Raw genomic sequence first — 144,179 nt, 5'->3', positions numbered from 1 at the left:
GTGCTCCACGCTACTTGCCCCTGTGTGCTCCCCAGTACTTCTATCCCTCTTGCTTTATTTGTGGGCAGGTCACAGCCCCATTGCCGTGTATGGGCTCGGTTATGAATGAGACGACTGCCTCCGCGCACATTATAGATCCTATTCCCGCCGCTATTATGGTGCAGGGAATCATTTCCTATGGACATTGGTGCGGTGATCGGTCACAGATAACAATCCATTGTACACGGCCCGTTGTGTGTGGCCCACACTGCGCACATGAAGCCTAAAGCCCCTTTCACACAAGCGTTTTAATGATGAGAATTGAACACTGATCCAATGTATTCAATGGTCTTTTTTAGATATGCGTAAAAAACGCTCTATAGAAGTCTACGGGGACACATGAAATACACATGTGAACGGGGTGCGAGATACAGGGAGGGGCAATGTGTTTACACGTATCAGTTGCCAGGGTATTTTTTTCACATACGTTAAAAACCGTGTAAAATCTGATCAAAAACGCACATGAAAAACTCTGAGGGCGCATTCACAGGATGCGTCGCATTGTGCGTTGCGTTTTTGCCGCATTCCACTGGCTTCAGCCTTGATTACACGCTAAGGTTACAGGTTGCGTTTTGGCAGATGTAGTGGAAACACAATGTAACCTCAGCATGTGATCAGGGCTGAAGCCAGTGGAATGCGTCAAAAACGCAACGCACAACGCGGCGCATCGTGTGAATGCGCCTTCAGGAGACTCCGATGGATCAGTAGAACCACACGTCGGAGCGTCACTGTAGTGCTGTACCATCTTCTGGTCATTGCAATAACCTTAGGCTGCGGTCACACGTGGCGCTTTGAACCCGTTTTTGGCCCGTTTTTAAGCAGTCCGTCAAAAAACACATGCGTTTTTGACCAGTTTTAATTAAGATAAATGGTAAAACCTGTCTAAAACGGTTGGCTCTTGCCAGCCAGCTCTCTTACCAGAGAGACCATAGAGCACATGCTCTTGCTACAGTCCTCCTAGGCCTCAGCTCATCTTCCAGAACCAGACCAGAGACAGAGTGCCTGTGCACCTCTAGCACAGACACACAGAACACCCAGGACAAAGCTGCAGCTTCCATACTTGGACACAGCTACCTCCCAGTCTGCACCTACAACCAGGCTGGTGAATCCAATTCTGAGGATCACTCTCCATGACCACTCCAGTAATCCGAACTTCTCCAATAATCCGCCATCTGTTATGAATTCGTTGGCCGTTGCCTGCAGTTGTTCCAATAAAGAACCGTGAGTTACTTTTGCACAACGTTGCCTCCGTCTGGTCCCTGTATACAGCTGTGCCATCAAGGGCTTCCCCATCCACTACCCAGGGACATATACTATGGGCACTCAGGGGTTGCCCCAGGTAGAACCAGTACCACAGCCTCTCCCTCCTTATATCTTGCACACACCACCTGCTGGAGAGCTGCCAGGCTGTAGGACAGCCCTCCGGTCCCCATACCAAGCACCGTGACCACAGCGTGCCTAGGCCGCAACCGCCAGCCACTCAGGTACTGCGGGCCCCGGCTGACTCCAGGCCCCAAGAAAAGGCCCCAATGGGGGATGTTGTACATGTGTTTTTTTAACAGACTGCTTAAAAACGGACCAAAAATGGGTTCAAAACGCCACGTGTGACCGCAGCCTCACACGTTGTCAGAGCGGCATGAGCGCATGAGATCAGTGGCCAAATACAAGAAGCAGAGAGTTTGTTCCTCCTCTGAACATTCTGGAATCATGAAAAGAGGCGAAAAACAGGAAATTGTTTTCATTCTTTGGTTTTAATATTATAAAAGTTACAAAAAATATTCTGTTACGAAAAGTCTAAAACCCCTTCCCCTCTACCATTTCCCAAGAGCAAAAAATAAAACGGACCAGGGTGAGGCCTGAGGACCTTGGATTGGTAGTGGATTTGCAAACGCAGACAAAACGCCACATACGCCACCCCCCAAACACAGCTTATCTGTGTATTAGGATATTCTGCAGCAGCTGAGGTGTGTATTATGAGGTTTTGCTGGAGCTGAGAGGCTTAGAATGAGGTTCTGCAGCAGCTAAGCTGATTATAATGAGGTACTACACAGTGGCTGAGGTAGGTATTATGTGGTTCTGTGGCAGCGCAGGCGCACAGTCCAGCACACGGTCCAGCGCGCACAGCTGACGGCACGGTCCGGCGCGCACAGCTGACGGCACGGTCCGGCGCGCACAGCTGACGGCACGGTCCGGCGCGCACAGCTGACGGCACGGTCCGGCGCGCACAGCTCACGGCCCGGTCCGGCGCGCACAGCTGACGGCACGGTCCGGCGCGCACAGCTGACGGCACGGTCCGGCGCGCACAGCTCACGGCATGGTCCGGCGCGCACAGCTCACGGCACGGTCCGGCGCGCACAGCTCATGGCTCAGTTCAGTTATACAGGGAACGCACAGTCCACTTGTCGGAAGACTCTCAGGACCCGCAGCACCTTAGAGCTTATAATCTCTGCACCAGGGTGGGGGAGCCCTTCAGTGGCGTAACTAGAAGCTGATGGGCCCCGACTATAATGTATTGTTTATAGTAATAGTCTTCTCATATGGGAAAATGACACCATAAGGGCCCCCTAAAACTCTTGGGCCCGGGTGCGACCGCAACCTCTGCACCCCCTATAGTTACGCCCCTGGAGCCCTTATATAATAAATAAAACCTCTCCGCTCCCTGTATCTTTCCCTACCAGTTACTCCCCAGTTACCAGCACTGGGTAAATTACACATACACTGGCCAGACAGTATAAAGCTGATAGGAAATGATATAACACATTACATATTACCTTAAAATTTAGAGGAGGGCTTCCTTATACCAAATGGCTCCGTCCGAAGAACTGGCTCCACCCCCTTGTCAGTTCCATCTACATGAATAGTTTTGTCTTTACCTACTCTGCAGGATCCACCTCCACTGCTAGCTCCACCTCCAATGCTGGCACCTCCCTATTGCTAGCTCCACCTCTCCTGGAGGCTCCACCCTGGGGGAGGACTGAATGGAGCGGTCTGTAGTTCCCTGGTCAGGGGGAGATGTTGTAGTGCAGGTAAATATTATACAGAGGATCAGGATCCCAGAAGATCCCCGAATAATAAATGGATCCTAGTGGTATCATATCCCCTGGTGGTGACGTCTATCGTGTAACAAAATGTTTTTGCAACAGCAGAAAAGAAAGTATCAGAGTATAAGCGAAGCAGGAAAGAGGCAGCAAGAGGAGAAGCTGTGGCCCCTCGGAGGTCACCGGCCCCCCAAGTATAATCCTGGATCCAACCTGTAAGAGAAAGAAATGGCCGATTATGGGGATGATACAAAAGATACATACATGGAGGGGTCAGTATCGGGGTCTATAGATGATGTGACCTCTGACACTGAGCCCCAGATACATACATGGAGGGGTCAGTATCGGGGTCTACAGATGATGTGACCTCTGACACTGAGCCCCAGATACATACATGGAGGGGTCAGTACTGGGAGGTATCGGGGGGTCTATAGATGAGACCCCTGACACTGAGCACCAGATACATACATGGAGGGGGGTCTGTACTGGGGGGTATTGGGGTATATAGATGAGACCCCTTACACTGAGCCCCAGATACATACATGGAGGGGTAAGTACTGGGGGGTATCGGGGGGGCTATAGATGAGACCCCTGACACTGAGCCCCAGATACATACATGGAGGGGGGTCTGTACTGGGGGGTATTGGGGGCTGAGTATCACACCACTGAGCACCAGACATGGGTCCTCATTACATATAATAAGAGGCACATTACACAAATGTGGGGGTCACGCTCAAACCCCTCCTCTATCCCTGTTTAGATAGGGGCAGGGGGCATAGATGACGACATAGTGTGTGTTTCTTCTAAAGATTAGTGAAAACTATGGTCTAATGTATGTGCCTCCTCGAATTAGTGAGAGAAGCTGTTACAGCAGGGGGTGCAGGTCCTTACTACTAGGGGTTCACATACTTTTGTAGTGTAGTGAATAGACCCTACAGGATCCTACCTGGTGATACTATGAGGAGTCCTTCACGCAGATCCACTGCCGTCCTGTAGAGCAGTCCAGCGCCCCCAGGTGGGAGTTCAGGAAGGCGCAGCTGAGTTGGGGGATGTCCCCGTTCTCCACACTATGAGATACAATGGTGTCAGTGTATATATATATATATATATCACTCAGGACATGGCGGGGGAGGGGTGGGATAGGGGGCGCACCTTCCATCATACAGGGAGCCATCATCCCACATCCAGCGCCCGTCCCGGTTCCTGCGGAGTCCGATCCAGTAGTTGACGTTCTCCCGGTATCGCTCAATGGTTTTCTGGGAGAGGAAACAGATTGTTATAAATGACTCCCGAAGACCAATGACCTCTCTAAGAGTCGCCCTTTAATAGCCGCCTTCATGGGACCTTATTATTCATGCGCCTCCTTTAAGAAGGGCTCTTCATTTATGTGAGAAGTATGAAGACCTAGAGGAGTGCTCAGTATAGAGACCCCAGAGAATCGTGGGTTTCTCAGTATGGAGACCCCAGAGAAATGTAGGTTCACAGTATGGAGACCCCAGAGGAGTAACCTGATGTGTCTATGAAGATAGGAGCAGGAGGAGGGAGATGAAGATGAAGTCACCTTTATCGCGGGGTCATTGAGCACTGCCAGTGTGGATCCGTGTCTTCTGCAGAACTCCTGGCTATTGTTCCAGGTGTCACTACCTTCAGAGAAATAGTAACAGTGATCCCCAAACCACATCCAGGACTCCTCACATGGGGGTTCACGGGGGTTCTTCCCCACAAAACAGTATATCAAGACACCTGCAATCACAAAAATAGAAAAAGCTTGTCAAGATAGAGAAGAACTACAGGCCTACTTGCCAGCTTTGCACTAAACAACAGGTGACAACTGGGTTACGGTCCTTAATCTGGGTTAGAACAGTAAGATAAAGAAAGAAAACAGATAAATAGCGAGGTACAGAGAAAAGTCAGAATCACAGCAGCAGAGAATGTGAATCACCAAAAGTCAGGAGACTGGAGGCACTGAATGAAGTCAGAAATGAGTTCAAAGGGAGTGCTGGACACCGCCCAAGCAGCTGATTGGTTCAGCCATCCATCACTTCAACTGTCACCTGTAACACGCCCACAACAGACACCTTCTGTTTCCCAGTAGCCACCACTAGCAGCTGACTGCAGATTATACTAATATAGAATAGAATGTATGGTCAGTCTGCAGCCAGCTCCTGAGCGCCTCCTAGTGGTCACTGTGTTATTATGGAGTATAATGTATAATCAGTCTGCAGTCACCACTAGGAGGCGCTCAGGAGCTGGCTGCAGACTGATCATACATTATACTACATAATTACACAGTCTGCAGTCACCACTAGGAGGCGTTTAGGAGCTGGCTGCAGACTGATCATACATTATACTACATAATTACACAGTCTGCAGTCACCACTAGGAGGCACTCAGGAGCTGGCTGCAGACTGATCATACATTATACTACATAATTACACAGTCTGCAGTCACCACTAGGAGGCGCTCAGGAGCTGGCTGCAGACTGATCATACATTATACTACATAATTACACAGTCTGCAGTCACCACTAGGAGGCGTTTAGGAGCTGGCTGCAGACTGATCATACATTATACTACATAATTACACAGTCTGCAGTCACCGCTAGGAGGCGCTCAGGAGCTGGCTGCAGACTGATCATACATTATACTACATAATTACACAGTCTGCAGTCACCACTAGGAGGCGCTCAGGAGCTGTCTGCAGACTGATCATACATTATACTACATAATTACACAGTCTGCAGTCACCACTAGGAGGCGCTCAGGAGCTGGCTGCAGACCGATCATACATTATACTACATAATTACACAGTCTGCAGTCACCACTAGGAGGCGTTTAGGAGCTGGCTGCAGACTGATCATACATTATACTACATAATTACACAGTCTGCAGTCACCACTAGAAGGCGCTCAGGAGCTGGCTGCAGACTGATCATACATTATACTACATAATTACACAGTCTGCAGTCACCACTAGGAGGCGCTCAGGAGCTGGCTGCAGACCGATCATACATTATACTACATAATTACACAGTCTGCAGTCACCACTAGGAGGCGCTCAGGAGCTGGCTGCAGACTGATCATACATTATACTACATAATTACACAGTCTGCAGTCACCACTAGGAGGCGCTCAGGAGCTGGCTGCAGACTGATCATACATTATACTACATAATTACACAGTCTGCAGTCACCACTAGGAGGCCCTCAGGAGCTGGCTGCAGACTGATCATACATTATACTCCATAATAACACAGTCTGCAGCCAGCTCCTGAGCGCCTCCTAGTGGTGACTGCAGATTATACTCATATAGAATATAATGTATGATGAGTCATAAATAAATGAAAAACGTAATTTTTATATAATAAAAGGTCACATGTGGCAGACGCCATCCCTCCCCCACTGGTATTTAGCAGCTCACAGCTGGAGGAGTTGTATTACTATAGCGCCCCCAATAGCTCCATAGTTATTTACAAAAAAGGTCCCTGGGGACCTCACTGAAACCCATTGGTCTAAAACTTAACTTTTAATATGTTCAAACAATAAAAAGTCTTATTTGGATTGTTTAAACCTATTCGAAAACACACAATTAAAATGTCTACAAATCCATGGTGTAGGATCTATTGTTATTTGTAAATGAGTCCAGTTAGAGCGGAATTAACTCTCATTTCAATTCAATATAGGGAGAAACCACTAGGCCAGTAGATTAGTTCTGGTTTGTCTATGGATTGAAACAATAATATTTTTATTAGTTCTGCAACTTAGTTGCTATAACTGTATTCACTGATGTAGCAATGTGCTACTGTTGACTGACTTCCAAGTCACTATTCACTGGTATGTAGATCCACTAGAGCTCCCCCTATCTGTAAATATTTTTTCTCACTATCTAACAATTACTGGACATATAGGGGCACACTTACTTACCCGGCCCATTCGCGATCCAGCGGCGCGTTCTCTGCACAGGATTTGGGTCCGGCCGGGATTTATGAAGGTAGTTCCTCCGCCGTCCACCAGGTGGCGCTGCTGCACTGAAAATCATCTCAACGCGCCGGAATGCACCACCTCGGACCAGGTGAAGGTAAGCGCTTCCCGAGCGCCACTTTTTCGGTTTTTAAATGCGGCGGTTTTTCCGAATCCGTCGGGTTTTCGTTCGGCCACGCCCCCGATTTCCGTCACGCGCATGCCGGCGCCGATGCGCCACAATCCGATCACGTGCGCCACAATCCTGGGGCAATTCAGGTACAATCGGCGCAAATTGGAAATATTCGGGTAACACGTCGGGAAAACGCGAATCGGGCCCTTAGTAAATGACCCCCATAAGCTGATCCCTACACACCATGTCATTGCTATCTAAAAAGAGGATAATAGGGGGGCTATTATCCTCTTTTTAGATAGCAATGACATGGTGTGTAGGGATCAGCTTATATGTCCAGTAATTGTTAGATAGTGAGAAAAAATATTTACAGATAGGGGGAGCTCTAGTGGATCTACATACCAGTGAATAGTGACTTGGAAGTCAGCCAGCAGTAGCACATTGCTACATCAGTGAATACAGTTATAGCAACTAAGTTGCAGAACTAATAAAAATATTATTGTTTCAATCCATAGACAAACCAGAACTAATCTACTGGCCTAGTGGTTTCTCCCTATATTGAATTGAAATGAGAGTTAATTCGGCTCTAACTGGACTCATTTACAAATAACAATAGATCCTACACCATGGATTTGTAGAAATTTTAATTGTGTGTTTTCGAATAGGTTTAAACAATCCAAATAAGACTTTTTATTGTTTGAACATATTAAAAGTTAAGTTTTAGACCAATGGGTTTCAGTGAGGTCCCCAGGGACCTTTTTTGTAAATAACTAAGGTTTGTGTATGGACCCAGTCACATAACACATCCACGCAGTGGCGTAACTAGAAGAGCTTGGGCCCCATAGCAGATTTCTGCATGGGGCCCCCTTCCCATTAAAAAAATATATATATATATATACATATTGGTACAGACATGTTTATACAATCGCACACATTTACGCACTCATGTACACACATTTATATTATATACACACAGGTAAACTTCTAAAATCATTCACTCACTTTTATATACTTATATACACTTATACGCACACATTTCTGCACTTAGATATACATTTATACATACAGAATACACAAACTCATACAGTATATACACACATACCATGCATACACATGCAATTTGCACACATACTGTATAGTGCATACACGTTATATACATACATATATTATATATACATCATATACATACAGTATACACTCAGTGATTTATCATACGGCGGCCGCTGCTCCAGCGCAGCAGGCATGCATCAAGAGCCTTCGGCCTCTTGATGTATCCGGCGGGATGCTGGGCAGTGTCTATCTGTATGCCATATTATGGCATACAAATAAACGCAGCCAGCAAAGTTTCACATATAAAAGTTCACCAGTAGCGGTAAGTGCACAGGCGCGGGGACAGGAACGCCCCCCGCTGCCCCACTTGCATGAAGGTGGCAAATTGGCGCATTAGGGTGCAAAGGTCCTGATAAATACCCCCCATACTGTGTATACATACAGCATATATACACACATACAGTATATACAGCATCTACGGATATACATACAGCATATATACACATACAGCATATATACACATACAGTATATACAGCATCTACGCATATACATACAGCATATATATTCACATACAGCATCTACGCATACACATACAGCATCTACGCATATACATACAGCATATATACACATACAGCATATATACACATACAGCATCTACGCATATACATAGCATATATACACATACAGCATATATACACATACAGCATCTACGCATATACATAGCATATATACACATACAGCATATATACACATACAGCATCTACGCATATACATAGCATATATACACATACAGCATATATACACATACAGCATCTACGCATATACATACAGCATATATACACATACAGCATCTACGCATATTCATACAGCATATATATACACATACAGCATCTACGCATATTCATACAGCATATATATACACATACAGCATCTACGCATATTCATACAGCATATATACACATACAGCATCTACGCATATTCATACAGCATATATATACACATACAGCATATATACACATACAGCATCTACGCATACACATACAGCATATATATTCACATACAGCATCTACGCATATTCATACAGCATATATATACACATACAGCATATATACACATACAGCATCTACGCATATACATACAGCATATATACACATACAGCATATATATTCACATACAGCATCTACGCATATTCATACAGCATATATACACATACAGCATCTACGCATACACATACAGCATATATATTCACATACAGCATCTACGCATACACATACAGCATCTACGCATATACATAGCATATATACACATACAGCATATATACACATACAGCATCTACGCATATACATACAGCATATATACACATACAGCATATATACACATACAGCATCTACGCATACACATACAGCATATATACACATACAGCATCTACGCATATACATACAGCATATATACACATACAGCATATATACACATACAGCATCTACGCATATACATACAGCATATATACACATACAGCATCTACGCATATACATACAGCATATATACACATACAGCATCTACGCATATACATACAGCATATATACACATACAGCATCTACGCATATACATAGCATATATACACATACAGCATATATACACATACAGCATCTACGCATATACATACAGCATATATACACATACAGCATCTACGCATACACATACAGCATCTACGCATACACATACAGCATATATACACATACAGCATCTACGCATATACATACAGCATATATACACATACAGCATATATACACATACAGCATCTACGCATATACATACAGCATATATACACATACAGCATCTACGCATATACATACAGCATATATATACACATACAGTATATACAGCATCCACGCATACACATACAGCATATATACACATATATACATACACACCATATACACTCATACAGAATATACATAAATACTCATGCAGCAGACACACATACAGCATATGCATACATATATACACACACATATACATACACACATATATACATGCACAGATCAAATTTCTAACTTACCTTATGGTCCTGGTGGGCGGTGGTTTCGGGAGGGGAGGGGAGGGCTCCCCTCCTGTTCGGGCAGTAGTGATGTCCTGCCCTGGGGGTGAGGGGGGGCTGTAAATTGGGCAGCGGGTGGCTGATGGAGGCAGGCACGTGGGCGGAAGTGCTGGCGCGCGGTGGGCAAGTGGAGGGGGCGGGGGGGCGGGGGGGCGGGGTAGAGATGCCGGTGGGCGGGCAGGGGATCGTGGAGGCTTGCGCGCGATTGGGTAGGATGACATGGAGGTGGGCAGGGGATTGTGGAGGCGGCCGGGTGGTTGGGTAGGAGGACGTGGAGGCGGGCAGACGGGAGGGGGAATATTCCGGCAGGGGTACATTATGTTGCCGACTGTCAGGGGGTGCGGGAGAGTGGGCGGCTCTATGTTTGGCACAGCAGGCATTACTGCTGTGCTGTACAGAGGCGGGGGAGGGGCCCGGAAGAACAGCACTAGTAAATTTTTGTTTCACATCCATCCCGGGCCCCCTAGCAGCACGGGCCCCGTAGCAACCGCTACGGCTGCTACGGCTATTGTTACGCCACTGCATCCACGTTCAATACCCAATAGCTCCAGGCACCACAGATCCACCAGGATACATTGGAATAACCAAATAACTGTACGACTTACCCAACAATCCGAGGACAACGACTGACAGGCAGAAATAAAGCAGCGGGATCTGCAACGATCTGCGGCACAACTGAAAGAGAAAGAAGGGACTTTATTAACCCTGGGTCCCTATGCCAACACTCGCTGCTGTGCAGTACCATCACTGACCACCAGGGCAGAACATGAGAATACAGCGATCTCATGAGGGCAGTATATCACATTATTGTTAGTGGTGGTAAGACTGTCCACAGACCACACATTATGGCTATACAATAAGAAAACAGATCCTTCTAAATAATGTCATGTCGGGGAGCGGCAGGGGCTTTGTAGGACCCCAAAAGCTCTGTGGCTTCTGCCATCTCTACTGCTTACTAATCTCCCATCGAGAAGTGGAAGCCAGGTCAGATCAGACATCTGTTGGATTGATTGTAGTCTGTTACCATGGAGACACATAGATGGACTGACAAGGATGCTCAGCTGCAGCGGCTCACCACCCCTGCACTCAAAGACCCCTACAAATGTCATTTATGGAGGAAGTGAGGACCCCACAGCTCATGATAGGGTCCCAGTGGTCAATATATATATATATATATATATATATATACATATAATATACTGCCTGAAATAGAATACTTAAAATATAGGGGCTCATTTACTAAGGGTCGTGCGCTGCACTTTTGTCGAACTTTGATCCCTTTCTGGGGATTACATAACTTGCACTGGTATATAAGTAGCAGGTGCGTTGTGATGCACGCAACACTTTTTTTGGCACAGGTGCGGCCATCAGACGATATAAGTGATTTGGACTGAGCGCAGGATTTAACTTCCAAATGTGTCGCATCCAATGCACTTACATGCACCAGGAAGAAGAAGGTGAACTCCTGGGACCTGAGCGGGGAAGTGACACATGCGGGATATCTGGCACGGGATCTTAGTGACTCCCCGCACAGCGCATTCTACACGGACAATGCACTTACATGCACCAGGAAGAAGAAGGTGAACTCCTGGGACCTGAGCGGGGAAGTCACACATGCAGGATATCGGGCGCACGATCTTAGTGACTCCCCGCAAAGCGCATTATACACGGACAATGCACTTACATGCACCAGGAAGAAGAAGGTGAACTCCGGGGACCTGAGCGGGGAAGGGACACATGCAGGATATCGGGCGCACGATCTTAGTGACTCCCCGCACAGCGCATTCTACACGGACAATGCACTTACATGCACCAGGAAGAAGAAGGTGAACTCCTGGGACCTGAGCGGGGAAGCGACACATGCAGGATATCGGGGGCACGATCTTAGTGACTCCCCGCACAGCGCACTATACACGGACAATGCACTTACATGCACCAGGAAGAAAAAGGTGAACTCCAGGGACCTGAGCGGGGAAGCGACACATGCAGGATATCGGGCGCAGGATCTTAGTGACTCCCCGCACAGCGCACTATACACGGACAATGCACTTACATGCACCAGGAAGAAAAAGGTGAACTCCAGGGACCTGAGCGGGGAAGTGACACATGCAGGATATCGGGAGCACGATCTTAGTGACTCCTCGCACAGCGCATTATACACGGACAATGCACTTACATGCACCAGGAAGAAGAAGGTGAACTCCAGGGACCTGAACGGGGAAGCGACACATGCAGGATATCGGGCGCACGATCTTAGTGACTCCCCGCAAAGCGCATTATACACAGACAATGCACTTACATGCACCAGGAAGAAGAAGGTGAACTCCAGGGACCTGAGCGGGGAAGCGACACATTATATATATATATATATATATATATTTATATTTATTGACAGAATAGAAACATATATACCAGAATGATTGTACCATTGTGCCCTCATAGAGTGCGTATATCAAGTCAACCCTAGTTCCAGCTGCTCCAGCACTGGCAGGGTGGATGGACATGGCAGCACTTACTGGTCCCTTCTTCTCTTTACTGTCACTGTCTCCAGATCCACCAAGACATCTATGTACCTCTCGCAAAGCCTCTTCATCCTGTAATAAGAGTAGTAGTGTCATACAGGACAGGTATAGGGCGTGCGGTATATACAGGGCAGGTATAGAATGTGCGGTATATACAGGGCGGGTATAGGGTGTGCGGTATATACAGGGCGGGTATAGGGTGTGCGGTATATACAGGGCGGGTATAGGGTGTGCGGTATATACAGGGCGGGTATAGATTGTGCAGTATATACAGGGCGGGTATAGATTGTGCAGTATATAAAGGGCGGGTATAGGGTGTGCGGTATATACAGGGCGGGTATAGAGGGTGCCGTATATACAGGACAGGTATAGGGCGTGTGGTATATATAGAGGGCTGGTATAGAGCGTGCAGTATATACAGGGCAGGTATAGAATGTGCGGTATATACAGGGCGGGTATAGGGTGTGCGGTATATACAGGGCAGGTATAGAATGTGCAGTATATACAGGGCAGGTATAGAGGGTGCAGTATATACAGGGCAGGTATAGAATGTGCGGTATATACAGGGCGGGTATAGAGGGTGCCGTATATACAGGACAGGTATAGGGCGTGCGGTATATACAGGGCAGGTATAGAGTGTGCAGTATATACAGGGCAGGTATAGAATGTGCGGTATATACAGGGCGGGTATAGAGGGTGCCGTATATACAGGACAGGTATAGGGCGTGCGGTATATATAGAGGGCTGGTATAGAGTGTGCAGTATATACAGGGCAGGTATAGAATGTGCGGTATATACAGGGCGGGTATAGGGTGTGCGGTATATACAGGGCAGGTATAGAATGTGCTGTGTATACAGGGCAGGTATAGAGTGTGTGGTATATACAGGGCAGTTATAGAGGGTGCAGTATATACAGGGCAGGTATAGAATGTGCGGTATATACAGGGCGGGTATAGAGGGTGCCGTATATACAGGACAGGAATAGGGCGTGCGGTATATACAGGGCGGGTATAGAGTGTGTGGTATATACAGGGCAGGTATAGAATGTGCGGTATATACAGGGCGGGTATAGAGTGTGCGGTGTATACAGGGCGGGTATAGAGGGTGCCGTATATACAGGGCAGGTATAGAGGGTGCCGTATATACAGGGCAGGTATAGAATGTGCGGTGTATACAGGGTGGGTATAGAGTGTGCGGTATATACAGGGTGGGTATAGAGTGTGCGGTATATACAGGGCGGGTATAGAGTGTGCCGTATATACAGGGCGGGTATAGAGTGTGCCGTATATACAGGGAAGGTATAGAGTGTGCGGTATATACAGGGCGGGTATAGAGGGTGCCGTATATACAGGGCAGGTATAGAGTGTGCGGTATATACAGGGCGGGTATAGGGTGTGCGGTATATACAGGGCGGGTGTAGAGTGTGCCGTATATACAGGGCAGGTATAGAGTGTGCAGTATATACAGGGCGGGTATAGGGTGTGCGGTATATACAGGGCGGGTATAGGGTGTGCCGTATATACAGGGCAGGTATAGAGTGTGCGGTATATACAGGGCGGGTATAGGGTGTGCGGTATATACAGGGCGGAAATAGAGTGTGCAGTATATACAGGGTGGGCATAGAGTGTGCAGTATATACAGGGTGGTATAGAGGGTGCGGTATATACAGGGCGGGTATAGAGTGTGCGGTATATACAGGGCGGGAATAGAGTGTGCCGTATATACAGGGCAGGTATAGAGTGTGCGGTATATACAGGGCGGGTATAGGGTGTGCGGTATATACAGGGCGGAAATAGAGTGTGCAGTATATACAGGGTGGGCATAGAGTGTGCAGTATATACAGGGTGGTATAGAGGGTGCGGTATATACAGGGCGGGTATAGAGTGTGCGGTATATACAGGGTGGTATAGAGTGTGTGGTATACACAGGGTGGGTATAGAGTGTGCAGTATATACAGGGCGGGTATAGAGTGTGCAGTATATACAGGGCAGGTATAGAGTGTGTGGTATACACAGGGTGGGTATAGAGTGTGTGATATACACAGGGTGGGTATAGAGTGTGCAGTATATACAGGGCGGGTATAGAGTGTGTGGTATACACAGGGCGGGTATAGAGTGTGCCATATATATAGAGCAGGTATAGAGTGTGCAGTATATACAGGGCGGGTATACGGTGTGTGGTATATACAGGACAGGTATAGGGCGTGCGGTATATACAGGGCGGGTATAGAGTGTGCTGTATATACAGGGCAGGTATAGAGGGTGCAGTATATACAGGGCGGGTATAGAGTGTGTGGTATATACAGGGCAGGTATAGAATGTGCGGTATATACAGGGCGGGTATAGAGGGTGCCGTATATACAGGACAGGTATAGGGCGTGCGGTATATACAGGGCGGGTATATGGTGTGCTGTATATACAGGGCAGGTATAGAATGTGCGGTGTATACAGGGCGGGTATAGAGTGTGCGGTGTATACAGGGCGGGTATAGAGGGTGCCGTATATACAGGGCAGGTATAGAGTGTGCGGTATATACAGGGCGGGTATAGGGTGTGCGGTATATACAGGGCGGGTGTAGAGTGTGCCGTATATACAGGGCAGGTATAGAGTGTGCAGTATATACAGGGCGGGTATAGGGTGTGCGGTATATACAGGGCGGGAATAGAGTGTGCCGTATATACAGGGCAGGTATAGAGTGTGCGGTATATACAGGGCGGGTATAGGGTGTGCGGTATATACAGGGTGGTATAGAGGGTGCGGTATATAGAGGGCGGGAATAGAGTGTGGGGTATATACAGGGCGGGTATAGAGGGTGCCGTATATACAGGGCGGGTGTAGAGTGTGCCGTATATACAGGGCAGGTATAGAGTGTGCGGTATATACAGGGCGGGTATAGGGTGTGCGGTATATACAGGGCGGGTATAGGGTGTGCCGTATATACAGGGCAGGTATAGAATGTGCGGTATATACAGGGCAGGAATAGAGTGTGCGGTATATACAGGGCGGGTATAGGGTGTGCGGTATATACAGGGCGGGAATAGAGTGTGCGGTATATACAGGGCGGGAATAGAGTGTGCAGTATATACAGGGCGGGTATAGGGTGTGCAGTATATACAGGGTGGGCATAGAGTGTGCGGTATACACAGGGCGGGTATAGAGTGTGCGGTATATACAGGGTGGTATAGAGTGTGTGGTATACACAGGGTGGGTATAGAGTGTGCAGTATATACAGGGCAGGTATAGAGTGTGCGGTGTATAGAGTGTGTGGTATACACAGGGTGGGTATAGAGTGTGTGGTATACACAGGGTGGGTATAGAGTGTGCAGTATATACAGGGCGGGTATAGAGTGTGCAGTATATACAGGGCAGGTATAGAGTGTGCGGTATATACAGGGCGGGTATAGGGTGTGCGGTATATACAGGGCGGGAATAGAGTGTGCAGTATATACAGGGCGGGTATAGGGTGTGCAGTATATACAGGGTGGGCATAGAGTGTGCGGTATACACAGGGCAGGTATAGAGTGTGTGGTATACACAGGGTGGGTATAGAGTGTGTGGTATACACAGGGTGGGTATAGAGTGTGCAGTATATACAGGGCGGGTATAGAGTGTGCAGTATATACAGGGCAGGTATAGAGTGTGTGGTATACACAGGGCGGGTATAGAATGTGCTGTGTATACAGGGCGGGTATAGAGTGTGCAGTATATACAGGGCAGGTATAGAGTGTGCGGTGTATAGAGGGTGCAGTATATACAGGGCGGGTATACGGTGTGTGGTATATACAGGACAGGTATAGGGCGTGCGGTATATACAGGGCGGGTATGGAGTGTGTGGTATATACAGGGCAGGTATAGAATGTGCGGTATATACAGGGCGGGTATAGAGGGTGCCGTATATACAGGACAGGTATAGGGCGTGCGGTATATACAGGGCGGGTATATGGTGTGCGGTATATACAGGACAGGTATAGGGCGTGCGGTGTATACAGGGCGGGTATAGAGTGTGCGGTATATACAGGGCAGGTATAGAATGTGCTGTATATACAGAGCAGGTATAGAGTGTGCCGTATATACAGGGCGGGTGTAGAGTGTGCCGTATATACAGGGCGGGTATAGAGAGTGCTGTATATACAGAGCAGGTATAGAGTGTGCGGTATATACAGGGCGGGTATAGGGTGTGCAGTATATACAGGGCGGGAATAGAGTGTGCAGTATATACAGGGCAGGTATAGAGTGTGCAGTATATACAGGGCGGGTATAGAGAGTGCTGTATATACAGAGCAGGTATAGAGTGTGCGGTATATACAGGGCGGGTATAGGGTGTGCAGTATATACAGGGCGGGAATAGAGTGTGCAGTATATACAGGGCGGGTATAGAGTGTGCAGTATATACAGGGCAGGTATAGAATGTGCTGTATATACAGAGCAGGTATAGAGTGTGCCGTATATACAGGGCGGGTGTAGAGTGTGCCGTATATACAGGGCGGGTATAGAGAGTGCTGTATATACAGAGCAGGTATAGAGTGTGCGGTATATACAGGGCGGGTATAGGGTGTGCAGTATATACAGGGCGGGAATAGAGTGTGCAGTATATACAGGGCAGGTATAGAGTGTGCAGTATATACAGGGTGGGCATAGAGTGTGCGGTATATACAGGGCGGTATAGAGGGTGCGGTATATACAGGGCGGGTATAGAGTGTGCGGTATATACAGGGTGGTATAGAGTGTGTGGTATACACAGGGTGGGTATAGAGTGTGCAGTATATACAGGGCGGGTAAAGAGTGTGCAGTATATACAGGGCAGGTATAGAGTGTGTGGTATACACAGGGTGGGTATAGAGTGTGCAGTATATACAGGGCGGGTATAAAGTGTGTGGTATATACAGGGCAGGTATAGAGTGTGTGGTATACACAGGGTGGGTATAGAGTGTGCAGTATATACAGGGCGGGTATAGAGTGTGTGGTATACACAGGGTGGGTATAGAGTGTGCAGTATATACAGGGCAGGTATAGAGTGTGCGGTGTATAGAGGGTGCAGTATATACAGGGCGGGTATACGGTGTGTGGTATATACAGGGCGGGTATAGGGTGTGTGGTATATACAGGGCGGGTATAGGGTATGCGGTATATACAGGGCGGGTATAGAGTGTGGGGTATATACAGGGCGGGTATAGAGTGTGCGGTATATACAGGGCGGGTATAGAGTGTGCGGTATATACAGGGCGGGTATAGAGTGTGCGGTATATACAGGGCGGGTATAGAGTGTGTGGTATACACAGGGCGGGTATAGAATGTGCTGTGTATACAGGGCGGGTATAGAGTGTACAGTATATACAGGGCGGGTATACGGTGTGTGGTATATACAGGACAGGTATAGGGCGTGCGGTATATGCAGGGTAGGGTATAGAGTGTGTGGTATATACAGGGCAGGTATAGAATGTGCGGTATATACAGGGCGGGTATAGAGGGTGCCGTATATACAGGACAGGTATAGGGCGTGCGGTATATACAGGGCGGGTATATGGTGTGCGGTATATACAGGACAGGTATAGGGCGTGCGGTGTATACAGGGCGGGTATAGAGTGTGCGGTATATACAGGGCGGGTATAGAGGGTGCTTTATATACAGGGCGGGTGTAGAGTGTGCTGTATATACAGAGCAGGTATAGAGTGTGCGGTATATACAGGGCGGGTATAGGGTGTGCAGTATATACAGGGCGGGAATAGAGTGTGCAGTATATACAGGGTGGGCATAGAGTGAGCGGTATATACAGGGTGGTATAGAGTGTGTGGTATACACAGGGTGGGTATAGAGTGTGCAGTATATACAGGGCAGGTATAGAGTGTGTGGTATACACAGGGTGGGTATAGAGTGTGCAGTATATACAGGGCGGGTATAGAGTGTGTGGTATACACAGGGCGGGTATAGAGTGTGCCATATATACAGAGCAGGTATAGAGTGTGCAGTATATACAGGGCAGGTATAGAGTGTGCGGTGTATAGAGGGTGCAGTATATACAGGGCGGGTATACGGTGTGTGGTATATACAGGGCGGGTTTAGGGTGTGTGGTATATACAGGGCGGGTATAGGGTATGCAGTATATACAGGGCGGGTATAGAGTGTGGGGTATATACAGGGCAGGTATAGAGTGTGGGGTATATACAGGGCGGGTATAGAATGTGCGGTATATACAGGACGTGTATAGAGTGTGGTATATACAGGGCGGGTCTAGGGTGTGCTGTATAAACAGGGTAGGTATAGAGGGAGCAGTATATACAGGGCGGTTATAGGGTGTGTGGTATATACAGGGCGAGTATAGAGGGTGCAGTATAAACAGGGCAGGTATAAAGGGTGCAGTATATACAGGGCAGGTATAGAGGGTGCCGTATATACAGGGCAGGTATAGAGGGTGCAGTATATACAGGGCATGTATAGAGGGTGCAGCATATACAGGGCAGGTAGAGAGTGTGCGGTGTATAGAGGGTGCAGTATATACAGGGCAGGTATAGAGGGTGCAGCATATACAGGGCAGGTATAGAGGGTGCAGTATATACAGGGCAGGTATAAAGGGTGCAGTATATACAGGGCAGGTATAGAGGGTGCAGTATATACAGGGCAGGTATAGAGGGTGCAGTATATACAGGGCAGGTATAGAGTGTGCGGTGTATAGAGGGTGCAGTATATATTAAGGGTAAACGCCATCACTTACCAATCGGTTCTCACTCCTATCATGTTTGTTTGGATTATTCTTCTTGGTAAAATCCTTGAAATACTGGGAAAAGGGAAGACAAAAACAGGAGAAGATCAAACTAAACCAATTCTGATACCAGATCTGCCCCACCAGCTCTACAGGCAGTGCCCACACCTCCTATGTGTATATACAGTATACTGTGTGGTATAGGGGACACCTCCTATGTGTATATACAGTATACTGTGTGGTATAGGGGACACCTCCTATGTGTATATACAGTATACTGTGTGGTATAGGGGGACACCTCCTATGTGTATATACAGTATACTGTGTGGTATAGGGGGACACCTCCTATGTGTATATACAGTATACTGTGTGGTATAGGGGGACACCTCCTATGTGTATATACAGTATACTGTGTGGTATAGGGGACACCTCCTATGTGTATATACAGTATACTGTGTGGTATAGGGGACACCTCCTATGTGTATATACAGTATACTGTGTGGTATAGGGGACACCTCCTATGTGTATATACAGTATACTGTGTGGTATAGGGGACACCTCCTATGTGTATATACAGTATACTGTGTGGTATAGGGGGACACCTCCTATGTGTATATACAGTATACTGTGTGGTATAGGGGACACCTCCTATGTGTATATACAGTATACTGTGTGGTATAGGGACACCTCCTATGTGTATATACAGTATACTGTGTGGTATAGGGGACACCTCCAATGTGTATATACAGTATACTGTGTGGTATAGGGGACACCTCCTATGTGTATATACAGTATACTGTGTGGTATAGGGGACACCTCCTATGTGTGTATATACAGTATACTGTGTGGTATAGGGGACACCTCCAATGTGTATATACAGTATACTGTGTGGTATAGGGGACACCTCCTATGTGTATATACAGTATACTGTGTGGTATAGGGGACACCTCCTATGTGTATATACAGTATACTGTGTGGTATAGGGGACACCTCCAATGTGTATATACAGTATACTGTGTGGTATAGGGGGACACCTCCTATGTGTGTATACAGTATACTGTGTGGTATAGGGGACACCTCCTATGTGTGTATACAGTATACTGTGTGGTATAGGGGACACCTCCTATGTGTGTATACAGTATACTGTGTGGTATAGGGGACACCTCCTATGTGTATATACAGTATACTGTGTGGTATAGGGGACACCTCCTATGTGTATATACAGTATACTGTGTGGTATAGGGGGACACCTCCTATGTGTATATACAGTATACTGTGTGGTATAGGGGACACCTCCTATGTGTATATACAGTATACTGTGTGGTATAGGGGGACACCTCCTATGTGTATATACAGTATACTGTGTGGTATAGGGGACACCTCCAATGTGTATATACAGTATACTGTGTGGTATAGGGGACACCTCCTATGTGTATATACAGTATACTGTGTGGTATAGGGGACACCTCCTATGTGTATATACTGTATTCTGTGTGGTATAGGGGACACCTCCTATGTGTATATACAGTATACTGTGTGGTATAGGGGACACCTCCTATGTGTATATACTGTATAGTGTGTGGTATAGGGGACACCTCCTATGTGTATATACAGTATACTGTGTGGTATAGGGGGACACCTCCTATGTGTATATACAGTATACTGTGTGGTATAGGGGGACACCTCCTATGTGTATATACAGTATACTGTGTGGTATAGGGGGACACCTCCTATGTGTATATACAGTATACTGTGTGGTATAGGGGACACCTCCTATGTGTATATACAGTATACTGTGTGGTATAGGGGGACACCTCCTATGTGTATATACAGTATACTGTGTGGTATAGGGGGACACCTCCTATGTGTATATACAGTATACTGTGTGGTATAGGGGGACACCTCCTATGTGTGTATATACAGTATACTGTGTGGTATAGGGGACACCTCCTATGTGTATATACTGTATTCTGTGTGGTATAGGGGACACCTCCTATGTGTATATACAGTATACTGTGTGGTATAGGGGGACACCTCCTATGTGTATATACAGTATACTGTGTGGTATAGGGGACACCTCCTATGTGTATATACAGTATACTGTGTGGTATAGGGGACACCTCCTATGTGTATATACAGTATACTGTGTGGTATAGGGGACACCTCCTATGTGTATATACAGTATACTGTGTGGTATATGGGGACACCTCCTATGTGTATATACAGTATACTGTGTGGTATAGGGGACACCTCCTATGTGTATATACAGTATACTGTGTGGTATAGGGGACACCTCCTATGTGTATATACAGTATACTGTGTGGTATAGGGGACACCTCCTATGTGTATATACAGTATACTGTGTGGTATAGGGGACACCTCCTATGTGTATATACAGTATACTGTGTGGTATAGGGGACACCTCCTATGTGTATATACAGTATACTGTGTGGTATAGGGGACACCTCCTATGTGTATATACAGTATACTGTGTGGTATAGGGGACACCTCCTATGTGTATATACAGTATACTGTGTGGTATAGGGGGACACCTCCTATGTGTATATACAGTATACTGTGTGGTATAGGGGACACCTCCTATGTGTATATACAGTATACTGTGTGGTATAGGGGACACCTCCTATGTGTATATACAGTATACTGTGTGGTATAGGGGGACACCTCCTATGTGTATATACAGTATACTGTGTGGTATAGGGGGACACCTCCTATGTGTATATACAGTATACTGTGTGGTATATGGGGACACCTCCTATGTGTATATACAGTATACTGTGTGGTATAGGGGACACCTCCTATGTGTATATACTGTATACTGTGTGGTATAGGGGGACACCTCCTATGTGTATATATACAGTATACTGTGTGGTATATGGGGACACCTCCTATGTGTATATACTGTATACTGTGTGGTATAGGGGACACCTCCTATGTGTGTATACAGTATACTGTGTGGTATAGGGGACACCTCCTATGTGTGTATACAGTATACTGTGTGGTATAGGGGACACCTCCTATGTGTGTATACAGTATACTGTGTGGTATAGGGGACACCTCCTATGTGTGTATACAGTATACTGTGTGGTATAGGGGACACCTCCTATGTGTATATACAGTATACTGTGTGGTATAGGGGACACCTCCTATGTGTGTATACAGTATACTGTGTGGTATAGGGGACACCTCCTATGTGTGTATACAGTATACTGTGTGGTATAGGGGACACCTCCTATGTGTATATACAGTATACTGTGTGGTATAGGGGGACACCTCCTATGTGTATATACAGTATACTGTGTGGTATATGGGGACACCTCCTATGTGTATATACAGTATACTGTGTGGTATAGGGGGACACCTCCTATGTGTATATACAGTATACTGTGTGGTATAGGGGACACCTCCTATGTGTATATACAGTATACTGTGTGGTATAGGGGACACCTCCTATGTGTATATACAGTATACTGTGTGGTATAGGGGGACACCTCCTATGTGTATATACAGTATACTGTGTGGTATAGGGGACACCTCCTATGTGTGTATATACAGTATACTGTGTGGTATAGGGGGACACCTCCTATGTGTATATACTGTATACTGTGTGGTATAGGGGACACCTCCTATGTGTGTATATACAGTATACTGTGTGGTATAGGGGACACCTCCTATGTGTGTATATACAGTATACTGTGTGGTATAGGGGGACACCTCCTATGTGTATATACTGTATACTGTGTGGTATAGGGGACACCTCCTATGTGTGTATATACAGTATACTGTGTGGTATAGGGGACACCTCCTATGTGTGTATATACAGTATACTGTGTGGTATAGGGGGACACCTCCTATGTGTATATACTGTATACTGTGTGGTATAGGGGACACCTCCTATGTGTGTATATACAGTATACTGTGTGGTATAGGGGGACACCTCCAATGTGTATATACAGTATACTGTGTGGTATAGGGGACACCTCCTATGTGTATATACAGTATACTGTGTGGTATAGGGGACACCTCCTATGTGTATATACAGTATACTGTGTGGTATAGAGGGACACCTCCTATGTGTATATACAGTATACTGTGTGGTATAGGGGGACACCTCCTATGTGTATATACAGTATACTGTGTGGTATAGGGGGACACCTCCTATGTGTATATACAGTATACTGTGTGGTATAGGGGACACCTCCTATGTGTATATACAGTATACTGTGTGGTATAGGGGGACACCTCCTATGTGTATATACAGTATACTGTGTGGTATAGGGGGACACCTCCTATGTGTGTATACAGTATACTGTGTGGTATAGGGGACACCTCCTATGTGTATATACTGTATACTGTGTGGTATAGGGGACACCTCCAATGTGTATATACAGTATACTGTGTGGTATAGGGGACACCTCCTATGTGTATATACAGTATACTGTGTGGTATAGGGGACACCTCCTATGTGTATATACAGTATACTGTGTGGTATAGGGGGACACCTCCTATGTGTATATACAGTATACTGTGTGGTATAGGGGACACCTCCTATGTGTATATACAGTATACTGTGTGGTATAGGGGGACACCTCCTATGTGTATATACTGTATAGTGTGTGGTATAGGGGACACCTCCTATGTGTATATACAGTATACTGTGTGGTATAGGGGGACACCTCCTATGTGTATATACAGTATACTGTGTGGTATAGGGGGACACCTCCTATGTGTATATACAGTATACTGTGTGGTATAGGGGGACACCTCCTATGTGTATATACCGTATACTGTGTGGTATAGGGGGACACCTCCTATGTGTATATACAGTATACTGTGTGGTATAGGGGACACCTCCTATGTGTATATACAGTATACTGTGTGGTATAGGGGGACACCTCCTATGTGTATATACAGTATACTGTGTGGTATAGGGGACACCTCCTATGTGTATATACAGTATACTGTGTGGTATAGGGGGACACCTCCTATGTGTATATACAGTATACTGTGTGGTATAGGGGACACCTCCTATGTGTATATACAGTATACTGTGTGGTATAGGGGGATACCTCCTATGTGTATATACTGTATACTGTGTGGTATAGGGGACACCTCCTATGTGTATATACTGTATACTGTGTGGTATAGGGGGACACCTCCTATGTGTATATACAGTATACTGTGTGGTATAGGGGACACCTCCTATGTGTATATACAGTATACTGTGTGGTATAGGGGACACCTCCTATGTGTATATACAGTATACTGTGTGGTATAGGGGGACACCTCCTATGTGTATATACAGTATACTGTGTGGTATAGGGGGACACCTCCTATGTGTATATACAGTATACTGTGTGGTATAGGGGGACACCTCCTATGTGTGTATACAGTATACTGTGTGGTATAGGGGACACCTCCTATGTGTGTATATACAGTATACTGTGTGGTATATGGGGACACCTCCTATGTGTATATACAGTATACTGTGTGGTATAGGGGACACCTCCAATGTGTATATACAGTATACTGTGTGGTATATGGGGACACCTCCTATGTGTATATACAGTATACTGTGTGGTATGGGGGACACCTCCTATGTGTATATACAGTATACTGTGTGGTATAGGGGGACACCTCCTATGTGTATATACAGTATACTGTGTGGTATAGGGGGACACCTCCTATGTGTATATACAGTATACTGTGTGGTATAGGGGGACACCTCCTATGTGTATATACAGTATACTGTGTGGTATAGGGGGACACCTCCTATGTGTATATACAGTATACTGTGTGGTATAGGGGGACACCTCCTATGTGTGTATATACAGTATACTGTGTGGTATAGGGGGACACCTCCTATGTGTATATACTGTATACTGTGTGGTATAGGGGGACACCTCCTATGTGTATATACAGTATACTGTGTGGTATAGGGGGACACCTCCTATGTGTATATACAGTATACTGTGTGGTATAGGGGACACCTCCTATGTGTATATACAGTATACTGTGTGGTATAGGGGACACCTCCTATGTGTATATACAGTATACTGTGTGGTATAGGGGGACACCTCCTATGTGTGTATATACAGTATACTGTGTGGTATAGGGGGACACCTCCTATGTGTATATACTTTATACTGTGTGGTATAGGGGGACACCTCCTATGTGTATATACAGTATACTGTGTGGTATAGGGGGACACCTCCTATGTGTATATACAGTATACTGTGTGGTATAGGGGACACCTCCTATGTGTATATACAGTATACTGTGTGGTATAGGGGGACACCTCCTATGTGTATATACAGTATACTGTGTGGTATAGGGGACACCTCCTATGTGTATATACAGTATACTGTGTGGTATAGGGGGACACCTCCTATGTGTATATACAGTATACTGTGTGGTATAGGGGGACACCTCCTATGTGTATATACCGTATACTGTGTGGTATAGGGGGACACCTCCTATGTGTATATACCGTATACTGTGTGGTATAGGGGGACACCTCCTATGTGTATATACTGTATAGTGTGTGGTATAGGGGACACCTCCTATGTGTATATACAGTATACTGTGTGGTATAGGGGACACCTCCTATGTGTATATACAGTATACTGTGTGGTATAGGGGGACACCTCCTATGTGTATATACAGTATACTGTGTGGTATAGGGGACACCTCCTATGTGTATATACAGTATACTGTGTGGTATAGGGGGACACCTCCTATGTGTATATACAGTATACTGTGTGGTATATGGGGACACCTCCTATGTGTATATACAGTATACTGTGTGGTATAGGGGACACCTCCTATGTGTATATACTGTATACTGTGTGGTATAGGGGGACACCTCCTATGTGTATATACTGTATACTGTGTGGTATAGGGGGACACCTCCTATGTGTATATACAGTATACTGTGTGGTATAGAGGGACACCTCCTATGTGTATATACAGTATACTGTGTGGTATAGAGGGACACCTCCTATGTGTATATACAGTATACTGTGTGGTATAGGGGACACCTCCTATGTGTATATACAGTATACTGTGTGGTATAGGGGACACCTCCTATGTGTGTATACAGTATACTGTGTGGTATAGGGGGACACCTCCTATGTGTATATACAGTATACTGTGTGGTATAGGGGGACACCTCCTATGTGTATATACAGTATACTGTGTGGTATAGGGGGACACCTCCTATGTGTATATACAGTATACTGTGTGGTATAGGGGGACACCTCCTATGTGTATATACAGTATACTGTGTGGTATAGGGGGACACCTCCTATGTGTGTATATACAGTATACTGTGTGGTATAGGGGGACACCTCCTATGTGTATATACTGTATACTGTGTGGTATAGGGGGACACCTCCTATGTGTATATACAGTATACTGTGTGGTATAGGGGGACACCTCCTATGTGTATATACAGTATACTGTGTGGTATAGGGGGACACCTCCTATGTGTGTATATACAGTATACTGTGTGGTATAGGGGGACACCTCCTATGTGTATATACTGTATACTGTGTGGTATAGGGGGACACCTCCTATGTGTATATACAGTATACTGTGTGGTATAGGGGGACACCTCCTATGTGTATATATTGTATACTGTGTGGTATAGGGGGACACCTCCTATGTGTGTATATACAGTATACTGTGTGGTATAGGGGACACCTCCTATGTGTATATACAGTATACTGTGTGGTATAGGGGACACCTCCTATGTGTATATACAGTATACTGTGTGGTATAGGGGACACCTCCTATGTGTATATACAGTATACTGTGTGGTATAGGGGACACCTCCTATGTGTGTATACAGTATACTGTGTGGTATAGGGGACACCTCCTATGTGTGTATACAGTATACTGTGTGGTATAGGGGACACCTCCTATGTGTATATACAGTATACTGTGTGGTATAGGGGACACCTCCTATGTGTATATACAGTATACTGTGTGGTATAGGGGGACACCTCCTATGTGTATATACAGTATACTGTGTGGTATAGGGGACACCTCCTATGTGTGTATATACAGTATACTGTGTGGTATAGGGGACACCTCCTATGTGTGTATACAGTATACTGTGTGGTATAGGGGACACCTCCTATGTGTGTATACAGTATACTGTGTGGTATAGGGGACACCTCCTATGTGTATATACAGTATACTGTGTGGTATAGGGGACACCTCCTATGTGTATATACAGTATACTGTGTGGTATAGGGGACACCTCCTATGTGTATATACAGTATACTGTGTGGTATAGGGGACACCTCCTATGTGTATATACTGTATAGTGTGTGGTATAGGGGGACACCTCCTATGTGTGTATATACTGTATAGTGTGTGGTATAGGGGGACACCTCCTATGTGTGTATATACAGTATACCACCACTCGCCTACCTTTTCTCTCTCCAGTTCCTCCTCTTCCTCTTCATCTCTGTTATAGAGACTTCCTCGGGGGGTCGTCCAGCGTGAATTATTGCAGTCGGTGAGGAAGCCGGACTCCGGGGGGCTGGGGTCTATGTTCTCCATGCGGCTGCTTACAGGGAGTATACAAGATAAAGGAGAGCAACAAGTCTGCACCCTGCCGTGTATAGGTGTAGGTGGGATATAGCGGGTGTACAGTTACACACCATGTCATCCCTGCACCCACAGCGCTCAGGTGCCGCACCCACAGGAAGGGGGAAGCACCCAGTCCTGTTCTGCACGTCACATCACACACAAAGGACTTACTTCTCAATGTATACAGCAAGATTTGTTCTGTTACTATATCTATACAGCAAGCATGATTCTGTTATCATATCTATTATATAAGCTTAGTTCTGTTTCCATATGGTTCCCATATCTGTTTAATAAACTTGGTTCTGATACCATATTTATACAGAAAGCTTGGTTCTGTGTCCATATCTTGACAGTAAACTTGTTTCTGTAACCTTATAAGCATGGTTCTGTTACCATAACTGTACAGTAAGCTTAGTTATACAGTTAATTTGGCTTTGTTACTATATTTATAAAGTAAGCTGTGTTCTGTTCCCATATTTATATTATATGCTCGGTTCTGTTACAATATCTTACTGTAAACTTGTTTCTGGTAATGTTTCTATATAGGACCTTGGTTATGTTACAATATCTTTACAGTAAGCTTGGTTTTTTTTTTACCATATGTATACAGTAAGCTTAGTTCTGCCACTGTATCCGTACAGTAAGCTTAGTTATACAGTTAATTTGGCTTTGTTACTATATTTATAAAGTAAGCTGTGTTCTGTTCCCATATTTATATTATATGTTCGGTTCTGTTACAATATCTTACTGTAAACTTGTTTCTGGTAATGTTTCTATATAGGACCTTGGTTATGTTACAATATGTATACAGTAAGCTTAGTTCTGCCACTGTATCCGTATAGTAAGCTTAGTTCTGCCACTGTATCCGTATAGTAAGCTTAGTTCTGCCACTGTATCTGTATAGTAAGGTTAGTTCTGCCACTGTATCTGTATAGTAAGCTTAGTTCTGCCACTGTATCTGTATAGTAAGCTTAGTTCTGCCACTGTATCTGTATAGTAAGCTTAGTTCTGCCACTGTATCTGTATAGTAAGCTTAGTTCTGTTACCACAGCGATGGCGAACCTATGGCAGGCGCGCCACATGCGGCACACAGAGCTGTTCCTGTGGGCACCTCCGCCTGTCCTGCTAAACATATGTCTATGGAACAACGAAACTAGACTCCGCTCCATAGACATCATTGCAGAGCCTGCGCGCATGCGCTGTAACTCTGCATTCAGCTGGGGAGTGCTGAAAGTATCAGTCACTCCCATAGAAACCAATGCGGCCGGGAGAAGAGAGGAGTATGATACAGCTGCTCCCACATCATAAGAAAAAATGGGAAACACAGAGGACGGCGCCTCGGGTGATAACGTGTATCAACAGTGCTCCAAGAGTAATAACCAGTATGCGCTCACCTGATGGATTCTTGATACAAAGCACCGGTCCCAACCCGGGGTCCAGAGTCCGATGATAGGTGAGATTTAGACTAGCTCACTACAAGCGACCAGAGCAGCATCCAAGGCTCAGAGGACCGGAACGCCAATGACGTCGGTATAAGTATGTATCAAAGATAAAGAAGCAATGAGCACTGATGGAGCGCTATAGGTGCAATCAGGAGCGAGCCAAACACGTGTCTCCAAATCCTATTTATTTCTAATGTAAAAATGAATAAAATTGAAACATGTCACTTACGTTACAATGTGGTCGCATATATTACATTTATATTACAGACCTATTAACGCGTTTCAGGTCGTAGACCCTTTCTCAAAATATGGACCAAATGTAGTGTGGTGTTGCTGTTGGCTTTATAGCTAAAATTCTGGTGGCGACCGACCAATCAAAGCAACAAAGGGTGGAGTCTCCTACGGGATGTATGCCGATTGGTTGGTCTGGCTGTCAGTCGAGGGACAAGACAAGAGAGGATATTGGAAGACTAGAGGTATAGTTACTGCTGCCGGGACTCTGAAAGATAAGCAACGTGTACGGCCGGTACCTCGTGTTGAGCTGGCCGTGCGCATGCGCAGTGAAGTGTGGCGGGCCCGCGCCTGCGCTCCAGAGTGTAAACAGTGCGCTGTGCCGTGTATTACCCACAATGTAAGTGTGTGTCATGGATCGCGGCAAATAGAAGATGCATGGGAACCGGCAATATAGTGAGGTAGCAAAATGTGGGACGGGTAGCCATAGTAACAATGTATACAACCGCTGTAACGTGCAGGGAAGTAAGTGGATTGAACAAGTAGCCATGGTAACAATTGTACACAAACGCTGGAGTAGGGGCTGTACTTACATCACAATATACATGTACACATATATAAGAGGGAACTAGAGCAATAAACACCTCGCACCATAAATATGCAATATATAGGAATCATTCAGGCAGGGAAATAATTAAAATATATGTAAAAAATATATATATAGAAAATATACAGCAGTCAAATATGACATTCAGCTCAGGTGCGCAGTCCAGGGACCTTGACCAAGATCCATCCACGTGTAGAAATGAAAAAATGGCAGCACTCCGAGGCTTTGATGTGAAAACTGCGCACCGGTTTATTCACATGTGTCCAAACACTACGTTTTGGCTCCTTAGACCCGGAGCCTTCTTCAAGGGAGGTGTACATAACAATGTGAAGATTTATAGTAAATGTAGTGGAAGAGACATATCAGTAATCATGTCATCAACAGGGTATATATACACATCAACATTTATATGTACATTACAAATCCATTACTACTATAAAGTGCATTAGTGCATATAGTTCAATAGAGATCAATCGCTTACCTAAGGATCAGTCCTGCCTAAGACACTGCGCATGTCAGTGATCATATGACTACCATAATGCCACGTTCACACCCGTGTTCCTCCAAGTGCTCCCGTGGCCCCCGCTTCCCCGGACTCACCTGTCCCGGCTCCTGGTCCCCGTCGGACTGCCGTGTGCGCGTCCCCGCCTCCTGCAGAAAATTTAAAGGGCCAGTGCAAAGCTGATTGGTGCGCTGGCTGAACACTTCCACTTTGGCTCTGTTCCCATACCTGAGAGAAAGCTTCCTTGCGATTATTTCTGTGTTCCTGTGTACTCCTGTGTGTTCCTGCTCCCGAGTTCCGTTTTGCTGTGTTACCCGAGTTCCTCCGTGTTGTTGTGTTACCCAAGTTCCTCCGTGTTGCTGTATTGTGTGCCCGTTCCCTTCTGCTTGGACCTCCCGTTGCTGACCTCGGATTTGGACCTGACCTTGCATCTCTGCTGCCTGCCCTGACCTTGAGCCTGGACCCGACCTCGAGACTGTCTTCCGCTAAGGTACCTCGACCTTGGCTGCCACCGCGGGCTGGTGAAGACTAGGTGCCACTTAGACTCCAGTCCCAGGTTTCGGCTAGTACCATCTCCTGCGGTGGTCCAGAGGGTCCACTGATCCACACCCTGACAAATAACAGGCGATCACATGATCGGGACAGCAGGCGCGCATGCGCACCAGCGTGCTGAGGTCCAAGGTGGCATCTTGGAGAAGGGAAGACCGCAATCAGAAAGGTAATAGAGGAAAATACTGCAAATATGCGATATAGAGAAGAATAAGGCGCTGAGTTTCTAAGGACCAAGGTGTGTATAGCTCCAACTCAAGCCACTATATCGCGCCAACCAAACCCATAGCAACCATTCAGGACTAGTGTCCAACAGGTGCACATTTAGGGTCGGGTCGCATAGATTAAACTATTTGCACCCCAAAGTAAATATAAACACGGTCCCCCTGATTAAATGTACACAAGCAAAGGTCAAAGATCACTGAATATTAGCGCACATACAATCTGATCCTTCTGGAAATCAGCGAAGATCGGATCTTCATTTGTGAAGTGACAATGAAGCGCTTGTGGTGATGTGATAACGATATCTAGAAAGAATGAAAACCGAGTAAATATACGACTTGAAATAAACTAATAACAATACAGTAGAACTTTAATCTGTATAATACACCAAGTTAGTCTGATTTGGACAGAGGGGTTGAAGATCCAACGACAATGGGGGTTATGCAATATCAGTAATCCTAAATTCAACGTTGAGACCTTTAGGTTTTAAAGTATCTCGTCTATGGATCCATTCCAATTCTCTTCTGCGCAGTTTCTGAGACCTATCACCACCCAGTCTATGTGGTTTGACATGATCTATAATTCGGACTCAGTGGGGGTCATTTACTAAGGGCCCGATTCTCGTTTTCCCGACGTGTTACCCGAATATTTCCGAGTTGCGCCGATTTTCCCTGATTTGCCCCGGGATTTTGGCGCACGCGATCGGATTGTGGCACATCGGCACTGGCATGCACGCGACGGAAATCGGGGGGGCATGGCCGAACGAAAACCTGACGAATTTGGAAAAACCGCTGCATTTTTTAAAAAAAATTGGTCGCACGCGCCATAATTACATGCACCAGGAAGACATCAGTGAACTCCGATGCAACTCGGCGGACCTCGGCGCAGCAGCGACACCTGGTGGACATCGAGCACAGGACCTTCATGAAACGCCAGAAGACCCGAACGCTCGTCAGGTAAGTAAATCTGCCCCAGTATGTTTTGCCTCCACAAAATGTTTGGAGACTGGCAAATCAATCCTCCTGTCCCTGATAGACTGTCTGTGATTATTCAGTTTAAGTTTCAGTTCAGTGCTGGTTTCCTCTACATACCATAACCCAAAGGGGCATTTAAGGAGATAAATAACATAAGAGGATCTACAAGTGAGATAGTGGGGCTCATTTACTTACCCGGTCCAGTCGCAATCCAGCGGCGCGTTGTCCAGCGTTGATTCGGAGCTTGCTGGGATTCACTAAGTCCGTGCACCCGATATCCAGCAGGTGTCTCTGCGGCGGAGAGGTCCGCCGGAGTTCACCTTCTTCTTCCCGGTGCATGTAAGTGCTATTCTTGTGACACAAATCTTTTTTTAAATTCCGCGTTTTTTCCGAATTTGTCGGGTTTTCCGATGGCCACGCCGATGCATCACAATCCGATCGCGTGCGCCAAAATCCCGGGGCAATTCGGCGCAAATTGGAAATATTCGGGAAACCCGGCGAAAATGCGCGATTCGGACCCTTAGTAAATGAGCCCCAATGTCTTATTGCATATTCCTTACCGTTGTTTCTATTGCTGAACGTATTGCCCTTAACTATCATGTTACACTTCACACAACTCAAGCAGGGAAAGCAGCCATTTTTGGTAGTAGACAAAAAAGACTGGAAGGTTTTTTTCAATGGGCCAAAATCTGACTAAACCAATTCATCTTTTAAATTCCTCACCCGTCTATGTGAAAAAAGAGGGGGATGTTCAAAAATAGTGGATTTATTTAGTCCATTCAAGGTTTTCCTTGTCGAGAAGTTGCTCGGAAACACTAGACGATCTAATGAATAAGCTTATTCCTTTCCAGGAGCATGCTGTGTAGGACAAGTGTAACAAGAAATTGAAACTGGCCCCTGAACTTTTTGAGAAAGACATTCTGGAAAAGAAACTTGGTAAATTAGAAAGATTATAAAATGAATAATATCAAATACTGTCAGAACAACAAAAATAAAAATAGAACTAGGAATCAAAATGGAGACATTGTTGAGCCCAATAAGGGCAATAATACAGAAGGGAAGAAGAACACCTCCACCAATAGAACTTGGAGAAACTCAAAAACTACCCATAATGAACACGTTACACCCAAAAATTATAAAACACATAGGACCCACCCCGCACAAACCCAACCACTAGAGATCCATCCACATAGAAGTATGCTAACTTTCCCGAATGGTCCTAAAGATGGAGGAATAACAAAAAAAAGATGGGGGCACTTTGGGAGATAACAATAATAAAATACCTATACCAAGGCCAGCTACTGGAGAATTTGAGTGTAAGAGATCTCTAGAATTAAATCTAGAAAACTTAGATAGACCGACCCTACCATCTGGCACATTTCCCCCATTAGACTGCGCACTTGATGAATCTATACTTACAGTCCATAATGAGATCTCCCCAGAGAAGACTCCGGATGAAGACTTACAACCACAGTTCTTCACACCACTAACCAACTCCCACACTAGAATAGACAATCAAGAACATAGACACGGTATTTTATCTTTTGCCAAATCTGTGTCTTTTTTAGGGCTACCGGGGGAACTGACCAAAAAAAGACCAGTGCAACAGTTTGTGGTGGAGCCCTTCCTGGAGGAAACAGTATACCCAGCGGGACCACTGGGGTTAAAAAGAAAGATACACACAAGAGAGGGGGGAGGGTAGGAATAAAAAAAAACAGATAACACCACCCAAAGATATTACAGTGGACGCCACCCAAGAGAAAGCCGTGGAATCGCCGTCCCCTGGAAGTAATTTGGTGAAAATATTTCATCTCTCTACCCATTCCCTTTCCTTGCTAGAAACTAGAATCCTTGAAAAGGGATTGTCCAACTTCTAAAGCCAATGAACTTGAGATATTTGTAGATTTCTACATAATCTCACCCTCAAAAGGCATTTCAATATTATTGCTTCTACAGGTTCTAAGACCCAGGATAAGACCAGTACGGGGATATCTGCACGGTCGGTGCAGATACCCCTAACGGCCGTGCATACCAACCTAAAACCTAAATCCCTCTTCTATCCGACCCACCACAAAGGGCAATTTCCTTGATACATTTTATACTTTAGTTTTGACCGACTTCCAAAATTTGTACTCACAAACAAAAAAAAAGAGTGTATATGTTAAATTGTTTTTGATATTCAAAGAAAGAATGGCACTAAGGGGCATCAAAGGATGATCTGGTCCTAAAAGCAGCGGATAAAGGGGGAGGAATTGTTGTTCTTAACAGAAACGACGACATCACTGAAGCTTTAAGACTTCTAGCCGATGTAGACCTATATTGTCTCTTAAATGAGGGTCTCCATCTGTACTTAAAGGGGTTTTCTCGTCTGGGCATTCACATTCAGTTTGATTAATCTGCCATTATTAAACATTTCTTCAATTAGATGTTATTAAAAAAAAATTTCCTGTGTGAAGATAATCTTCCATAGATGTAGTGATTTGGTCCCTTAGAAACGAGATAGCTTCCTTGGATACGGCCACCTCTGCTGAAGGAATTGCACAAATAAACAAAAAGTTTTTGTATATGAAATATCTGAGAATTACTACATGTCCCACAGCCGTCCTGTAGTGATGATCGCTGAATCCTGGTGGTCAGGCAAGGCTCAATAGTGCATGTCTGGCCACCGCTGCCTAAATGTGATGTGGTCGTAACCGAGGAAGCTATCTCATTTCTAAGGGACAACATGGCTATGTTTATGGGAAATTATCTTCACACAGAAACATTTTTTTTAATAACATCCAATTGAAGAAATGTTTATATATGGAAGATTAGTAAAACTGAATGTGAGTGCCTAGACGAGAATACCCCTTTAAAAATAGAGGAACCAGACACGGCACTATTTTATTATTTCCGAAAGTGCATAAGAGTATGACCAATCCGCCAGGGAGACCGATTATTTCGGGAATTAATTCATTAACATCAAATTTATCCCATTATGCTGATCAATACCTACAAAAATATGTAAAATAACTAAAATCTTTCCTTTTGGACACAGCCGATTTAATCAGACACGTGACACAACAAGCTTGGAAAGAATCGATGGACATACTGGGGGTCATTTACCAAGTGCCCGATTCACGTTTTTCCGACGTGTTACCCGAATATTTCCGATTTGCGCCGATTTCCCCTGAATTGCCCCGGGATTTTGGCGCACGGGATTGGATTGTGGCGCATCGGCACCGGCATACACGCGACGGAAATCGGGGGCGTGGCCGAATGAAAAGCCGACGGATTCGGAAAAAACGCCACATTTAAAAAAATCTGTCGCATGGCTTGCACTTACCTTTACTCAGCCCGGCTCGGTGCACTCCAGCGCATTCCAATGCTTTTCAGCGCAGCAGCGCCACCTGGTGGACGGCGGAGGAACTGCCTTGATGAATCCCGGCCGGACCCGAATCCAGCGCAGAGAACGCGCTGCTGGATCGCGAATGGACCGGGTAAGTAAATCTGCCCCAATGTCCTTATATACCAAAATTCCACATGATCTAGGTATACACGGGGTCTCACTTTTTCTCAATAAAGACCCATGTATACCCAACAAACAGACCAATTTTTGGCTGAGAACCACGTGTGATTACTTTTCCAATAGTCGCCCGGCTAGCGACCAAAAAGACTTTTTTAATCCACCAAGGCAAAACAAATAATAAAAAATAACTTTTATTAGATTTTGCTTAGGAACAGTGCAATTTGTGTGTTAAAAACGCAAGCAGACAGTGTCCAAACTCATAGGAATGTATTCATATTCAGGGATATAGGGAATGCTATCCTTTGAGACGTAAAGGTAGGATGGTCTTCGGGGGGGGGGGGGGTGGATCAATTCCCCCCTATTTTGCAAATGGGCATATTAGCAGAGAACTTGCGGATAGGACCTATCCCTATTAATCCCTGTTAGTATGCAAAATATTTTAGGGCTCTATTTCTCTCTACCGATTCCTAGAGTATTTATTCTCTCATAGTCAAAGAGTTAAAGCTCACTGTCTACTGCTCATTAAAGGGGTTGTCCGAGTTCTGAAAAAAAACTAAGGGTGGCCGGAGGGGGCTGCTTAAAAAAATAAAGTCCTACTTACCTTCCGGTGCTCTCCGGTATCCGCTAGACTCAGCTTCCGGCCGGACCCGACAACCTTCCGGCCCCCATACACAATCCTGTGAATAGGGACGGGTAGGCAAAATGGGCAAAATACATCGTACCTTGCGCCGGATGTTTACATCTTCGGAGGAGTCCCTTGGCAATGACGTCACACTGTTTCTCGCATACCAGTGTGCGCCATCGGGAGATCCTGCGATTGGTCCGCAGGATCTCTCGGCCAAGATTGACACAGTGCCTGCGCAGGATCGGGTACCACAGTGGAAAAAGGAAGAAGTGAAACCGGCGCTTGCGCAGATGAAACATGCATCTGAAGTGCATCACTGCGAACTCCATATCACATATTGGGGCTTATTTACTAAGGGCTCCGCGGCCGCACTTTTGTTGCTTCCCGACTTTTTCCGTTTTGCGATGAATTCCCCTGGGATTTTGGCACACGCGATCGGATTTTGGAGCCGGCTTTCACGCAACAGAAATCGGGGGCGTGGCCATCTGAAAACCCAACGGATTCGGAAAAACTAATTGTGTCGCTAAATCAATCACTCACATGCACCCAGGATAGGTTGGTGAACTCCGGCGGACCTCGGTGCAGCAGCGACACCTAGTGGACATCAGGTGCACGACCTTAGTGATTCCTGGCAGAACCCGAATCAGCGTCAGAGAATGGACCGCTGGATGGTGACTGGACCGGGTAAGTAAATCTGCGCCATTGTCCCCTCCAGTAGTGGTCTCATCTGAGAGCTCCAACAAAGAGCCTGTCTGGCTAAACCAAAGAGATTCCCTGGACCTTAGATCCATTGTGATACCGTAATCAAACTCAGTCTAATTATAATGTCCCAAGTGGAAGAGTAATGGCGTGCAACACCAAAGGAAAAATCACCACAGGAGAAAAGTCTCCTACAATGCTCCAATATCCTCATCCACACACTTTTGACACGTGACAGGGAGCTCCTAACCCAAACTAGGGAACAAATCAAAAAACTGGAGAATAAGTTGGATAGTTTCGACCAAGCATCCATGCACAACCTTTCCAGGCACAACTTAAGGAGACTATTGACAAGTTAGAACAAGAGGTTCTAAAGGTCAAGAGGGATAAGCTCCACGGGGACAAGAATGACTTTGGCAGAGGCATGGCATTTAAGTGGATACATAGGGGCAACCGCCGTATTTATCCAAAAAATGGTAAAAATATGTCAACAACAGAACCCTCCTCCAGTGAGGATTATTTATCCTCGGATGCCAGCGAAGATGAGGGCACATCAGACGGGGGAAGAAACGCCCAAGTAAATCCTAGAAAGAGAGGCCTAAGATCCAAGGAGAAACTAAGAGGGCAAACGGCAACAGAAGCAAGCCAGACCCTAACAGGACCCACTGTTGCAAGTAGGGGTGTGGAGAACAGTAAGTTGCAGATTATTAACCTTTCTAACTATATATTGAATGAGGAAGAAACTTCGGTACTTGGGAGAGGACTTACCTTCTTCCCTATGCAACAACTTAACAAATTTGAATTCATAAAGGATGTCTTCCTCTTTTACAGGCAACTGGCCTTTAAGGTACCATCAGCCCTCGATTCTCGACACAGTCCCCCGTGAGGAACGACAAACCCTACAAGATTTATTGGATCTTTTACAGGAAAACGAAGATCCTAACCCATCAGGTAGGAAGATTTGCCCACTTAGGACCCCATCACAAATGACACCTAACTTGGGACTAATCCAAGCATTACAGATTTTTTACAATAGTGTGGCAACAGACGTAGCAAATCTCCACGTGGATTCACGGAGTGGGGAAAATCTCACTCGGGGTGAAAGGAAGGCAATTAAGAATGTGAAATCCAACACCAGCTTCCTGATCGAGGGGGGTAATATTGTGCTGTGGCCAACGGAAGCATACGTGGAGGATGCTTATAGGCAACTCAATAATCGATCATACTACTTTGCCCTTCCATCTGATCCCACACAAGTTTTCATGAATAAACTCTCCACCCTCCCTGACGCAGCATTTAATAAAGGGATAATTACTAAGAAAGAACATACCTTCCTTGTCACCACCCACCCGGTAATTCCGACCTTTTACATGCTGCCAAAGGTCCACAAATCCATGACACGTCCTCCAGGCAGTCCGATCGCGTCGGGGATAGGTGGCCTTTGTGAACATGTTTGTAGCTTTGTTGACTTCTTCCTACAACCATTGGTATTGAACCTCCCCTTTTACATCAGGGACTCGACTGACTTGATGTTGAAAATGAATTATTCCTCTTTACCTGAGAACACATGGCTGATTACATTGGAGGTGGAGTACTCCAATATTGGCCATGAGGATGGCTTACGGGCTATCACTTGGTTTTTGGATAAAAACTCCACAGGGGACAGGCGTTTGACTCTTTCCTATTGGACCTTTTGGAGTTTATCCTTAAACACAACTATTTTACATTTGATTTTTCAAACAGGTTTCAGGGACGGCGATGGGTGCAAAATGTGCGCCCTCCTATGCCAACCTATTTTTGGGTTGGTGGGAGTGCGCACACGTGTACCCGTCGTCACTTTACCAACAACACGTGAGGGGTTGGTACCGGTTCATCGATGATGTGATATTTCTGTGGGAGGGGCCTTTGGACCTATGTAAGCAATTCATAACTGATTTGAACAATAACTCTCTAAACATCATCTTAACATCTACTTTTTCGCAGACGGCTGTCGAGTTTCTGGATTTGAAAATTTCTCTTGACAATAATAATCTCTGCATGGACTTGCATAGGAAGGATATGGCTACAAATTGCTTATTACACTATATAAGTTTCTACCCCCAGCACATGAAGTCGGGAATTCCGGTGGGCCGATTCATCCGGTTGAGACGGAATTGCACATTGCAGTCTGACTTCATTAAAAATCCACTGGACTTAACACAAAGGTTTAGAGACAGAAATTACCCAAGGAAGATCGTTTCAAAAGCCTTCTGTAGGGCTCGGGAAACTCAGAGAACTGACCTTTTGAACCCCAGACCACCGAGAACAAATTTCCAGCTCGGTGTCTGTACAGATACAACAGTGGAATAACATCGGAGAGATTTTAGCCAAAAATTTGAATATTTTGAACTCTGAACCCCGCCTGAAACCCTTTCTGGATCAGAAACTGAAGTTGATAGCCAGACTAACCCCCAACTTAAGGACCAATTGTCTAAAAGCCACTTCACGCGTCCAACGGTTCCTTTGGGGAGAGCTTAAGGATAAAGGGATCATACCCTTGCGGTGAATGCACAGTGTGCCCTCTGGTGTGCCCCTCAAAAGAATTTACTAACCCTTTGGATCAACAGAAATTTCACTTAGTAGACTTCATCAATTGTAGATCCAAAAATATCATCTACGCCCTCACCTGTCCATGTCAAAAGGTGAATGTTGGACAGACTACACAGGGATTGAGGAAATCATTTCGAGCATCAACAATGCGCATATACATTTCTCCCAAGGAAAAACCCTATCCTCAGTTGCGGCGCATTTCTAGATGTTTCATGGGGGCAAGGTGAGGGGCCTCCGAGTAGTGGGGCTTGACAAGGTCCGCCCTAATATTAGGGGTGGCACAGTTACACCTGAACTACTGCGTAAGGAAGCTAACTGGATCTTTAAATTACATTGTCTTTCCCCACAGGGATTGAATGAAGAGCTTCTCTTCAATGGTTTTTACAAACAGAGGTGAAGGCCGCTGCTTTATCTTTTGCCAATAATGGACAACTGGAACACGAGGATATGGGTTGCCGGACAGGTTGGGACAAGATTTGAACAGGTAAGAGCTTTGTCCGTTTCCACACAACACCCTTTTCTGGTTACATAGGTTTCTTTACAGTCCTTGGGCCCTTCCGACCCTCTTATCACTATTTTTGCACATGTTTCACTTTCGGCACATCTATATGGGTATCCCCACTTATTTAGTCTGAGTCCTTATGACTCCGTGTAGTTTGGGCTCTAATTTATATATTCTGGCACGGACAGGTCTAGACACCACACTTTACGGGTGGATGGATCTATAAATAAGATAGGTATTGTTCTCTTGCATTATAGATATATTTTGATAGTTTGTCCAGCATCCTTTCACTATACTTATTCCTGTTTAATCTTAACACATATTTTATCCATCTTTGTTTGTTCTTTCCAGTTAAGCGTATTCACCTTTGTGGGCTAAACCTTATTGTCTTAAGGATACCGTACCTGGGACCTCTTCTTATTTAGATTTTTCCAATATCCATCATGCGAAGATATGAAGTCTACTATGGGAACCCCCTGGATTGGTTCTCTGGATGCATCTATTCTGGTCTGGCATGTGATCCAAAGAGAAGTGTCCTTTGAAGAATTAGTTTTTTTGGTTAACTGTACGGCCATTAAGATGGACAGTTCTAATTTTTACGGGTGATGGGAATCCCGTCTGTCTACGACCCCTTTGTTCCCTCTACAAGTATGGATGGAACCTTTGGACGATTCTACGTAACTCTCTAAATGGGGATCTGAGCATGCTCCTTACCTTTTTGCTTTGTTTGGTTGGGAACCTTGGAGACCGTTTTTGGACTCTTTCCATTGTTGTCTTATACATAGATCACTGGGGTTTGACATACCATTTATTGTATGTTGTAGATTTTGATAAGCACTTGCTTAATACCAAATGTTGGGGACAGACAACCTAATTCCTCAATGCTTTTATTTCTTGTAGATACTCACACTCGCCTTTCATGTCCTCGTCAGTGGCGTTCTGCAGATGACATTTTCTGGGCATTAATGTGCCATTCTATAGGTATGGTACATTATATGCTCGGACACTTACTTTTGTAGTGGTCTTTTTTTGGCATAAATGGAGCCATGGTCATTTTCACTGAGACACAGATTGCGCCGAATGAGGCTACATCGATTTATTACAGCAGGTCACACTGAGTTACTGTAATTTATCCTCATTATATGTCGATATTGTAACGTTCCAGAGCGCCCAAGTAAATGTTGATATCTTATTGCTATATCTTGCATTTTGTAGTTCATTGTGCTGGTTTTCTATCTTTTTGATCCACACAGTAGCCACTGGCACACATTGGGGCAGATTTACTTACCCGGTCCGTTCGCGATCCAGCGGTGCGTTCTCTGCGGTGGATTCGGGTCCGGCCGGGATTCATCAAGGCAGTTCCTCCGCCGTCCACCAGGTGGCACTGCTGCGCTGAAAAGCATCTGAAAGCACTGGAATTCACCAAGCTGGACCAAGTGAAGGTAAGTGCGTCCCAAGCGACACTTTTATTGTTTTAAATGCAGCGGTTTTTCCGAATCCATCGGGTTTTCGCTCGGCCACGCCCCCCGATTTCCGTCGCGTGCATGCCGATGCGCCACAATCCGATCGCGTGTGCCAAAATCCCGGCAATACAGGGGAAATCGGTGCAAATCGGAAATATTCGGGTAACACGTCGGGAAAACGCGAATCAGCCCCTTAGTAAATGACCCCCAATGTTTCTATGTGATGTTTTAAGCGCCACCATACGCCATCCCTTGTGCTTTCTTGCACAAGGGATGCGATATAGCTACACACTTGTAAATGCTTTTGCAGTTACTATAGTGCGCCGTAATTCTGTAGTTCGGCGAATGTGGTATGCGTCATATCAAGCCAGCACAAGCATTGACAGCATGTTGCCTAGCTACCTTTCTAACAAAGCCTCGGCCGGGGTGTGCGCATGCGCAGTACCATATCGGAGCGCAGTTGTATACAGTCATAAGTTACTTCCGGCGATGTGCCGGCACGCCGATTCAGCGTTTTCTGTGGACGCCGCATTTGTGGGGGGACGTATTTAAGGTGAGTGGATCAGTCATTAAGCTACTTACCCCTGAGGAAGTCGTCCATGTGGCGACGATACGCGTGGGGAGTCTTCACCTCATATCCCTGCCTCGCCTCCGCTTGCATGTCAGCCCTGTAGGAGTACCTCTTGCACCCTTACCTTCATGACTCCAGTGAGACCTTGCAGTAACTCCTACTCCTCTCGGTACATGGCCTTTTACTAGCACTGCATCACCTTATTTTTTACATACCTTATTTTGAAGCACTTGCACTTTGTTGTATTTGGTCATTGAATAGGAGACAGTATCCTGCATTTGGAAATTAAAAATAATTTAGCATTTTTGGGTTTATGATCCTGCAGGCAGGGGCGCACCAGCCATGAGGCGAGTTGAGACTCTCGCCTCAGGCGGTGCGCCCCCTGCTGGACGAGGGGGCGGTGTCGCGCGCCCGCCCGTCCATGCTGCCACCGTAACGACCGCCCGTGCTCCAGTCCGGCCGCCCCTGTTCCAGTCCGTTCGGCCACCCGTGTTCCTGTCCAGCCGCGCGTGCTTCTGTGCGCCTGACAGCCCATGCCGCCGCACAGGCTGACACCCCCCCTGCATGCCGGCTGGCACATTTTCTTTCCCGCCAGCCGGCACAATCATCCCCCTGCCCAAAGTGCACTATGCAGCCCCTCCGCTCCGCTCCGTTCCCTCACCCCCTCTACTCTTCTAACTACCCCCCGTCCCATCCGCTTTCCTCCCTCCGGTCCGGGTGCGACCCGCCCCCCCCCAAAGTAGAGGACAAGGCAGAACCTTAAAGAAAAGAAAGTAAGTGTGTATGGAGTATAGGTATATGTATGTATGTGATGTGTATGGATATATGTATGTGATGTGTATGGGTGTATGTATGTATGTGATGTGTATATGTATGTGATGGGTAAGGATATATGTATGTGATGTGTATGGGTATATGTATGAATGTGATGTGTATATGTATGTGATGGGTATGGATTTATGTATGTGATGGGTATGGATATGTGTATGTATGTGATGTGTATATGTATGTGATGGGTATGGATTTATGTATGTGATGGGTATGGATATGTGTATGTATGTGATGTGTATATGTATGTGATGGGTATGGATTTATGTATGTGATGGGTATGGATGTGTATATGTATGTGATGGGTATGGATATATGTATGTGATGTGTATGGGTGTATGTATGAATGTGATGTGTATATGTATGTGATGGGTATGGATATATGTATGTGATGTGTATGGGTATATGTATGAATGTGATGTGTATATGTATGTGATGGGTATGGATATATGTATGTGATGGGTATGGATATATGTATGTGATGTGTATGGGTATATGTATGAATGTGATGTGTATATGTATGTGATGGGTATGGATTTATGTATGTGATGGGTATGGATATGTGTATGTATGTGATGTGTATATGTATGTGATGGGTATGGATATGTGTATGTATGTGATGTGTATATGTATGTGATGGGTATGGATATATGTATGTATGTGATGTGTATATGTATGTGATGGGTATGGATATGTGTATGTATGTGATGTGTATATGTATGTGATGGGTATGGATATGTGTATGTATGTGATGTGTATATGTATGTGATGGGTATGGATATATGTATGTGATGGGTATGGATATATGTATGTGATGTGTATGGGTATATGTATGAATGTGATGTGTATATGTATGTGATGGGTATGGATATGTGTATGTATGTGATGGGTATGGATTTATGTATGTGATGGGTATGGATATGTGTATGTATGTGATGTGTATATGTATGTGATGGGTATGGATATGTGTATGTATGTATGCGTCTTTCTATGGCTCGCCTCAGGCAGCAGACATGCTTGGTACACCCCTGCCTGCAGGCTGTCCGTAGGTTCATGCTATATGTGTATTCAACTATAGACCTTTTTGTATGACATATGGAGGGTGGTTTGCAGACACTACAAAGTGTCGGGAGAGAGGTGTGATGCGGGTGACTCCCACCTGGGTCTCTGCTCATGTATTTTCTTGTATATTAGTCTTTTAGATGTTTTTAGATGTGTGTGGGGTTTGTTTTTTGTCCTGAATTTTCAATAAAGCTATTTGTATATATATTTTGTTGTGCATTGTTTTTGCTCTGTGTGTAAATTCATTTTCTTGCACAAGGCCGCTAATGATTAATTTGGGCTGTGCCAACCAATCTCTGTTTTGGGACTGTAGGGACTTGTAAATTTAGCCCAAAATATTTAGGCTCTTGACCCGGAAATTTTAAAACCTCCAAAATTAAACCAGCCATCAATGGACACCACACCATGTTTCTTCTTGTGGGTATGTGGGGGGGGCCACAGCATTTATTTTTAGAGAAACAATTAATTAATTAAATAACCAATAGAAAAAATGCTAAATAGTTGGAACAAAATTCATTCCCATCCGGGCCCTTCGCTTCTTCTTGATCAAAAACCTTTCACCCGAATGGCGTCAGACGTCATGTGGGCACCTTCATCTCGCCCGCCCAATCCAGCCCCTTTTTGGGACCGCCTAAAGAAGGGGCCAATCGCCTTTTAGCCGCCTTCTGCACCATCACCAGAAATCCCCTACAGTCCCCAGCCCCTTCTCTATGCGATTTGGGGCTAATGATATTATTCAGAAATCAGGTCATCCCCCTGTGTTGTGTTCTTCTCAGGGGAAGAGTGTGGTTCCTCATACAGTAATTAGGTCATCCCAACCCTGTTATGTTCTCCTCAGGGGTGGAGTGTGGATCCTCATACAGTAATTAGGTCATCCCCCTGTGTTATGTGCTCCTCAGGGGTGGAGTGTGGATCCTCATACAGTAATTAGGTCATCCCCCTGTGTTGTGTTCTCCTCAGGGGTGGAGTGTGGTTCCTCATACAGTAATTAGGTCATCCCCCTGTGTTGTGTTCTCCTCAGGGGTGGAGTGTGGATCCTCATATAGTAATTAGGTCATCCCCCTGTGTTGTGTTGTGTTTTTTTTTTCAGGGGAAGAGTGTGGTTCCTCATACAGTAATTAGGTCATCCCAACCCTGTTATGTTCTCCTCAGTGGCGAAGTGTGGAGCCTCATACAGTAATCATGTCATCCCCCTGTGTTGTGTTCTCCTCAGGGTTGGAGTGTGGTTCCTCATACAGTAATTAGGTCATCTCCCTGTGTTGTGTACTCCACAGGGGTGGAGTGTGGTTCCTCATACAGTAATTAGGTCATCTCCCTGTGTTGTGTTCTCCTCAGGGGTGGAGTGTCGTTCCTCATACAGTAATTAGGTCATCTCCCTGTGTTGTGTACTCCACAGGGGTGGAGTGTGGTTCATCATACAGTAATTAGGTCATCTCCCTGTGTTGTGTTCTCCTCAGGGGTGGAGTGTGGTTCCTCATACAGTAATTAGGTCATCACCCTGTGTTGTGTTCTCCTCAGGGGTGGAGTGTGGATCCTCATACAGTAATTAGGTCATCCCCCTGTGTTATGTTCTCCTCAGGGGAAGAGTGTGGATCCTCATACAGTAATTAGGTCATCCCCCTGTGTTGTGTTCTCCTCAGGGGTGGAGTGTGGTTCCTCATACAGTAATCAGGTCACCCCCCTGTGTTGTGTTCTCCTCAGGGGTGGAGTGTGGAGCATCATACAGTAATCAGGTCATCTCCCCATGTTGTGTTCTCCTCCGGGGCGGAGTGTGGAGCCTCATACAGTAATCAGGTTATCCCCCTGTGTTGTGTTCCCCTCAGGGGTGGAGTGTGGATCCTCATACAGTAATCAGGTCATCCCACTGTGTTGTGTTCTCCTCAGGGGTGGAGTGTGGATCCTCATACAGTAATTAGGTCATCCCCCTGTGTTATGTTCTCCTCAGGGGTGGAGTGTGGTTCTTCATAAAGTAATCAGGTCATCCCCCTGTGTTGTGTTCTCCTCAGGGGTGGAGTGTGGATCCTCATACAGTAATTAGGTCATCCCCCTGTGTTGTGTTCTCCTCAGGGGTGGAGTGTGGATCCTCATACAGTAATTAGGTAATCCCCCTGTGTTGTGTTGTGTTCTTCTCAGGGGAAGAGTGTGGTTCCTCATACAGTAATCAGGTCATTCCCCTGTGTTGTGTTGTGTTCTTCTCAGGGGTGGAGTGTGGATCCTTATACAGTAATCAGGTCATCCCAACCCTGTTATGTTCTCCTCAGGGGCGAAGTGTGGAGTCTCATACAATAATCAGGTCATCTCCCTGTGTTGTGTTCTCCTCAGGGGTGGAGTGTGGAGCCTCATACAGTATTCAGGTCATCCCCCTGTGTTGTGTTCTCCTCAGGGGTGGAGTGTGGAGCCTCATACAGTATTCAGGTCATCCCCCTTTATAGTGTTTTTCTCATGGGTGCAGTATGGAATCTTATACAGTAATCCGGTCAACTCCCCATGTTGTGTTCTCCTCAGTGGCGGAGTATAGATCCTCATACAGTAATCAGGTCCCCCCCCCCCGTTTATGTTCCCCTCAGAGGCAGTGTGTGGAGCCTATACAGTAATCAGGTCATCCCCCTGTGATATGTTCTCCTCAGGGGTGGAGTGTGGAGCGTATACAGTTATCTGGTCATGTTGTGTTCTTTTCAGAGGTTGAGTGTGGAGTCTTCCTATTGTAATTAGGTCATCCCCCTGTGTTGTGTTCTCCTCAGCGGTGGAGTGTGGATCCTCATACAATAATCAGGTCATCTCCCTGTGTTGTGTTCTCCTCAGGGGTGGAGTGTGGAGCCTCATACAGTAATCATGTCATCCCCCTGTGTTGTGTTCTCCTCAGGGGTGGAGTGTGGAGCCTCATACAGTAATCATGTCATCCCCCTGTGTTGTGTTCTCCTCAGCGGTGGAGTGTGGATCCTCATACAGTAATCAGGTCATCCCCTGTGTTGTGTACTCCACAGGGGCAGAGTGTGGGCCAATCGTATAAACCACAGAAGACAATTCAGCTAAAACACTGATGGAGAAAAAGTCTGACAACCAGATGAGCAGCTCTGACCACAAAAGCATCAACTAGAAAGCACACCCTATGGCGCCTCTCTGCTGTCCCCTGTAAATAGACCAATCAGGTGAACACATATTAAGCAGGGGCAAAACTAGGGCGTGGTTTCCTCTCTCAGGGGCGGGGCATAGCATTAAAACTTAATATATACAGATATATAAGACTTAAATATATAAAATACAGTCAGGAGAAGTCTACTCCACAGAATAAGAATCCATATTACTCTAAAAATACATATATACATCTAAGAAATACAGCTTTACAAACTGGAAGCTGAGGCCAGTAACAAAGATGGCGGCGGTCGCATCGCGGGCGGAGGGTGACTGAGGCGGGGGCGTGGTTAATGAGGACGCGCATCAAGGACGCGCCTACGGGGTTGGCAGGAAGCGGGAGCGCGCCCCCGGGCCGGTGCCGTACGGTTGTGAGCGCGCTGCGGGAAACGGGAACGGAGACCGGAGAGAGGTGAGAGGCGGCCGGGGCTGTGTATGTGTGTGAGGACTTATATCTGCACATCATGTCTGTGACCTCCCCCCATCCTGCCTGCGATATGGTACATCCCGTTATGTGTCTATAGACTCCCCCGCTACATCACAACGTAACCTCATGTACCCCCAGCACTGAGGCGTAATGGTATGCTCCACTTATATATCACATACAGACAGCTGCCGTATGTCACCAGTGTATACATCACCTCTACCTGTATATACATAACCTCCACCTCCTGTATACATCACCTCATATATACATCACCTCTACCTCTTGTATACATCACATCATATATACATCACCTCTACCTCCTGTATACATCACCTCATATATACATCACCTCCACCTCCTGTATACATCACCTCATATATACATCACCTCTACCTGTATATACATAACCTCCACCTCCTGTATACATCACCTCATATATACATCACCTCTACCTATATATACATAACCTCCACCTCCTGTATACATCACCTCATATATACATCACCTCCACCTCCTGTATACATCACCTCATATATACATCACCTCTACCTGTATATACATAACCTCCACCTCCTGTATACATCACCTCATATATACATCACCTCTACCTCCTGTATGTATACATCACCTCCACCTCCTGTATACATGTCACCTGTATATATACATCACCTCCACCTCCTGTATACATGTCACCTGTATATATACATCACCTCCACCTCCTGTATACACGTCACCTTTATATATACATCACCTCCACCTCCTGTATACTCCTCACCTGTATATGTACATCACCTCCACCTCCTGTATACTCCTCACCTGTATATATACATCACCTCCACCTCCTGTATACTCCACCTCCTGTATACATGTCACCTGTATATATACATCACCTCCACCTCCTGTATACTCCTCACCTGTATATATACATCACCTCCACCACCTGTATACATCACCTCATATATACATCACCTCTACCTGTATATACATAACCTCCACCTCCTGTATACATCACCTCATATATACATCACCTCTACCTATATATACATAACCTCCACCTCCTGTATACATCACCTCATATATACATCACCTCTACCTATATATACATAACCTCCACCTCCTGTATACATCACCTCATATATACATCACCTCTACCTGTATATATACATCACCTCCTGTATATGTATCACCTCTACCTCCTGTATATATACATCACCTCCACCTCCTGTATACTCCTCACCTGTATATATACAACACCTCTACCTCCTGTATATATACATCACCTCTACCTGTATATACATAACCTCCACCTCCTGTATACATCAGCTCATATATACATCACCTCTATCTCCTGTATATATACATCACCTCCACCTCCTGTATACATGTCACCTGTGTATATACATCACCTCCACCTCCTGTATACATGTCACCTGTATATATACATCACCTCCACCTCCTGTATACTCCTCACCTGTATATATACATCACCTCCACCTCCTGTATACATGTCACCTGTATATATACATCACCTCCACCTCCTGTATACATGTCACCTGTATATATACATCACCTCCACCTCCTGTATATATACATCACCTGTATATATACATCACCTCCTGTATACATGTCACCTGTATATATACATCACCTCCACCTCCTGTATACACCTCACCTGTATATATACATCACCTCCACCTCCTGTATACATGTCACCTGTATATATACATCACCTCCACCTCCTGTATACGTGTCACCTGTATATATACATCACCTCCACCTCCTGTATACGTGTCACCTGTATATATACATCACCTCCACCTCCTGTATACTGAAGCAGTTTAATGTGTGAGTGTTGATCTCTGATTGGTTGCTATGGGCCAGGACCTTAGTGATGAGCTGTGTATAAGGCCGTGTCCGTGCTCTTAGCGGTCAGATTGCGTCTCGTGTCACTTCCTTCCCCCATGTAACTTCTGTCACATTGTACAACCGCATCACTGGTGTAGTAATAATGAGAGAGGAAGAGACAGCCTGTCCTCTAGTCACATCCAGAGCTGCAGCCACAGGGCTCCTAACTCTGTTATAATCACATGGATGAGATACACCTCAGATATGTCTGTGCTAGAGGTGAGCGAACATACTCGTCCGAGCTTGATGCTCGATTGAGCATTAGCGTACTCGTAACTGCTCGTTGCTCGGACGAATACTTCGCCCGCTCGAGAAAATGGCAGCTCCCGCCGTTTTGCTTTTTGGGGGCCAGAAACAGAGCCAATCACAAGCCAGGAGACTCTGCACTCCACCCAGCATGACGTGGTACCCTTACACGTAGATAGCAGTGGTTGGCTGGCCAGATCAGGTGACCCTGGGATAGACTAGCCGCTGCCCGCGCTGCTCGGATCATTCTCTGTCTGGATGCCGCTAGGGAGAGAGCTGCTGCTGCTCAGGGAAAGCGTTAGGGTGTTCTATTAGCTTACTGTTAGGCAGGAGTGATTCTACAACAACCCAACAGCCCTTCTTAGGGCTACAATAACGTTATACTTTTTTTTTTTGTTTGCTTGTGGCTGGGCTTGCTGGCACTAGTAGTGCATCTAGTACCATATTGTGAGGAATTAGCATGGGGGACTTGCTACCGTTGTGTTTAGCTCTTAGTGACACACATATCCATAGCAAAGACCGAAGTGGGACAATTTATTAGGGCCCGGGGTTGGATTTCAATTAGGCACAGTCTGCCATTTCCTTTTTTATTTTACGTTTATTTTTTTCATAACTCAGTGTCATCTCATCTGGCATAGTAGTGTGCTGTAATACTTGGCTAGAAAATAGCCATAGGAGAATACAAACGGCTTACTTACGCCTTCAGTAGCGTTACATATATTTGATTTCTGGTTGATCTGCTGGTGGCTGTACTTGCTGCAGTGCATCTACTAGCAAATTGTGAGCAATTTGGAGTCAGACTTGCGACCACTGTGTTTTAGTGACGCACATATCCATCGCAAAGACCAAAGTGGGAAAATTTACTAGGGCCCGGGGTTGTATTTCAATTAGGCACAGTCTGCCATTTCCTTTTTTATTTTACGTTTATTTTTTTCATAACTCAGCGTCATCTCATCTGGCATAGCAGTGTGCTTTCATACTTGGCTATAAAATAGCCATAGCAATAGGATAGCATCGTTTGGTTTTAAAAACTAAAAAACACAAAAAAAAAACAAAAAAACAAAAAAAAAGTTAAAAAAAAAATTCATTTCTCATTTTCAAAATGTTTAACCCGAGGGCTAGGGGTAGAGGACGAGGGCGGGGACGTGGGCGTCCAACTACTGCAGGGGTCAGAGGCCGTGGTCCTGGGCGGGGTGAGACACCACCTGCTTATGAGGGAGCAGGGGAACGCCGCAGAGCTACACTCCCTAGGTTCATGTCTGAAGTTACTGGGACTCGTGGTAGAGCACTGTTGAGGCCAGAACAGTGCGAACAGGTGATGTCGTGGATTGCCGACAATGCTTCGAGCAATTTGTCCACCAGTCAGTCTTCCACGCAGTCCATCCATGTCACCGAAATCGGCACTCCTCCAGCTCCTTCACCTCAGCCTCCTCCCCCCCAGTCTGCCCCCTCCCAGGAAAATGTGGCATTTGAACTGGCATACTCTGAGGAACTGTTTTCTGGACCCTTCCCACAGTCACAAACCACTTGTCCGGTTGCTGATGAGCAATTTTCCGATGCCCAGGTTTTCCACCAGTCGCAGTCTGTGGGTGATGATGACCTTCTTGACTTAGTGGAAGAAGTGTGTAAAGAGGTGTCCGACGATGAGGAGACACGCTTGTCAGACAGTGGTGAAGTTGTTGTCAGGGCAGGAAGTCCGAGGGGGGAGCAGACTGAGGGATCGGAGGATGATGAGGTGACAGACCCAAGCTGGGTTGAGAGGCTGGGTGAACACAGTGCTTCTGAGACGGAGGAGAGTCCTCGACCAGAACAGGTTGGAAGAGGCAGTGGTGGGGCCAGACGGAGAGGCAGGGCCAGAGCAGGTGCATCAGCGCCAAATGTGTCAACTAGTGAAGCTCCCGTGGCGAGGGCTCCTGCGGCGAGGGCTAGATTTTCAGAAGTCTGGAGGTTCTTTAAGGAAACACCGGATGACCGACGGACTGTGGTGTGCAACCTTTGCCAAACCAGGATCAGCAGGGGTTCCACCACTACTAGCTTAACTACCACCAGTATGCGCAGGCATATGAATGCTAAACACCCCACTCAGTGGCAACAAGCGCGTTCACCTCCGGCCGTGCACACCACTGCTCCTTCCCCTGTGTCAGCTGATAGTCAGCCCCCTGCCCAGCCCCCTGCCCAGGACCCTGCCACAAAAACCCCATCGTTGCCTCCACGATCCTCCACAGCATCCACCAGCGTTCAGCTCTCCATACCCCAGACGCTGGAGCGGAAACGCAAATATAGTGCAACCCACCCGCACGCCCAAGCCCTTAATGTGCACATCTCCAGATTGCTAAGCCTGGAGATGCTGCCCTATAGGCTAGTAGAGACCGAGGCCTTTCGCAGCCTCATGGCGGCGGCCGCCCCTCGGTATTTGGTCCCCAGCCGCCACTACTTTTCCCGATGTGCCGTCCCAGCCCTGCACCAGCACGTGTCAGACAACATCATCCGTGCCCTGACCAACGCCGTTTCTGACAAGGTCCACCTGACCACGGACACGTGGACGAGTGCTGCCGGGCAGGGCCACTATATATCTCTGACGGCACATTGGGTTAACTTGGTGGAGGCTGGGACCGAGTGTGACCCTGCGGCTGGTCATATACTGCCGACGCCGAGGATTGCGGGGCCTACCTCGGTCCAGGTGTTTGAGGCCTACTATGCCTCCTCCTCCTCCCACCCCTCCTCCACCTCCTCCTCCGAACGACCATCCGTGGGCATGGCGCCATCAGTCGGTAGCTCTAGGCACAGCAGCAGTGCCGTCGCTAAGCGACAGCAGGCAGTGCTCAAACTGCTGAGCCTAGGCGATAAAAGGCACACCGCCCAAGAACTATTACAGGGCATCACGGCGCAGACTGATCTGTGGCTGGCACCACTGAACCTGAAACCAGGCATGGTTGTGTGTGACAACGGCCGTAACCTGGTGGCGGCTCTGCAACTCGGCAGACTGACACATGTGCCATGCCTGGCCCATGTGTTAAATCTGATAGTTCAGCGTTTCCTCAAGACATACCCCAATCTGTCTGATTTGCTCACGAAGGTGCGCCGCTCTGTGCGCATTTCAGGAAGTCCAGCACAGATGCTGCCACTCTCAGGGCAGCGCAGCGCCGCCTCCAACTGCCCGCTCACCGACTGTTGTGCGACGTGCCCACGAGGTGGAATTCAACACTGACCATGTTATCCAGAGTTTACCAGCAGCGCAGAGCGATTGTAGACTGCCAGATGTCAACTTCCACCAGAACTGGTAGTCAGGTCAGTCAGCTTCCTCAAGTCTACAATGAGGAGTGGACGTGGATGTCTGATATCTGTCAGGTGCTGAGTAACTTTGAGGAGTCAACACAGATGGTCAGTGGCGATGCCGCCATCATCAGCCTCACCATCCCGCTGCTTGGCCTGTTGAAAAACTCTCTGGTCAGCATGAAGTCGGAAGCTTTGCGCTCCTCACAAGAGACGGGGGAAGAAGATTCCCTTGTTGATAGCCAAAGCACCCTTAGGTCTGTTTCTCAGCGCATATCGGAGGAGGTGGAGGAGGATGAGGAGGAAGAGGAGGAGAATGTTGGCGAGACAGAAGAGGGGACCATTGTTGAGTCCTTCACTGTTCAGCGTGTATGGGCAGAAGAAGAGGAGTTGGAGGAGTTGGAGGAGGAGGAAATGGAGAGTCAGGCCAGTGAGGGGAGTGAATTCTTACGCGTTGGGACTCTGGCGCATATGGCAGATTTCATGCTAGGCTGCCTATCCCGTGACCCTCGCGTTCAAAGAATTTATTCCAGCACCGATTACTGGGTGTTCACTCTCCTGGACCCACGGTACAAGCAAAATCTTCCCACTCTCATCCCTGGAGAGGAAAGGAGTGTGAGAATGCATGAATACCAGCAGGCCCTGGTGCACAAGCTGAAACAGTATTTCCCTTCTGACAGCACTAGCGGCAGAGGGCGTACTTCTGCGTGACAAGTAGCGAGGGAGAGTAGGCGAGCAGACAGCTTGTCCAGCACTGGCAGGGGTACGCTTTACAAGGCTTTTGCCAGCTTTATGTCACCCCAGCAAGACACTGTCACCTGTCCCCAGTCTCGGCAGAGTAGGGCTGATCTTTATAGAAAGATGGTGAGGGAGTACGTAGCTGACCATACCATCGTCCTAAATGATCACACAGCTCCCTACAACTACTGGGTTTCAAAGCTGGACATGTGGCACGAACTGGCGCTCTACGCCTTGGAGGTTCTTGCCTGCCCTGCCGCTAGCGTCTTGTCCGAGCGGGTTTTCAGTGCAGCTGGTGGCATCATCACCGATAAGCGTACACGCCTGTCGACTGACAGCGCTGACAGGCTGACGCTTATCAAGATGAATAAAGCCTGGATTTCTCATAATTTCAAATCTCCAGCAGGTGAAGGAAGCTCAACCTGAATAATTTATCCACTCCTCCTCCTCCTCATTTTCCTCCTTCTCCTCCTCTTTCTACAGTAAAGCAGAGGAAACTGGCTATTTTTTGACAGGGCCCACTGGCTCTAGGTATAGTACTTTATGCATTTAATTTTTCTGGAGGGCCACCGACCCGGTCCTCTGTTTTAAACAATTTTTTGGGACTGCCACATACAGGCACTCAATCTATTCCATTTTTCTGGAGGGCCACCTACCTGCTCCTCTGGTTTAAAAACTTTTTTGGACTGCCACATACAGGCACTCAATCTATTCCATTTTTCTGGAGGGCCACCTACCTGCTCCTCTGGTTTAAAAACTTTTTTGGACTGCCACATACAGGCACTCAATCTATTCCATTTTTCTGGAGGGCCACCTACCTGCTCCTCTGGTTTGAAAAATTTTTTGGACTGCCACATACAGGCACTCAATCTATTCCATTTTTCTGGAGGGCCACCTACCTGCTCCTCTGGTTTGAAAACTTTTTTGGACTGCCACATACAGGCACTCAATCTATTCCATTTTTCTGGAGGGCCACCTACCTGCTCCTCTGGTTTGAAAACTTTTTTGGACTGCCACATACAGGCACTATCCAAATTAAATTGTCTCCATAGCAGCCTCCACACGTTGTCTCCATTGCTTCCTCCAAAAGTCGTCCATATAGCTGCCTCCATACATCGTCCCTTTATCAAACGAGGTGTGTCAGGCAGAAATTTGGGTTGTTTTCATGGATTCCACATCAAAGTTGTTAACTTTGTCGCCACCCTGCTGTGTAATCCACAAAATATACTGGCAAACTTTTATCATTTACCAATATTATTTCAGCGCTTCTTGCGCATCTGTTTACATTCCCCTCACCCGCCACAACCCAAACTTATAAGAACGCTATTACACTTGATCTTATACAAAAGGTTCTTAGAAGTGCTGTTTGGGGAGTAGCCTAGAGACAGGGGCTTGGATTGGCGAAAGCTCGTCTGGCAGCGGAGCGCCAGCTCCATGCCAAGATCCAACTAACATAGTTTTAACTGCAGCACCTTTAATCTACTACTAGTTCACTGCCTCCATACATGGTCCCCTTATCAAACGAGCTGTGTCAGGCAGAATTTTGGGTTGTTTTCATGGCTTCCATGTTAACTTTGTCGCCACTCTGCTGTGTAATCCACAAAATACACTGGCAAACTTTTATCATGTACCGATATTATTTGAGCGCTTCTTGCTCACCTCCTTTGGTTCCTCTCTGCCACCCATTGGTTTGAAGCCTGAGTCCATTTAGGGTATGTCGCCATGAGACTCTCTAGCCTGCTGCCGCTGCCTCTGCATGCCGTCCCCTATAGTGTCAGGGTCAATTATTGGATGTTTTAGATGCTATCTAGCTTCATTCGGTCACTCTGTCATGGCCATGCTGTTGCCCATAATTTTGGCATAATGGTGCGATTAAGCAGCCTCAGAGGCATCCATGCATGCTGCCCCTGCTGTTTCCTGTCCATTTCCGTGGTGTTTCCATCCTTTTCTGAGGTTCCCAGGTGTTTGGCCAAGCTTCCCTGTGCAGAGCCTTGGTCCCCTTGAAAAATGCTCGAGTCTCCCATTGACTTCAATGGGGTTCGTTATTCGAGACGAGCACTCGAGCATCGGGAAAAGTTCGTCTCGAATAACGAGTACCCGAGCATTTTAGTGCTCGCTCATCTCTAGTCTGTGCACCTTATAGCATACTACAGCATAGGGGGCAGTATTATACATATTCCTATACATAGGGGGCAGTATTATAGTAGTTATATTCCTGTACATAGGGGGCAGTATTATAGCAGTTATATTCCTGTACATAGGGGGCAGTATTATAGTAGTTATATTCTTGTACATAGGGGGCAGTATTATAGTAGATATATCCCTGTACATAGGGAGCAGTATTATAGTAGTTATATTCTTGTACATAGGGGCAGTATTATAGTAGTTATATTCTTGTACATAGGGGCAGTATTATAGTAGTTATATTCCTGTACATAGGGGCAGTATTATAGTAGTTATATTCTTGTACATAGGGGGCAGTATTATAGTAGTTATATTCCTGTACATAGGGGGCAGTATTATAGTAGTTATATTCCTGTACATAGGGGGCAGTATTATAGTAGTTATATTCCTGTACATAGGGGGCAGTATTATAGTAGTTATATTCCTGTACATAGGGGGCAGTATTATAGCAGTTATATTCCTGTACATAGGGGGCAGTATTATAGTAGTTATATTCCTGTACATAGGGGGCAGTATTATAGTAGTTATATTCCTGTACATAGGGGGCAGTATTATAGTAGTTATATTCCTGTACATAGGGGGCAGTATTATAGTAGTTATAGTCTTGTACATAGGGGCGGTATTATAGTAGTTATATCCCTGTACATAGGGGGCAGTATTATAGTAGTTATATCCCTGTACATAGGGGGCCTTGGTCCCCTTGTACATAGGGGGCAGTATGATAGTAGTTATAGTCTTGTACATAGGGGCGGTATTATAGTAGTTATATCCCTGTACATAGGGGGCAGTATTATAGTAGTTATATCCCTGTACATAGGGGGCAGTATTATAGTAGTTATATTCCTGTACATAGGGGGCAGTATTATAGTAGTTATATTCTTGTACATAGGGGGCAGTATTATAGTAGTTATATTCCTGTACATAGAGGGCAGTATTATAGTAGTTATATTCCTGTACATAGGGGGCAGTATGATAGTAGTTATATTCCTGTACATAGGGGGCAGTATTATAGTAGTTATATTCTTGTACATAGGGGGCAGTATTATAGTAGATATATCCCTGTACATAGGGGCGGTATTATAGTAGTTATATTCTTGTACATAGGGGGCAGTATTATAGTAGTTATATTCTTGTACATAGGGGGCAGTATTATAGTAGTTATATTCCTGTACATAGGGAGCAGTATTATAGTAGTTATATTCTTGTACATAGGGGGCAGTATTATAGTAGTTATATTCTTGTACATAGAGGGCAGTATTATAGTAGTTATATTCTTGTACATAGGGGGCAGTATTATAGTAGTTATATTCTTGTACATAGGGGGCAGTATTATAGTAGTTATATTCCTGTACATAGGAGGCAGTATTATAGTAGTTATATCCCTGTACATAGGGGGCAGTATTATAGTAGTTATATTCCTGTACATAGGGGGCAGTATTATAGTAGTTATATTCTTGTACATAGGGGCAGTATTATAGTAGTTATATTCCTGTACATAGGGGGCAGTATTATAGTAGTTATATTCTTGTACATAGGGGGCAGTATTATAGTAGTTATATTCCTGTACATAGGGGGCAGTATTATAGTAGTTATATTCTTGTACATAGGGGGCAGTATTATAGTAGTTATATTCCTGTACATAGGGGGCAGTATTATAGTAGTTATATCCCTGTACATAGGGGGCAGTATTATAGTAGTTATATTCTTGCACATAGGGGGCAGTATTATAGTAGTTATATTCCTGTACATAGGGGGCAGTATTATAGTAGTTATATTCCTGTACATAGGGGGCAGTATTATAGTAGTTATATTCTTGTACATAGGGGGCAGTATTATAGTAGTTATATTCCTGTACATAGGGGGCAGTATTATAGTAGTTATATTCCTGTACATAGGGGGCAGTATTATAGTAGTTATATTCTTGTACATAGGGGGCAGTATTATAGTAGTTATATTCTTGTACATAGGGGGGCAGTATTATAGTAGTTATATTCTTGTACATAGGGGGCAGTATTATAGTAGTTATATTCCTGTACATAGGGGGCAGTATTATAGTGGTTATATTCCTGTACATAGGGGGCAGTATTATAGTAGTTATATTCTTGTACATAGGGGGCAGTATTATAGTAGTTATATTCCTGTACATAGGGGGCAGTATTATAGTAGTTATATTCCTGTACATAGGGGGCAGTATTATAGTAGTTATATTCCTGTACATAGGGGGCAGTATTATAGTAGTTATATTCTTGTACATAGGGGGCAGTATTATAGTAGTTATATTCCTGTACATAGGGGGCAGTATTATAGTAGTTATATTCCTGTACATAGGGGGCAGTATTATAGTAGTTATATTCTTGTACATAGGGGGCAGTATTATAGTAGTTATATTCCTGTACATAGGGGGCAGTATTATAGTAGTTATATTCTTGTACATAGGGGGCAGTATTATAGTAGTTATATTCCTGTACATAGGGGGCAGTATTATAGTAGTTATATTCCTGTACATAGGGGGCAGTATTATAGTAGTTATATTCCTGTACATAGGGGGCAGTATTATAGTAGTTATATTCTTGTACAGGCGGTCCCCTACTTAAGGACACCCGACTTACAGACAACCCATAGTTACAGACGGACCCCTGTGCCCACTGTGATCTCTGGTGAAGCTCTCTGGATGCTTTAAAATAGTCCCAGATTGCAATAATCAGCTTAAAATTGTCTGCAATGAAGCTTTATTGATAATTCTTCGTCCTATTACAGCAAAAAATTTTTAAACTCCAATTGTCACTGGGGCAAAAAAAAAAAATTGTCGGGAACTACAATGATAAAATATACAGTTTCGACTTACATACAAATTCAACTTAAGAACAAACCTACAGTCCCTATCTTGTATGTAACCCGGGGACTGCCTGTACATAGGGGGCAGTATTATAGTAGTTATATTCCTGTACTTAGAGGGCAGTATTATAGTAGTTATATTCCTGTACATAGGGGGCAGTATTATAGTAGTTATATTCCTGTACATAGGGGGCAGTATTATAGTAGTTATATTCCTGTACATAGGGGGCAGTATTATAGTAGTTATATTCTTGTACATAGGGGGCAGTATTATAGTAGTTATATCCCTGTACATAGGGGGCAGTATTATAGTAGTTACCTGGTGTCCTGTGCTGTCAGGAGGAGGTGTGTGGCCTCTCTCTTATCACTATACACTCACCAGTGGAAAGAACAATATGTGCGGCTTCCAGTTTCCATGACACATTTCTCCCAGTGGTTGTGATACTATTCCGGCTCTTTACTGGGGTAGTCCTAGGGGCCATTCACAGGGGCCTATGCAGTTCCTTTACACTGATCTGACCTTATAGTGTGTGTGGCTCCCCCTGTCCTGTGTAGCGCGGGCTCTGTGGCGCCCCCTGTCCTGTGTAGCGCGGGCTCTGCGGCGCCCCCTGTCCTGTGTAGCGCGGGCTCTGCGGCGCCCCCTGTCCTGTGTAGCGCGGGCTCTGCGGCGCCCCCTGTCCTGTGTAGCGCGGGCTCTGCGGCGCCCCCTGTCCTGTGTAGCCCGGGCTCTGCGGCGCCCCCTGTCCTGTGTAGCCCGGGCTCTGCTGCGCCCCCTGTCCAGTGTCGTGCGGGCTCTGTGGCGCCCCCTGTCCTGTGTAGCGCGGGCTCTGCGGCGCCCCCTGTCCTGTGTAGCGCGGGCTCTGCGGCGCCCCCTGTCCTGTGTAGCGCAGGCTCTGTGGCGCCCCCTGTCCTGTGTAGCCCGGGCTCTGCTACGCCCCCTGTCCCGTGTCATGCGGGCTCTGTGGCGCCCCCTGTCCCGTGTAGCGCGGGCTCTGCGGCGCCCCCTGTCCTGTGTAGCGCGGGCTCTGCGGCGCCCCCTGTCCTGTGTAGCTCGGGCTCTGCGGCGCCCCCTGTCCTGTGTAGCGCGGGCTCTGCGGCGCCCCCTGTCCTGTATAAAGAGTCTCTGTTGCTCCGCAGGATGATTGAGGAGAGCGGGAGGAAGCGGAGGACGATGGCGGAGAAGCGTCAGCTCTTCATGGAGATGAGTAAGTGCAGCACCTTGCCTCACCCCAGGGGGCGCTATACCTGGCAGGGTCTGATACCCCTTCTCTCCTCTAGGGGCGCAGAACTTCGATGTGATCCGGCTCTCCACCTACCGCACCGCCTGCAAGCTGCGCTTCATCCAGAAGAGGTGTAACCGTGAGTAACCAGCAGCCAATCACAGCTGGGGGTCTGCCACCATGGGGGGGGGAGGTTTATCAGAAGTGATTGGGGGCTGAACTGCTCTAGTGTCCCAACGGGAACCAATCAGAGCTCAGCTTTCATTTTCCCACAGCCGTTTATAAAATTACAGCCGCGCTCTGATTGGTTTCCATGGGTTTTACCTCAGACACTTCTGATAAATCTCTCCCCATGTATCTACTACACTGATACATTGTAACACAGGCCCCACTGATACATTGTAACACAGGCCCCACTGATACATTGTAACACAGGCCCCACTGATACATTGTAACACAGGCCCCACTGATACATTGTAACACAGGCCCCACCGATACATTGTAACACAGGCCCCACTGATACATTGTAACACAGGCCCCACTGATACATTGTAAAACAGGCCCCACTGATACATTGTAACACAGGCCCCACTGATACATTGTAACACAGGCCCCACTGATACATTGTAACACAGGGCAAGGGGGGGGGGACTGGTCTGGATACAAATGTAGCACAGCTCCTTGGTTTCTGTCTCACACGCGCTGTCTTGCTGCCTCTCTCTGTCTCACGCGCGCTCTCTTGCTGCCTCTCTCTCTGTCTCACGCGCGCTCTCTTGCTGTCTCTCTCTCTGTCTCATGCGCGCTCTCTTGCTGCCTCTCTCTCTGTCTCACGCGCGCTCTCTTGCTGTCTCTCTCTCTGTCTCACGCGCGCTCTCTTGCTGTCTCTCTCTCTGTCTCACGCGCGCTCTCTTGCTGTCTCTCTCTCTCTCACGCGCGCTCTCTTGCTGTCTCTCTCTCTGTCTCACGCGCGCTCTCTTGCTGTCTCTCTCTCTGTCTCACGCGCGCTCTCTTGCTGTCTCTCTCTCTGTCTCACGCGCTCTCTCTTGCTGTCTCTCTCTGTCTCACGCGCTCTCTCTTGCTGTCTCTCTCTCTGTCTCACGCGCGCTCTCTTGCTGTCTCTCTCTGTCTCACGCGCGCTCTCTTTCTGTCTCTCTCTGTCTCACGCGCGCTCTCTTGCTGTCTCTCTCTCTGTCTCACGCGCGCTCTCTTGCTGTCTCTCTCTGTCTCACGCGCGCTCTCTTGCTGTCTCTCTCTGTCTCACGCGCGCTCTCTTGCTGCCTCTCTCTCTGTCTCACGCGCGCTCTCTTGCTGCCTCTCTCTCTGTCTCACGCGCGCTCTCTTGCTGCCTCTCTCTCTGTCTCACGCGCGCTCCCTTGCTGTCTCTCTCTCTGTCTCACGCGCGCTCTCTTGCTGTCTCTCTCTCTGTCTCACGCGCGCTCTCTTGCTGCCTCTCTCTCTGTCTCACGCGCGCTCCCTTGCTGTCTCTCTCTCTGTCTCACGCGCGCTCTCTTGCTGTCTCTCTCTCTGTCTCACGCGCGCTCTCTTGCTGTCTCTCTCTCTGTCTCACGCGCGCACTCTTGCTGTCTCTCTCTCTGCCTCACGCGCGCTCTCTTGCTGTCTCTCTCTGTCTCACGCGCGCTCTCTTGCTGTCTCTCTCTCTCTGTCTCACGCGCGCTCTCTTGCTGTCTCTCTCTATGTCTCACGCGCGCTCTCTTGCTGTCTCTCTCTCTGTCTCACGCGCGCTCTCTTGCTGCCTCTCTCTCTGTCTCACGCGCGCTCTCTTGCTGTCTCTCTCTCTGTCTCATGCGCGCTCTCTTGCTGCCTCTCTCTCTGTCTCACGCGCGCTCTCTTGCTGTCTCTCTCTCTGTCTCACGCGCGCTCTCTTGCTGTCTCTCTCTCTCTGTCTCACGCGCGCTCTCTTGCTGTCTCTCTCTCTGTCTCACGCGCGCTCTCTTGCTGTCTCTCTCTCTGTCTCACGCGCGCTCTCTTGCTGTCTCTCTCTCTCTGTCTCACGCGCGCTCTCTTGCTGTCTCTCTCTCTCTGTCTCACGCGCGCTCTCTTGCTGTCTCTCTCTCTGTCTCACGCGCGCTCTCTTGCTGTCTCTCTCTCTGTCTCACGCGCGCTCTCTTGCTGTCTCTCTCTCTGTCTCACGCGCGCTCTCTTGCTGTCTCTCTCTCTGTCTCACGCGCGCTCTCTTGCTGTCTCTCTCTCTGTCTCACGCGCGCTCTCTTGCTGTCTCTCTCTCTGTCTCACGCGCGCTCTCTTGCTGTCTCTCTCTATGTCTCACGCGCGCTCTCTTGCTGTCTCTCTCTCTGTCTCACGCGCGCTCTCTTGCTGTCTCTCTCTCTGTCTCACGCGCGCTCTCTTGCTGTCTCTCTCTCTGTCTCACGCGCGCTCTCTTGCTGTCTCTCTCTCTGTCTCACGCGCGCTCTCTTGCTGTCTCTCTCTCTGTCTCACGCGCGCTCTCTTGCTGTCTCTCTCTCTGTCTCACGCGCGCTCTCTTGCTGTCTCTCTCTCTGTCTCACGCGCGCTCTCTTGCTGTCTCTCTCTCTCTCACGCGCGCTCTCTTGCTGTCTCTCTCTCTGTCTCACGCGCGCTCTCTTGCTGTCTCTCTCTCTGTCTCACGCGCGCTCTCTTGCTGTCTCTCTCTCTGTCTCACGCGCTCTCTCTTGCTGTCTCTCTCTGTCTCACGCGCTCTCTCTTGCTGTCTCTCTCTCTGTCTCACGCGCGCTCTCTTGCTGTCTCTCTCTGTCTCACGCGCGCTCTCTTTCTGTCTCTCTCTGTCTCACGCGCGCTCTCTTGCTGTCTCTCTCTCTGTCTCACGCGCGCTCTCTTGCTGTCTCTCTCTGTCTCACGCGCGCTCTCTTGCTGTCTCTCTCTGTCTCACGCGCGCTCTCTTGCTGCCTCTCTCTCTGTCTCACGCGCGCTCTCTTGCTGCCTCTCTCTCTGTCTCACGCGCGCTCCCTTGCTGTCTCTCTCTCTGTCTCACGCGCGCTCCCTTGCTGTCTCTCTCTCTGTCTCACGCGCGCTCCCTTGCTGTCTCTCTCTCTGTCTCACGCGCGCTCTCTTGCTGTCTCTCTCTCTGTCTCACGCGCGCTCTCTTGCTGCCTCTCTCTCTGTCTCACGCGCGCTCCCTTGCTGTCTCTCTCTCTGTCTCACGCGCGCTCCCTTGCTGTCTCTCTCTCTGTCTCACGCGCGCTCTCTTGCTGTCTCTCTCTCTGTCTCACGCGCGCTCTCTTGCTGTCTCTCTCTCTGTCTCACGCGCGCACTCTTGCTGTCTCTCTCTCTGCCTCACGCGCGCTCTCTTGCTGTCTCTCTCTGTCTCACGCGCGCTCTCTTGCTGTCTCTCTCTCTCTGTCTCACGCGCGCTCTCTTGCTGTCTCTCTCTATGTCTCACGCGCGCTCTCTTGCTGTCTCTCTCTCTGTCTCACGCGCGCTCTCTTGCTGTCTCTCTCTTGTTCTCACGCGCTCTCTTGGTGTCTTTCCCTCTGTCTCGTTCTCACGCTCTCTCATGCTGTCTGTCTCTTGGTCTCACGCGCTCTCTTGCTGTCTCTTGGTCTCTCTCTCGGTCTCACGCACTCTCTTGCTGTCTGACTGTCTCTCTTGTTCTCATGCGCTCTCTTGCTCTCTCGCAGTGCACCTGGTGGACATCTGGAACATGATTGAGGCGTTCCGGGATAACGGTCTGAACACTCTGGACCCCCTGGCGGAGATGAGCGTGTCTCGCCTGGAGACCATCATCTCCTCCATCTACTTCCAGCTGAACAAGCGTCTCCCGTCCTCGCACCAGATCGGCGTCGATCACTCCATCAGCCTCCTGCTCAACTTCATGATCGCAGCGTATGACAGGTCAGTCAGCGGGGGGCGCTGTCCTCTCCGGGCCGCCGCTCTGGCCGCTCTCGCTCACCGTCTGCCGCTCTCTTGCAGTGAAGGACACGGGAAGCTGACGGTTTTCTCGGTGAAGGCGATCCTGGCCACCCTGTGCGGGGGGAAGATCCTCGACAAGTTGCGATGTGAGTGCGGGGGGGTCCGATACACCGGGGCCCTCTAGTGGTACTGTACACGGTCCAACACCACAGCTGCATCCTGTGCTGTAGTCACCGCCAAAGCTGCAGCCACATACTAGTGTCTGAGAACCATTGCCACATATAGCAGAACTATTGGTGCAGCTCTGGTTGTGACTGGAGTTGGAGACCTGTAACAGATAAAGAATTGTGCCTGCAGCTCAGTCTAATAGAAGGAAAATGATAGAGAATTGTCATTGCAGCTTTGGCTGTGACTAGAGAAGACCTTTTATAGTAGAGATGTTAGTACAGCTCTGGCAATGACTGGAGTAGAACTGTAGTAGTACAGCTTTGTGTGCAGCTCTAGCAGTGAGTGGAGTGGATTTGTGATTGCAGCTCTGGCAGTGAGTGGATTTGTGATTGCAGCTCTGGCAGCGAGTGGAGCTCTGGCAGCGAGTGGAGCTGATTGGTGAGTGCAGCTCTGGCAGCGAGTGGAGTGGATTTGTGAGTGCAGCTCTGGCAGTGACTGCAGTAGAGGACAGGGTGTAGCTCCTGATCGATGCTCTCTATGTGATGTGGATGGTAGATGGCGGATTATGGGTGGAGCTGCAGCCCCAGTTATGTCCTGGCGGCTGTGGTCACCTCTCCCCGGGTCCAAGCCCATGCCCAGAACTGCTGGTACTTGTAGTTCGTCTCCTGTGTTGCTGCCTCTGACGTGGTCTTTTATCTCCCATTAGACTCCAGAGCGCCCTCTGCTGGACACGGTGCGGTCAGGTTGGTGCGTAGTGTCACTAATAACCTGTTACTAACATCACTGCCGCCCGCACATAACCCGCTAGTCTCCTCACCTAACCCTGACACACCGGGGGGGGGAGGGAGGGGCGGGGTAGAGACCACCAAACCTGGAGCCACAATAAGGTAAGTACTGGAATAGGTTGGAAAATTCCCATAATCCGGTGTAAATATTCCTGTAATTATGGACATTGGGATATGCTGGGTAAAAATGTCATAGTGGCAGGAGGCTGCCCATGAGAGACATACTGTAGACTGGACAGACCCATCCGGGGAGCGGTTTACTGTGATGTTCTCCATAAATCTACAGGGTGCGCTGCTGAGGTCCTAGCTTCAGGGCAGCAAGTGCTGGTTTAATAAGCTGCAGTTCCATTCTCGGGGAGGGCCCTTCTGCTACCGAGAAACTTTGGGGCTCCCAGCAGCTCTAGCTCCACATACTTCCTGTAAGGGGCATCATTGTGATGTCTAATCTTATACTGATCCTAAACTCAGAAGTTACTTGGCCAAAAATGGGATTTAGCACAGCTGGAGGGAGACTCTGACAACAATTCTAACGATACCTATATCATCCTGCTGGCTTCATCCTAGACCGAAATCCAGCCTCATATATCTATCAGCCCTACTTATAAAATCATCTCAAGCTTCTCCTTAAGTGGGCAGGCACTTCCTGGTTATGACATCAGCTAAGGGCACTGAGGCCAGAGCAGCTTCCCTCACTTCCTATAATGCTGAGCTCACAGATGGGTCTGTCATCTATGACACTCTTATGACTACTGTACACGCTGCCTGCTATGATGGATGTGTCAGCCAGACATCACTCTACCCTCATCCCCTGGGGAGTACAGAGAACGGAGGAGACAGAGCTCACACATAAATAGTCTTCATCCTTTGTATCAGACTGATCCCCCTTGACTATAACCTTGTCCCAGCCTATAGGGAAGTAGGTGGTGTGCAGGGAAGGCTTGTGGATGACAATAGATTTTTTATTAAACTTTTGAGCTACAGGGGGTAGGAGGAGGACTGTGTGTGGGTGACATGAGAGACGTACTGTAGACTGGACAGAGAAGACATGATGGAGCTGCTTCCTGTAACAAGCAGCGTGCAGCGCCCCAGCCCCTCACCCTGGAGTGCAGGGCAGAAGGGGCTGAGACCAGATGAAAGCGGAGGATGTGCAATAAGGTAATGAATGTATATCGGTAAAATGTTAATTCTCAGCTATACTTTAATTTACATTCCACTTCTCCGATCGCATCCAGAGCTGCACCGAAGGCATAACTCATTGTTGAACACCACTTTACAGCTCACATCTAGATACAATTAACCCAAAGTGTTATGTAACATCTTAGAGATTCTATACTGATCTTGTAGTGATCTACCTCAGGTCCTGTACTCCAGTCACATCCAGAGCAGCACACTTTTTAATTCTACACGATTTTAATCACCGTGTACTGGACTGGGCAATCCCCAACTGCTATTATATAAAAGAAAGACTGCTAGATATGAGGTGCAGCTTTAGCTGTGACTGGAGTAGGAGGAGGACCAGATGTGGATATTAGTGTGGTTGTTACTGATACCCGGTGACCAGGAGGTGTGTACTAACTGTATAGATGGTGGGGGGAGGCTGCCGATCGCCCCTGACCATGACTCTCGCACTTGTGTCCTGCAGATATCTTCTCCCAAGTGTCTGACTCCAGCGGCTTCATGGTCTACTCTAAGTTCGATCAGTTTCTGAGGGAGGTGCTAAAGCTTCCGACCACAGTGTTTGAGGGTCCGTCCTTTGGCTACACTGAGCACTCGGCACGGTCCTGCTTCCCCCCACAGGTGAGTACAAAAACCACGCGTGTAGGAGAGGAGGAGGTGGAGGACATCCCTGCCACGTGCAGGAGAGGAGGAGGAGGAGGACATCCCTGCCGTGTGCAGGAGAGGAGGAGGAGGAGGACATCCCTGCCGTGTGCAGGAGAGGAGGAGGAGGAGGAGGACATCCCTGCCGTGTGCAGGAGAGGAGGAGGAGGAGGACATCCCTGCCGTGTGCAGGAGAGGAGGAGGAGGAAGACATCCCTGCCGTGTGCAGGAGAGGAGGAGGAGGACATCCCTGCCGTGTGCAGGAGAGGAGGAGGAGGACATCCCTGCCGTGTGCAGGAGAGGAGGAGGAGGACGACATCCCTGCCGTGTGCAGGAGAGGAGGAGGAGGACATCCCTGCCATGTGCAGGAGAGGAGGAGGAGGACATCCCTGCCGTGTGCAGGAGAGGAGGAGCAGGACATCCCTGCCGTGTGCAGGAGAGGAGGAGGAGGACATCCCTGCCGTGTGCAGGAGAGGAGGAGCAGGACATCCCTGCCGTGTGCAGGAGAGGAGGAGGAGGACATCCCTGCCGTGTGCAGGAGAGGAGGAGGAGGACATCCCTGCCGTGTGCAGGAGAGGAGGAGGAGGACATCCCTGCCGTGTGCAGGAGAGGAGGAGGAGGACATCCCTGCCGTGTGCAGGAGAGGAGGAGGAGGACATCCCTGCCGTGTGCAGGAGAGGAGGAGGAGGACGTCCCTGCCATGTGCAGGAGAGGAGGAGGAGGACATCCCTGCCATGTACAGGAGAGGAGCAGGACATCCCTGCCGTGTGCAGGAGAGGAGGAGGAGGAGGACATCCCTGCCGCGTGCAGGAGAGGAGGAGGAGGAGGACATCCCTGCCGTGTGCAGGAGAGGAGGAGGAGGAGGACATCCCTGCCGTGTGCAGGAGAGGAGGAGGAGGACATCCCTGCCGTGTGCAGGAGAGGAGGAGGAGGACATCCCTGCCGTGTGCAGGAGAGGAGGAGGAGGACATCCCTGCCGTGTGCAGGAGAGGAGGAGGAGGACATCCCTGCCGTGTGCAGGAGAGGAGGAGGAGGACATCCCTGCCGTGTGCAGGAGAGGAGGAGGAGGACATCCCTGCCGTGTGCAGGAGAGGAGGAGGAGGAGGACATCCCTGCCGTGTGCAGGAGAGGAGGAGGAGGACATCCCTGCCGTGTGCAGGAGAGGAGGAGGAGGACGTCCCTGCCGTGTGCAGGAGAGGAGGAGGAGGACATCCCTGCCATGTACAGGAGAGGAGCAGGACATCCCTGCCGTGTGCAGGAGAGGAGGAGGAGGAGGACATCCCTGCCGCGTGCAGGAGAGGAGGAGGAGGACATCCCTGCCGCGTGCAGGAGAGGAGGAGGAGGACATCCCTGCCGTGTGCAGGAGAGGAGGAGGAGGACATCCCTGCCGTGTGCAGGAGAGGAGGAGGAGGACATCCCTGCCGTGTGCAGGAGAGGAGGAGGAGGACATCCCTGCCGTGTGCAGGAGAGGAGGAGGAGGACGACATCCCTGCCGTGTGCAGGAGAGGAGGAGGAGGACATCCCTGCTGTGTGCAGGAGAGGAGGAGGAGGAGGACATCCCTGCCGTGTGCAGGAGAGGAGGAGGAGGACGACATCCCTGCCGTGTGCAGGAGAGGAGGAGGAGGACGACATCCCTGCCGTGTGCAGGAGAGGAGGAGGAGGACGACATCCCTGCCGTGTGCAGGAGAGGAGGAGGAGGACATCCCTGCCGTGTGCAGGACAGGAGGAGGAGGACATCCCTGCCGTGTGCAGGAGAGGAGGAGCAGGACATCCCTGCCGTGTGCAGGAGAGGAGGAGGAGGAGGACATCCCTGCCGCGTGCAGGAGAGGAGGAGGAGGACATCCCTGCCGCGTGCAGGAGAGGAGGAGGAGGAGGACATCCCTGCCGCGTGCAGGAGAGGAGGAGGAGGAGGAGGACATCCCTGCCGTGTGCAGGAGAGGAGGAGGAGGACATCCCTGCCGTGTGCAGGAGAGGAGGAGGAGGACATCCCTGCCGTGTGCAGGAGAGGAGGAGGAGGACATCCCTGCCGTGTGCAGGAGAGGAGGAGGAGGACATCCCTGCCGTGTGCAGGAGAGGAGGAGGAGGACATCCCTGCCGTGTGCAGGAGAGGAGGAGGAGGACATCCCTGCCGTGTGCAGGAGAGGAGGAGGAGGACATCCCTGCCGTGTGCAGGAGAGGAGGAGGAGGACATCCCTGCCGTGTGCAGGAGAGGAGGAGGAGGACATCCCTGCCGTGTGCAGGAGAGGAGGAGGAGGACATCCCTGCCGTGTGCAGGAGAGGAGGAGGAGGACATCCCTGCCGTGTGCAGGAGAGGAGGAGGAGGAGGACATCCCTGCCGTGTGCAGGAGAGGAGGAGGAGGAGGACATCCCTGCCGTGTGCAGGAGAGGAGGAGGAGGAGGACATCCCTGCCGTGTGCAGGAGAGGAGGAGGAGGAGGACATCCCTGCCGTGTGCAGGAGAGGAGGAGGAGGAGGACATCCCTGCCGTGTGCAGGAGAGGAGGAGGAGGAGGACATCCCTGCCGTGTGCAGGAGAGGAGGAGGAGGAGGACATCCCTGCCGTGTGCAGGAGAGGAGGAGGAGGAGGACATCCCTGCCGTGTGCAGGAGAGGAGGAGGAGGAGGACATCCCTGCCGTGTGCAGGAGAGGAGGAGGAGGAGGACATCCCTGCCGTGTGCAGGAGAGGAGGAGGAGGAGGACATCCCTGCCGTGTGCAGGAGAGGAGGAGGAGGAGGACATCCCTGCCGTGTGCAGGAGAGGAGGAGGAGGAGGACATCCCTGCCGTGTGCAGGAGAGGAGGAGGAGGAGGACATCCCTGCCGTGTGCAGGAGAGGAGGAGGAGGAGGACATCCCTGCCATGTGCAGGAGAGGCGGACATCCCTGCCATGTACAGGAGAGGAGGACATCCCTGCTATACATGGCCTCCTTAGTGCAGTTGGGATTTAGCGCCCTCTGCTGACCAGCAGATAATATTACATTTTTTACCATCTTGAAGTGTTTTGAATGTCTCACATGTCCCTGCAGTGATATCGGGGGGGCCTGGCTGAGATATCGGGGGCCCGGGGCCTGGCTGAGATATCGGGGGCCCGGGGCCTGGCTGAGATATCGGGGGCCTGGCTGAGATATCGGGGGCCTGGCTGAGATATCGGGGGCCTGGCTGAGATATCGGGGGCCTGGCTGAGATATCGGGGGCCTGGCTGAGATATTGGGGGCCTGGCTGAGATATCGGGGGCCCGGGGCCTGGCTGAGATATCGGGGGCCCATTGACTCATTCCATCCGCAGCGGCTCAGGATGGAGGCATCACTGGCGATGGGCCCCTCTGATTTATACTCTCTGCAGTCGTCGGAGGAGATTTATCAAGCTGCCTAAGAGTAAGAATGTTCTTAGTTGCCCATGGCAACCAATCACAGCTCAGCTTTACAATATTGATGAGCACTGTTAAAATGAAAGCTGAGCTGTAATTGGTTGCTGTGAGCGCATTCTTACTCTTAGGCAGCTTGTTAAATCTCCCCCATAGAGTGCAGTGTGTGACATCGGGGCAGTGACATCGCTCTTATGGCTGTCGGGCCTCTCTCTGATGAGCAGCAGTTTTGCTACAGTGTATGAGTAGAGATAAATGTTATGACTGGGTGCAGGGGGAGCTCAGTTATTCCGGGGTGTCAGGGCTGTGTCTCACATTGTGACCTCCGAGGATCTGATCTGATGACCTTGTGTCCTGCAGAAGAAGATCACCCTGAACATGTTCCTGGACACCATCATGGCGGACCCCCCTCCTCAGTGCCTCGTCTGGTTACCTCTAATGCATCGTCTGGCCCATGTAGAAAATGGTGAGTGCTGACGATGCTCTGTGCTGCTGTCACGTCCTCCTCCTGGCACATTGTAACGGCTCCTCTCTCCCCTGCAGTCTTCCACCCTGTAGAGTGCTCCTTCTGCCGCTGTGAGAGTATGATGGGTTTCCGCTACCGCTGCCAGCAGTGCCACAATTACCAGCTGTGCCAGAACTGCTTCTGGAGGGGCCACGCCAACGGCCCGCACAGCAACCAGCACCAGATGAAGGAGCACTCCTCCTGGGTGAGTAGTGGGCACCCCGCAGGGTCACACACTGCTGCCGGACACATAGGAACAAATCTGCAGCTGTACAGGAGGTGCACAGAGCCATCTCCTCCTTGTCCTGCATTTCCCATACCATAAGTATACAGTTAGGGAGGCCGCGAGCTTCTCTATTATAACTGGGTGACATGAATGTGACTGATTATCAGGTATCTGTGCCTCCCCTGTGCAGGATCTGTGTGGTACAGTCCATCATACAGGAAGATCTGACGTGTCAAATGTGCCACATAAATCTCCATGAACTCCACTACTTAAAGGGAGTCCTGCTCCAGGGCATCGGGGGAGTTTTGTTGAGCCCCCACCCCAGGCCTGTCCACTACAAACTCCCGGAGGCAGAGTGTAATATATTCTGACCTGCAGAATAAAAGGGATGTGTCATGTGGACTGAACAATACAAGCCTGACAAATGTGTGTCCTGACACCTCTCTATCATAGCCAGCAGTGGTCAGGGGTCAGCGTGGGCGCTCTGACCTCTCTGTGACTACACCCCCCATACACAGCGAGCTGCCATGTCCTGTGTGTCCTGACACCTCTCTATCATAGCCAGCAGTGATCAGGGGTCAGCATGGGCACTCTGACCCCCCTGTGACTACACCCCCCATACACAGCGAGCTGCCATGTCCTGTGTGTCCTGACACCTTTCTATCATAGCCAGCAGTGGTCAGGGGTCAGCGTGGGCGCTCTGACCTCTCTGTGACTACACCCCCCATACACAGCGAGCTGCCATGTCCTGTGTGTCCTGACACCTTTCTATCATAGCCAGCAGTGGTCAGGGGTCAGCATGGGCGCTCTGACCTCTCTGTGACTACACCCCCCATACACAGCGAGCTGCCATGTCCTGTGTGTAATGACACCTTTCTATCATAGCCAGCAGTGGTCAGGGGTCAGCATGGGCGCTCTGACCCCCCTGTGACTACACCCCCCATACACAGCGAGCTGCCATGTCCTGTGTGTCCTGACACCTTTCTATCATAGCCAGCAGTGGTCAGGGGTCAGCGTGGGCGCTCTGACCTCTCTGTGACTACACCCCCCCATACACAGCGAGCTGCCATGTCCTGTGTGTCCTGACACCTTTCTATCATAGCCAGCAGTGGTCAGGGGTCAGCATGGGCGCTCTGACCCCTCTGTGACTACACCCCCCATACACAGCGAGCTGCCATGTCCTGTGTGTCCTGACACCTTTCTATCATAGCCAGCAGTGGTCAGGGGTCAGCATGGGCGCTCTGACCCCTCTGTGACTACACCCCCCATACACAGCGAGCTGCCATGTCCTGTGTGTCCTGACACCTTTCTATCATAGCCAGCAGTGGTCAGGGGTCAGCATGGGCGCTCTGACCCCTCTGTGACTACACCCCCCATACACAGCGAGCTGCCATGTCCTGTGTGTCCTGACACCTTTCTACAATAGCCAGCAGTGGTCAGGGGTCAGCATGGGCGCTCTGACCCCTCTGTGACTACACCCCCCATACACAGCGAGCTGCCATGTCCTGTGTGTCCTGACACCTTTCTATCATAGCCAGCAGTGGTCAGGGGTCAGCATGGGCGCTCTGACTCCTCTGTGACTACACCCCCAATACACAGCGAGCTGCCATGTCCTGTGTGTCCTGATACCTTTCTATCATAGCCAGCAGTGGTCAGGGGTCAGCATGGGCGCTCTAACCCCTCTGTGACTACACCCCCCATACACAGCGAGCTGCCATGTCCTGTGTCCTGACACCTTTCTATCATAGCCAGCAGTGGTCAGGGGTCAGCATGGGCGCTCTGACCTCTCTGTGACTACACCCCCCATACACAGCGAGCTGCCATGTCCTGTGTGTCCTGACACCTTTCTATCATAGCCAGCAGTGGTCAGGGGTCAGCATGGACGCTCTGACCTCTCTGTGACTACACCCCCCATACACAGCGAGCTGCCATGTCCTGTGTCCTGACACCTTTCTATTATAGCCAGCAGTGGTCAGGGGTCAGCATGGGCGCTCTGACCTCTCTGTGACTACACCCCCCATACACAGCGAGCTGCCATGTCCTGTGTGTCCTGACACCTTTCTATCATAGCCAGCAGTGGTCAGGGGTCAGCATGGGCGCTCTCACCTCTCTGTGACTACACCCCCCATACACAGCGAGCTGCCATGTCCTGTGTGTCCTGACACTTTTCTATCATAGCCAGCAGTGGTCAGGGGTCAGCATGGGTGCTCTGACCCCTCTGTGACTACACCTCCCATACACAGCGAGCTGCCATGTCCTGTCTGTCCTGACACCTTTCTATCATAGCCAGCAGTGGTCAGCATGGGCGCTCTGACCCCTCTGTGACTACACCCCTCATACACAGCGTGCTGCCATGTCCTGTGTATCCTGACACCTTTCTACAATAGCCAGCAGTGGTCAGGGGTCAGCATGGGCGCTCTCACCTCTCTGTGACTACACCCCCCATACACAGCGAGCTGCCATGTCCTGTGTGTCCTGACACCTTTCTACAATAGCCAGCAGTGGTCAGGGGTCAGCATGGGCGCTCTGACCCCCCTGTGACTACACCCCCATACACAGCGAGCTGCCATGTCCTGTGTGTCCTGACACCTTTCTATCATAGCCAGCAGTGGTCAGGGGTCAGCATGGGCGCTCTGACCCCTCTGTGACTACACCCCCCATACACAGCGAGCTGCCATGTCCTGTGTGTCCTGACACCTTTCTACAATAGCCAGCAGTGGTCAGGGGTCAGCATGGGCGCACTGACCCCTCTGTGACTACACCCCCCATACACAGCGAGCTGCCATGTCAGGTGTGTCCTGACACCTTTCTATCATAGCCAGCAGTGGTCAGGGGTCAGCATGGGCTCTCTGACCCCTCTGTGACTACACCCTCCATACACAGGGAGCTGCCATGTCCTGTGTGTCCTGACACCTTTCTATCATAGCCAGCAGTGGTCAGGGGTCAGCATGGGCGCTCTGACCCCTCTGTGACTACACCCCCCATACACAGCGAGCTGCCATGTCCTGTGTCCTGACACCTTTCTATCATAGCCAGCAGTGGTCAGGGGTCAGCATGGGCGCTCTGACCCCTCTGTGACTACACCCCCCATACACAGCGAGCTGCCATGTCCTGTGTCCTGACACCTTTCTATCATAGCCAGCAGTGGTCAGGGGTCAGCATGGGTGCCCTGACCCCTCTGTGACTACACCCCCCATACACAGCGAGCTGCCATGTCCTGTGTGTCCTGACACCTTTCTATCATAGCCAGCAGAGGTCAGGGGTCAGCATGGGTGCTCTGACCCCTCTGTGACTACACCCCCCATACACAGCGAGCTGCCATGTCCTGTGTGTCCTGACACCTGTCTATCATAGCCAGCAGTGGTCAGGGGTCAGCATGGGCTCTCTGACCCCTCTGTGACTACACCCCCCATACACAGCGAGCTGCCATGTCCTGTGTCCTGACACCTTTCTATCATAGCCAGCAGTGGTCAGGGGTCAGCATGGGTGCTCTGACCCCTCTGCGACTACACCCCCCATACACCGCGAGCTGCCATGTCCTGTGTGTCCTGACACCTTTCTATCATAGCCAGCATTGCTCAGGGGTCAGCATGGGCGCTCTGACCCCTCTGTGACTACACCCCCCATACACAGCGAGCTGCCATGTCCTGTGTGTCCTGACACCTTTCTATCATAGCCAGCAGTGGTCAGGGGTCAGCATGGGCGCTCTGACCCCTCTGTGACTACACCCCCCATACACAGCGAGCTGCCATGTCCTGTGTGTCCTGACACCTTTCTATCATAGCCAGCAGTGATCAGGGGTCAGCATGGGTGCTCTGACCTCTCTGTGACTACACCCCCCATACACAGGGAGCTGCCATGTCCTGTGTGTCCTGACACCTTTCTATCATAGCCAGCAGTGGTCAGGGGTCAGCATGGGCGCTCTGACCCCTCTGTGACTACACCCCCCATACACAGCGAGCTGCCATGTCCTGTGTGTCCTGACACCTTTCTATCATAGCCAGCAGTGGTCAGGGGTCAGCATGGGCGCTCTGACCCCTCTGTGACTACACCCCCCATACACAGCGAGCTGCCATGTCCTGTGTGTCCTGACACCTTTCTACAATAGCCAGCAGTGGTCAGGGGTCAGCATGGGCGCTCTGACCCCTCTGTGACTACACCCCCCATACACAGCGAGCTGCCATGTCCTGTGTGTCCTGACACCTTTCTATCATAGCCAGCAGTGGTCAGGGGTCAGCATGGGCGCTCTGACTCCTCTGTGACTACACCCCCAATACACAGCGAGCTGCCATGTCCTGTGTGTCCTGATACCTTTCTATCATAGCCAGCAGTGGTCAGGGGTCAGCATGGGCGCTCTAACCCCTCTGTGACTACACCCCCCATACACAGCGAGCTGCCATGTCCTGTGTCCTGACACCTTTCTATCATAGCCAGCAGTGGTCAGGGGTCAGCATGGGCGCTCTGACCTCTCTGTGACTACACCCCCCATACACAGCGAGCTGCCATGTCCTGTGTGTCCTGACACCTTTCTATCATAGCCAGCAGTGGTCAGGGGTCAGCATGGACGCTCTGACCTCTCTGTGACTACACCCCCCATACACAGCGAGCTGCCATGTCCTGTGTCCTGACACCTTTCTATTATAGCCAGCAGTGGTCAGGGGTCAGCATGGGCGCTCTGACCTCTCTGTGACTACACCCCCCATACACAGCGAGCTGCCATGTCCTGTGTGTCCTGACACCTTTCTATCATAGCCAGCAGTGGTCAGGGGTCAGCATGGGCGCTCTCACCTCTCTGTGACTACACCCCCCATACACAGCGAGCTGCCATGTCCTGTGTGTCCTGACACTTTTCTATCATAGCCAGCAGTGGTCAGGGGTCAGCATGGGTGCTCTGACCCCTCTGTGACTACACCTCCCATACACAGCGAGCTGCCATGTCCTGTCTGTCCTGACACCTTTCTATCATAGCCAGCAGTGGTCAGCATGGGCGCTCTGACCCCTCTGTGACTACACCCCTCATACACAGCGTGCTGCCATGTCCTGTGTATCCTGACACCTTTCTACAATAGCCAGCAGTGGTCAGGGGTCAGCATGGGCGCTCTCACCTCTCTGTGACTACACCCCCCATACACAGCGAGCTGCCATGTCCTGTGTGTCCTGACACCTTTCTACAATAGCCAGCAGTGGTCAGGGGTCAGCATGGGCGCTCTGACCCCCCTGTGACTACACCCCCATACACAGCGAGCTGCCATGTCCTGTGTGTCCTGACACCTTTCTATCATAGCCAGCAGTGGTCAGGGGTCAGCATGGGCGCTCTGACCCCTCTGTGACTACACCCCCCATACACAGCGAGCTGCCATGTCCTGTGTGTCCTGACACCTTTCTACAATAGCCAGCAGTGGTCAGGGGTCAGCATGGGCGCACTGACCCCTCTGTGACTACACCCCCCATACACAGCGAGCTGCCATGTCAGGTGTGTCCTGACACCTTTCTATCATAGCCAGCAGTGGTCAGGGGTCAGCATGGGCTCTCTGACCCCTCTGTGACTACACCCTCCATACACAGGGAGCTGCCATGTCCTGTGTGTCCTGACACCTTTCTATCATAGCCAGCAGTGGTCAGGGGTCAGCATGGGCGCTCTGACCCCTCTGTGACTACACCCCCCATACACAGCGAGCTGCCATGTCCTGTGTCCTGACACCTTTCTATCATAGCCAGCAGTGGTCAGGGGTCAGCATGGGCGCTCTGACCCCTCTGTGACTACACCCCCCATACACAGCGAGCTGCCATGTCCTGTGTCCTGACACCTTTCTATCATAGCCAGCAGTGGTCAGGGGTCAGCATGGGTGCCCTGACCCCTCTGTGACTACACCCCCCATACACAGCGAGCTGCCATGTCCTGTGTGTCCTGACACCTTTCTATCATAGCCAGCAGAGGTCAGGGGTCAGCATGGGTGCTCTGACCCCTCTGTGACTACACCCCCCATACACAGCGAGCTGCCATGTCCTGTGTGTCCTGACACCTGTCTATCATAGCCAGCAGTGGTCAGGGGTCAGCATGGGCGCTCTGACCCCTCTGTGACTACACCCCCCATACACAGCGAGCTGCCATGTCCTGTGTGTCCTGACACCTTTCTATCATAGCCAGCAGTGGTCAGGGGTCAGCATGGGCGCTCTGACCTCTCTGTGACTACACCCCCCATACACAGCGAGCTGCCATGTCCTGTGTGTCCTGACACCTTTCTATCATAGCCAGCAGTGATCAGGGGTCAGCATGGGTGCTCTGACCTCTCTGTGACTACACCCCCCATACACAGCGAGCTGCCATGTCCTGTGTGTCCTGACACCTCTCTATCATAGCCAGCAGTGGTCAGGGGTCAGCATGGGCTCTCTGACCCCTCTGTGACTACACCCCCCATACACAGCGAGCTGCCATGTCCTGTGTCCTGACACCTTTCTATCATAGCCAGCAGTGGTCAGGGGTCAGCATGGGTGCTCTGACCCCTCTGCGACTACACCCCCCATACACCGCGAGCTGCCATGTCCTGTGTGTCCTGACACCTTTCTATCATAGCCAGCATTGCTCAGGGGTCAGCATGGGCGCTCTGACCCCTCTGTGACTACACCCCCCATACACAGCGAGCTGCCATGTCCTGTGTGTCCTGACACCTTTCTATCATAGCCAGCAGTGATCAGGGGTCAGCATGGGTGCTCTGACCTCTCTGTGACTACACCCCCCATACACAGGGAGCTGCCATGTCCTGTGTGTCCTGACACCTTTCTATCATAGCCAGCAGTGGTCAGGGGTCAGCATGGGCGCTCTGACCCCTCTGTGACTACACCCTCCATTCACAGCGAGCTGCCATGTCAGGTGTGTCCTGACACCTTTCTATCATAGCCAGCAGTGGTCAGGGGTCAGCATGGGCGCTCTGACCCCTCTGTGACTACACCCCCCATACACAGCGAGCTGCCATGTCCTGTGTCCTGACACCTTTCTATCATAGCCAGCAGTGGTCAGGGGTCAGCATGGGCGCTCTGACCCCTCTGTGACTACACACCCCTTACACAGCGAGCTGCCATGGCCTGTGTTCTGACACCTTTCTATCATAGCCAGCAGTGGTCAGGGGTCAGCATGGGCGCTTTGACCCCTCTGTGACTAGACCCCCCATACACAGCGAGCTGCCATGTCCTGTGTGTCCTGACACCTTTCTATCATAGCCAGCAGTGGTCAGGGGTCAGCATGGGCGCTCTGACCCCTCTGTGACTACACCCTCCATTCACAGCGAGCTGCCATGTCAGGTGTGTCCTGACACCTTTCTATCATAGCCAGCAGTGGTCAGGGATCAGCATGGGCGCTCTGACCCCTCTGTGACTACACCCCCCATACACAGCGAGCTGCCATGTCCTGTGTGTCCTGACACCTTTCTATCATAGCCAGCAGTGATCAGGGGTCAGCATGGGTGCTCTGACCTCTCTGTGACTACACCCCCCATACACAGGGAGCTGCCATGTCCTGTGTGTCCTGACACCTTTCTATCATAGCCAGCAGTGGTCAGGGGTCAGCATGGGCGCTCTGACCCCTCTGTGACTACACCCTCCATTCACAGCGAGCTGCCATGTCAGGTGTGTCCTGACACCTTTCTATCATAGCCAGCAGTGGTCAGGGGTCAGCATGGGCGCTCTGACCCCTCTGTGACTACACCCCCCATACACAGCGAGCTGCCATGTCCTGTGTCCTGACACCTTTCTATCATAGCCAGCAGTGGTCAGGGGTCAGCATGGGCGCTCTGACCCCTCTGTGAATACACCCCCCATCCACAGCGAGCTGCCATGTCCTGTGTGTCCTGACACCTTTCTATCATAGCCAGCAGTGGTCAGGGGTCAGCATGGGCGCTCTGACCTCTCTGTGACTACACCCCCCATACACAGCGAGCTGCCATGTCCTGTGTGTCTTGACACCTTTCTATCATAGCCAGCAGTGGTCAGGGGTCAGCATGGGCGCTCTGACCCCTCTGTGACTACACCCCCCATACACAGCGAGCTGCCATGTCCTGTGTGTCCTGACACCTTTCTATCATAGCCAGCAGTGGTCAGGGGTCAGCATGGGCGCTCTGACCCCTCTGTGACTACACCCCCCATACACCGCGAGCTGCCATGTCCTGTGTGTCCTGACACCTTTCTATCATAGCCAGCATTGCTCAGGGGTCAGCATGGGCGCTCTGACCTCTCTGTGACTACACCCCCCCATACACAGCGAGCTGCCATGTCCTGTGTCCTGACACCTTTCTATCATAGCCAGCAGTGGTCAGGGGTCAGCATGGGGGCCTCTGACCCCTCTGTGACTACACCTCCCATACATAGCGAGCTGCCATGTCCTGTGTCCTGACACCTTTCTATCATAGCCAGCAGTGGTCAGGGGTCAGCATGGGCGCTCTGACCCCTCTGTGACTACACACCCCTTACACAGCGAGCTGCCATGGCCTGTGTTCTGACACCTTTCTATCATAGCCAGCAGTGGTCAGGGGTCAGCATGGGCGCTTTGACCCCTCTGTGACTAGACCCCCCATACACAGCGAGCTGCCATGTCAGGTGTGTCCTGACACCTTTCTATCATAGCCAGCAGTGGTCAGGGATCAGCATGGGCGCTCTGACCCCTCTGTGACTACACCCCCCATACACAGCGAGCTGCCATGTCCTGTGTGTCCTGACACCTTTCTATCATAGCCAGCAGTGATCAGGGGTCAGCATGGGTGCTCTGACCTCTCTGTGACTACACCCCCCATACACAGGGAGCTGCCATGTCCTGTGTGTCCTGACACCTTTCTATCATAGCCAGCAGTGGTCAGGGGTCAGCATGGGCGCTCTGACCCCTCTGTGACTACACCCTCCATTCACAGCGAGCTGCCATGTCAGGTGTGTCCTGACACCTTTCTATCATAGCCAGCAGTGGTCAGGGGTCAGCATGGGTGCTCTGACCCCTCTGTGACTACACCCCCATACACAGCGAGCTGCCATGTCCTGTGTGTCCTGACACCTTTCTATCATAGCCAGCAGTGGTCAGGGGTCAGCATGGGCGCTCTGACCCCTCTGTGAATACACCCCCCATACACAGCGAGCTGCCATGTCCTGTGTGTCCTGACACCTTTCTATCATAGCCAGCAGGGGTCAGGGGTCAGCATGGGCGCTCTGACCCCTCTGTGACTACACCCCCCATACACAGCGAGCTGCCATGTCCTGTGTGTCCTGACACCTTTCTATCATAGCCAGCAGTGGTCAGGGGTCAGCATGGGCGCTCTGACCCCTCTGTGACTACACCCCCCATACACAGCGAGCTGCCATGTCCTGTGTGTCCTGACACCTTTCTACAATAGCCAGCAGTGGTCAGGGGTCAGCATGGGCGCTCTGACCCCTCTGTGTCTACACCCCCCATACACAGTGAGCTGCCATGTCCTGTGTGTCCTGACATCTTTCTATCATAGCCAGCAGTGGTCAGGGGTCAGCATGGGCGCTCTGACCCCTCTGTGACTACACCCCCCATACACAGCGAGCTGCCATGTCCTGTGTGTCTTGACACCTTTCTATCATAGCCAGCAGTGGTCAGGGGTCAGCATGGGCGCTCTGACCCCTCTGTGACTACACCCCCCATACACAGCGAGCTGCCATGTCCTGTGTGTCCTGACACCTTTCTATCATAGCCAGCAGTGGTCAGGGGTCAGCATGGGCGCTCTGACCCCTCTGTGACTACACCCCCCATACACAGCGAGCTGCCATGTCTTGTGTGTCCTGACGCCTTTCTACAATAGCCAGCAGTGGTCAGGGGTCAGCATGGGCGCTCTGACCCCTCTGTGACTACACCCCCCATACACAGCGAGCTGCCATGTCCTGTGTCCTGACACCTTTCTATCATAGCCAGCAGTGGTCAGGGGTCAGCATGGGCACTCTGACCCCTCTGTGACTACACCCCCCATACACAGCGAGCTGCCATGTCCTGTGTGTCCTGACACCTTTCTATCATAGCCAGCAGTGGTCAGGGGTCAGCATGGGCACTCTGACCCCTCTGTGACTACACCCCCCATACACAGCGAGCTGCCATGTCCTGTGTGTCCTGACACCTTTCTATCATAGCCAGCAGTGGTCAGGGGTCAGCATAGGCGCTCTGACCCCTCTGTGACTACACCCTCCATACACAGCGAGCTGCCATGTCCTGTGTCCTGACACCTTTCTATCATAGCCAGCAGTGGTCAGGGGTCAGCATGGGCGCTCTGACCCCTCTGTGACTACACCCCCCATACACAGCGAGCTGCCATGTCCTGTGTGTCCTGACACCTTTCTATCATAGCCAGCAGTGGTCAGGGGTCAGCATGGGTGCTCTGACCCCTTTGTTACTACACCCCCCATACACAGCGAGCTGCCATGTCCTGTGTGTCCTTACACCTTTCTATCATAGCCAGCAGTGGTCAGGGGTCAGCATGGGTGCTCTGACCCCTTTGTTACTACACCCCCCATACACAGCGAGCTGCCATGTCCTGTGTGTCCTGACACCTTTCTATCATAGCCAGCAGTGGTCAGGGGTCAGCATGAGCGCTCTGACCCCTCTGTGACTACACCCCCCATACACAGCGAGCTGCCATGTCCTGTGTGTCCTGACACCTTTCTATCATAGCCACAGTGGTCAGGGGTCAGCATGGGTGCTCTGATCCCTCTGTGACTACACCCCCATACACAGCGAGCTGCCATGTCCTGTGTGTCCTGACACCTTTCTATCATAGCCAGCAGTGGTCAGGGGTCAGCATGGGCGCACTGACCCCTCAGTGACTACACCCCTCATACACAGCGAGCTGCCATGTCCTGTGTGTCCTGACACCTTTCTATCATAGCCACAGTGGTCAGGGGTCAGCATGGGTGCTCTGATCCCTCTGTGACTACACCCCCATACACAGCGAGCTGCCATGTCCTGTGTGTCCTGACACCTTTCTATCATAGCCACAGTGGTCAGGGGTCAGCATGGGTGCTCTGATCCCTCTGTGACTACACCCCCATACACAGCGAGCTGCCATGTCCTGTGTGTCCTGACACCTTTCTATCATAGCCAGCAGTGGTCAGGGGTCAGCATGGGCGCACTGACCCCTCAGTGACTACACCCCTCATACACAGCGAGCTGCCATGTCCTGTGTGTCCTGACACCTTTCTATCATAGCCAGCAGTGGTCAGGGGTCAGCATGGGCGCTCTGACCCCTTTGTTACTACACCCCCCATACACAGCGAGCTGCCATGTCCTATGTGTCCTGACACCTTTCTATCATAGCCAGCAGTGGTCAGGGGTCGGCATGGGTGCTCTGACCTCTCTGTGACTACACCCCCCATACACAGCGAGCTGCCATGTCCTGTGTGTCCTGACACCTTTCTATCATAGCCAGCAGTGGTCAGGGGTCAGCATGGGTGCTCTGACCCCTCTGTGACTACACCCCCCATACTCAGCTTGCTTACTTACTTACTCTGCGTGTGGGTGGTTTTTGTTTTTGTTTGTCCCCCTGATGATTGACCACAAGTTCTCAATGGGATAAGATCCGGGGAGTTTCCGGGCCATGGACCCAGAATCTCTGTGTTCTGTTCCCGGAGCCATGGACCCAGAATCTCTGTGTTCTGTTCCCGGGCCATGGACCCAGAATCTCTGTGTTCTGTTCCCGGGCCATGGACCCAGAATCTCTGTGTTCTGTTCCCTGCACCATTTAGTTCTCCCCTTTATGGCCGGTGCTCCATCATGCTGGAGGAGGCATTGCTCATCACCATCTGCTCCTGGAGGGTTGGGAGAAGCGGCTCCTGGAGGACATTCTGCTCCATTCTTTATTCATGGAGGTGTTTTTAGGCGATTCCCTTGGCTGAGAAGCCGCCCCCCCCCCCACACATGAATGGCTGCAGGAGGCTTTACAGGTGCAGGAGACAGGACTGGGGGCATCGCTCACCTTGTCATCTCCCAACAATCAGAAAGGGGATTCATCAGAGACCATGACCCCCCCCCAGTCCTCAGAGTCCACTCCCTGCACCTCCTGCAGAATATCCGTCTGTCCCCCAGTCCTCAGCGTCCACTCCCTGCACCTCCGGCAGAATATCCGTCTGTCCCTGATGGTTCCTGGAGAGAAGCGGCTTCTGTGCTGCCCTCCTGGACACCAGGCCTTGCTCCAGGAGTCTTTGCAGTGTCACAGTGCGTGCAGATGCCTCACACCTGCCGCTGCCATTCCTGAGCAAGCTCTGCGATGCTGGGAGCCGCATCCCCAAGCTGAGACACTTGTAAGAGACGCTCCTGGTGCTTACTGGTCCTTCTTGGGCTCTTGGAGTCTTTTTGGTAACAATGGGACCTCTCTCCTTGAATTCCTTGATGATGCGATAGATCGGTGACTGAGGTGACATCTTTCTCGCTGCGATACTCTTCCCTGTTCGGCCAGTTTTGTGCAATGATGACTGCACGTGTTTCTTTAGAGATAACCATGGGTAACAGAAGAGAAACAATGATGCCAAGCACCAGCCTCCTTGTAAAGTGTCCAGGGGTGTGATTGTTACTTAATCCTGACAGATTGTCCCCCAGCCCTGTGTTACTGGAGACATCACTGACACCATGTTACCTGCTCCTATTATACTGCCCAGTGGTGATTGTTACTTACACATGACACATTGTCCCCCAGCCCTGTCCCCATCAGCCCCCGCACCTGTGTTACTGGAGACATCACTGACACCATGTTACCTGCTCCTATTATACTGCCCAGTGGTGATTGTTACTTACACATGACACATTGTCCCCAGCCCTGTTCCCATCAGCCCCCGCACCTGTGTTACTGGAGACATCACTGACACCATGTTACCTGCTCCTATTATACTGCCCAGTGGTGATTGTTACTTACACATGACACATTGTCCCCAGCCCTGTCCTCACCAGCCCCCGCACCTGTGTTACTGGAGACATCACTGACACCATGTTACCTGCTCCTATTATACTGCCCAGTGGTGATTGTTACTTACACATGACACATTGTCCCCAGCCCTGTCCCCATCAGCCCCCGCACCTGTGTTACTGGAGACATCACTGACACCATGTTACCTGCTCCTATTATACTGCCCAGTGGTGATTGTTACTTACACATGACACATTGTCCCCAGCCCTGTCCTCATCAGCCCCCGCACCTGTGTTACTGGGGACATCACTGACACCATGTTACCTGCTCCTATTATACTGCCCAGTGGTGATTGTTACTTACACATGACACATTGTCCCCAGCCCTGTCCCCATCAGCCCCGGCACCTGTGTTACTGGAGACATCACTGACACCATGTTACCTGCTCCTATTATACTGCCCAGTGGTGATTGTTACTTACACATGACACATTGTCCCCAGCCCTGTCCCCATCAGCCCCCGCACCTGTGTTACTGGAGACATCACTGACACCATGGCCGCTGCTCCGCCTAAGGCGCCTGCAATGAAGGGGAAATGTGTTTTGGGGGAAAAAGTTCATTTTTAGGCAAATACTGACTTTGCATTAATTGCTGTTAAGCTGATCGCTCTGTATAACATTCTGGAGAATATGCAAATTACCATTATAACACCTGATGCCGGAGACTTTGTAACAATTAACATTTGTGTCATTCTCAGAACTTATGGCCATGACTGTAGTAGTATCAGCTGGGGGTAGTAGTAGTAGTATCAGCTGGTGATGGTAGTAATAGTATCAGGTGCTGGTAGTAGTTACAGGTGGTGATGGTGATAGTAATAGTATTAGCTGGTGGTAGTAGTAGTATCAGGTGGTGGTTGTAGTAGTATCTGGTAGTGTAGTAGTAACAGGTGGTGATGGTGGTAGCAGTAGTATCAGCTGGTGTTAGTAGTTTCAGGTAGTGTAGTAGTAACAGGTGTTGGTAGTAGTATCAGCTGGTGGTAGTAGTAGTTTCAGCTGGTGGTAGTAGTAGTTTCAGCTGGTGGTAGTAGTAGTTTCAGCTGGTGGTAGTAGTTTCAGGTAGTGTAGTAGTAACAGGTGTTGGTAGTAGTAGTAGTAGTATCAGCTGGTGGTAGTAGTAGTATCAGCTGGTGGTAGTAGTAGTTTCAGCTGGTGGTAGTAGTAGTTTCAGCTGGTGGTAGTAGTAGTGTTAGCTGGTGGCAGTAGTAGTAGTGTCAGCTGGTGGCAGTAGTAGTAGTGTCAGCTGGTGGTAGTAGTAGTAGTGTCAGCTGGTGGTAGTAGTAGTAGTGTCAGCTGGTGGCAGTAGTAGTAGTGTCAGCTGGTGGCAGTAGTAGTAGTGTCAGCTGGTGGCAGTAGTAGTAGTGTCAGCTGGTGGTAGTAGTAGTAGTGTCAGCTGGTGGTAGTAGTAGTAGTGTCAGCTGGTGGTAGTAGTAGTAGTGTCAGCTGGTGGTAGTAGTAGTAGTGTCAGCTGGTGGCAGTAGTAGTAGTATCAGCTAGTGGCAGTAGTAGTAGTATCAGCTAGTGGCAGTAGTAGTAGTATCAGCTAGTGGCAGTAGTAGTAGTATCAGCTAGTGGCAGTAGTAGTAGTATCAGCTAGTGGCAGTAGTAGTAGTATCAGCTAGTGGCAGTAGTAGTAGTATCACTAGTGGCAGTAGTAGTAGTATCAGCTAGTGGCAGTAGTAGTAGTATCACTAGTGGCAGTAGTAGTAGTATCAGCTAGTGGCAGTAGTAGTAGTATCACTAGTGGCAGTAGTAGTAGTATCACTAGTGGCAGTAGTAGTAGTATCACTTGTGGCAGTAGTAGTAGTATCAGCTAGTGGTAGTAGTAGTAGTGTCAGCTGGTGGTAGTAGTAGTAGTGTCAGCTGGTGGTAGTAGTAGTAGTGTCAGCTGGTGGTAGTAGTAGTGTCAGCTGGTGGTAGTAGTAGTAGTAGTAGTATCAGCTAGTGGCAGTAGTAGTAGTATCACTTGTGGCAGTAGTAGTAGTGTCAGCTGGTGGTAGTAGTAGTAGTGTCAGCTGGTGGTAGTAGTAGTAGTGTCAGCTGGTGGTAGTAGTAGTGTCAGCTGGTGGTAGTAGTAGTATCAGCTAGTGGCAGTAGTAGTAGTATCAGCTAGTGGCAGTAGTAGTAGTATCAGCTAGTGGCAGTAGTAGTAGTATCACTAGTGGCAGTAGTAGTAGTATCACTTGTGGCAGTAGTAGTAGTATCACTAGTGGCAGTAGTAGTAGTATCAGCTAGTGGCAGTAGTAGTAGTATCACTTGTGGCAGTAGTAGTAGTATCAGCTAGTGGTAGTAGTAGTAGTGTCAGCTGGTGGTAGTAGTGTCAGCTGGTGGTAGTAGTAGTAGTAGTATCAGCTAGTGGCAGTAGTAGTAGTAGTATCAGCTAGTGGTAGTAGTAGTAGTGTTAGCTGGTGGTAGTAGTAGTAGTGTCAGCTGGTGGTAGTAGTAGTAGTGTCAGCTGGTGGTCGTAGTAGTAGTGTCAGCTGGTGGTCGTAGTAGTAGTGTCAGCTGGTGGTAGTAGTAGTAGTAGTGTCAGCTGGTGGTAGTAGTAGTAGTAGTGTCAGCTGGTGGTAGTAGTAGTAGTAGTGTCAGCTGGTGGTAGTAGTAGTAGTATCAGCTGGTGGTAGTAGTAGTAGTAGTATCAGCTGGTGGTAGTAGTAGTAGTAGTATCAGCTGGTGGTAGTAGTAGTAGTAGTATCAGCTGGTGGTAGTAGTAGTAGTAGTATCAGCTGGTGGTAGTAGTAGTAGTAGTATCAGCTGGTGGTAGTAGTAGTAGTAGTAGTAGTAGTATCAGCTGGTGGTAGTAGTAGTAGTATCAGCTGGTGGTAGTAGTGGTGGTAGTAGTAGTAGTAGTAGTATCAGCTGGTGGTAGTAGTAGTATTAGCTGGTGGTAGTAGTAGTAGTAGTAGCAGGCAATGTGTTTTCCTCTATATTTGGAGGCTCCTGTCTGACACTTTGTCTCCTCTGTCTCTCCAGAAGTCGCCGGCGAAGAAGTTGAGTCACGCGATCAGTAAATCTCTGGGCTGTGTTCCCAGCAGAGAAGCCCCTCACCCAGTGTTTCCAGAGCCCCCCGAGAAACCGCTGGACCTCTCCCATCTAGTGTGAGTACTGGCAAGTCCCCTATACTATCTATACTGTCCGCTCATCACACCGGGGGCGTTACTGTATGGACAATCAGGACAGAGAGAGAATACATGTAGTAACCAGACTATAACTATGACATCACTTCTCCTGTACTGATCCGGTTACATCCCAGAGATCTTTTATATAAAAGTGATAACAACATAAATAAAGCCACAACCTCAGGCAATAAATACTACAGAACAATAATACAAACGGAAAAAACACTAAACAATACACAGCAAAAAATTAACTATCGCCCTCCCACCCAGACACTGGTCTAACATCCAAAGTTTGTGTTCAGTGGTCCTGACCAGTGTCCAGGGTCATAGTGTCCAAATCCCTCCCTTCCCTCCTCACAATCTAACACCTACACCCCAAAGACAACCTACATACACATAAACTATATGTGATACACACTGTACATCAGATACAAACATATTAAACACATAACCCAACACCAGGAGAGGAGATGACAGACTACGGGACACTAAAGGAGAACCCCCTCCAAAGGAGAGAGGTCCTCCCCGTGCCCCGCCTCTCATACTCCAGAGAGCGCACCTTCACCAAGGGGGGAGAGGACAGACTAAGGGACACTAAGGAGAGAGGCCCTCCCCGTGCCCAGCCTCTCATACTCCAGAGAGCGCACCTTCACCAAGGGGGGAGAGGACAGACTAAGGGACACTAAGGAGAGAGGTCCTCCCCGTGCCCAGCCTCCCATACTCCAGAGAGCGCACCTTCACCAAGGGGGGAGAGGACAGACTAAGGGACACTAAGGAGAGAGGTCCTCCCCGTGCCCAGCCTCTCATACTCCATAGAGCGCACCTTCACCAGGAGGGGAGAGGACAGACTAAGGGACACTAAGGAGAGAGGTCCTCCCCGTGCCCAGCCTCTCATACACCAGAGAGCGCACCTTCACCAGGAGGGAGAGGACAGACTATGGGACACTAAGGAGCGAGGCCCTCCCCGTGTCCAGCCTCTCATACTCCAGAGAGCGCATCTTCACCAGGAGGGGAGAGGACAGACTAAGGAACACTAAGGAGAGAGGCCCTCCCCGTGCCCAGCCTCTCATACTCCAGAGAGCGCACCTTCACCAGGAGGGGAGAGGACAGACTAAGGGACACTAAGGAGAGAGGCCCTCCCCGTGCCCAGCCTCTCATACTCCAGAGAGTGCACCTTCACCAGGAGGGGAGAGGACAGAATAAGGGACACTAAGGAGAGAGGCCCTCCCCGTGCCCAGCCTCTCATACACCAGAGAGCGCACCTTCACCAGGAGGGGAGAGGACAGACTAAGGGACACTAAGGAGAGAGGTCCTCCCCATGCCCAGCCTCTCATACTGCAGAGAACGCACCTTCACCAGGAGGGGAGAGGACAGACTAAGGAACACTAAGGAGAGAGGCCCTCCCCGTGCCCAGCCTCTCATACTCCAGAGAGCGCACCTTCACCAGGGGGAGAGGACAGACTAAGGGACACTAAGGAGAGAGGCCCTCCCCGTGCCCAGCCTCTCATACTCCAGAGAGCGCACCTTCACCAGGAGGGGAGAGGACAGACTAAGGGACACTAAGGAGAGAGGCCCTCCCCGTGCCCAGCCTCTCATACTCCAGAGAGCGCACCTTCACCTGGGGGGAGAGGACAGACTAAGGAGAGAGGCCCTCCCAGTGCCCAGCCTCGCATACTCCAGAGAGCGCACCTTCACCATGGGGAGAGGACAGACTAAGGGACACTATGGAGAGAGGTCCTCCCCGTGCCCAGCCTCTCATACTCCAGAGAGCGCACCTTCACCAGGAGGGAGAGGACAGACTAAGGGACACTAAGGAGAGAGGTCCTCCCCGTGCCCAGCCTCTCATACTCCAGAGAGCGCACCTTCACCAGGGGGGAGAGGACAGACTAAGGGGACGCTAAGGAGAGAGGCCCTCCCCGTGCCCAGCCTCTCATACTCCAGAGAGCGCACCTTCACCAGGAGGGGAGAGGACAGACTAAGGGACACTAAGGAGAGAGGCCCTCCCCGTGCCCAGCCTCTCATACTCCAGAGAGCGCACCTTCACCAGGAGGGAGAGGACAGACTAAGGGATACTAAGGAGAGAGGCCTTCCCCGTGCCCAGCCTCTTATACTCCAGAGAGCGCACCTTCACCAAGAGGAAGAGGACAGACTAAGGGACACTAAGGAGAGAGGTCCTCCCCGTGCCCAGCTTCTCATACTCCAGAGAGCGCACCTTCACCTGGGGGGAGAGGACAGACTAAGGGACACTAAGGAGAGAGGCCCTCCCCGTGCCCAGCCTCTCATACTCCAGAGAGCGCACCTTCACCAGGGGGGAGAGGACAGACTAAGGGACACTAAGGAGAGAGGCCCTCCCCGTGCCCAGCCTCTCATACTCCAGAGAGCGCACCTTCACCAGGAGGGGAGAGGACAGACTAAGGGACACTAAGGAGAGAGGTCCTCCCCGTGCCCAGCCCCTCATACTCCAGAGAGCGCACCTTCACCAGGAGGGGAGAGGACAGACTAAGGGACACTAAGGAGAGAGGCCCTCCCCGTGCCCAGCCTCTTATACTCCAGAGAGCGCACCTTCACCAGGAGGGAGAGGACAGACTAAGGGACAATAAGGAGAGAGGTCCTCCCCGTGCCCAGCCTCTCATACTCCAGAGAGCGCACCTTCACCAGGAGGAAGAGGACAGACTAAGGGACACTAAGGAGAGAGGCCCTCCCCGTGCTCAGCCTCTCATACTCCAGAGAGCGCACCTTCACCAGGAGGGAGAGGACAGACTAAGGGACAATAAGGAGAGAGGTCCTCCCCGTGCCCAGCCTCTCATACTCCAGAGAGGGCACCTTCACCAGGGGGGAGAGGACAGACTAAGGGGACGCTAAGGAGAGAGGCCCTCCCCGTGCCCAGCCTCTCATACTCCAGAGAGCGCACCTTCACCAGGAGGGAGAGGACAGACTAAGGGACACTAAGGAGAGAGGTCCTCCCCATGCCCAGCCTCTCATACTCCAGAGAGCGCACCTTCACCAGGAGGAAGAGGACAGACTAAGGGACACTAAGGAGAGAGGTCCTCCCCGTGCCCAGCCTCTCATACTCCAGAGAGCGCACCTTCACCAGGGGGGAGAGGACAGACTAAGGGACACTAAGGAGAGAGGTCCTCCCCGTGCCCAGCCTCTCATACTCCAGAGAGCGCACCTTCACCAGGGGGAGAGGACAGACTAAGGGACAGTAAGGAGAGAGGCCCTCCCCATGCCCAGCCTCTCATACTCCAGAGAGCGCACCTTCACCAGGTCACCCAGAATGTTCCTAACCACCTCATCCACCGGGAGGATTTTACGCTGCGTCGATACTAAACACCGTGCGTTCCACGTGTGGTACCTGACCACTAGGCTAACTAGGAATAACGTGCAGCGGTCCTGGCCACCCAGGCCTCTGAATGCTCCATAGGCCCACTCCGCATAGGAGAGACAACCCGGGCCAATGGATGGAAGCGCCCACCCGGTTGTACACCTCTGTGTTAAAGGGGCACTGAAGCAGGAAGTGGTCCATGCTCTCCAGCAGGCCACCGCACTCCTCCCTGGACTATTGACCAGTCTGAGGACCCTGACAAGGCTGCCTCTGCAGGCCTCTCTGCCACTTATGGGACAAGATCTTACACCTCCCTTCTTTTTACCTTTTTCTTCTTTTTGGCTCCACGCTTCGCTTTTCCTCTAGCCACGCCCTATTATCCTCGTCCATACTCTCATAATGGGAGGAGTCTGAGGACGTGGCACCTTCCTCTCTCTCGATCCTCCTGACCTCCACATCCAGTACATCATCCCCTGGGGCCTCAGCGACAGGTGTGGAGAGACTCCCCCCGCTCTCTCTCCTGTTGACGCTTCTCTAGACGCCTTAGCTGGGCAGGCGTCTTTTTCCTGTCTTTCTTCCCTGGCCCCTCCATTCCTCCGCCTCTGCTAGTTCCCTCCCCAGAAGAACTCAAGCCCCTCCGGCCGAAGAAAGCTGACATCAAACTCAGATGTACCATAGGGATGGATCAAGGCAAAGATGTCAGCCGCCTTGAAGTCCATCTTCAGCAGCAGCTCAACTACCCGTGCCCGAGTGGGACACACATCACTGCCGTGGCATGGGCGCACCTGAGCTCCTCCCGCAGTCTCCTCACCGTCTTGCTGGCTTCTTCGTACTCAGAAAGGTGGCCCAGAGCCCAGGAGGCATAGGTGGAAATAGACTCCCGGGTCCTCAGCATTACCCAGCCCTCTTCACTGAGGTCATCCTCACCTCTCTGAGCACTCAGCTTTCCCGCGGTATCCAGCTTTCCCGAGTTATCCAGCTTCCCGAGGTCTTGCTGCTTTTTGAAGCCTTAGCTGGCCTGGGGGGAGTTGGAGCAGCATTGCTGCTATTCCTTGCAGATCTTCTCACCCCCAAGGCTTCCGCAGCGCTGGCCGGTATCTGGCTACCCCTGCCCCCCGCCGGCCTAGACTGGGACTTGCTGCCCTGGCTCATGCCTGGAAACCCACTCCCTCCCTGGGAGAGGAGAGAGCAGGCCCCAGGTGGAGGTGGTTTTCCCTGGAGCTCAGGAGCAGCAGCAGCACACAGCCTCTCACAGCAACAGAGCTAACTGTACTCCAGAGCTGCACTCACTATTCTGCTGGTGCAGTCACTGTGTACATACATGACATTACTTATCCTGTACTGATCCTGAGTTACATCCTGTATTATACCCCAGAGCTGCACTCACTATTCTGCTGCTGGTGCAGTCACTGTGTACATACATGACATTACTTATCCTGTACTGATCCTGAGTTACATCCTGTATTATACCCCAGAGCTGCACTCACTATTCTGCTGCTGGTGCAGTCACTGTGTACATACATGACATTACTTATCCTGTACTGATCCTGAGTTACATCCTGTATTATACCCCAGAGCTGCACTCACTATTCTGCTGCTGGTGCAGTCACTGTGTACATACATGACATTACTTATCCTGTACTGATCCTGAGTTACATCCTGTATTATACCCCAGAGCTGCACTCACTATTCTGCTGCTGGTGCAGTCACTGTGTACATACATGACATTACTTATCCTGTACTGATCCTGAGTTACATCCTGTATTATACTCCAGAGCTGCACTCACTATTCTGCTGCTGGTGCAGTCACTGTGTTCATACATGACATTACTTATCCTGTACTGATCCTGAGTTACATCCTGTATTATACTCCAGAGCTGCACTCACTATTCTGCTGCTGGGCAGTCACTGTGTACATACATGACACTACTTATCCTGTACTGATCCTGAGTTACATCCTGTAGATCTTTTATTTTATATAAAAGTAAAAAAAACATAACACAAACCAAACATAATATACAATATATACAATATATTACCTGCTGGTCCAGCCCCATTCATACCTAGCAAAAATAATAACTTACAATACACCAAAATGAATAAACACCAAATACCACAACCCCCACCCAACCGATTGTCACACCCTCAACCAAACCAATAAACAATAAGACAAGCCACACCCACAATTAAACATAAATGACTATAAATATACATAAACCCACCCCACACCCTCTAATAACAAACCACCCCACACCCATTTTTTTTTATTTATTTATTTATTTTTTTAAATATATATAATAACAAACACAGAATACACATAACACTACACTAAACTAAAACCCCTCGCCCGCACCCTCCCCTTCCCCCCAGACACTGGTCTAACGTCCAAAGTTTGCGTTAAGTAGTCCAGACCAGTGCCCAGGTCAGTTCATAAGTCCCACCACCATCACCCCCCTCCCAACCTAACACTATGTCCCAAACCCCACTATATACAATATATACAATATATACAGTATTTACAACATAACAAAGAAAACAGAATACAAATAAAGTCTAAACAACATAAATACAACATAAATACAAACCACATAAAGCCCAGGTTCGGCGCCTGCAAGCCCCTACATCACTATAACCTCAGAACACAAAACAAAAATCTACAGTGTCAGCTTCAGCCCAACACCAGGAGAGGAGATGACAGACTAAGGGACACTAAAGGAGAACCCCCTCCAAAGGAGAGAGGCCCTCCCCGTGCCCAGCCTCTCATACTCCAGAGAGCGCACCTTCACCAGGTCACCCAGAATGTTCCTAACCACCTCATCCACCGGGAGGATTTTACGCTGCGTCGAAACTAAACACCGTGCGTTCCACATGTGGTACCTGACCACTAGACTGACTAAGAATAACGTGCAGCGGTCCCGGCCACCCAGGCCTCTGAATGCTCCATAGGCCCACTCCGCATAGGAGAGACCGGCCAACCCGGGCCAATGGATGGAAGCACCCACCCGGTTGTACACCTCTGTGTTAAAGGGGCACTGAAGCAGGAAGTGGTCCATGCTCTCCAGCAGACCACCGCACTCCTCTCGGGGACAACCCCTTTCCTCAGAGCTCCTACACTTCAGATTGTCCCTCACACACAGCTTTCCATGGAAGCAGCGCCAAGTCACGTCCCAAAACTTCAAGGGGATCCTGATGGAATTCAATAAACTCAAACCCACCCCCAGATCCCGACTTGGGCAATCCCTGAGGGCCAGAGGCTTCTGGAAATGGGTCAACAGAACCCTTTTGTCAAGGACTTTCCTCGACATGGTCCTGATCTCCCACATTCCCAGACCCCACCGGCGAATCACCTTCAGAACCGGGGTAGCGTAAGCCGGAAGATGCCCATGTGGTGTGCGAAGATCCTTCACTTGCCCTCCTGTCTCCCATTCCTGGAAGAAAGGCCGAAACCATCCCCTGCAGGAGTATACCCACGGAGGAGCCCTCTCTTTCCAGAGGTTTGCTACATTGATCTTAAGAAAGGTATTCACTAGGAACACCACAGGGTTGACCATACACAACCCTCCTTGTCTCCTCGTGCGGTAAGTAACCTCCCTCTTGATAAGGTTCAGCCTATTCCCCCATAACAGCTGGAAGAACAGACTGTAGACCCGAGTCCAGAGGGGTTCTGGCAACATGCACACACTGCCCAGATAAATCAGTAACGGGAGCAGGTAAGTTTTGATCAGATTAACCCTTTCTCTGAGGGTCAAAGACCAACCCTTCCACTGGTCCACCTTCTGAGCGGCGATCTTAAGCCTGCCATCCCAGTTTTGCATGGGGTAATCCCCCTGGCCGAATTCGATGCCGAGAACTTTGGCGGAGTCCTGGGGCCCTGGAAGAGTGTCCGGGAGATCAAAGCCTGGATCCCCCTCTCCCAGCCAGAGACTCTCACACTTATCCCGGTTGATCTTGGACCCAGAAACCTCTGAGTAGCGGTCAACCTCTGACATCACCCATTGCGCCTCCCCTCCCGAGGACACGAAAACGGTGACATCATCAGCATATGCTACCACCCTTAGAGTGGCTTCCGGTGCTGCCCGATCCATCCCGACTCCCACCAACGGCCCACGATCAACCCTCCTAAGGAATGGGTCAATCGCGAACACGTATAAAAGTGGGCTCAGAGGACAACCCTGGCGAACACCAAACCCGACCTCAAAAGAGCGGCCAATCCAACCGTTCACAAGCGGGAAACTCTCTGCCCCTGCGTACAAAACCTTTAGCCAATTGACAAACCCACCCGGCAGGCCATACCTCAGAAGGACAGACCAGAGGTACTCGTGGTTAACCCGATCAAACGCTTTTGCCTGATCCAAGGACAGCAAGTACCCCTTCCAGTTACCAGCCCTGCCCTGCTCCACTGCCTCCCGGACACAAAGCACAGCACTAAATGTACTGCGGCCTGGAACAGAGCAGTGCTGGGTCCCCGAAAGGAGCCGGGGCGCAAACTGCACCAGCCGATTAAACAGCACCTTTGCCAAAACCTTTCTGTCCGTATTGAGAAGTGCTATGGGACGCCAGTTCTCAACACGAGATCGGTCCTTACCCTTTGACAGGATGATCAGGGCAGACCTCCTCATTGACTTCGGCAGAGCGCCCGAGGAAAGACACTCATTGAATACCTCAGTCAAGAGGGGAACCAAGGCGTCCTTAAAGGTCTTATAAAACTCAGATGTTAAGCCATCCGGGCCTGGCGATTTCTTGAGGGCGAGCCCTTCAATCGCCCGGCTGACTTCCTCTTCCCTGATCATCTCTGTCAAAACATCAAGAGAGGGGTCTACTCCTGGCTCAGGGACAGTTTCAGCCAGGAAAGCCGACATCACATCCCGATCTAGATCCTTCCTGCCCAAGAGGTGCGAGTAGAAGGATCTGACGACCTCCAGGATCCCTGATCTGGACCTTTTCAGGGATCCCGTACTGTCAACCAGTCCCGTGACAACTTTACCATTCACTGACATCTTGCAGTTTCTGTAAGGGTCGGGCGAGCGGTATTTTCCGTAATCCCTCTCAAAAACCAAAGATGCGTGTCTATCGTACTGACACCTCTTCAGCAAGGATTTCACTCTGGAGATGTCCTCACGACTACCTCCAGTCGAGACGAGATGCTCGAGTTTCCTCCTCAGGCCCTGATACAGGCGGTACCTGTCCAGGCTCCTGAGGCTCGAGAGCTGGCGGAAGAATCTCGCCACCCTTTTCTTGAGCATCTCCCACCACTCTGACTTACTGCTACAAAGGCCCAGCAATGGTACCTGGCTCTGAAGAAAGTCCTCAAAGGATTGTCTTATCTCCGCTTCCTCCAGGAGAGACGAATTGAGCTTCCAGTAGCCTCTTCCCATCCGGGGGGTCTCTGTAACATTCAGAGAAAACAAAATTAAACAGTGGTCGGAGAACTCCACCTCAACAACGGACACTGCTGAAGAGATGGCTTCCTCCTTTAAATAAAACCTGTCTATTCTAGACCTGCAGCTACCCCTATAATAGGTGAACCCCGCGTGGCCTGGGGTGTGCCGGATGTGGACATCCACCAGGCGAGCCTCACTGGCTATGCTATTAAGAGCGACGCTATCATAAGTCAGCTTGTCTCTGGAACCTCCCCTATCCTGGGACCTCGTGACAGCATTGAAGTCCCCTCCAAAGACCACCTGCCGACTTGTAAAAAGGTAGGGCTTGATCCTCATAAAGAGACACTTCCTGTCCCACTTGGACTGGGGACCATAGATATTAATAAGACGAAGTTCTTGTCCCTTCATGAGGACATCCAGGATCAGGCACCTCCCCATTTCTAACTCAATAACTCGTCGGCATTCTACCGGTGCGGTAAAAAGTACCGCCACTCCGCTATACGGCTCGGCCGCAAGAGACCAATAGGAAGGCCCGTGTCTCCATTCCCTCTTAGCTTTAAACACGGCCGCCAAATCTGGCAGCCTGGTCTCCTGCAAAAATAAAATGTCGGCTTCAACACGGCCGAGAAAATCAAAGGCCGCAAATCTAGCCGCATCAGACTTAATGCTGGCGACATTAATGGACGCCAGCGTCAACGGAGTGGGTGCCGCCATCATGAGTGATTGAGTTAGACGGCTTTCTTTTTACCCATCTTACCACCACCCTCGGGAAATGAACACCCCCTTTTTAGACATATTGTGGTGTCCATCTCCCGCACCTCTGATGCTTCAGGGGCAGATCCAGGACCTGCCCCCTCATCCTCGTCTCCAGACTCTGGGCCAGTCTCCCCTCCTGAGGACCCTGACTCCCCAGGGGGAGACTCGGCACCTCCTGCAGGCTCCGCCACCTCTGGCCCTTCACCCTCAGCCCCTCCATCGGCAGGAGGCGCTCCATCCAGGGCCAGGAATCGATTTGAAAGTTCGACCAGCGGGGGGTCGGTTGCACCTTCCTTGGGTACCTTAGTCAGGGTGGGAGGAGATCTTACACCTCCCTTCTTTTTACCCTTTTTCTTATTTTTGGCGCCACGCTTACGCTTTTCCTCTAGCCACGCCCTATTATCCTCGTCCATACTCTCATAATGGGAGGAGTCTGAGGACGTGGCACCTTCCTCTCTCTCGATCCTCCTGACCTCCTCATCCAGTACATCATCCCCTGGGGCCTCAGCGACAGGTGTGGTCTCTAGGAGAGCGCCAGAGGTTGTCCCAGCAGCCCGAGACTCCCCCCGCTCTCTCTCCTGTTGACGCTTCTCTAGACGCCTTAGCTGGGCAGGCGTCTTTTTCCTGTCTTTCTTCCTTGGCCCCTCCATTCCTCCACCTCTGCTAGTCCCCTCCCCAGCAGATTCAGCCTCATGGCTTTCATCCGCTGAGGCTGAGCCCGCATTAGCGAAGGAAAGAGGACAACGACTGTACGGGTGACCGAGATCACCACACAGGTTACACCTAATCTGCCCTGTACAGGATGCAGCGAGATGGCCGACACCCCCACACAACGCACACTTCTGCACGGTGCAGTTTGCGCTGAAATGTGTGGGGTCACCGCACCTGTGACACAGCTTAGGCTGCCCCCGGTAGAAGATCAGGATCCGATCCCTCCCCAGGAAGGCTGATGAAGGGATGTGGGCGACTGAGTTACCTGAACGCCTCAACTTCACCATGAAGGTCCAGGCCCCTGACCAGATACCATACTCGTCACGATTTTTCTCGGGTACTCCCAGTACCTCTCCATAACGATTCATCCAGGTCATGATGTCAAAGCAAGATAGTGATTCGTTACGGGTAAGAACGGTCACTTTCTTGACCTCGCTCTGGCGGGACACTGCTTGCACAGCAAAGTCCCGCCACTCGGGCTCGTTGTATCTCAGCTCATAGTTGGACCAGAAGAGCTCAAGCCCCTCCGGCCGAACAAAGCTGACATCAAACTCAGATGTACCATAGGGATGGATCAAGGCAAAGATATCAGCCGCCTTGAAGTCCATCTTCAGCAGCAGCTCAACTACCCGTGCCCGAGGGGTACACACATCACTGCCACGCCACCGAAGACGGACCACATTCCTACGGTTAGCACCCGGCCCGGTTGTCGGGAGCGACCATGATGTCTCCCTGCCTCTTTGCTCTCGGAAGGCAGACAGGCCGTGCCTCTCTATCCAAAACGACAAATCAACCTCCTGCCCCGCTACATTGATCGTCCTTTCTCCCTTCTGTAAGGCCTGCAGGAGGCGCCGTTGCAAAAAGCCGTCCCCAGAGCCCAGAGACGAGGATGATGGAACCCTACGTCCCCCAGCAGCGACACTGGCATAGCTCTTGATAGGGGCCGCCACTGGGGGAGCAACCGGACCAACCCCTGCACCCACCACATTAACACTACCCACCTGCATGTTACACTCAGCCGCGCCACTCACACCACCAGTCCCTCCATCACCCACCCCCAAAGCTGGAAAAGATTCTCCACCACTCACACCATTCACATTATCCACCACAACATTACTGACTCCACTCACACTGGCTGGACCAGCAACAACATTAGCAGACAAGACCACCTCCGCATCTTCAGGCACAAGGGACGGGGGTCCCCCCGCAGCGCATCGCCCAGAGGGAACCCCAACTTGTGTCACACTTGTGCCCTCCGCATCATCGGTAGCAGATGTTATTTTACTTTTCTTAGAGGAAGGTAGGAGTCGCCGCTGATCTTTGGCTGGTATGTGGCACCGCTGATCGCCACCTTCCTCAGCACTCCTCTGCAGACTGTCTCCAACACCAACACAAAATAGGACTTTAGGTTTGGGAGGTCCGGAGCCCTCAGCCTCAGCGACCCCTCCACGCTGCCGCCGCTCCATAATCAAGTGATCAGCGGCAACAGCATGAAGAGGCGCCGAGGCACCGGAAGCTGCCACCAGTGCCGGGCTATCCCCCCCTCCCACCGGGGGACGCACCACAGCACTGGATTTCGATGGTATCGCCACTGCCGAGCCGCCCTTACTGTCCGGCCTCGCGGCCGATGCCTCCCCTGCTCCCCCACTGTTACCACAAACAGAGACGGAGCCCATCGCCACATCAGATGTCACACCTGTAATCTCCCCGCTCCCTGGCACTGAGTCCACTGCAGGACCCGTGCTGGGCTGGGTAACGGGGCTCGCACAGTGAGCTGGCCCTGCGGCCGACTCGGGTTTTACGGGGAGGGGGCTGTAGACTAGACTCACCACTTCCACGGGTTTGGTCTTCTTCTTTCGTGGTTTGCTGTCCCCCGGTGCATCCTCCGGCAGATCGTCTCCAAAAGTAAAGTCCTGGAGGTGCACAGGGGACTCGAGCCGTCGGATCTCCTCCATCAGCGCCCCTCCCTGGTGGCTGTCACTATCCTCACCCGGGCCGGCAGAACCGCAGCCAGATGACATAGCCGCTTGTCCTGCAGGGGGCCCACTGCACGGTACCGAACTTTCCTCCTCCATCTGACTCTCAGGCTGAAGCCCCATCAGCCGCCTCTGCTTTTCCTCCTCCATCTCCCGGAATCTCTCATCATTAAGGATCTTTTCTTTAAACGGCCCGCTCCTCTCCAGCAGGTAAGCTTTCCTCTCCTCCAAGGCCTGGATGTCAGTCTGGAGCCTGGAAATCTCTGCCATAATCTGCTCCTTCTTCCTCTTTGGGGCAGAGCTTGCCCTGGCATGGGCGCACCTGAGCTCCTCCCGCAGTCTCCTCACCGTCTTGCTGGCTTCTTCGTACTCAGAGAGGTGGCCCAGAGCCCGGGAGGCATAGCTGGAAATAGACTCCCGGGTCCTCAGCATTCCCCAGCCCTCTTCACTGAGGTCAGCCTCACCTCTCTGAGCACTCAGCTTTCCTGCGGTATCCAGCTTTTCCGAAGTACCCAGCTTTCCCGAGGTATCCAGCTTTCCTGAGGTATTCATCTTTTCTGAGGTCTTGCTGCTTTTTGAAGCCTTAGCTGGCCTGGGGGTACTTGGAGCAGCATTGCTGCTGTTCCTTGCAGATCTTCTCACCCCCAAGGCTTCCGCAGCGCTGGCCGGTTCCTGGCTACCCCTGCCTCCCGCCGGCCTAGACCGGGAAGCAGGAGCCTGGGACTTGCTGCCCTGGCTCATGCCTGAAAACCCACCCCCTCCCTGGGAGAGGAGAGAGCAGGCCCCAGGTGGAGGTGGTTTTCCCTGGAGCTCAGGAGCAGCAGCAGCACACAGCCTCTCACAGCAACAGACAGCTAACGAGCTGACGAGCAACACCAGAGATGCACTCACTATCTGCTGCTGGTGCAGTCACTGTGTACATACATGACATTACTTATCCTGTACTGATCCTGAGTTACATCCTGTATTATACCCCAGAGCTGCACTCACTATCTGCTGCTGGTGCAGTCACTGTGTACATACATGACGTTACTTATCCTGTACTGATCCTGAGTTACATCCGGTATTATACTCCAGAGCTGCACTCACTATTCTGCTGCTGGTGCAGTCACTGTGTACATACATGACATTACTTATCCTGTACTGATCCTGAGTTACATCCTGTATTATACCCCAGAGCTGCACTCACTATCTGCTGCTGGTGCAGTCACTGTGTACATACATGACATTACTTATCCTGTACTCATCCTGAGTTACATCCTGTATTATACCCCAGAGCTGCACTCACTATTCTGCTGCTGGTGCAGTCACTGTGTACATACATGACATTACTTATCCTGTACTCATCCTGAGTTACATCCTGTAACTCTTTTATTTTATATGAAAGTATAAAACATAACATAAATCATCAAAGTCAACAGAAACAATCACTGGTCCAGCCGACACCTCGCACCTCACGCCTCACACTGACACAATACAATAATAACAGAAAACGGCCCTCACCGGGATCATAACAGAAACTAAAAACTGACCCTGCCGGTCCACTGCCAGGAAAATGCAACACAAATAAACCATTAATAAGCAATATAATATATACAATAATCATACCGAAAATCATCAATGACGACAATAAAAAATTTTTTTTTTCATTTTGCAAAAAATTTTTTTTTTCAATTTTTTGTAATTTTTTTTTCCCTCCTCCTCCCCATTAGCACCCCCCCTCCACACCCCAAGTCCCAGTGTCCATTGTCCATAGTCCATAGTGTCCGACATACTCACCACCCCACCTAACACCCCCCTACTATCACATAACTATCACAAAAAAATATATATTAATAATAATATAAAACACAACAATTCAAAAACTACACAAATTATCATTATTATTCCCACAAAGCCCAAGTTCGGCGCCTGCAAGCCCCACATCTACCGGATCCTCAAAACAAAACAAAAATCTACAGTGCAGCTTCAGCCCCACACCAGGAGAGGAGATGACAGACTAAGGGACACTAAAGGAGAACCCCCTCCAAAGGAGAGAGGCCCTCCCCGTGCCCAGCCTCTCATACCCCAGAGAGCGCACCTTCACCAAGTGGAAGAGGACAGACTAAGGAACACTAAGGAGAGAGGTCCTCTCAGCATATGAGAGACCGGCCAACCCGGGCCAATGGATGGAAGTGCCCACCCGGCTGTACACCTCTGTTAAAGGGGCACTGAAGCAGGAAGTGGTCCATGCTCTCCAGCAGGCCACCGCACTCCTCCCGGGGACAACCCCTTTCCTCAGAGCTCCTACACTTCAGATTGTTCCTCACACACAGCTTTCCATGGAAGCAGCGCCAAGTCACGTCCCAAAACTTCAAGGGGATCCTGATAGAATTATATAACAATAATTATAACAATAAACTCAAACCCACCCCCAGATCCCGACTTGGGCAATCCCTGAGGACCAGAGGCTTCTGGAAATGGGTCAACAGAACCTCCTTGTCAAGGACTTTCCTCGACATGGTCCTGATCTCCCACATTCCCAGACCCCAACGGCGAATCACCTTCAGAACCGGGGTAGCGTAAGCCGGAAGATGCCCATGCGGTGTGCGAAGATCCTTCACTCGCCCTCCTGTCTCCCATTCCTGGAAGAAAGGCCGAAACCATCCCCTGCAGGAGTATACCCACGGAGGAGCCCTCTCTTTCCAGAGGTTTGCTACATTGATCTTAAGAAAGGTATTCACTAGGAACACCACAGGGTTGACCATACACAACCCTCCTTGTCTCTCCATCATCGGCGTACGCTACCACCCTAAGAGTGGCTTCCGGTGCTGCCCGATCCATCCCGACTCCCACAATCGCGAACATGTATAGAAGTGGGCTCAGAGGACAACCCTGGCGAACACCAGACCCGACCTCAAAAGAGCGGCCAATCCAACCGTTCACAAGTGGGAAACTCTGCCCCTGCAAACAAAACCTTAAGCCAATTGACAAACTCCCCCGGCAGGCCATACCTCAGAAGGACAGACCAGAGGTACTCGGGGTTCACCCGATCAAACGCTTTTGCCTGATCCAAGGACAGCAAGTACCCCTTCCAGTTACCTGCCCTGCTCCACTGCCTCCCGGACACAAAGCACAGCACTAAATGTACTGGAACAGAGCAGTGCTGGGTCCCCGAAAGGAGCCGGGGCGCAAACTGCACCAGCCGATTAAACAGCACCTTTGCCAAAACCTTTCTGTCGGTATTGAGAAGCGCTATGGGACGCCAGTTCTCAATACGAGATCGGTCCTTACCCTTTTACAGGATGATCAGGGCAGACCTCCTCATTGACTTCGGCAGAGCGCCCGAGGAAAGACACTCATTGAATACCTCAGTCAAGAGGGGAACCAAGGCGTCCTTAAAGGTCTTATAAAACTCGGATGTTAATCCATCCGGACCCGGCGATTTCTTGAGGGCGAGCCCTTCAATCGCCCGGCTGACTTCCTCTTCCCTGATCACTTCGGTCAAAACATCAAGAGAGGGGTCTACTCCTGGCTCAGGGACAGTTTCTGCCAGGAAAGCCGACATCACATCCCGATCTAGATCCTTCCTGCCCAAGAGGTGTGAGTAGAAGGATCTGACGACCTCCAGAATCCCTGATCTGGACCTTTTCAGGGATCCCGTACTGTCAACCAGTCCTGTGACAACTTTACCATTCACTGACATCTTGCAGTTTCTGTAAGGGTCGGGCGAGCGGTATTTCCCGTAATCCCTCTCAAAAACCAAAGATGCGTGTCTATCGTACTGACACCTCTTCAGCAAGGATTTCACTCTGGAGATGTCCTCACGACTACCTCCAGTCGAGACGAGATGCTCGAGTTTCCTCCTCAGGCCCTGATACAGGCGGTACCTGTCCAGGCTCCTGAGGCTCGAGAGCTGGCGGAAGAATCTCGCCACCCTTTTCTTGAGCATCTCCCACCACTCTGACTTACTGCTACAAAGGCCCAGCAATGGTACCTGGCTCTGAAGAAAGTCCTCAAAGGATTGTCTGATCTCCGCTTCTTCCAGGAGAGACGAATTGAGCTTCCAGTAGCCTCTTCCCATCGGGGGGGTCTCTGTAACATTCAGAGAAAACAAAATTAAACAGTGGTCGGAGAACTCCACCTCAACAACAGACACTGCTGAAGAGATGGCTTCCTCCTTTACATAAAACCTGTCTATTCTAGACCTGCAGCTACCCCTATAATAGGTGAACCCCGCGTGGCCTGGGGTGTGCCGGATGTGGACATCCACCAGGCAAGCCTCACTAGCTATGCTATTAAGAGCGACGCTATCATAAGTCAGCTTGTCTCTGGAACCTCCCCTATCCTGGGACCTCGTGACAGCATTGAAGTCCCCTCCAAAGACCACCTGCCGACTTGTAAAAAGGTAGGGCTTGATCCTCATAAAGAGACACTTCCTGTCCCACTTGGACTGGGGACCATAGATGTTAATAAGACGAAGTTCTTGTCCCTTCATGAGGACATCCAGGATCAGGCACCTCCCCATTTCTAACTCAATAACTCGTCTGCATTCTACCGGTGCGGTAAAAAGGACCGCCACTCCGCTATACGGCTCGGCCGCAAGAGACCAATAGGAAGGCCCGTGTCTCCATTCCCTCTTAGCTTTAAACACGGGCCCCAAATCCAGCAGCCTGGTCTCCTGCAAAAATAAAATGTCGGCTTCAACACGGCCGAGAAAATCAAAGGCCGCAAATCTAGCCGCATCAGACTTAATGCTGGCGACATTAATGGACACCAGCGTCAACGAAGTGGGTGCCGCCATCATGAGTGATTGAGTTAGACGGCTTTTTTCTTACTATTCCCCTTCCCTCTACTGTCCTCTGAGGATGATCCCTTTCTTTTTTCCCATCAGATTTAGGGCAACTTCTTTTTAATGAAATCGAGGTGTCCATATTATTATTGGCCCCCAAGGACCCACCCGGACCACCCTCTCCTTCATCCTTGTCTCCTGACTCTGAGTCAGTCTTCCACTCTGAGGACCCAGCATCCCCAGAGGTTAGAGACTCAGCGCCCCCTGCAGGCTGCTCCGCCGCCACCTCCAGAACCCCACCCTCAGCCTCTCCTTCCGAGGAGGCGATCTCATCGAGGGTGAAGAACCGGTTGGAAAGCTCAACCAGAGGGGAGGAAGTTTTCCCTTCCTTAGGTACCTTAGATTGGCCGCGTTTTTCTTTTTCTGCTTGCGCTTATTTTCTAGCTAAATCCTGTTATCCTCATCCATACTCTCATAATGGGAGGACGTGGAGGACATGGCACCTTTCTCGCGCTCCATCCTCCTGACCTCCTCATCCAACTCATCATCCCTCAGGGCCTCAGTAGCATGACCAGCCTCTGAGGAAGGACCAAGGGTCACCCCAGCAACCTGAGGCTTCCCCAGGTCTCTCCCTTTTTGTCTGGCTTCAAGCCACCTCAACTGAGAAGGTGACTTATTCTTGCTTTTCTTCACAGGCCCCTCAGCTCCACCTCTGCTGGTACCTTCCCCAGCAGAAGCAACCTCATGGCTCTCCTCCACTGGGGTCACAACCGCATTGGCAAAGGAGCGAGGACAACGGCTGAAAGGGTGACCGAGCTCACCACACAGGTTACACCTAATGTCCTTACAGGATGCAGCGAGATGACCTAGCCCACCACACAAAGCGCACTTCTGCACTTGGCAGCTGGCGCTAAAGTGTGTGGGGTCACCGCACCTGTGACAGACCTTCGGCTGCCCCTGGTAGAAAATCAGGATTCTGTCCCGTCCAAGAAAGGCTGAAGAAGGAATGTGGGCGACTGTGCCGCCTTAACACTTCAACTTCATCATGAAGGTCCAGGCTCCAGACCAAATGCCAAATTCATCGCGGTTTTTCTGCGGTACCTGTACAACCTCACCATAACGACTGAGCCAAGTCATGATGTCCATGCAAGAAAGGGACTCGTTACGGGTCAAAACGGTCACCCTCTTGACTGCGTTTTGGCGAGACACTGCTTGCACAGCAAAGTCTCGCCATGCGGGCTCGTTCTTTGCCAGCTCATAATTCGACCAGAAGAGCTCTAAGCCCTCCGGCCGGACAAAGCTGACATCGAACTCCGGAGTACCATAAGGATGTATCAGGGCAAAGATGTCACTAGCCCTGAAGTTCATCTTCAGGAGGAGCTCCACCACCCTTGACCTGGGTGGGCATGCGTCACTGCCCCTCCAGCGAAGACGAACCACATTCCTACGGGCAGCTCCGGGCCCGGTTGTGGGTAAAGACCATACAGTCTTTCCCCCCCTTTTCTATTGGAAGGCTGCCAGGCCATGCCTGTCTGTCCAGAAGGACAGATCAACCTCTCTCCCCTCTACAGTGATTGACTTTTCCCCTCTCCTGAGAGCCTCCAGAAGACGCCTTTGCAAAACGCTATTCCCAGAGCCAGGAGACTAGGAGTTAACCCCACTTGCCCCAGCGGTGACACTCGCATAGCTCCTTATGGGAGCGGCCACCACTGGGGGTGCAGATGGTCCAGCACTCCTACCAGGATCCCCCCCCAGCACCATTCACTACTCCCACATTCACCACACTATGTGCATTACTGCCTCGCTTCCTTGCATCACTCACACAAGCTGGGCCAGGAGGACCTGGGGTTGCCTTGGCGTCACTGGGCACTGGGGGTAGAGCCACCTCCATAGCTGATACAGCCTGAGAAGAGGCAGCTCCAACCCCGATCTTACTTGTGCCCTCTGCCTCATTGGCATTAACCCCTTGTTGTCAGCTTTTCTTTTAATGTTTGTGCATCGCTGCTCGCTGGATGCAAGAAGTCTCTTATCTTTATTAACTCCGGACAGTCTCTTTGTGCCATCTCCAGGGTCTGATGCACCGATACAAAATAAAACCTTTCCTGCGCCCTTTCCCGCAGGCTGCACAGGACGCTTGGGAGGCGCCGCACCACAAGCCCCAGCAGCCCCATCACACTTCCGCTGCTCACCGGAGCTAGATGCAGCCACAGCGCTAGGGGCCACAGGAGCCACCGCCCCTGGCACTGGGCCACCCCCCCCCTCCCACTGGGGGGCAGCGCACAGTACCAGGACCTGCCGGATCGCCCTCACTGTCCGGCCTTTCAGCCGATGCCTTCCCTGCACCATCCTTGCTACTACAAACAAGGCTGGTGCTCTGCGCCATGATGGAACGTGGCTTTGCAATCTCCCCGCACCCTGGCACCGAGTCCACTGCAGGATTCGTGCTGGGCTGGGTAACGGGGCCTACACGACAGGCTGGCACTGCTGCCCGCCCGGAGGGACCAGGGAGGGGACGAAACACCAGATTCACCTCCTGAGACGCCTTGATCTTCTTGGGTCTCTTCTTCCTCCTTTGTTCGTCATTTGGGATATCATCACCGAAAGAAAAGTTCTGGAGGTGAACTGGGGACTCAAGCTGACGGATCTGAGCCATTAGCGCCCCCCCCTGGCCGCTGTCATCACTTTCCTCCTCCAGGTTGGCAGAGCCGCAGCCTGATGGTAATGGCGCTTGCTCTGCAGGCAGCCTGTCGTGCGAGGCCTGCTGGTGTTGGTGCAGGCCACCAGACGGACACGGCTGGATCTCAAGCCCCTTCAGCTTTCTCAGCTTCTCCTGGCGCATCTCCTCAAACCGGGCGTCAGTTTCCAATTTTTCACGAAACGGACCGCTGTGCTCGCGGATAAGATGTCGCTTCTCCTCCAGAGCGGTGACCTCGGCTTTAAGCCTGTTGATGGTGATAAGAAGATCAGACTTTTTCTTCTGTGTAGCCACCCCCGCTAGGGCCACGGTCTCCCTTATCTCCTCCTGGAGCCTCCTCAGTGCCTTGCCAGCTTCCTCGTACTCACGGAGGTGCTCAGCAATCCGGGAGCCATAGATGGTAGCAGACTGAACGAAGTGACGAAGTTATCTTCTGGCGGGGCGCAGGTATAATGTACGGGGAGGTTATAATAATCAGGGAGCACATTATCCTCCTGCTTTATGATCTGTGTCATCGCTCATTATGTGTAATTACCGGAGAACATCTGCGTTTCCCCTCTAAAGAAGCGACTATCACATCACAGAACGTAATAAAGACGGTTATTGCTTTACTCGGCAGTACAGGGACATCGCTGAGCATCCGTGGGGGCTCCACATCCATTGGGTCAGGAGAGTAACCCAAACCTTGTATCTGGGACCTGCGGGTAGACAGATCAGTGTGGACACATTTTTTGCAGCAGACTTTGTGGTGGGTCTCTGCGGCCCCCTCGTGGTGCTGAGCGCTTGGTTTTCATTGCAGGTTTTCTATACAGATGACTTGTCAGCGCTCGGTCACACTATAGATTCTGCAGTAATTCTGGGACTTATCTGAAATGTGATGGGCACAGCACCGGGTGATGGGAGGGTAACGGAATAGATTTGAGGATAGTAATGGGCCCAGTAAGAGCAGCTGTAATAGACTGGGCTAGGGAAAGGTGATGTTTTTTTTTTATAGCAATGGGGATCATAAGGGGCATAAGAATGGGCACCGCAATGGGCACCAGAATTGGGGCCATAATAGTAATAAGAATATGGACAGTAATGGGCACAGAAAGGGTAAGTGTAAAAGATTTGAGAACAGCAATGGACACTTTGTGTATATCGTGGACTCAGTTTTAAGCTTTTGACCATTTTGTGCCCCTGTTCTTAATGTTATGGTGTAGAGGTTGACCCCACTATTGTCCCACACATGCAGTAGATCTCTATGGTGTGATGCTCCGGAGTGCAATGTATGATGGGAGCTTTAGTGTCGTGCACTAGGAGAACTGTGCTGATCTGGTGAGACTTGGTATACAGAGCCGCCTGCTGTTCTGCAGAAGTGACGTTCTATCGTGCTTACATGTGGTAGGTGCACCCATGCCTTGCGGGTCAGTGACCTTCACACCGATATGACTGGTCCTGTATGCAGCGCTTATATCGCATCTCTGCGGAAACTCAACTCGGTCTCATTGAACGGGGAGTAAATTTACTATCTGGGCTTTATGAGGGTGCTGGCACTTTCTGCTGTGATAGGGGGAGAGAGAGCTTCTACATTCACAAGGATATGGCACTGGAGCCCAGGCTGTAAAATGAAAACTGTGTGTGAATGTGTTTAGAGGAATAATGAATGAGGGTGGGGGTAGTAGTAAATCCCCCAAGTATACAGTCACATCCTCCCCGAGGATCCACGGGAGAGGAGGAGTCTGTAAAACATTACCTGGGAAGGGAGACTTTGACCCGAGGCATCTCTGTGATTGTGGACGAGACGCTAAGCCAGGAAGGTAGGACGAGACCCCCGGATACAGAAGAGACATCTGACTCATCTCATCACTCATAGATGGCAGGGTTATATGTCCTTGTGTGTAGTGGGCAGGATGATGGGTGTGCTGGTGTATAGTGGGCTGGATGATGGGTGTGCTGGTGTACAGTGGGCAGGATGATGGGTGTGCCGGTGTATAGTGTGCAGGATGATGGGTGTGCTGGTGTATAGTGGGCAGGATGATGGGTGTGCTGGTGTGTAGACGGCAGGATGATGGGTGTGCCGGTGTATAGTGTGCAGGATGATGGGTGTGCTGGTGTGTAGACGGCAGGATGATGGGTGTGCTGGTGTATAGTGGGCAGGATGATGGGTGTGCTGGTGTATAGTGGGCAGGATGATGGGTGTGCTGGTGTATAGTGTGCAGGATGATGGGTGTGCTTGTGTGTAGACGGCAGGATGATGGGTGTGCTGGTGTATAGTGGGCAGGATGATGGGTGTGCTGGTGTATAGTGTGCAGGATGATGGGTGTGCTTGTGTGTAGACGGCAGGATGATGGGTGTGCTGGTGTATAGTGGGCAGGATGATGGGTGTGCTGGTGTATAGTGGGCAGGATGATGGGTGTGCTGGTGTATAGTGGGCAGGATGATGGGTGTGCTGGTGTATAGTGGGCAGAATGATGGGTGTGCCGGTGTACAGTGGGAAGGATGATGGGTGTGCTGGTGTATAGTGGGCAGAATGATGGGTGTGCCGGTGTATAGTGGGCAGGATGATGGGTGTGCTGGTGTATGATGGGCAGGATGATGGGTGTGCTGGTGTATAGTGTGCAGGATGATGGGTGTGCCAGTGTATAGAGGGCAGGATGATGGGTGTGCCGGTGTACAGTGGGCAGGATGATGGGTGTGCCGGTGTATAGTGGGCAGGATGATGGGTGTGCTGGTGTATGATGGGCAGGATGATGGGTGTGCTGGTGTATAGTGTGCAGGATGATGGGTGTGCCAGTGTATAGTGGGCAGGATGATGGGTGTGCTGGTGTATGATGGGCAGGATGATGGGTGTGCTGGTGTGTAGACGGCAGGATGATGGGTGTGCCGGTGTATAGTGTGCAGGATGATGGGTGTGCTGGTGTGTAGACGGCAGGATGATGGGTGTGCTGGTGTATAGTGGGCAGGATGATGGGTGTGCCGGTGTATAGTGGGCAGGATGATGAGTGTGCTGGTGTATAGTGGGCAGGATGATGGGTGTGCTGGTGTATAGTGGGCAGGATGATGGGTGTGCCGGTGTATAGTGTGCAGGATGATGGGTGTGCTGGTGTGTAGACGGCAGGATGATGGGTGTGCTGGTGTATAGTGGGCAGGATGATGGGTGTGCCGGTGTATAGTGGGCAGGATGATGGGTGTGCTGGTGTATAGTATGCAGGATGATGGGTGCGCTGGTGTATAGTGGGCAGGATGATGGGTGTGCCGGTGTATAGTGTTCAGGATGATGGGTGTTCCAGTGTACAGTGGGCAGGATGATGGGTGTGCTGGTGTATAGTGGGCAGAATGATGGGTGTGCTGGTGTATAGTGTTCAGGATGATGGGTGTGCTGGTGTATAGTATGCAGGATGATGGGTGCGCTGGTGTATAGTGGGCAGGATGATGGGTGTGCCGGTGTATAGTGTTCAGGATGATGGGTGTTCCAGTGTACAGTGGGCAGGATGATGGGTGTGCTGGTGTATAGTGGGCAGAATGATGGGTGTGCTGGTGTATAGTGTTCAGGATGATGGGTGTGCTGGTGTACAGTGTGCAGGATGAAGGGTGTGCTGGTGTATAGTGGGCAGGATGATGGGTGTGCTGGTGTATAGTGGGCAGGATGATGGGTGTGCTGGTGTATAGTGGGCAGGATGATGGGTGTGCCGGTGTACAGTGGGCAGGATGATGGGAGTGCCGTTGTTTAGTGGGCAGAATGATGGGTGTGCCGGTGTATAGAGGGCAGGATGATGGGTGTGCCGGTGTATAGTGTGCAGGATGATGGGTGTGCCAGTGTATAGTGGGCAGGATGATGGGTGTGCTGGTGTATGATGGGCAGGATGATGGGTGTGCTGGTGTGTAGACGGCAGGATGATGGGTGTGCCGGTGTATAGTGTGCAGGATGATGGGTGTGCTGGTGTGTAGACGGCAGGATGATGGGTGTGCTGGTGTATAGTGGGCAGGATGATGGGTGTGCCGGTGTATAGTGGGCAGGATGATGAGTGTGCTGGTGTATAGTGGGCAGGATGATGGGTGTGCCGGTGTATAGTGGGCAGGATGATGGGTGTGCCGGTGTATAGTGTGCAGGATGATGGGTGTGCTGGTGTGTAGACGGCAGGATGATGGGTGTGCTGGTGTATAGTGGGCAGGATGATGGGTGTGCCGGTGTATAGTGGGCAGGATGATGGGTGCGCTGGTGTATAGTGGGCAGGATGATGGGTGTGCCGGTGTATAGTGTTCAGGATGATGGGTGTTCCAGTGTACAGTGGGCAGGATGATGGGTGTGCTGGTGTATAGTGGGCAGAATGATGGGTGTGCTGGTGTATAGTGTTCAGGGTGATGGGTGTGCTGGTGTACAGTGTGCAGGATGAAGGGTGTGCTGGTGTATAGTGGGCAGGATGATGGGTGTGCTGGTGTATAGTGGGCAGGATGATGGGTGTGCTGGTGTATAGTGGGCAGGATGATGGGTGTGCCGGTGTACAGTGGGCAGGATGATGGGAGTGCCGTTGTTTAGTGGGCAGAATGATGGGTGTGCCGGTGTATAGAGGGCAGGATGATGGGTGTGCCGGTGTATAGTGTGCAGGATGATGGGTGTGCCGGTGTATAGTGTGCAGGATGATGGGTGTGCCGGTGTATAGAGGGCAGGATGATGGGTGTGCCGGTGTATAGAGGGCAAGATGATGGGTGTGCCGGTGTATAGAGGGCGGGATGATGGGTGTGCTGGTGTATAGTGTGCAGGATGATGGGTGTGCTGGTGTATAGTGTGCAGGATGATGGGTGTGCTGGTGTATAGTGTGCAGGATGATGGGTGTGCTGGTTGTGTAGACGGCAGGATGATGGGTGTGCTGGTGTATAGTGTGCAGGATGATCGGTGTGCCGTTGTATAGTGGGCAGGATGATGGGTGTGCTGGTGTATAGTGGGCAGGATGATGGGTGTGCTGGTGTATAGTGGGCAGGATGATGGGTGTGCTGGTGTATAGTGGGCAGGATGATGGGTGTGCTGGTGTACAGTGGGCAGGATGATGGGTGTGCTGGTGTATAGAGGGCAGGATGATGGGTGTGCTGGTGTATAGAGGGCAGGATGATGGGTGTGCCGGTGTATAGTGGGCAGGATGATGGGTGTGCTGGTGTATAGTGGGCAGGATGATGGGTGTGCTGGTGTATAGAGGGCAGGATGATGGGTGTGCCGGTGTATAGTGGGCAGGATGATGGGTGTGCCGGTGTATAGTGGGCAGGATGATGGGTGTGCTGGTGTATAGTGGGCAGGATGATGGGTGTGCTGGTGTATAGAGGGCAGGATGATGGGTGTGCTGGTGTATAGTGTGCAGGATGATGGGTGTGCTGGTGTGTAGACGGCAGGATGATGGGTGTGCTGGTGTATAGTGGGCAGGATGATGGGTGTGCCGGTGTATAGTGGGCAGGATGATGGGTGTGCTGGTGTATAGTGGGCAGGATGATGGGTGTGCCGGTGTATAGTGGGCAGGATGATGGGTGTGCTGGTGTATAGTGGGCAGAATGATGGGTGTGCCGGTGTATAGTGTTCAGGATGATGGGTGTTCCAGTGTACAGTGGGCAGGATGATGGGTGTGCTGGTGTATAGTGGGCAGAATGATGGGTGTGCTGGTGTATAGTGTTCAGGATGATGGGTGTGCTGGTGTACAGTGTGCAGGATGAAGGGTGTGCTGGTGTATAGTGGGCAGGATGATGGGTGTGCTGGTGTATAGTGGGCAGGATGATGGGTGTGCTGGTGTATAGTGGGCAGGATGATGGGTGTGCTGGTGTATAGTGGGCAGGATGATGGGTGTGCTGGTGTATAGTGGGCAGAATGATGGGTGTGCCGGTGTACAGTGGGCAGGATGATGGGTGTGCCGGTGTATAGTGGGCAGGATGATGGGTGTGCCGGTGTACAGTGGGCAGGATGATGGGTGTGCCGGTGTTTAGTGGGCAGAATGATGGGTGTGCCGGTGTATAGTGTGCAGGATGATGGGTGTGCCGGTGTATAGAGGGCAGGATGATGGGTGTGCCGGTGTATAGTGTGCAGGATGATGGGTGTGCCGGTGTATAGTGTGCAGGATGATGGGTGTGCCGGTGTATAGAGGGCAGGATGATGGGTGTGCCGGTGTATAGAGGGCAGGATGATGGGTGTGCCGGTGTATAGAGGGCGGGATGATGGGTGTGCTGGTGTATAGAGGGCGGGATGATGGGTGTGCTGGTGTATAGTGTGCAGGATGATGGGTGTGCTGGTGTATAGTGTGCAGGATGATGGGTGTGCTGGTGTATAGTGTGCAGGATGATGGGTGTGCTGGTGTATAGTGTGCAGGATGATGGGTGTGCTGGTTGTGTAGACGGCAGGATGATGGGTGTGCTGGTGTATAGTGTGCAGGATGATCGGTGTGCCGTTGTATAGTGGGCAGGATGATGGGTGTGCTGGTGTATAGTGGGCAGGATGATGGGTGTGCTGGTGTATAGTGGGCAGGATGATGGGTGTGCTGGTGTATAGTGGGCAGGATGATGGGTGTGCTGGTGTACAGTGGGCAGGATGATGGGTGTGCTGGTGTATAGAGGGCAGGATGATGGGTGTGCTGGTGTACAGTGGGCAGGATGATGGGTGTGCTGGTGTATAGAGGGCAGGATGATGGGTGTGCTGGTGTATAGAGGGCAGGATGATGGGTGTGCTGGTGTATAGAGGGCGGGATGATGGGTGTGAACAATAATGACTGGAGCCCAGAGAGAGATTAGAGTGATATGTCCTGCAGGTCCCAGCAGTCAGTAGGGACAGCACAGGACCTCAGCCCCGGCCTCTGGCCCTCAGCCCCGGCCTCTGGCCCTCAGCCCCGGCCTCTGGCCCTCAGCCCCGGCCTCTGGCCCTCAGCCCCGGCCTCTGGCCCTCAGCCCCGGCCTCTGGCCCTCAGCCCCGGCCTCTGGCCCTCAGCCCCGGCCTCCGGCCCTCAGCCCCGGCCTCCGGCCCTCAGCCCCGGCCTCCGGCCCTCAGCCCCGGCCTCCGGCCCTCAGCCCCGGCCACTGGACATCACTAGTATCTCACGCGGTTCTGCTGGGTTCTTCTCCACTCTTCTTCCAGTCACATTTCTGTGACTGTTGTGGTTCTTAAGGATTCACTAAGGATTTTCCAGAGGTTTCCTATTGGGTTTAGATCAGGACTCTGGCCTGCAGCTATTTCATTGTTTCAATGTTTTCTGTTTCAAGGAAACTGCTTTAATTGTTTTGTTGTGTGAGGTTATTGTCCTTCATGAAAATTGCTGCTGATTGAGTGAAGAACACAAGGAATGAGCCACGTGCTGTAGGAGAAGGTTCTGATACTTGTAGTCCCTCTGCCATGTGGCTGTATGAGAGATCCAACTCCTGCTGCAGAAAACATTCCCCAAACCATGACACTTCCTCCACCACCTGTCACTGACTGCTCTGCACACTTTGGGATCAGTATTTTCCCAGTGTGTCGAGAAACATAATATTTCCATTCAGATCCAAATAACTCGCTTTCATTATCAAAATGACCTGTGGCCACTTCTCCCCTGTCCACACAACCTGCTCCTCAGTAAAGGGGAGTCTCTCCTCCTGATTCTTTTTGCTAATGAGAGGTTTGGTCACCGCAGAGTCGGCTTTCAGTCCAAATCCTGTTAAATGTTGTGGCACTGTATGAAGGGACAGATCCTTCCCTTGGTCAGGGCTGAACTGGTGGTAATTCCAGCTGCGGTGATGAAACAATTCCTCATGGAGATTCTCCGCATTATCCTGTCCTCTCTTACATTTGTGTTTCGGAGGTGACGGCCTTATTGGGGGACTTTGTTTGTCAGATAATTGAGGAAATTACCACCAGGTACCAGATTATCACCAATAATTTGAGGTGGTTTCAGGTGCAGTTTCTTATTTTACCAAGTGAAGGACACGGACTGAACCGCTGAATCACATTTTGTTGAACAGGTTTCCCCTTCAATATCGAATTTACGCCCTGAGTTCATGTCTTTCACCTGTTAAATTAACAAAATTGCACCAATAACCACCTAAAAATTGATTGTGTTTCAGTTGTAGCTGCAGCGTGTGACCGCGTCCGCAGGTATCTGACCGCGTCTCTGATTATCATCAGCGTCATTTACGATGATCTCATTTACATTTTTATTCTGTGCTTTAGAATATACACAATGTATAAAATACTAAATCCTGATCTTAATGTCAGGAGATATTCACTTAGGACACACAATGACCAGGAGGACATTTAGGAAGATGTGTGTGTTTTGTTGTCGTACACTATTGGTGAGTCGGTGACGTTGTGTATTTTTTGTGTTTTAGCTTGTGTGTGTTCTTGTCGAGGTTGTGCTTCTTGTTGTGTTTTTATCTTTGTGTAATGTGAGGCCGTTGTACAATTTATAGTACTACACACACTTTGTGGCACGGTGCATTTCCTTCGTGCTGCACATTTGTGTTGAGTATTTGCTGCTGTTACACCTCGGTGTGATGACCCCTGGGGGCTGTTCTTGTGATACTTCTCCCTCCTCCTCCTCCCCAGCTGAATGCTGCACATTTGTGTTGTGTATTTGCTGCTGTTACACCTCGGTGTGATGACCCCTGGGGGCTGTTCTTGTGATACTTCACACTTCTCCTCCTCCCCAGCTGAATGCTGCACATTTGTGTTGTGTATTTGCTGCTGTTACACCTCGGTGTGATGACCCCTGGGGGCTGTTCTTGTGATACTTCACACTCCTCCTCCTCCCCAGCTGAATGCTGCACATTTGTGTTGTGTATTTGCTGCCGTTACACTTCGGTGTGATGACCCCTGGGGGCTGTTCTTGTGATACTTCACACTCCTTCTCCTTCCCAGCTGAATGCTGCACATTTGTGTTGAGTATTTGCTGCTGTTACACCTCGGTGTGATGACCCCTGGGGGCTGTTCTTGTGATACTTCTCCCTCCTCCTCCTCCCCAGCTGAATGCTGCACATTTGTGTTGTGTATTTGCTGCTGTTACACCTCGGTGTGATGACCCCTGGGGGCTGTTTTTGTGATACTTCACACTTCTCCTCCTCCCCAGCTGAATGCTGCACATTTGTGTTGTGTATTTGCTGCTGTTACACCTCGGTGTGATGACCCCTGGGGGCTGTTCTTGTGATACTTCACACTCCTCCTCCTCCTCCCCAGCTGAATGCTGCACATTTGTGTTGTGTATTTGCTGCCGTTACACTTCGGTGTGATGACCCCTGGGGGCTGTTCTTGTGATACTTCACACTCCTTCTCCTTCCCAGCTGAATGCTGCACATTTGTGTTGTGTATTTGCTGCTGTTACACCTCGGTGTGATGACCCCTGGGGGCTGTTCTTGTGATACTTCTCCCTCCTCCTCCTCCCCAGCTGAATGCTGCGGCTGCTACAAGTGGCAAAAGAACACAAAGGGGGGTCAAAAAATCACAAGGGCCTTTTCCCATGATTCAGAAATAGCAGCTTGAATATAGAACAATTGCTAGAACAACGCTCCACTCCTCCCCTGGTGAATGTGCTGGTGCGATTATTTTTTTATTTTTTTTAAACCCCTGAAGTATTCACTAAAGGGCCAACTCTGAAAAGCAGCGAAGCTTCAAAGGCCGTCATAGAAGTATCACAAAGAGTCGTCTAAGGATAAATCTCCCCCATTGTCCATGTTCCGCTTCTACGAGATGAAGACCTTCTTCAGGATGTTGTGATGCTGGTCCCAAGGGGAGATGTAAATATTCAGAGACCCAGTGGAGGCCCTTTTAGTTGATGTCCTATGTATTATATAGATGTGTTGGAGAGATTTTCACACCTCAGTCCACATCCTCCTCCACTTGGGTAGAGCTTAGCTTTACCATCCATGAGAGGCATTGGTGCAAGTACCATTGTTCTTGAAGATAAGTTTATCAGGACACCAAGGGGAGCTCTACTTGGTCATCACCAGTCGGAAACTCCGAGGTCAGATGGAGGACCATCTATGGAGAAAGGGTTTCTCTAGAGCTTGAGGTGGAGGACTAAGTAATGTAACTAAGAACCTCGAGTTCGTTATATAATGTAGCCTAGTGGCAGTAGATCATTGTATCATGTGTGGATGTGCAGTCCAGTTCTTTTTCTCTCCTCATGTTGAGGTGGAGGATTTCCATCATCTTTAAGAAATCAACAAAAAAATTTTGCGTGGTGCTGCACCTTCCCTCTTATGAGCTGTCCTTAACGGTCCTAGATGGATCCAGCAAACATCCACTATTCAATAATCCAGTAGAAGAAACTCTTTTGTGACCGGAGCTCAAAAACGAAAAAGACGATCCATGCAGGTTTCCTCCTTATTTGTGCACCAAACACAAGGGATCACTTTCAGGGATAAGTCACCATTCAGACCAGAAACCGTCAGTATTTTCACTCCTGTCCTAGTCTCCCCACTCACTGCATATAAGAGACATATCCAGACGTAGTGTAGACAGTTTCAAACTTTTAAAACTTTTATTTCCAGTTCTACTCACATATGTAGATAAAAAATGCGCATATCACAAATGACTCCACGAGGACGCCAATCCTTGCCCGACCCAGGGTTTCGCCTCTGTGCTTCTTCTGGGGCCCTGGGGCCCTGCCCCAGAAGAAGCACAGAGGCGAAACGGATGAATTTAAGAAATGGATGAATTCTTGGAGGACCTTCTGATCTTTACTTTCCGGTTAGATTCCATTGGAAGATTGACAGCAAGGCCGTCTACCAGTCTTGGTGCTTTGGACCCTCCACTCTTAGCCCTGCAGTTAGTATAAGTAGGAGACAAGTGTTGCGTCAGCAGTGGTGGTCCTCTGGTATCTTCTCTGTAGAGAAGTTCCTTCAGCTGGTGTTACGCCAGGGAAATCTGCTGATCCTTTTTGGAGCTAATGATTATCTCGGACGCCAGTAATTTTTGCCCAAGATTCAAAATATTGCAGTAATTCGGGCGGTGGGCATACATGGGGGGGGGGGCTGTGTATATAGATGGACATACATTACTGGGGGGTTGTGCTTTGTATATAGATGGGCATTCATTAAGGGAGAGGGTGTGTATATAGATGGACATATATTACTGGGGGGCTGTGCTGTGTATATAGATGGACATATATTACTGGGGGGTGTGCTGTGTATATAGATGGACATATATTACTGGGGGGCTGTGCTGTGTATATAGATGGACATATATTACTGGGGGGTGTGCTGTGTATATAGATGGACATATATTACTGGGGGGTTGTGCTGTGTATATAGATGGACATATATTACTGGGGGGCTGTGCTGTGTATATGGATGGACATATATTACTGGGGGGCTGTGCTGTGTATATGGATGGACATATATTACTGGGGGGTTGTGCTGTGTATATAGATGGACATATATTACTGGGGGGTTGTGCTGTGTATATAGATGGACATATATTACTGGGGGGCTGTGCTGTGTATATAGATGGACATATATTACTGGGGGGTGTGCTGTGTATATAGATGGACATATATTACTGGGGGGCTGTGCTGTGTATATAGCTGGACATATATTACTGGGGGGTGTGCTGTGTATATAGATGGACATATATTACTGGGGGGCTGTGCTGTGTATATAGATGGACATATATTACTGGGGGGTGCTGTGTATATAGATGGACATATATTACTGGGGGGTTGTGCTGTGTATATAGATGGACATATATTACTGGGGGGCTGTGCTGTGTATATAGATGGACATATATTACTGGGGGGTGTGCTGTGTATATAGATGGACATATATTACTGGGGGGCTGTGCTGTGTATATAGCTGGACATATATTACTGGGGGGTGTGCTGTGTATATAGATGGACATATATTACTGGGGGGCTGTGCTGTGTATATAGATGGACATATATTACTGGGGGGTGCTGTGTATATAGATGGACATATATTACTGGGGGGCTGTGCTGTGTATATAGATGGACATATATTACTGGGGGGCTGGGCTGTGTATATGGATGGACATATATTACTGGGGTGCTGTGTATATAGATGGACATATATTACTGGGGGGCTGTGCTGTGTATATAGCTGGACATATATTACTGGGGGGTGTGCTGTGTATATAGCTGGACATATATTACTGGGGGGGTGCTGTGTATATAGATGGACATATATTACTGGGGGGGTGCTGTGTATATAGATGGACATATATTACTGGGGGGGTGCTGTGTATATAGATGGACATATATTACTGGGGGGCTGTGCTGTGTATATAGATGGACATATATTACTGGGGGGCTGTGCTGTGTATATGGATGGACATATATTACTGGGGTGCTGTGTATATAGATGGACATATATTACCGGGGGGCTGTGTATATAGATGGACATATATTACCGGGGGGCTGTGCTGTGTATATAGATGGACATATATTACTGGGGGGCTGTGCTGTGTATATAGATGGACATAAATTACTGGGGGGCTGTGCTGTGTATATAGATGTACATATATTACTGGGGGGTGTGCTGTGTATATAGATGGACATATATTACTGGGGGCTGTGCTGTGTATATAGATGGACATATATTACTGGGGGGCTGTGCTGTGTATATAGATGGACATATATTACTGGGGAGCTGTGCTGTGTATATAGATGGACATATATTACTGGGGAGCTGTGCTGTGTATATAGATGGACATATATTACTGGGGAGGTGTGCTGTGTATATAGCTGGACATATATTACTGGGGAGCTGTGCTGTGTATATAGATGGACATATATTACTGGGGGGCTGTGTATATAGATGGACATATATTACTGGGGGCTGTGCTGTGTATATAGCTGGACATATATTACTGGGGGGGTGCTGTGTATATAGATGGAGATGCGTTATGGGGGGCTGTGTATATAGAGGAGCTCGGTCTCCATCCTATTGGTGATGCAGATCTCCTCTCCTCCTCCTCTCTTCTGGCCGCTCCTGTCCTCTTGGCTCCTGATGGAGACCCCTTGGTCACGTGACCGGTGGTTTCCTTAGAGACGGTGCAGAGTGTAGGGTATCGGAGGAGGATGCTGAGAGTGCGGATCGGGCGAGTGGCGTCTCCTCACCGCTGCAGGGTCTGGGCTCCTCCGCCGGCTCGTATGTCTTCTCTGCATGTTGTGTCTGTCCGCTCATTAACCCTGCGTGTGCCTGCTCCCCGGGATGTGCCTGGGCTGATTATCCTGGTACAGTACGGCCGGATTGGCTGAGGGGGTCCACATACCTCGCTGCACCCATCCTCTGCCGCTCCGGCTGGGGTTACGTCGCTGTCCAGTCCATATTGATTTGCCGTTATTTATTAACCTGTTACGTAGCTGTAGATATGTGATATAACAGGATTGGTAAGAGGAGAGCCGCCATCCGTGGGTCTGACTGTGCCATCCGTGGGTCTGCCTGTGCCATCCGTGGGGCTCATCCTGCTACTTGTGTCACACCTTACATTCCTTACAGGGCTATCACCTATGGTAAGTACTTCATCAGGGGGAGGTTTTAGGGTATTTTGTGCTTTTTCGATGTTAAAGTCCTTAATTCCCGGCTTAGTAGTCATCTACTTCTCGGTCAGATCCAAGGACGTGTGAACAGGAACTATTGACCTTTGATCCGGATGTCCACGTTTTGTGATGTCCAGCTCTTCCATTATGAGGTTTTAGGAACCTTAATTGTTGCCTCCAGTGAGAGTAAAGATCCCACAACTACAAGACTATTGGTCTCTCCGAGCATCTCGAGAGGCCAAAGGCTGTAGACCCGGTGGAAGGGGTCGTCCTGCTCTGGTGCAATGAATTCTTATATTGAATGTTTAGGATTTGGACCTTTCCACCACAATGAGGAAAGAACAGATAATGGGACAGGTGACAACCCCTGCGCCCGTCCATGGCCGATGTCTTCAACTTCACATTTTACCTTATTTGTTTCTCGGTCTGGAGAAGTTTTGTGGTATCTTTTTGCTTCTCTGGGGTTGAGGTCTCGGCTCCAAGGAACGGCCAACACTTCATTATCTGGTTTTGAATACCATCGGGAAAACCCGGGTCCACCGGATGTCCTCCAGCACCAGGGCCCTGGTGAGACCTTGTGAGGTGTCCTAAATCTCTGCACCGGTAGAGGACTCTCTCATGTTCAGGATCTTGGGTTTAGACCTCTCCACCTCGACCAGTCCTAGCAGCGATTGTGGGAGTAAGGAAATGTTTCTTCTCCTAAGTCTTGGGGGTTTGATATGTGATGAAGGTATTGGTGGCTCGGTTGTATTAGATGCATATGTGGGTTTGGTGGGCTTTGGCTATGGCTTGCCTGTAGGTCCAGTATGATGATATAGTATGGTAGCTTGCCTGTAGGTCCAGTATGATGATATAGTATGGTAGCTTGCCTGTAGGTCCAGTATGATGATATAGTATGGTAGCTTGCCTGTAGGTCCAGTATGATGATATAGTATGGTAGCTTGCCTGTAGGTCCAGTATGATGATATAGTATGGTAGCTTGCCTGTAGGTCCAGTATGATGATATAGTATGGTAGCTTGCCTGTAGGTCCAGTATGATGATATAGTATGGTAGCTTGCCTGTAGGTCCAGTATGATGATATAGTATGGTAGCTTGCCTGTAGGTCCAGTATGATGATATAGTATGGTAGCTTGCCTGTAGGTCCAGTATGATGATATAGTATGGTAGCTTGCCTGTAGGTCCAGTATGATGATATAGTATGGTAGCTTGCCTGTAGGTCCAGTATGATGATATAGTATGGTAGCTTGCCTGTAGGTCCAGTATGATGATATAGTATGGTAGCTTGCCTGTAGGTCCAGTATGATGATATAGTATGGTAGCTTGCCTGTAGGTCCAGTATGATGATATAGTATGGTAGCTTGCCTGTAGGTCCAGTATGATGATATAGTATGGTAGCTTGCCTGTAGGTCCAGTATGATGATATAGTATGGTAGCTTGCCTGTAGGTCCAGTATGATGATATAGTATGGTAGCTTGCCTGTAGGTCCAGTATGATGATATAGTATGGTAGCTTGCCTGTAGGTCCAGTATGATGATATAGTATGGTAGCTTGCCTGTAGGTCCAGTATGATGATATAGTATGGTAGCTTGCCTGTAGGTCCAGTATGATGATATAGTATGGTAGCTTGCCTGTAGGTCCAGTATGATGATATAGTATGGTAGCTTGCCTGTAGGTCCAGTATGATGATATAGTATGGTAGCTTGCCTGTAGGTCCAGTATGATGATATAGTATGGTAGCTTGCCTGTCTGTCCAGTATGATGATATAGTATGGTAGCTTGCCTGTAGGTCCAGTATGATGATATAGTATGGTAGCTTGCCTGTAGGTCCAGTATGATGATATAGTATGGTAGCTTGCCTGTAGGTCCAGTATGATGATATAGTATGGTAGCTTGCCTGTAGGTCCAGTATGATGATATAGTATGGTAGCTTGCCTGTAGGTCCAGTATGATGATATAGTATGGTAGCTTGCCTGTAGGTCCACTATGATGATATAGTATGGTAGCTTGCCTGTAGGTCCACTATGATGATATAGTATGGTAGCTTGCCTGTAGGTCCACTATGATGATATAGTATGGTAGCTTGCCTGTAGGTCCACTATGATGATATAGTATGGTAGCTTGCCTGTAGGTCCACTATGATGATATAGTATGGTAGCTTGCCTGTAGGTCCACTATGATGATATAGTATGGTAGCTTGCCTGTAGGTCCAGTATAATGATATAGTATGGTAGCTTGCCTGTAGGTCCACTATGATGATATAGTATGGTAGCTTGCCTGTAGGTCCAGTATGATGATATAGTATGGTAGCTTGCCTGTAGGTCCACTATGATGATATAGTATGGTAGCTTGCCTGTAGGTCCACTATGATGATATAGTATGGTAGCTTGCCTGTAGGTCCACTATGATGATATAGTATGGTAGCTTGCCTGTAGGTCCACTATGATGATATAGTATGGTAGCTTGCCTGTAGGTCCAGTATGATGATATAGTATGGTAGCTTGCCTGTAGGTCCAGTATGATGATATAGTATGGTAGCTTGCCTGTAGGTCCAGTATGATGATATAGTATGGTAGCTTGCCTGTAGGTCCAGTATGATGATATAGTATGGTAGCTTGCCTGTAGGTCCAGTATGATGATATAGTATGGTAGCTTGCCTGTAGGTCCAGTATGATGATATAGTATGGTAGCTTGCCTGTAGGTCCACTATGATGATATAGTATGGTAGCTTGCCTGTAGGTCCAGTATGATGATATAGTATGGTAGCTTGCCTGTAGGTGCAGAGAGGATGGAGGTAAAACTTTGGTTGCTATTGGAAGAGCCTGACTGGTAGCACGTGATCGTATTGTAATACTTTGCTGACTTTCCTTGTCTTGCCGCTGGTTGTATGAGGCACCTTCCCTCGCAGATTGGTGTCTGTATAAGACTGTACATGGCTTTGGCTTGTTTCCTGACTTTGCAGTGGTTACCCCTCTGTTCTCTCTTACTTGACCCCCGGGAGCTTTGCAGTGGTGTCCTTTTTGCCCCGGGGCCAGCTGCTGTCTATAGTTTGACCATTTCAAGAGGTAGCAACCTGGTGGTCTCCCTGCAGCAAGGTCCAAATCTCCATATTGAGGTGAAAACCAGAGAGTTCTTAGACCACACCCTAAGCGGAACCGGTGACACAGTGGGGTCCCAACCTGCCTCTGGTCACCCGGTGGGGACTGTGTATACCAGCGTCCAGGGGATGCCATATCCTTGCTGTCACATGTTTTCCCGCCTGCTGCTCCTCGGGGCGCTGCCAGCAGCTTGTGGTTTATTAATGGCATCTTCTTTCCGGGCGATGCCGCAGGAACACTTCCATTCCAGTTTTGCCTGAACAAAATCTTCAGTCTCCTGCAGCGCTCAGACCTGACGGTATCTGCAGGATCCCACCCTGTTCCATCGTTATTCGGCAGGACATGCTGACAGTTTCCCTCTTTAGTCTGTGGCTATCATGTCTAGGGTATAAATAATCGGGGGCCCTGTGGTCTCTAGGATAGGAGGATAGAGAGGGACAAACATTTAGTAACTTTTGTATCCAGATGAAGAAACCATGATGTGACTGGTGTGTGCGATGACTTCTCTCGTGCTGCACCGCTCTTCCTTCCCTGCCTCAGGCTTGTCCTCTAATCTCCAGTCCAGGTGAATGTGGTAATCTGGTGCCTGATGGGAAGTAGTGAGTTGTTCAGGGAGTAGCAGTGGCCACGTGACATGGTAACATCCCCCGGATACCCCTAGTCCCTGGTTTGGGGTGTGAGGTTTAGCACCGGCCTGGAGGTTATAACGCTCCTCGATCCATATGGCCTCAATGTAAGCAGAGGAGCGCAACGTAACGCAGCCTCATGTACTATAGGACCAGCGCGCGTCTTCTGCTGCGGGGCCGGTGATCTCTGCAGCCTCTACATTGTCATGTTTACTGGGGACACCGTATCTGTGATGGTGTCCCCCCATTCCGGCCGGGTTCACCCCATCTGTTACAACTCCCTGTCTACATTGTAGCCGTATTATCTATATGATGTGTCAGACTCCGCCTCTTTATGTAGGTCATGTGACGCCTGAGGCTGCTTTAAGCTCAGATGTAGCCGAGGATCTTATATATGAAATTGTTAATTAATTCTATTTTTGTAAATTTTTTTTACATTTATTTATTAACTTTCCATTTTTTGTGTGTTTTTTTAGCCCGGCTCGTCCGTTATCCGGCATGAATGATGCGATGGTGACGCACATCTCCTCGGGGGCTCCGACACCCACTAAGAGGTGAGGGGCGGCCGGTGTGAGAATATAATAGGTGCTGTAGGAGATGTGGCTTCCCTATACATGACACGTGACACGGCTCCAGCATAACCTCTCCTGTCCTCCTGCTCTAATACTCCAGTCACCTCTAAAGCTGCACTCACATCTGGAGCTTTCCTCTTCTCATCCTCTGCTGCTGCATGCTGGGTCCTCCACACCCTCTCCTCACCCTCAGCTCTGGCTGTGTAATTGGACGGAGCTGATGCATATGTTGTAGATATTCAGCTCCCTCAGGGCGCATGTCATTGCATGTCATTATGTTATGTGGTGGCCCCCAGGGGCCCCTCATCTTCCCGGTAATGTTGTCTCTCATCCCTCACTTGTCACCAGGTCACCGCACATCATGGACACAGACGAGCATGCGCTGATAGCCGACTATGTGGCCCGACTGCGCACTGGCACACGGTTAGTGATAGGGGGCGCCATGCCGCTTATCCTTACATACAGCATTGTAATGGTGTCTCGTCCATTCACACAAAAAGCGGGGCCCCCATGTCTTATCATCCACAGAGCGGGCCACCCCCCCCCCATGTCTCAGCCCCATCATCCACAGGGGGGGCCCCCCATGTCTCACCCTCATCATCCACAGAGCGGGCCCCCCCATGTCTCACCCTCATCATCCACAGAGCTCCCCCCCCCATGCTCCAGCCCCATCATCCACAGAGGGGGCCCCCCGTGTCTCCACCTTCATCATCCACAGAGGGGGCCCCCCATGACTCAGCCCCATCATCCACAGAGGGGGCCCCCCATGTCTCACCCTCATCATCCACAGAGGGGGCCCCCCATGTCTCACCCTCATCATCCACAGAGGGGGCCCCCCATGACTCAGCCCCATCATCCACAGAGGGGGCCCCCCATGTCTCACCCTCATCATCCACAGAGGGGGCCCCCCATGTCTCACCCTCATCATCCACAGAGGGGGCCCCCCATGACTCAGCCCCATCATCCACAGAGGGGGCCCCCCATGTCTCACCCTCATCATCCACAGAGGGGGCCCCCCATGTCTCACCCTCATCATCCACAGAGGGGGCCCCCCATGTCTCACCCTCATCATCCACAGAGGGGGCCCCCCATGTCTCACCCTCATCATCCACAGAGCGCCCCCCCCATGCCCCAGCCCCATCATTCACAGAGGGGCCCCCCATGCTCCAGCCCCATCATCCACAGAGCGCCCCCCCATGCTCCAGCCCCATCATCCACAGAGCGCCACCCCCCCCCATGCTCCAGCCCCATCATCCACAGAGCGCCCCCCCCAAGCTCCAGCCCCATCATCCACAGAGCGCCCCCCCCCAGCTCCAGCCCCATCATCCACAGAGCGCCCCCCCCCCATGCTCCAGCCCCATCATCCACAGAGCGGGCCCCCCAAGCTCCAGCCCCATCATCCACAGAGCGCCACCCCCCCCAAGCTCCAGCCCCATCATCCACAGAGCGCCACCCCCCCATGCTCCAGCCCCATCATCCACAGAGCGCCCCCCCCTGCTCCAGCCCCATCATCCACAGAGCGCCCCCCCCTGCTCCAGCCCCATCATCCACAGAGCGCCCCCCCCCCATGCTCCAGCCCCAACATCCACATAGCGCCCCCCCCCCCATGCTCCAGCCCCATCATCCACAGAGCGCCCCCCCCCATGCTCCAGCCCCAACATCCACATAGCGCCCCCCCCATGCTCCAGCCCCAACATCCACATAGCGCCCCCCCCCCATGCTCCAGCCCCATCATCCACAGAGCGCCCCCCCCATGCTCCAGCCCCATCATCCACAGAGCGCCCCCCCCATGCTCCAGCCCCAACATCCACATAGCGCCCCCCCCCCATGCTCCAGCCCCATCATCCACAGAGCGCCCCCCCCATGCTCCAGCCCCATCATCCACAGAGCCCCCCCCCCTGCTCCAGCCCCATCATCCACAGAGCGCCCCCCCCATGCTCCAGCCCCATCATCCACAGAGCCCCCCCCCCCTGCTCCAGCCCCATCATCCACAGAGCCCCCCCCCCTGCTCCAGCCCCATCATCCACAGAGCGCCCCCCCCCATGCTCCAGCCCCAACATCCACATAGCGCCCCCCCCATGCTCCAGCCCCATCATCCACAGAGCGCCCCCCCCATGCTCCAGCCCCAACATCCACATAGCGCCCCCCCCCATGCTCCAGCCCCATCATCCACAGAGCGCCCCCCCCATGCTCCAGCCCCATCATCCACAGAGCCCCCCCCCTGCTCCAGCCCCATCATCCACAGAGCCCCCCCCCCTGCTCCAGCCCCATCATCCACATAGCGCCCCCCCCCCCATGCTCCAGCCCCATCATCCACAGAGCCCCCCCCCCTGCTCCAGCCCCATCATCCACATAGCGCCCCCCCCCCCCCATGCTCCAGCCCCATCATCCACATAGTGGGGCTGTATTATGGGCGATGGATGCAGCTTTTGTAGTGACTGGAGGACAAGTACATGCCGCTACCCTGGGTGCTCTCCATTACAGGGAGATGAGGAGCTGAGAGTGGGGATAGTAGTCCCTCTGTAACCTCCTTACATATAGTCACTACACCAACAAAGCACTGCCTCCCTATAGACAGATTAGATTGTGCGCTCCTGGGGTCAGGATGATGGGAGTTATGCTGTACTATCCTCCGCAGTGTGCTGGACAGTCCTAGCCGGTTGGATGAGGAGCACCGTCTCATCGCTCGGTACGCTGCCAGACTCGCTGCTGAAGCCGGGAACTCTGTGAGTATGTGATGTGCGTTACACACGTGTCCTGAGAGCCATCATCTTCTACTCCAGTCACATCCAGAGCTGCAGGGAGGCCTTATATGCCACATACATGCACAAACCTCTTCTCTCTCCATCTTCTGACTCTTATACTCTAGGAAAATATTCAAATAAGTTTTCCCGGATGGGATAAGGAAAACCTCGCCTCTTTAGATGTCTCCTTGCCCCAGGCTTGACATACCAAAGGCCTAATGACATGATGTGGGATTAAGCCAAACCATTATATATATTCCAGGAGGAGCGGATTCCCGGCTGTAGTCAGCGCTGTTCTGGTGGGGTTTCTTTGGTAGAGCATAAGGAACTGGTTTGGCTAAATGAGAGGTGCAACATCCCCCACCGGGGCCTTTACTTGGGGCCTGGAGGCAGCCGGGGCCCAGAATACCGGAGTGGCTGGCGGTTGCGGCCTAGGCACACTAGTGTCACGGTGCTTGGTATGGGGACCGGAGGGCTGTCCTACAGCCTGGCAGCTCTCCAGCAGGTGGTGTGTGCAGGAAATATGGAGGGAGAGGCAGATGCAACAGGCTTCAACCCTGGGGCAACCCCTGAGGTGTCTGTAAGATGAGTCCCTGGGTGATGGAGGATGTGAGACAGCCTGATCCAGGGATTACACGGAGGTAAGTTGTGCAAATCAACTTACAGTTCAAATGGGCTAAACATCAGCAGCAGGTTCAGCAGGCTGGAAAGCTGGCGGGAGATAGCTGGTGCGCAGGAAGAGATCCTCGCAGCCTGTAAGTAACTTCAGGCTGGGCTGGTAAAGATGGAGCCAAGTCCGGACAGTGGACCTCTGCTCTGGGGCTTAGTCTCCTGACTTGCCCAGGGTGTCAGGAAGCGACACCTCTGCTTCCTGGTATTATGACACTGGCAGGTGCTGCTCTCTCCTCTGCTTGCTTTGCTGACTTGTGCTCCAAGTTGGAGTCTCTGACTCCCGCCCACCAGGGGTTTTTATACTCCCATCGTCAGGTGGCAGCACCCTCCATCCAGCTTCCAGCTTGCTTTACAATGGTACAAAGGATATCATTGGTTACTAACATTTCACATGTTAACCCTTACCAGACACTGGTTTCAGCTGCAATTACTCAGTTCTCCACGTTAGAAGATCTTCTGTAGAGGTGATCAGTCTCCCTAACAGCTCCTAACATGGAGAGGGCACTAATCGCAACAACCACCCGTCCTATGCATTGGCAGGGGTGTTGCAGAGGCTTGTGACTAGGGTTCTCCTTACGGAGAGTTTGCCAGTTAATGCCGCCGTGTAGTTGTGTGGGGACTTATAGCCATTGACGCTCCACTAGGGGATTTTGGGAATCCATGGCTATAAGTCTCTACACAGCTACACGGCGGCATTAACTGGCAAACTCTCTGTAAGGAGAACTGTTATACTCTAGTCACAGCCGGAGCTGCGCTGTATTGTGCGCGGCTTACACAGTGCAGGAGAGTGGAGCAGGACAGCAGGCAGGAGGCGGCAGCTCTGGATGTGTAGTAGTCACTCATGATCCTGCAATTTCCTCCGCAGCCTCGGCCGCCCACAGAGCTGAGCTTTAACTTTGATGCCAACAAGCAGCAGCGACAGCTGATCGCCGAGCTGGAGAATAAGAACAGGTGAGATTGTGAGCGGGGGAGGGTCCGGCTGTGCCGCTGCAGGGGGGAGGGTCCGAACATGGTGGCGGGGGAGGAGGGTCCGAACATGGTGGCGGGGGAGGAGGGTCCGAACATGGTGGCGGGGAAGGAGGGTCCGGTCGTGGCGGGGGAGGAGGGTCCGGTCGTGGCGGGGGAGGAGGGTCCGGTCGTGGCGGGGGAGGAGGGTCCGGTCGTGGCGGGGGAGGCTGTGATCAGTGATGGACGTCTCATCCATGGTCTTTACAGAGAGATCCTGCAGGAGATACAACGGCTGCGCCTGGAGCACGAGCAGGCGTCGCAGCCCACCCCCGAGAAGGCACAGCAGAACCCCACCCTGCTGGCAGAGCTCCGCCTACTAAGGTGAGTGAGGGGCTCACAGTCATTGATAATTCAGGTAGTGTAATGCTGGGTGCCCCGGTAGTGTGGATGCAGGGCCCATTCTAGAGTATTTGCTGCCTGAGGCGAAAATTGATTTATTTAAAAATTTATAATAAAAGCTCCCCCCCCCCCAATTAAATTATATACAGCTCCTATATTTTAATTAAAATCTGACCTCTATATCCAGATTCTCCCATGTTTAACTATATCCAGATTCATCGCCCCAAAAGTTTATTTAAATCATGCCCCCACTTATATTACATACAGTAATATAAAGCCACCTCCCTTTTAGATACAGCCCCTACCATATTTATATTAGATACAGCCCCCTCCCATATTTATATTAGATACAGCCCCCTCCCATATTTATATTAGATACAGCCCCCTCCCATATTTATATTAGATACAGCCCCCTCCCATATTTATATTAGATACAGCCCCCTCCCATATTTATATTAGATACAGCCCCCTCCCATATAATATGTAGTTAAATTATGGTTAAAAGCCACCCCCAGTTTATATAATGTACAGCTCACCTCCCATATTATATCATATACAGCCCCCATTATATGATATACAGCCCCCATTATTATTCAATTATATACAGCCCCCCTGTTCTATTATATACAGCCCCCATTATTCTATTATATACAGCCCCCATTATTCTATTATATACAGCCCCCATTATTATATTCTATACAGCCCCCATTATTATATTATATACAGCCTCCATTATTCTATTATATACAGCCCCCATTATTCTATTATATACAGCCCCCATTATTCTATTATATACAGCCCCCATTATTATAGTATATACAGCCCCCATTATTCTATTATATACAGCCCCCATTATTCTATTATATACAGCCCCCATTATTATAGTATATACATCCCCCATTATTCTATTATATACAGCCCCCATTCTATTATATACAGCCCCCGTTATTATATTATATACAGCCCCCATTATTCTATTATATACAGCCCCCCCCCTATTCTATTATATACAGCCCCCCCCTATTCTATTATATACAGCCCCCATTATTCTATTCTATACAGCCCCCCCCTATTCTATTATATACAGCCCCCATTATTATATTATATACAGCCCCCATTATTATATTATATACAGCCTCCATTATTATATTATATACAGCCCCCATTATTATATTATATACAGCCTCCATTATTATATTATATACAGCCCCCATTATTCTATTATATACAGCCCCCTATTCTATTATATACAGCCTCCATTATTCTATTATATACAGCCCCCATTATTCTATTATATACAGCCCCCATTATTCTATTCTATACAGCCCCCCCCTATTCTATTATATACAGCCCCCATTATTATATTATATACAGCCCCCATTATTCTATTATATACAGCCCCCATTATTCTATTATATACAGCCCTCCCTTTTCAGTAGGGGCAGTAGTGTTGTGGTAGATGACCCCAGCATTGAGTATGGCGCCTGCAGCGGCAGTGACGTGTACCTCGTGTCCGCAGGCAGAGGAAGGACGAGCTGGAGCAGAGGATGTCCGCCCTGCAGGAGAGCCGGCGCGAGCTGATGGTGCAGCTAGAGGGGCTGATGAAGCTGCTGAAGGTAAGTGCCCCCCACCCCCCCACCATGACCTCCAGGATTATACAGGATCTATATGAGGTACCCAACAGTGGCCACAGGGGGCAGCGAGGAGGGAGAGTGACCGCTGTATAATGAGCCCTTCTCATGTGCCTTGCAGCGCCTTGCAGATATGGGGGCTCCGGGGTCTCCACACATCATATACAGGGGGTATATACCATAGTGTCTGCCATCATATCAGAGACATGGATGATACAAGGGGGCGGGTATTATATACATCCCGGGTCATGTGACCTCCTCATTGTACCAGGTGATATGTACATCCTAGGTCACATGATCTCCTGATCTGCCTCTCATGCGGTCGGCCATGATGTATGTGACAGGTCATGTGATTGGATCCATGGGAGTTCTCTTACATACATCACGGATCACGCAATCTGTTCCATACTGTTTTCCTGGTGATATCACTGGTCACTTAATGTGCTCTTAAAGGGATCATTATACTGTCCATGGGATCCCACCCCTAGGTGGGTCACTGTGTACATCCTGGGTCATGTGATCTTCTCCTATGACTAATCCATCCATGGCCGGGACAAGGCATATGGGTGACCTAGGCAGACAAGCAAAATTGTGCAAACCCCCGCCCCCCTGAAACGGGGCTGAATGAGGGCCGATCCTAATGGGTACAATGAAATGCTTCCCCCCCCCTCCCCCATTAAAAATAATAAGAAAGAAATCTAAGTAGGCAACTAGTATGGAAACATCTACAATAAGGCCTCCCTGGCGTGAGAATAGCGTAAAATAGAAAAATATATCCGTCCAGTGGAAATACCTGCAATGCTTATACCTAATATATAAACCTGCAAGAATGTAGCAAACACATAAATATTTTCCAGCAATGAAAAACCGCACATAATAATATCCTGCACTTGTAAATATAAACAAAAAATTAATTTTCTACACACATCAATATATACCAGCATTACATGTACTACACACCTCAATATATACCAGCATTACATGTACTATACACATCAATATATACCAGCATTACATGTACTACACACCTCAGTATATACCAGCATTACATGTACTACACACCTCAGTATATACCAGCATTACATGTACTACACACCTCAGTATATACCAGCATTACATGTACTACACACCTCAGTATATACCAGCATTACATGTACTACACACCTCAGTATATACCAGCATTACATGTACTACACATCTCATTATATACCAGCATTACATGTACTACACACCTCAGTATATACCAGCATTACATGTACTACACACCTCAGTATATACCAGCATTACATGTACTACACACCTCAGTATATACCAGCACAGGGTAGATCACGTGGTAGGTACATCTATTGGTCGTGAGAATAGCCCTTTTAATGGCTAATCCTCACGTCCCCGCAATGTTTTTATAACTTTTATTGCTCTAATATGCTAATTTTCTAAAGAGGCTACTGGGGAGTGGAGTAGTCGGAGCTGAGGCAACACGGCGGCTACTCCACGCCCCAGTAGCCTTTTTGACCCTCCTATCAGATATCTACGGCACGCGATACATGTACAGCACGCCTCAATATATACCAGCACTACATGTAGGGCACACCTCAATATATACCAGCACTACATGTACGGCACACCTCAATATATACCAGCACTACATGTACGGCACACCTCAATATATACCAGCACAACATGTACGGCACACTTCAATATATACCAGCACAACATGTACGGCACACCTCAATATATACCAGCACTACATGTACGGCACACCTCAATATATACCAGCACTACATGTACGGCACACCTCAATATATACCAGCACTACATGTACGGCACACCTCAATATATACCAGCACTACATGTACGGCACACCTCAATATATACCAGCACTACATGTACGGCACACCTCAATATATACCAGCACTACATGTACGGCACACCTCAATATATACCAGCACTACATGTACGGCACACCTCAATATATACCAGCACTACATGTACGGCACACCTCAATATATACCAGCACTACATGTACGGCACACCTCAATATATACCAGCACTACATGTACGGCACACCTCAATATATACCAGCACTACATGTACGGCACACCTCAATATATACCAGCACTACATGTACGGCACACCTCAATATATACCAGCACTACATGTACGGCTCACCTCAATATATACCAGCACTACATGTACGGCTCACCTCAATATATACCAGCACTACATGTACGGCTCACCTCAATATATACCAGCACTACATGTACGGCACACCTCAATATATACCAGCACTACATGTACGGCACACCTCAATATATACCAGCACTACATGTACGGCACACCTCAATATATACCAGCACTACATGTACGGCACATCGGCGCTGCACTTACACGTCACTTACTGTCACTTACTGTCTCCTGTGTCAGTGTTGGTCCAGTCCATCCCGCTCCTCTTTCTGTAGTGTCCTCCTTGTTGCCAATCCTTCTCCATCAGGTAGAGAACTTCATGGAAACTTCTCCCAGTCGTGACTTGTCTCTGCAGAATTTGCCACCCTGGTAACTGGAATATCTCCACTCCGTCCCTAAAAACATCACAGTCAATACAATGTTCCTTAGATAACAACTTAGTGCCCCTGCTACCCATCAATATACTATAATATATACGACCATATAGTCGTAGCCCCAGCGCTGCCTTATATCAGACACTGTATATACATGGATCACGTACATGTGACTGCACATCAGTCATGTTATGTCTATTATGTCATCTTATCTACAGCAGATTTCCTTATTACACCTGTATCACAAACCTATCATCCACCCCTCTCTCAGCCATGCCCTGTGCTCTCTGGCACCCCCTCTCTCAGCCATGCCCTGTGCTCTCTGGCACCCCCTCTCTCAGCCATGCCCTGTGCTCTCTGGCACCCCCTCTCTCAGCCATGCCCTGTGCTCTCTGGCGCCCCCCGTATCAGCCCTGCCCTGTGCTCTCTGGCACCCCCTCTCTCAGCTGTGCCCTGTGCTCTCTGGCGCCCCCTCTCTCAGCTGTGCCCTGTGCTCTCTGGCGCCCCCCGTATCAGCCCTGCCCTGTGCTCTCTGGCGCCCCCTCTCTCAGCCATGCCCTGTGCTCTCTGGCGCCCCCTCTCTCAGCTGTGCCCTGTGCTCTCTGGCGCCCCCTCTCTCAGCTGTGCCCTGTGCTCTCTGGCGCCCCCCGTCTCGGCCCTGCCCTGTGCTCTCTGGCGCCCCCCGTATCAGCCCTGCCCTGTGCTCTCTGGCGCCCCCCGTATCAGCCCTGCCCTGTGCTCTCTGGCCCCCCCCCCCCCCGTCTCAGCCCTGCCCTGTGCTCTCTGGCGCCCCCCGTCTCAGCCCTGCCCTGTGCTCTCTGGCGCCCCCCGTCTCAGCCCTGCTCTGTGCTCTCTGGCGCCCCCCGTCTCAGCCCTGCTCTGTGCTCTCTGGCGCCCTCCGTCTCAGCCCTGCTCTGTGCTCTCTGGCGCCCTCCGTCTCAGCCCTGCTCTGTGCTCTCTGGCGCCCCCCGTCTAAGCCCTGCCCCGTGCTCTCTGATTGTGTCTCTTCTCTCTATGTGGCGGCAGGAGGAGGAGCAGGCAGTAAGTGATTTGCATGAGGCACCACCCACTACACGTCTGCTCTGCATGTTCCCATCCGCTCCTGACGTGCAGCATGTACAGAGCCCCGCCTCCTGCCATGCCCACAGCCCGGGCACCGCCCATGGCACCACCTCCATCAGCCCTGCTGTATTGCAGTGTAGAAATTGTAGTGTGTACAGGAGTGCAATGCATCATGGGGGCCCTGGCCGCTCCGGTCCTGTGAGTGCAGCTGCAGTGTAAAGCTGGAGGGGATGTTACTTGGTTGCCGTGGTTACGTCCTGTAACTGTTTCTTTTATTTATATACATAGATGGACACATGACCCTGGACGTAGCCACAGCAACCAGAGACTTTACACTGCAGGCTCCACCCCCCAACCTGGATTCACCGGGGCCGGCGCCATGACGGTGAGCGAGCCATCCACAGTCCTTGTCCACTACATAGAGAGCATGCATGTCGCCCCCATGCTTTACACTGCAGGGACTGGGGGTCTGGGCTCCGGGTGTCCGGTCATGTGCTACCAACATACAGAAGAGGACAGAGTGCAGTACTGCTCAGTGCCACCGGAGGGAGCCCCTCACACACATCATCATTATAATATCACACAGCAATAGGAGGGGCCTGAGCACAAGAGCTTACAGTCTATGAGGATGAGGGGGTGACACAAGAGCTTACAGTCTATGAGGATGAGGGGGAGACACAAGATCTTACAGTCTATGAGGATGAGGGGGTGACACAAGAGCTTACAGTCTATGAGGATGAGGGGTGACACAAGAGCTTACAGTCTATGAGGATGAGGGGGAGACACAAGAGCTTACAGTCTATGAGGATGAGGGGGAGACACAAGAGCTTACAGTCTATGAGGATGAGGGGGACACGAGCTTACAGTCTATGAGGATGAGGGGTGACACAAGAGCTTACAGTCTATGAGGATGAGGGGGTGACACAAGAGCTTACAGTCTATGAGGAGGAGGGGGTGACACAAGAGCTTACAGTCTATGAGGAGGAGGGGGTGACACAAGAGCTTACAGTCTATGAGGATGAGGGGAGACACAAGAGCTTACAGTCTATGAGGATGAGGGGGGGCACAAGAGCTTACAGTCTATGAGGATGAGGGGGTGACACAAGAGCTTACAGTCTATGAGGATGAGGGGGTGACACGAGAGCTTACAGTCTATGAGGATGAGGGGGACACAAGAGCTTACAGTCTATGAGGATGAGGGGGTGACACAAGAGCTTACAGTCTATGAGGATGAGAGGGTGACACAAGAGCTTACAGTCTATGAGGATGAGGAGGTGACACAAGAGCTTACAGTCTATGAGGATGAGGGGGACACAAGAGCTTACAGTCTATGAGGATGAGGGGGTGACACAAGAGCTTACAGTCTATGAGGATGAGGGGGTGACACAAGAGCTTACAGTCTATGAGGATGAGGGGGTGACACAAGAGCTTACAGTCTATGAGGATGAGGGGGTGACACAAGAGCTTACAGTCTATGAGGATGAGGGGGGACACAAGAGCTTACAGTCTATGAGGATGAGGGGGTGACACAAGAGCTTACAGTCTATGAGGATGAGGGGGTGACACAAGAGCTTACAGTCTATGAGGATGAGGGGGTGACACAAGAGCTTACAGTCTATGAGGATGAGGGGGTGACACAAGAGCTTACAGTCTATGAGGATGAGGGGGTGACACAAGAGCTTACAGTCTATGAGGATGAGGGGGTGACACAAGAGCTTACAGTCTATGAGGATGAGGGATGACACAAGAGCTTATAGTCTATGAGGATGAGGGATGACACAAGAGCTTACAGTCTATGAGGATGAGGGGGTGACACAAGAGCTTACAGTCTATGAGGATGAGGGGTGACACAAGAGCTTACAGTCTATGAGGATGAGGGGTGACACAAGAGCTTACAGTCTATGAGGATGAGGGGGTGACACAAGAGCTTACAGTCTATGAGGATGATGGGTGACACAAGAGCTTACAGTCTATAAGGATAAGGGGGGACACAAGAGCTTACAGTCTATGAGGATGAGGAGGGACACAAGAGCTTACAGTCTATGAGGATGAGGGGTGACACAAGAGCTTACAGTCTATGAGGATGAGGGGTGACACAAGAGCTTACAGTCTATGAGGATGAGGGGGGACACAAGAGCTTACAGTCTATAAGGATGAGGGATGACACAAGAGCTTACAGTCTATGAGGGGGGGGCACAAGAGCTTACAGTCTATGAGGATGAGTGGGTGACACAAGAGCTTACAGTCTATGAGGATGAGTGGGGACACAAGAGCTTACAGTCTATGAGGATGAGGGGGGACACAAGAGCTTACAGTCTATGAGGATGAGGGGGTGACACAAGAGCTTACAGTCTATGAGGATGAGGGGGTGACACAAGAGCTTACAGTCTATGAGGATGAGGGGGTGACACAAGAGCTTACAGTCTATGAGGATGAGGGGGGACACAAGAGCTTACAGTCTATGAGGATGAGGGGGTGACACAAGAGCTTACAGTCTATGAGGATGAGGGGGTGACACAAGGGGTATAAGAGCTTGTATAATGCTCCAGCCATTCTTTATAAGGGAATAGAATGAAGTAATATAATAAATAATAGTCATTGTATATACAAAGTATCGGGTGAAAGTGACTGCAGCGAAGCCTGGAGCTTGGTACCTGGTGTTTGCTGGATAACAGACGGAAGGAGGACGCATGATGGGAGAGTAAAGAAAGTTTAAGTTTCATGCCGTGAGAGAGTGTGATAGATCTGCCTAAAGAGAATGTTTGAAACTTTGGAGGTTGAGTGTTAATCTGATAATCCGGGGCAGAGCATTCCAGAGAAATGGTGCAGCTCAGAAGAAGTCCTGGAGAAATGACCAGTCCTTATACCATAGAGTGGACTCTCCACCGTGTTCTCCTACCTGTCCTTATACCATAGAGTGGACTCTCCACCGTGTTCTTCTACCTGCCCTTATACCATAGAGAGGAGGACTCTCCACCGTGTTCTCCTACCTGCCCTTATACCATAGAGAGGAGGACTCTCCACCGTGTTCTCCTACCTGTCCTTATACCATAGAGAGGAGGACTCTCCACCGTGTTCTCCTACCTGTCCTTATACCATAGAGAGGAGGACTCTCCACCGTGTTCTCCTACCTGCCCTTATACCATAGAGAGGAGGACTCTCCACCGTGTTCTCCTACCTGCCCTTATACCATAGAGAGGAGGACTCTCCACCGTGTTCTCCTACCTGTCCTTATACCATAGAGTGGACTCTCCACCGTGTTCTCCTACCTGTCCTTATACCATAGAGAGGAGGACTCTCCACCGTGTTCTCCTACCTGCCCTTATACCATAGAGAGGAGGACTCTCCACCGTGTTCTCCTACCTGTCCTTATACTGTAGAATGAAGGATTATCCAGCAGGCTGATGTACCAGGTCCTGATGCCTGATCTTCCTCCTGGTGTCCCTGTAGTATCTCGGGAAGCTCTCCAGGATTTCCTTGCTCTGTTGGTGTTATGTTAGATGTGTTGATGCTCCTCATCCTCGGCGTCTGTCTATAAAGTGCAGTATGAGGAGAAGTTCCCAATTATTTGGGGTTTGGAGGTCCTATGATGATACCTGCAGGCTCGGCCTCCTGCTTTTCGCGGCTCTGGTTGGTTGGTGGCCTCCATCTTCTTCTTGGTAATGACCATGTCATGGACAGGTTAGACATCCAGAAGATTGCAAAGATGTCGGGATGTGTCCCTCAGTCACCTGTAGTAGTAAGATGATGGGTCAGATTTACTTACCCGGTCCATTCGTGATCCAGTGGCGCGTTCTCTGCGCTGGATTCGGGTCCGGCCGGGATTTACTAAGGTAGTTTCTCCGCCGTCCACCAGGTGGCGCTGCTGCGCTGAAGAGCATCGGAACGTTCCCGGAATACACCGAGCTGGGCTGAGTGAAGGTAAGTGCAAGCTCCGCAACACATTTTTTATTTTTTTTTAAATGCGGCAGTTTTTCCGCATCCGTCGGGTTTTCGTTTGGCCACGCCCCCTGCATGCATGCCGGCGCCGATGCGCCACAATCCGATCACGTGCGCCAAAATCCCAGGGCAATTCAGGGAAAATGGGCACAAATCGGAAATATTCGGGTAACACGTCGGGAAACGCGAATCGGGCCCTTAGTAAATGACCCCCGATGTGTATGGTGCGTGTGAGATAACACGGTGATCATACATGTTGGGGGTGGGCGCTCAGACCTCTTTTCTTGTTGCAGGCACAAGCATCGGGATCTCCTCATTCAACACCGAGCCATAGCGCCAGCTCCATGCCTATGCCGGTGCGCTCCACGTCAGCCGGCTCCACGCCCACACATGGACCTCAGGACTCCATGGCCGGACTGGGAGACGTACATGAAGCCTTTGCACACGGTAAGTGGCGGTGACCCGGGATGACCTCCCCCAGGTCACGGCTGATGTCTCTCTGCTCCTCAGGTACCAGGAGAAATCTACGTAGTGACCTGCTGGTGGCGGCAGACTCCATCACTAACACCATGTCCTCCCTGGTGAAGGAGCTGCACTCAGGTAAGTACTCACATAAGTGCACTCATGTCTTACATAACCCCCATCTGACACGTCTGTACTCCCTCTGCCACAGCTGAAGATGGCGCCGACGAGGAAGACGAGAAGATAAAGAGTGGGAAGGACCGAGGTAACTGAGGAGGAAGATATGGGGGGTGGTAGCCTCCTGTGCTGTATGTAAGGAGACCACATGTCTGGTACTGTACTTCAGTCTTGTACGTGTTGTGGTTTCCCCCCATGACCAGTCCTGTGTGTACACGTGGTGGCCTCCTCTCCTGTCCTGTGTGTACACGTGGCGGCCTCCTCTCCGGTCCTCTGTGTGTACACGTGGCGGCCTCCTCTCCGGTCCTCTGTGTGTACACGTGGCGGCCTCCTCTCCGGTCCTCTGTGTGTACACGTGGCGGCCTCCTCTCCGGTCCTCTGTGTGTACACGTGGCGGCCTCCTCTCCGGTCCTCTGTGTGTACACGTGGCGGCCTCCTCTCCGGTCCTCTGTGTGTACACGTGGCGGCCTCCTCTCCGTTCCTGTGTGTGTACACGTGGCGGCCTCCTCTCCGGTCCTGTGTGTGTACACGTGGCGGCCTCCTCTCCTGTCCTGTGTGTACACGTGGCGGCCTCCTCTCCTGTCCTGTGTGTACACGTGGCGGCCTCCTCTCCGGTCCTCTGTGTGTACACGTGGCGGCCTCCTCTCCGGTCCTCTGTGTGTACACGTGGCGGCCTCCTCTCCGGTCCTCTGTGTGTACACGTGGCGGCCTCCTCTCCGGTCCTCTGTGTGTACACGTGGCGGCCTCCTCTCCGGTCCTCTGTGTGTACACGTGGCGGCCTCCTCTCCGGTCCTCTGTGTGTACACGTGGCGGCCTCCTCTCCGGTCCTCTGTGTGTACACGTGGCGGCCTCCTCTCCGGTCCTGTGTGTGTACACGTGGCGGCCTCCTCTCCGGTCCTGTGTGTGTACACGTGGCGGCCTCCTCTCCGGTCCTGTGTGTGTACACGTGGCGGCCTCCTCTCCGGTCCTGTGTGTGTACACGTGGCGGCCTCCTCTCCGGTCCTGTGTGTGTACACGTGGCGGCCTCCTCTCCGGTCCTGTGTGTGTACACGTGGCGGCCTCCTCTCCGGTCCTGTGTGTGTACACGTGGCGGCCTCCTCTCCGGTCTTCTGTGTGTACACGTGGCGGCCTCCTCTCCGGTCCTCTGTGTGTACACGTGGCGGCCTCCTCTCTGGTCCTCTGTGTGTACACGTGGCGGCCTCCTCTCTGGTCCTCTGTGTGTACACGTGGCGGCCTCCTCTCCGGTCCTCTGTGTGTACACGTGGCGGCCTCCTCTCCGGTCTTCTGTGTGTACACGTGGCGGCCTCCTCTCCGGTCCTCTGTGTGTACACGTGGCGGCCTCCTCTCTGGTCCTCTGTGTGTACACGTGGCGGCCTCCTCTCTGGTCCTCTGTGTGTACACGTGGCGGCCTCCTCTCTGGTCCTCTGTGTGTACACGTGGCGGCCTCCTCTCTGGTCCTCTGTGTGTACACGTGGCGGCCTCCTCTCCGGTCTTCTGTGTGTACACGTGGCAGCCTCCTCTCCTGTGTGTACGTGCTGTGGTTTCCTCTCGTGACCCGTCCTGTGGTTCTCTTCCAGGCTAGGTGACCATTACAGAGGAAGAGGTGGTAGTAAGCGTCTCCTCCGCCTCCTGGCAGCGTGGCCTGGATGGTGCAGTGACTGCACAGCGCCCCCTATCTCCATGTACATTTCCACAGCCAGCAGAGACTGTTGCCGCATGCTTGGTTCTGGATGTAACATACGTGTTACCGGCCCGTGGTCCATCACGTCAGACTCTGGACGTTGCGGGTGAAGAGGCTGAGACACTGTGACTGCGCTCACGTGGGACGCCACGTCCTGGGCCCCACACACAGACGGTACATTTCATGTCCCAATGTTTACAGATAATAAACGTGTCTGTCCTTCACGTGTCCGTGTCCCATCCCCCATCAGCCACCACTCCGCCGGGAAGGAGCTGTCATGTGACCTGCCTTGTGACATCATCAGAGGGGGACACAAAATGTTCTCACAGGACATCGTGGACGTGTCACCTGATTTTAAAGGGGAGGGTTTATAAATGACCTCTCAGTCATGTGACCTCACCTGGGGGGAGCAGGTGTGATGTCATCATGTGATGTCATCTGCTGTAGTCAGACCAGAGCGGTGATACGGATCTCTAGTCACACCCGGATACCCAGCAGGATCCATAGCAGCTCTGGATGTGACTAGAGAATAGCAGAAGACCTGTAGGGAGATAATCCCGTGCTGTGTCACAGCTGCAGATTCGTCTCATTGTAATGTCACACGTCATGTGCTCCAGTCACATCCAGAGCTGCAGTCACAAATCTCTTTCATGTGGGAAACTGGACTCAACCCAAATGTAACTGAATACAGTAAAAGACTTGGTGCAGCTCTGGATGTGACTGGAGAAATCAGCTGAATACAAGAGAAGACTGGGTGCAGCTCTGGATGTGACTGGAGAAATCAGCTGAATACAAGAGAAGACTGGGTGCAGCTCTAGATGTGACTGGAGAAATCGTCTGAATACAAGAGAAGACTGGGTGCAGCTCTAGATGTGACTGGAGAAATCGGCTGAATACAAGAGAAGACTGGGTGCAGCTCTGGATGTGACTGGAGAAATCAGCTGAATACAAGAGAAGACTGGGTGCAGCTCTGGATGTGACTGGAGAAATCGGCTGAATACAAGAGAAGACTGGGTGCAGCTCTGGATGTGACTGGAGATTATGAGCAGAATATACCAGTCTGGTTACCATGTATTATGATTCGGTGATGTAGGTTAAGGGGCGGGACTGTGACAACCTCTCCTGACCTTTGGACCCTGCGGCAGTGGGTGGAGCATGTTGTGTGTAACCCAAGGGCTAAGCTCCTGTGCTCAGAGGCTGCCCGGCAGACAACCACCCCCATCATCCATCACATCTATAACTATAGCGCCAAAGCATTAGGGGATGAAAGGTCAGGAGCGCTGACACCCCCTGATGTGCCCGGACCAGGGGGCAGCACTGAGCACATGGGAGGGATGTAGGGTCACCCGACCCCTGACCTGTACACGAACCTTTATCCTGGAAGCCAAATAAAGTATTGTCATGTGACCAGGTGAAGGTGAATTTGTACGGTGGTAAAGTGTCCCCCTGCTCCCTCCTGAAATCCCTCCACCCCCCAGGATCTCCAAGAAATCCATCCGGAAGAAAAGCGTCAGTTGGGGGAGGGGCTAAAGATGCAGCTGAGAGTGATCACCCTTTCCACTGCACAGGACACCCCCCCCCCCCCATCCCACCAGGGAGAGCTCCCCACTGCACAGGACACCCCCTATTCCACCAGGGAGATCTCCCCACTGCACAGGACACCCCCTATCCCATCAGGAAGAGCTCCCCACTGCACAGGACACCCCCTATCCCACCAGGGAGAGCTCCCCACTGCACAGGACACCCCCTATCCCACCAGGGAGAGATCTGCAGTGCATAATACAGCCCCCTATCCCACCAGGGAGAGCTCCCCACTGCACAGGACACACACCATCCCCTCCCCCCCCGCCATCCCACCAGGGAGAGATCTGCAATGCATAGTACAGCCCCCTATCCCACCAGGGAGAGCTCTCTAGTGCAAAGTGACCGCCCCCCCCCCCCCATCCCACCAGGGAGAGCTCTCCAGTGCAGAGAACATCTCTGGTGTTCCTGAGGTCACCCGTTTAGAGGCGGACATCGGTTCACCGCAGTCAGCCAACTCCCGTCCTGACTCCAGTCTTATGATTCCTCACGCAAGGTCCCAAGGTTCTGGTTCCTGGTCTTGAGATTCCTCAGACTTTTCTGCAGGGTTCTTAGAAGGTTCCTCACTCAGGTCCTCAGGTTCCTGGTCTTTAGCTTCCTCACTCAGGTCCCCAAGCTCCTTATTCAGGTCTCGACTTCTAAAGTTGGAAGAGGATGAGAGAAGAACATGCGCCTCGTCTACTTGGCAGACTCCACTCCCCACTAATCTATTGCTCCTGTTCCAAGTAGGTGAACGATCCATGAACTCAGAGCTGTGAGGTCCGGCCTCCCCTGGGCACAACATCCTCCATTGTGCCTATAAGGGTGGGACCGGCTCCCGACCAGGAAAGATCAGGATACGGTTACAGGAGGCCGGAGGTCTTCATGGATTGTTGAATGGCGGGGTCTCGCCTCTCATTCCTGTATAGAGGGGTGTGGTTTGTTGTGACCATCACAGGTGTGGATAATATGGAACATGACGAGGGTAAGACCCATCCTGAGGCATCTGTGTACAGGAGGAGTCGGGGACAAGTCAAGGTCAAAAGTTCTGCAGAGGTCAAAAGGCAAGATCAAGGCTTAATAAGGAGCTAAACACAAAGCTGCGTCCAAATCCCGACCCCACGACATGATACAATCATCTAGTGGTAGGAACCTACGGACAAAATGTATCTTTATGGTTTCACACAACGTTCTAGGCCCAAAGCCTGAACAACCGAGGTCCATGAACGTAGAAAACCTCAGTCTATAGAAGCTCCTGGATAAGTGGGTGGAGATACTTGTGTATCAGTATTTTGGGTCTCACAGTCTCAGCCTGAACATCCCACCCTCCCTGGGAACTCTCCAGCTCCACGTCTGTCATCAGGGGGCTGCAGCACAGCTGTGGGGTCTGCACATTCTCAGCGGCCTCCTCAGGCCTTGTCTTTGACATGACACGTTCCTCCCTTGGAGCCGGATCCTCGCAGCTGTCGCCCTCCGCTCTGCCCGGATTCGGTTTCCAGACTCGTAAAACGCTGAGATGTAGCGGGAAATGTAGAAAATCCGGCATGAAAATGGCAACCAGAACCGGAACATGGGAGTACATGGTGTGTGCGCTACCTGGAAGCCTCCTGCTCCAATCCCTGCACAAGCTGCAGCACAACAACTTCATGCACTACATTGTAATACACATCATGAGAGATAATATT

At 50.3% G+C, this 144,179-nt stretch overlaps 2 protein-coding genes across 7 annotated transcripts; one reads left to right on the top strand and one right to left on the bottom strand.

Annotated features, from left to right (window-relative positions):
- Positions 1–1,824: 1,824 nt before the first annotated feature.
- LOC140122754 (killer cell lectin-like receptor subfamily G member 1) lies at positions 1,825–28,282 on the bottom strand. Its single transcript, XM_072143946.1, has 8 exons — positions 27,992–28,282; positions 19,547–19,609; positions 12,833–12,910; positions 10,922–10,991; positions 4,639–4,820; positions 4,230–4,333; positions 4,024–4,144; positions 1,825–3,290 (listed from the first exon to the last, which is right to left on the bottom strand). The coding sequence occupies exons 1-7, from the start codon at positions 28,121–28,123 to the stop codon at positions 4,033–4,035; spliced, it is 741 nt and encodes a 246-aa protein (XP_072000047.1). The 5' UTR covers positions 28,124–28,282; the 3' UTR covers positions 1,825–3,290; positions 4,024–4,032.
- A 19,671-nt stretch (positions 28,283–47,953) lies between these two features.
- On the top strand, positions 47,954–141,158 carry DTNB (dystrobrevin beta). 6 transcript variants are annotated; one of them, XM_072143941.1, is made up of 19 exons: positions 47,954–48,071; positions 60,405–60,472; positions 60,546–60,626; positions 64,123–64,336; positions 64,415–64,500; positions 66,950–67,104; positions 70,846–70,951; positions 71,029–71,195; positions 87,132–87,256; positions 124,566–124,643; positions 125,010–125,084; positions 127,300–127,387; positions 128,943–129,028; positions 129,293–129,406; positions 130,944–131,040; positions 138,908–139,061; positions 139,125–139,214; positions 139,288–139,341; positions 140,831–141,158. In XM_072143941.1, the coding sequence occupies exons 2-19, from the start codon at positions 60,406–60,408 to the stop codon at positions 140,833–140,835; spliced, it is 1,842 nt and encodes a 613-aa protein (XP_072000042.1). In that variant the 5' UTR covers positions 47,954–48,071; position 60,405; the 3' UTR covers positions 140,836–141,158. The 6 variants fall into 6 exon arrangements, 5 of the variants coding, with proteins under 5 accessions (XP_072000042.1, XP_072000043.1, XP_072000044.1 ...); XM_072143942.1 differs by lacking the exon at positions 125,010–125,084; XR_011854372.1 differs by lacking the exons at positions 139,125–139,214; positions 139,288–139,341; positions 140,831–141,158 and adding an exon at positions 134,964–135,060 and having other exon boundaries at positions 138,908–139,047.
- Positions 141,159–144,179: the final 3,021 nt, after the last annotated feature.

Source organism: Engystomops pustulosus, chromosome 3 (genome assembly GCF_040894005.1).
Source record: "Engystomops pustulosus chromosome 3, aEngPut4.maternal, whole genome shotgun sequence".
NCBI classification, from domain to species: domain Eukaryota; kingdom Metazoa; phylum Chordata; class Amphibia; order Anura; family Leptodactylidae; genus Engystomops; species Engystomops pustulosus.
This window is presented reverse-complemented; position numbering and strand designations above follow the sequence as displayed.

Excerpts from the sequence above, each read along its gene's own strand:
- LOC140122754 (XM_072143946.1), bottom strand. The coding sequence starts at position 28,123 with ATGGAGAACATAGACCCCAGCCCCCCGGAGTCCGGCTTCCTCACCGAC. Across the intron at positions 19,610-27,991 it reads AGGAACTGGAGAGAGAAAAG|TATTTCAAGGATTTTACCAA; the intron begins GTAGGCGAGTGG and ends CCCTTTTCCCAG. Across the intron at positions 12,911-19,546 it reads ATAGGAGTGAGAACCGATTG|GATGAAGAGGCTTTGCGAGA; the intron begins GTAAGTGATGGC and ends CTCTTATTACAG.
- DTNB (XM_072143941.1), top strand. The coding sequence starts at position 60,406 with ATGATTGAGGAGAGCGGGAGGAAGCGGAGGACGATGGCGGAGAAGCGT. Across the intron at positions 71,196-87,131 it reads TGAAGGAGCACTCCTCCTGG|AAGTCGCCGGCGAAGAAGTT; the intron begins GTGAGTAGTGGG and ends CTGTCTCTCCAG. Across the intron at positions 87,257-124,565 it reads CTGGACCTCTCCCATCTAGT|CCCGGCTCGTCCGTTATCCG; the intron begins GTGAGTACTGGC and ends GTGTTTTTTTAG.